This window comes from Ambystoma mexicanum, chromosome 10 (assembly GCF_040938575.1).
Source record: "Ambystoma mexicanum isolate Mex_15411 chromosome 10, UKY_AmexF1_1, whole genome shotgun sequence".
Classification (NCBI taxonomy): domain Eukaryota; kingdom Metazoa; phylum Chordata; class Amphibia; order Caudata; family Ambystomatidae; genus Ambystoma; species Ambystoma mexicanum.
Window position 1 is genome coordinate 1,671,074,293 of NC_090932.1, and position 144,179 is coordinate 1,671,218,471.

Here is a 144,179-nt window from a genome sequence, read left to right on the forward strand (position 1 = left end):
GGGAGGAGCAGATTTCCTCGAATAAATTTCTCCTTCCTGAGTTAACCAGTTGTTGCCCCCTAAATGTATTATAAGGAATTCAGGCGGGTCTCTGTATGCAACCAAATCTGCTAGTGTTTCATGGATGTCGGGCCACCGATTGCCCCTGTAACTCCACCATGATGCGATGGTGTTTCTGAAAGGCGGACCCCCTTTGGTTTCTTCCGCCCATCGGCCTGTCCTGAAGACGAATGAGTGGCCGACAATCCATGCTGAATTGAGTGAGGTCTTCCCTTCGCCTGTTGGTTCTGCAGGGGGGGGGAGAAAGAGAAAACAGGGATGGCTATATTAGCTGATGTAGCTTTTGTAGCAATCTGACTTCCATCCCCCTATGTTTTTTAGCTGTAGTGGTGCCAGGCCTCCTTGCCACGCTGAGGTGGCGGCACCTATTCTAAAGGAGTGGGTGCCAAAGCCCTTGGGGTCCCACCCTGCGTTGCTAATTGCTTTCATCGACACCCCTTTGAATTGGTAGTGTCTTAGTGCCGAGGTATCCTTGTGGATTAAAAACCTCCCCCCTACCTTGGGCCTTTGAGCGTAATAAAGGTTGGTAATACCTACTGGGCAGTTTGTTACCTCATCAATACAACAAATGTTAATAGTTCTTTTGGCCCCAGTTTTTGACTGCTGTATTTCTATGTTGACGCTGTCTTGTCTGACCCTGACTTCCATAACGCCTAAACCGTTTGTGGCCTTGGTGCTGGAGGCGATGAGCTCTCCCACCCGGAAAGCCCCGAAGTAGGCCAGAAAAAATGCAGTTTTGAATAATATGATCTCAAATGGGTGCCAGCATATGGCTTCTAACTGGTCTGCTATTTTTACCAGTTTGCTGAAATCAAGAGGGTGGCGGGTGTCTACCTGAGGCCCGTCCACTCTGTCCCATCCTTTCATAGCGTAGGAAATGAGGGCGTTCTGAGTGGGATCTGAGTCACCCCGCATTTTTGAAAAATATGAGATTGCTACTAGGTGTCTTTTTGCCCAGTTTCTCTTAAAGCCCCACTCATGAGCCCATTTTAAGAATGTTTCTGTCTTTAATCGTTATTAACTCGACATAGTTTAAACCTGTGGCTCTAAACTCTGTTTGCAAACACTTACTGTACTGAGCTGCTGTAGTGCTTGCCAGGGCTTTCTCTGCCATCTCTATTAAGAACCCTGAGCTAGGGTTCGGATTTTCTATGGGCAGCGAGTTGTTAGCACCCGTTTTAAAGGTGCCTGTATCATGTAGGACATCCCGGCCTGGGCTCACTGGCGCCGGCGTTGATGTCAGTATTTTGTTGGCACCCGTTTTTGAGGTGCCTGGTTCTTGTTGGTCATCTCGGCCCGGGCTCTCTGGCGCAGGCGTTGATGCCGTTGTTTTGTTAGCACACATTTTTTAGGTGCCTGGTTCTTGTTGGGCATCCCGGCCATTGCTCTTTGGCGCTGGCATTGATGCCATTATTTTTCAGTTCCCATTATTGCCCAGCATTCTGCTGGTATTGCCGTCATCTGTTCCTGGGCGTGCGGCGCTAGCTCCCGGAATCTTGGCCACTGAAAGCGAGATAAAGCATCAGCAATGTTATTGTCTGCTCCAGCGATGTGCTTTGCTTTGACCACAATGTTTTATTGTAGTGTGACCGCTCTAATGGCTCCTAGGACTTTCAGCACTAAAAGGCATTTAGTGGATCTTCTGTTTATGGAGCCTACCACGGCCATGTTGTCGCACCAGACCAAGAGTTCCGTGTTCGCTAGCTGCCTGCCCCAGATGTGTAAAGTAAGCCAGATGGGAAATATATCTAGGAGGGTGACATTTTTTGTCCACCCTGCAGCTTGCCATGTTATGGGCCAGTGTCCTGCCACCCATTCTGAGTCTAGTATGGCTCGAAACACCTTGCTCCCGGCTGCATCGGTGAAAAGGACCCTTTTTGTCGATGTGTTCATGGCGTACGCCAAAGTGATGTCCCGTTCAAATCTTTAAGGAAATTCCCCCAAATTTCCAGGTCTTGCTTCACCTCTGTGCCTAGTCGGATGTGCAGGTGGGGTTCGGTGTAGGATTTGATTTTTAGTTCCAGACTTCTGGAGAATACCCTCCCCTGAGGGATAATTCTGGCTGCGAAGTTGAGACTTCCCGCTAATGACTGAATTTCTTTTACTGTGCCTTTGTCTTTTGTTGTTAGGCTTTGTATTTTCTCCAGGAGTTCTGCTATTTTTGTTTTCAGAATTTTGCATAGGCCCCTTGCGGAGTCTATTTCGATACCCAGGAAAGTTATGTTGGTGGCTGGTTTGGTCGTTTTTCCTGCTTCCAGGGAGATGCCCCACTGTACGGCCATTTCTTCTAACATCGCCAGTGCTCTGCTGCATTCTGGAGAATTTGCTGGCCCCATTACCATGAAATCATCGAGGTAGTGTACTATCCTGGTCCCTGGTCTCTGTCGTTGGAAAGCCCATTGAAAAAGGGAGCTGAATTGTTCAAATAGGGCGCAAGATACTGCGCATCCCATGGGGAGGCATCTGTCTACATAGAATTTGTTTTTAAAAGTAAAGCCTAGCCATTGCTGGGAGTCTGTGTGAACTGGTAGTAATCTGAAGGCGGATTCAATGTCCAGCTTGGCCATCAGAGCATTCGTGCCACATTCCTGTATGAGTCTTACCGCCTCTTGAAAGTGCGTGTATGATACCGTGGATTCCGTGTGCGGAATGCTGTCGTTTAGCGATTGGCCTTTGGGATAGGGTAGGTGATGAATTAGCCTCATTTTCCCAGGCTCTTTTTTGGGGACCAGTCCTAGGGGCGATATTATGTACTCTCTGAGAGGCATGTGGTCCCAAGGTACCACAATCATGCCCAGCAGTAATTCCTTCTTAATTTTGCTTTCTACCATTTGAGGGTTGTCCCTGGCTGACTTCAGGTTATTTGGAACCATCTGAGACCCGCTGCCCTTGAAAGGGATGACAAAATCCTTGGTGAAACCCTGTCGGATAGCTTCGCTGGTTTCTCTGTCTGGGTAATTCATGAGAGCCTCTCTAACATTTTCTGGATTGATGGGGGAGCAGCGCGGTGCCAAACATAGGGTTGGTGGGGTGCATTTGACACTATTCTTTTGTATTTTTGGCTGGCAGTCTGGTGCAGTTGCTCGCCGCATGGTCACCGTTGCAGTTTGTGCAACCGTGTTTGTACCAGCATTCTTTTCCCCATGTGCACAGGTTTTTTCCAAAGTTCTTACATGGGATGTTGGCTTTTTGAGCATGGTTTTTGTTCTGCCTGTGGGTGTTAGATTTAGCCGCCCATGGCTGGTTCTTCCAAAAGGGCTGCTCCCCTTTTTTGTGGTTTTCATTGTCGGAGGATCTGGGGCCCTGTGAATTTTTGCTATATTTGGGGGTTGTCTGCGCAGTCTCTTCTTCTGAAGGAGGCTCTGCGTTCAACATGTATAAGTCATTCTGGACCTCGTACCATTCTATGGCTGGCCTCTCTGACATGCTTCTCCTGAATCTAATATCATACGCTAGCCAGATCTTCCCTTTTTGAGCGATTTTTACTTCTCTGATTTTATCCACATATGCCCATTATTTTCTGCCATCATTGGGGAATTCTTTTTCATAAAAAGTTGCCAAGATGGCGAAAGCCTGTAGCCAGTTGTCCCAATTCAGTTCTACCTGGGCGTTTCTGGCTATGGCTTTCTCCTCTATCTTTTTGGAATCCCTAAAAGCATCTTTCCCTTTGCATTGGGCTTTTATAAGTGAAAAGATTTCAATGAACTCTTTCGCCCATATGGCTTCTTTGATTGTAATGTCAATGTTCCATGCTAAACACCTTTTGTATCTGTTCAATATTTCTGTTTGAAAAGATTTAAGTTTTAGGTCTAATTGGGTACTACTAATCTTTACCGTGTCTGGTGTGTTGTTGTTGCTCGCTCCTGACGGTCCTGGGGTATTTCTATTGGGGAGTGACCATGCTTTTAAAGCACCCTTTGTGTCAGGAGCAGCCGTTGTTGGCGTAGATAAAACTGTGACGGCTGCTGTTGGTGCTGTTGGCCCTTGTATTATCGGTGTTGCTGGGACTGGTGCTGCTGTGGCTGTTGCTGGTTGGGGGGGTAACCATGGTGTCTGGTACTAGTGGTATGGTGGGGTTTGCATGCCTGGACTCAGCTATGGGAAGGCTTGTTTGCCCCTAATTTCTAGCAATAATGGCTTCATCTCACTCATGTTCTCGTATAATTTAGACAGTTTTTTGTTACCTTTTCCCATGCCTTCTGTAGACTTCCTTCTCTTTGATGGTGTCGTCTCGTCCTCTTGACTGGTTGTTATGGGGACCCCTTCTTTTGGTAAGCCATACATATTTTCTCTGACCTAGGCCCAGCCGTAGTGCTCCGCTGCTTCCATGGCTGCTAGCAAGTGTGGTGATTTCGATTTCTGAGACAAGTTGGAGGTTGCCGTGATTTTCGCTTGGGACCCATGATTTTTAGGTCTGTAAAGGTGAAAAATGACACGGCCGCCTGCGTCTGGGTGCTTTATCTGTTTTTTCTCCCCGCTCGCTCGTGCCGACCTTGGATCTTGCTTCTACACTCGTACTGCCCGGGGTTTCTTCTGTTTCAGCGAGGTTTTCGCCGCTCACCTGCAATTAAAGTTTTTCTGAACAGTGCAATGTTCAAAGAGTGGAGAAAAGATGCTGCGTAAGCAGTGAACTTTTAAAGACTTCTAAAGAAGCAAAGTGTGGAAGACGCTGAGTGAACAGCGAACCTCCTGTTAGTTTGGGTCCCCGTTCAGGGTCTGTTCTTATTTATAAGACCCAGGGGAGCCCTGGGTCTTTGATGTGTATAGTAGTGGGGGCTGTGCGCCAGCCCCCGGCCGGATAGCCGACATGTCTGGCCCCCTGAGGATGGGGCAGGTCTTTGAACCTGGGCCCTGTGTGACTGTTGGTTTTCCTTAGGTGCTTAGCACCTTGTTGCTTGGAGGAAGGGTGAGGCGCTTGTTCACGCCTCACCCTTCCTCGGCTTTGTGTGACAGAGACTGCGTGTCTCTGTGCTTGTGGGGGAAAGGAACAGGCGTGGGGGCAGGGAGCTGCCCTTCTCCTAGCCTGCCAAATAGTAACATCAGTTACCCTGCCCCGCCTTGGGCGGCCCTCCGGCATTGCCCAAAATAGGACGATACATAGAAATAGAAAAAAGAATAGAAAGGGAAGGGAAGAAATAAACAAGTTAGTGCAACCTGCCTCCTTTTAAAATATTACATTGTTCTTTTCTAATGGGCACATTCCGTACATACTGTAGTCACAATTATAATGTTGAACTTGGTTTACTGAGGAACGCACCTGAGCAAAACTTAGAGTAGCCATCTAAATCATTTTCTGATAGGTTACCATTCCATGATTAACAGTCTGGTACAGACGCACTGTGACCTTTCAAAATAATGCTATATGAAAGCGGAATGGGACAAATAGCACCAACGAGTTTTCCGGGCTGCTTTGCATAAAAATCAAAGAGCATTTTGGGAACATGAGAATGAGCACGTCTTCATTTTTGACAAAAATCATGATGTATGCTGGAATGTGTTGTATGCTTAATCTGCTTCATGCATAACGGACACTGAGCTTGGTGCTCATTTAATTTTTCACTTCTTTCACTCTAACATAGAAGTGTTTGTAATTATGAACCATGTATAGTGATTTGGCCAAGTTAAGCTAACTCTATTGGTGTCTAATAGTTTCACCACATAAGGATTATTATTTTTTCACATTTTATTAATGGTCGGGGGTTGAGAGGGGAAGCCAAGACTAGGGGAAAAGTCTAAGTATACCCAAAGCACAGACATTCATTGAAAATGATATTTTTTTGGAATGTGTTTTTATGTGTAGCGCTCAGCGAAACCATCAGCTGTTTTAAAGCAGTTTGTAAGTGGACAGAGGGTTGCAAAGGCGATCAGACAAACCTGTGGGAGGGTCTGGTACAAACGCCTGGAGGAAGAAGTGAGACCCCATTACCCTTTTCGATTTTTATTTTTTTATCGAACTTGGTGTGACCTGTCCTCATGAACGCAGGGTAGTCCCAGAAAATCTTTTCTTTTTCCTTTGTGCGACAAAGGTTTTTCATAGGAGCTAGTTTTCCTCACCTGGTCAGTGGCTAGGAAAGAGGGATTCAGCAATAAGGGGCGCAAGCAGCCAACTGTTTGGGAGTATGGGGGGGGTTTGAGGGCTCAAATGCTACTAAGGGGACGTGGAGTGACTACCTTCAGAAACGTTGTGTGGGTGGGGCAAACTTATTTGCCCGGTGCCCCTGGAAATTGTGTGGGAACCAGCATCAAAATAGCAGCAAATGCTGCAATGTTAAGCCTATTGGCCAGTGGTATGGAAGATAAAATGCAAATTTGCACTGGTTCCTCCCAGCGTGAGAATGCTGTGGTAATGATGTGGTAATGTTGTGGTAATGCTGTGGTAATGCTGTGGTGATGCTGTGGTAATGCTGTGGTAATGATGTGGTGATTCTGTGGTGATGCTGTGGTAATGCTATAGTGATGCTGTGGTAATGCTGTGGTGATGCCACAGTAATGGTGTGGTGATGCTGTGGTGATGCTGTGGTAATGATGTGATAATGTTGTGGTAATGCTGCGTTAATGCTGTGGTGATGCTGCGGTTATGCAGTGGTAATGCTGCATTAATGCTGTGGTAATGCTGTGGTGATGCTGTGGTGATACTGTGATAATGCTGTGGTGATGCTGTGGTGATGCTGTGGTGATGCTGTGGGAATGCTGTGGTGATGCTGTGGTGATGCTGCTGTAATTCTGCAGTAATGCTGTAGGCATGCTGTGGTAATGCTGCAGCAATTCTGTGGTGATGCTGTAGTGATACTGTGGAAATGCTGTGGTGATGCTGTGGTGATGCTGTGGTGATGCTGTGGTAATGTGGTAATGTTGTGGTAATGCTGTGGTGATGCTGCAGTAATGCTGTGGTGGTGCTGCGGTAATGCAGTGGTAATGCTGCAGTAATGTTGTGGTAATGCTGCGGTAATGCTGTGGTGATGCTGTGGTGATGCTGTGGGAATGTTGTGCTAATGCTGTGGTGATGCTGTGGTGATGCTGTGGTAATGATGTGGTTATGCTTTGGTGATGCTGTGGTGATGCTGTAATGCTGCAGTAATGCTGTAGTCATGCTGTGGTAATGCTGCGGTAATGCTGTGGTAATGGTGTGGAGATGCTGTGGTAATGCTGTGGTAATGGTGTGGTGATGCTGTGGTGATGCTTTGGTAATGCTGTGGTGATGCTGCGGTAATGCTATGGTGATGCTGTGGTGATGCTGTGGTAATGTTGTGGTAATGCTGTGGTGATTCTGCGGTAATGCTGTGGTGATGCTGCAGTAATGCAGTGGTAATGCTGCAGTAATACTGTGGTGATGCTGCGGTAATGCTGCGGTGATGCTGTGGTGATGCTGTGGTGATGCTGTGGTAATGCTGTGGTGATACTGTGGTGATGCTGTGGTAATGATGTGGTGATGCTGTGGTGATGCTGTGGTAATGCTGTGGTGATGTGGTGGTAATGTTGTGGTGATAAGGTGGTGATGCTGTGGGAATGCTGTGGTAATGCCATGGTAATGCTGTGGTGATGCCGTGGTGATGCTGTGGTAATGCTGTGATGATGCTGTGGTAATGTTGTGGTGAGCTGTGTTGATGCAGTGTTAATGCTCTGGTGATGTGGTAATGCTGTGGTAATGATGTGGTAATGTTGTGGTAATGCTATGGTGATGCTGCGGTAATGCTGTGGTGATGCTGTGGTAATGCAGTGGTAATGCTGCAGTAATTCTGCAGTAATGCTGCAGTGATGCTGTGGTGATGCTGTGGTAATGCTGTGGTGATGCTGCGGTAATGCAGTGGTAATGCTGCAGTAATTCTGCTGTAATGCTGCAGTGATGCTGTGGTGATGCTGTGGTAATGATGTGGTGATGCTGTGGTAATGCAGTGGTAATGCTGCAGTAATGCTGTGGTAATGCTACAGTGATGCTGAGGTGATGCTGTGGTAATGCTGTGGTAATGCTGTGGTGATGCTGTGGTGATGCTGTGGTAATGCTTTGTTAATGCTGTGGTGATGCTGTGATGATGCTGTGGTGATGCTGTGGTAATGCTGTGGTGATTCGGCAGTGATGCTGTGGTAATGCTGTGGTGATGCTGTGGTAATGATGTGGTGATGCTGTGGTGATGCTGTGGTAATGTTGTGGCAATGCGGTGGTGATGTGGTAATGCTGTGGGGATGCTGTGGTGATGCTGTGGTAATGCTGTGGTGATGCTGTGATAATGATGTGGTAATGATGTGGTAATGCTGTGGTAATGCTGTGGTGATGCTGCGATAATGCTGTGGTGATGCTGCGGTAATACAGTGGTAATGCTGCGGTAATGCTGCGGTGATGCTGTGGTAATGCTGTGGTGATGCTGTGGTAATGCTGTGGTGATGCTGTGGGAATGCTGTGGTGATGCTGCGGTAATGCAGTGGTAATGCTGCAGTAATGCAGTGGTAATGCTGGGGTAATGCTGTGGTGATGCTGTCATGATGCTGTGGTAATGCTGTGGTGTGCTGTGGTAATGCTGTGGTGATGCTGTGGTGATGCTGTGGTAATGATGTGGTGATGCTGTGGTGATGCTGTGGTGATGCTGCAGTAATGCTGCAGTAATGCTGTAGTCATGCTGCGGTAATGCTGTGGTAATACTGCGGCAATGCTGTGGTAATGTTGTGGTGATGCTGTGGTAATGCTGTGATGATGTTGTGGTGATGATGTGGTAATTCTGTGGTAATGATGTGGTAATGTTGTGGTAATGCTGTGGTGATGCTGTGGTGATGCTGCGGTAATGCAGTGGTAATGCTGCAGTAATGCTGCGGTGATGCTGTGGTGATGCTGTGGTAATGATGTGGTAATGATGTGGTGATGCTGTGGTGATGCTGTGGTGATGCTGTGGTAATGTTGTGGTGATGCAGTGGTGATGCTGTGGGAATGCTGTGGTAATGCCATGGTAATGCCGTGGTGATGCTGTGGTGATGCTGTGGTAATGCTGTGGTAATGATGTGGTAATGATGTGGTGATGCTGTCGTCATGAGAATGGCAGACGTTGTGCTATACAAAACCAATTATCATAACATTGCACAGCACAGGAATGTGCTTCGCTCATATCCCTGTGCAGCAGAACGCGGCCTGACCCAAGCTACTCTGGTGACTGACAGCAGCGGGGAAGGGCATCACTGTTGATTCTGCTGCTACCAGTCCCCAATATTACATGTTATAGTGCACTGACTGGCTATTGAAAATAGTCATCCTCCTGTCAAATCATGTCCTATGGGACTGGGGTACTGCCAGTGCTGCAATCATTTAATTCTAGATTAGAGCCTTCAGGGTCACCAGCAGGGATGTGCGAGGGGACACTATTTTGGCTATAAAAACAGGAAATCTATCCATTTTAAGTGAGAATTTTTCAGGAAGGTGTGAACTGAATGATTTCTAGGGACTTCCAAGTTTGCAGATAAGCACTTTGACATCAAATGACGTGTCCAGGAGCACACACTTTGGTTAAGCAGTGATGCTGGGCTTTTACCCACTGTGCTATTTAGGTACTGGACCACATACCTTCTGAACTGAAGTTGGTATAAATATTTACATTTTGGCTTTCAAGAAATACAATAATACTTGATTGTAGTTTTTTCTTGCAAAGAGCATAAACCACATAGTAAAGCAATCTGCCAATATATAAATCCTTGCAGAGTCATGTTAAACCAAAGTAATGTGATTGTAGCTTTATTTTCTACATATTTTCCACATCCTAAATTGAAGTCTACAAATCTCAGAATGCAAAATAACACAAGCCTTAAAACTCTTCTCCAATGTACACCTCTGCGCTTTCAGCTCTCAAAGCCACACAAAAAATAATTTGTGTGATAAGATCACATGACTATAATAATTGTTTGGTACAAACCTCCAGCTTGTTATGCATAATGCTAAGAACATGTAAATATTCACATAAATGCAAACCTTTTTTTGTGTGTCAAATTAGTAGACATTCTGGATATAAACTATGCTTTGAGAGGGGACTTATATGGTGACTCCTTTTATTGCATTTGTCTTGGAAGATGGCATTTTATGTTAGGTAACTGTCTCTGTGTGAGGTCTTTCAATTGGCAATTATTATTATGAATTTTGACAGTGTGCAACACACCCAACGGCCTCAGTGCGCAGAAGATTTAACCAGGAGTAGGAGCAGGGCAATCCAAGGACATACCACGTCAGAGGAAGCAGATCACAAGAGACGGATCCTTATTTAGTCATCAGAGTTAAACCGGTGCGTTTTGATAGCATTTTTGAAAAGACTAAGATCTGGGATACTTCTTAACTCAAGAGGCAAAGAGTCTCAGAGGCCAGGAGCAAGTACATTGAAGCTAGTCCCTCCAAAGTGTACAGAAGGAGCCAATACCCCCACCTCAAACATTTTGCTCATATTGGCTATATATTGAGAACCAGAGTGTGAGACACGTCCGGTACCACTAAGAATACCAATATCAAAGAGAATCTCGGAAGCACGGTTCCCGTTGAGAAAACCATATATGCATACGAGAAAATATGATGGCCATTTTGAATGAAATCCCGTAAGAAGCAGAGCAAGTGAATGTCCAAGACGGATGGTGACATCATGCAGAGTCGAGCTGACGTACATAGAAGAGATGCAGAGACAAGAGAGTGCAGATATTCTATAAGGCATCAAGAAAGTATGAAGGATAAGTGACATCTTGGGACCAAGGTGAAGAAGCTTATGCTACAGAACTGATGAAGATATCAAGCCAGTTTACACGTCTACAGATGCAAAGAAACGCAAGCAGACAAAGTGTTCTCGAAACTAGCTTTATAGTGAATAGATTGCAGCAAGCGCCAACATATACCTATATGCATAAGTGAGTAAAGATTGCATGTTTCTATAGCAGAAGTGGGCTAAAAAAGGAAGACCTCTTTTCCAGTGTGTCGCAGTAAGAAAACAAAAGAATTACAAAGTGAATCTCACAAAGGCGAGGCTTGATGAGCCATGAAGCCAAGCCAAAAAGCCAAGGTCTTATCAGGCTGGAGTGAGCAGACATTGGATACAAATTGTGTGAAAGAACAAAACTCCTGTTCAGAAGGCATGAACAAAACAAGGAAGACGTCAGAGGTCTATTAGAAAATAGTATTTTTAATACACGAGAGGCTCGATTGTGTGGTCTTCAGTCACATGGAAGGATGAAGTTGGATGAACATGATGGTCACACCTACGCACACCTACGCATGAGAGCAGAGCGTGCCTTCACTCCCCTGAATTCTCCAGAGCTAAGAACACTCCCAAGGACAAGTTCAAAGTCCTAATTGACAGCAGACACCAAAGGTGATGATATATGCATATGCTAATTGGTGGGAAGCTATGGTTAAGACGAGCTCACCAGCACCTCGAAGCCCAGCCTGCCTGCTGCTATCATAGTAGGAAAAGTACTGACGAAGGTTAGAGTGCCAACCTATTGTAGGGGACCATGTAATCAAGTGTCCTATAGTTTTTGTAGCCAATAGGACGTCTTGTATTTAGTGACGTTCATAGTGACCTGTTTAAGGGGAGGGCTTAGTTTCCCCACCTAACGTTAAGAAACTAATCATTTTCTTTCACTGTCCCATACTAGTATACAACATATACTTAGATATCCCTTTAGACCCTATCACTTTCTTCAATAGGTTTTGTAGTTTGCCACATAGGATGACGTTAGAAAATACGTAGGTTGACGTCACCTATGATGATTTTTTGCTATAAAATAATTCTTTTTTTTAAGATGCATTGAGAGAATTTGCGCTGAGATGTCCGCTGATGTACGTTGTACTCCCTGTTTTAGATAATTGATATTAAAACAGTTATCCTTTTTGCCAACTACCTGAGTCGTTTTGATTATTGATGTATGAATAAAGTCTGCATCCCCATCCATCTCACGGGTATTGCTACTCATCTTAAAGGGCTGGAGTTCACCCAGTTCACGTGGTAGCTAAGAGGTTGGTTTAGAAAATCCATCGAGATAAGTAAGCTTTGGGGTCACAGCAATATCGCACAACCTCTGCCATTCGTCTGAAAGGACGTGATGCTCTGTGTAGATAGCGGTATTAGTTAAAACCTTTATGCTTGCAAGGTAGGGTGTGACGGGTCCCCCAGTTTCTACGGAATCCTTCCCGGTGCCTGCAGGAAGCTGAACCAACAGAAAGTTGAAGAGGCGATAACGAGGAAGACGATCCTGAGAGTTGGAAGTTGAACATACGAATGGTGAGTAAAACTGAGTGAGGTGGCAAAAGTGTATGGGCAGTGAGTGGAGAAAGCGATAAGGGGAAAATGAGTAACAGAGGGAGGCTGGGGTAAAGCAACTTAAGAATGATGAGTGTAAAATATTGAGTAAATTGACTTGAGGAGAGGCCAAGCATTTAAGATGTATCATGAGGAGAGACCACGATAAAGAGTATGCCTAGTTTGCCTGTGTTTTAAAGATCATAGTGGATGACGTAGAAGACAAACTCAGTTAAAGACGAGTTTAAAGAGGGCAGTTCCAACTCCCTATGAGTATTTTTAGAGGCAGGATAAGTCTTGAGGAAAAAGGCAGAAATATATTTTGTCGGCCGAGTATGTTTGTCTGTCTGTCTGTTTTATGTGATTGTGTAACGATGAAGAAATAGTAGACGAAATTGATAAACGTCAAGAGGAGAAACACGAGAGTTAAAGAATTAAGTGTATTTAATGAAGTTGTATTTTAGCAGATTAAAGTAAAAAACGTGATATTGAGGGTTTGGAGCCTGCAACGATTGGTGCACACTCATTTTCTTTATTTTTCTGAAACGTATTCTTTTTTTTAAAAAAAATAAAAAATCTGCACAGAGTAAAGGTGAGTATTGACAGTCAAGTAGTGATGAGTCAAAATGGAGGCTATTACTTTGCTTATGCATCTTTGCAAGCAGCTGCCGAAGCATGCATCTAAGCTTAGACAGTACAGTGCAAAATGGGTTAAAGGAACCGCAGATAAAATGTTCATGCCATGGCCACAAGGGTGGATCACTATCGAAGTCAGTTCTGCAGCATATGCCGACATATTTGCATGTTGCAAATACGAGAAAAAAGTTAGACAAGCAACTAGCGAGCTTAGAGCTCTGGAAAATGTACCAGGAGGAGAGAGATGAGCTGCCTCCTGTAGACTGGATTCTTAATGTATGCAAAGAGAGGGGTGAGGAACCTTCTGCTCCACCCGCCGTGCATGAAACAGGCAGCAATAGTAAGAAAGATGCCGGGCTGTTCCCATTGAGGGAGCTCAAGGCAGCAACGGAGTATAGTAACCCAGCATATGAGTCACCTGTGCAAAGCCGTGACGGGGGCCCAGAGAAAAATACTGAGAGAGATGTAATCTGTAAGGTCCCGAGGGACAAAGAGAGATGTAATAAAGAGAGAAGCGAACGACCAAGTACATCCTTAGATATAGGATGAGAAATAAAGAGATGGAAAGGTGAAAAAGATCAAACTAATAAGTTAGCGCTTATACAGTATGAATGGATGGGTGGTCAGATTTTGCTCATGCTTGATGGTAAGAGCGTCAAGGACATGAGGCAAAAGGACGATTGAGATGAGCAGGATAGAAAGGATAAGGAAAGGGAAGAAAGATTGAAAGAAGATGGGGTGAAAAGAAAGGATAGACATACGGTCACAGTTGCATCAAGATGAGCAATTGAAGAAGCTGGAAAGAGCAGAGGAGCAAAGAAAATATGACAACAGAGAGAGGGTAATCGAAGAGCGGAAAAGACTAGAAAGGAAAAGAATGGAAGAGGAGGAACAGAAATTAAGGGATAAAAGAAAGAATGCAAAGATGTAGAGATGAAGAGATATGAAGGGCAAATGAGAGGAGAGATATGAAAAGAAGAGAGCGAAGACAGAGTATGAGAGGATGTCAAGGAGTTCCCCACTTCTCACCTGTGTGTGTTCTTTGCTGGAGTCCTTGGTCGCTGCCTTCTTGCGGACGGACCTGGTTTTGAACAAGGCTGCCCGAGTCTCTTCCAACTCCAGAGTGCATTCAGTTTCCGGGACGCCGGTCCAGGAATCCGGGGAACTAGGAAAGGTGCAACTAGCACACGAGTCCAGGAAATAGGAAGAAAGGAAGGGACAAGGAACGGGTAGATGGACAGGTACAAGGGAATAATACCGTGAGCTACGGGACACACGTCAGATCGCTACTTTGCAATAACATTGAGACGCGCTGAGCCGCGGAAGGCATGGTATATTCATAGAATATGTTACGTCCAGCACGTGGAGCGAGAAAGGGGTTTCACGCTGGGCGACCATGTTGGGAGTATTATGGAGTGCAAGCCCCATTGTGACAAGGACCAGGAAGTCCAAAAGGGGTGTGTTCTGTAGTTCATGACAGAGGAAGCAAGAAATCGAAGAGAATTTGAGGATGAATTAGAACGAAAGAGAAGACCAAGAGTGCACGATCTTGATCGCATGGAAAGGGAAGTAATGGATGCTAATCCAGTAGTGTCATCGGAAGACATAGAAGAGTTCTTCCCAGTACATGAGCCAATAGCAGGTCCGTCTAGAGAAAATCTAGAGGATGAGTTTGACTCAAGAAGCATTGGGGATGCTATCGATAAAGTCTATCATGATATGAAGACTAAGAAAGCTTTGTAGGGGAAGGGTAAAAATGATCGACTTGAGAGCACGCAGTTGTTTGATAAAGAGGGAACCTCACATAGTTTTGAGCCAAAGGAGCTCTCTTTAGATAGACTGACTCTGGATAGAGACGAAGAGGAGAGAAGTCACTCGAGTTGGGCACAAGATGTGTCAGACGAAGACAGAGCAACTTTCCGTGGGGAAGATGAAGGTGACGCGTGTGGCCCTGAAGGGTGTTTTTTGATGGAAAAGGAAGTAAGGTGGTCGGATTTAGATCCACCTATATCTCAGGTGTCAGAATCATTGACGCGGCGAGATCAACCTAAAGGGCGTGGGGGACTCGCAACCTTATGTGAGCAGGTTAAGGTCACTGCCAGGAAGAAGGCAGTAAGGAACCATTGTCCCAGTTCTTAATAGACAGACAATGAGTGACAAGAGCGAATTTGGGGTTTCACAGTTCCTCTTGTTAGAGAAGGGAGGTGCCAGACCACAGTATATACCTTGGCCGCAGTTGGACCAGGATAATTTAAGGTGCAAACTTACGGGTTTAACTTCTGGTGCTGGGAAATAGATACACGAATTAGAGAAAATGACAGGAGGTAACTCGTTAGCTATAGGGGACAGTAAGGGTCTCCTAATTGCCATCCTTGGGAAAAGAGCTGATGGCATTTGGTCAAGAGCAGGATATACTGGTGTTAACATAGTAAACACTGCTCATGATGGAGCACCGTTCAACAACTGCAGAGCAGCAGCTTGGAAAGCACTTAGAGTGCTGTATCCGGACACGTCATATATGGGAGCTATAATGATGCAAAAGATGCAGGTAGGAGAATATCTGCTTGTTTACTCTTGAGATAGGACTGATGCCGTAAGGAGTTTAACAAAAGGCTTTATTTAAGTTAAACTATGCACAGGCAGCAGACGCACCTTCAGCGTAAGGTACTCAAGGCAAACTGTCTGCCAGTTCATATCATGCAGTACATACACATTCCGAGAGAATCCTAGGATGTAGGAATTCTCGGAATGTGTATGCATGAATGGAACACAGCATAATAAACACTCCAAAGGTCTGTAACGCATATAAACAAAATGATATGACATTTAAACCTAACACATCCCCTCCCTTAATGTGGAAGAATTTTAGCTAAACTATTCAAGGTAATAGTCTTTAAAACGATCAGGCAGTCTCTTTGTTCTTTTGCAGTTGTCTCCAGCATTGGATTCATCCTCCACTTGCTCACTAATGTTTGTAGGTGATTGATATGTGACTCCTTCACCTCCTGGTTCCTCTTGACTCTCATCATTGACATTGTCTCTCATTATATTTTCTCTGTTCACATTTGGTGCACATTTGACTAATTTAGACTTCGACCCACACTCACCCCCTTCAAGAATGACCACGCTACTTCTAATAGTTTCAACTCTCTTGGGACCTAGGAATTTGCTTTCTGTACACTTCACACCAAAACGTGGGTTTTTGATCAACACATAATCTCCCACCGACAACATCATCTCTTTTACATTGAAATTAGAGTTGAATCTCTGTTTGTACTCATTCTGCGCATCATGAATCAAATTCATTACTGTCTGTCTATCTACATTCACACATGCTGATGCCTCTAGCCATCTAGGACATACCTGGTAGCTGGCTGCCTACCTTTTAATGAGACAAAAGGTGACACCTTGGTTACTGAATGTGGAGTAATATGATAATTCCACACCAATTCTTTCAACACTTCTGACCATTCAAGACCTGAGTTGAGAGCTAGCTGAATATCCCTTTAATGAATCTATTAGCCCTCTCCACCAAACCATTCGCTCTAGGGTGGTATAGTGCAGTTCTCAAATGTGTGATACGATACCTGACCAAGAATTCTTTCATTATCTGAGAACAGAACTGCACCTCGTTGATCTCTGTGGGAAAGCCCTCTCTGTGGAACACCTCTTCAAAGAATGCAAGCATTTCATTTGTAGTGGCCTCTCTTAGAGCCTTCCACTCAACCCACTTGGTGTGATAGTCTACAAGTACTACCATAAACCTAAAGCCATCACCCAAACCTTGTATCGGGTCAATTATATCCACAGCTAATTTTTTCCATGGCTCACATGGAACTTGAACAGGATTAAGCGGCACTTCTCTGACTACTTTTCCTTTATCCGCTATTTCACATTCATGACAACCCCTCACCTTTTTTTCCACCATGCTGTCCATGCCTAACCACCAATACGATTGTCTTAATAATCTTTTGGTACCGTTTATTCCCAGATGACCTTGAAGAGACAGATCTACTAAGCAGGCCCTAATACCTGAGAGAGGGATAATCCTGGACCCTCTCCTGAGTTTGATTCCATCTTCAGACAGATTTAGCTCTTGTTTTACCTCATTCATACAATCGAAATTCCTATCTAGGGCATCCCTGCTGGGCCACCCATTAACTGTCCACTCTTTCACCCTGGTGATAGATGTGTCAGATGCATCTGCTTCTAGCCATTCATCTTTCCCCACTGCAACTGCTGACATGTCTGAAATAGTTATATCTTCTTCCATGACTATTTCTGATGTGCCCTCAGTGTATTTCACTGGCTTTCTAGACAGGCAGTCAGCCACCACATTTTCCTTACCTGGAATGTGAACAATCTTAAAATTGTATCCTTGCAATCCCACAATCCATCTAGCAATCCTGGGAGAACCTTTCGCCCAATCACAGCTACTTAACAGTTGAACCAGCGGTTTATGGTCAGACTTCACAAAAAATTCTTGCCCCCACAAAAAAAACTTAAAATGTACAATGGCCCAGTACACCGCTAATGCTTCCCTTTCTATTACTGAATAATTACATTCAGCCCCCCTCAGAGACCTGGAAGCAAAAGCAATCACCTGACATTCTTTCCCCGAATCCACTTGGTACAATGAGGCTCCTAACCCAATCAAACTAGCATCGACCGTGAGCACAGTTTTCCTACTGCTTACAAAACCCCCGAGCGATGGTGCTCCTGATATCCCTTCCTTTATAGCAGCAAACACTTCCTGACACTCAGGAGACCATTTGAAACTCACTCCTTTTTTCAATAAGTTCCTTAGGGGTGCTGAGATAGTGGCAAATTTTTCCACAAACTTATGATAGAAGTCGGCCATACCCATAAATGATCTGAGTTGATCTTTATCGTTAGGTGGAGGTACTTCACATATATTCTTCATACGATTGGTTTTAGGCGATATACCATGACCTGACACTGTGTGTCCCAGGTACTTCATCTCCCTGAGACCAATGCAACATTTTCCTCTTTGTACCGTCAGCCCTGAAGATTTCAACCTTTGAAGAACATTCCTCAATGCCACTTCATGTTCACCCTCTGAATTAGCAAAAACCAAAATGTCGTCTTGAAACACAGTAACATTCTTCAGACCTATAAGTACTTCCTCCATGACTCGTTGAAACACGGAAGCAGCTGATGCTAGTATCGAAAGGCATGCGCAAATACTTGAACATGCCCTCCGGAGTGACAAAAGCAGTTACATGTTGACATTTGTCCAATAGCAGCACCTGGTGATATGCTGCAGAGAGATCTATTACTGAGAACCAACTAGGTTCACCAAGTGTAGCCAGAGTCTCAGAAATTATGGGTAGAGGGTGCCTTTCAATGAAAATGTTCTTGTTAAGGTCCCTGAGGTCGACACATAGTCTCAGGCTACCATTGTTTTTCGTTACTAGGACCACAGGGTGAGAGACGTTCCGTTCCATTGAGGCGCTCAATCACACCTTTTTGAATCAAACTCTGAAGTTCCTCACAGAGTTGTTGCCGAAGTTTAAGTGGAACAGGCCTCACTTTATGCACCACCGACTGTGCATTAGGCTTGAGCATTATGTTGTGCTCAAAGTCATTCAACCTTCCTAGGCTGGACGTGAAAACCTCAGGAAACTCTTTGGACCACCTGTCCTCAATGTCTGCAATAGTTACAGGTTCTGATGCACTTGCTTGTAAACAGACACCTCATACCCTTTGCTCTTCCCAACCCAGTAATGACGCTCCTTTCTTTGCAACCAGAATTTTTGCCAAACATTCTCTGACTTTGTAAGATACTGTGCCATGAAACTCAACCGTGAGAGCAATGTCTGAGTCTCCATAACCGCAGGGTTGTACTTCAGCGTGAAGAAGAAGATCAGGAGTCTTGCCTAGAATATTCCTGAAGGTATCTTCTGAAATTATGGTCCAAGGCGAACACGAATCCACCTTCATCTTGATGTGACACCCATCAAACATGAAATGGTCAACTGGTCCCTTGGTGTAATGCTCACCTGGCTCCCACGGAGGCGCTGGTCTAGTCTGGGTTGCTGTGGCCTCTTCAAGCATGATGTGCAGAACTCGGACCACCGATTGAACAGGACCCCCAAATCTTGCTTGTCTGGCCCGTAGGAATATCCTTCTGCAGATGAGAAAGGGGATTAACTGTCTGCAGAATAGTGTGCTTGCTCCCCCCTTTGCCCCTTCGTTCTTCTCTGACTTCCTCCAAAACCCCCGGTTTAAGCTCACCTTATGGTTTGGAAGGATGAACTCTCCATCCTGCTTCTGGTGCAGGGGCGCGCGTTCGTCCAGTTACTTCACTGGTTTTGAGAATGGTGCTGGCAAAATCCACTTGACTTTTCTGAGCGATACGCCGTAAGTATGAAGATTCAAAAGTTCAAGTGTGAGCATCTTTTTATGTTGTCTTCCTAACCTGTGATCTGTCCTTTATTTTCAGGTGCAGAACGAAGGCGATGCGTTGAGGGGTTAAATTGCCAATGGTAAAATCAGGTGAGTTAGTGATGAGGGCAACCCCTCTAAATGTCTTTATAATTCCCCAGTAATGTCTTTTGTCCTTTCCCCATAGGGGCCGGGGTGCGGTACCTGCCAACGAAGCGGCGCCGACCCGAAATGTGGAATGGTTCACCAAGAAAAGCCGGTAAGTATTATGGCTGAAAATTCGGCTTTCCTCCTGTGTTCCCTCTGCTCACCTTTTGTCTCTTCTTCTCTCCCCTGAAGATTATGGATGCAGGTAAGAAGTTTGAATAAGTTCTTGGTTTTCACCTTTCTCTTCTCTTCTTTCCTTACAGGTGTTCCAGGTTCGAGGCGGGCGTGGCTGGAGTCCAGGTGCAGGAGCAGACACGGTGAGCGTTCAGCTGCTGGGATGCAGAACAATGCGAAGCACGTGTGGCTGTCCGGGCGTGGCTTAAATAGCCTTGGAAGAAGTCCTAGGTAAGTATTCTTCTACAGCCCCACCCAAGTAACAAAATAGTCCCTTCAGTAAAATAGTCCCTCCTAAGCCTCATTTGGCTTGGGCCTTCATGCAGCATGGTTTGCATTAGGTGAGTATGCAGCATGGTCTGCATCAGGTAATTGCACCAAACACTTTCCTTTATGAGCCTGGCACCTATGGCGCCAGGACTGATGTCCAACATGAGCCTGGCGCCAAAGGCGCCAGGACAGAGTCCAAAGAGCCCCTATAAGGGGCCGCTGGGCTTTTACCTGGGGGCATGATGCCTGCTCCCGGGGGTGCTGGGCCTGGCCTGGTGCTCCGGGGGTAGGCATCATGACAGCACTCCCCCCCAAGGCCCCTCCCAAGGTCGTTCCCTCTGGAGGTTTCGGTTTGTTTGGGAAATTCCGATGGAACCTTTTTACTAGCCGAGGTGCATGTACGTGGTCGCTGGGTTCCCAAGACCTTTCCTGAGGCCCGTACCCCTTCCAATCAATTAGATAGAAAAGTTTTGATTTTGAGATCTTAGAATCCAAAATGTTCTTCACCTCGAATTCAGGCTCCCCATCTATCTGGATTGGTTCTGGTGGCTTTATTAATCTGGTTCCTGGTTGCACTGGTTTCAAAAGTGACACATGAAAAACGGGGTGAATCCGCATGTTAGCTGGTAGATCTAGCTTGACTGCCACTGGGTTAATTATAGCTTTGATCGAGTAAGGGCCTAAATACCTTGGATTAAAAGTCCGAGGTCCCTTGAGCGATAAGTGTTTGGTTGCCAACCATACTTGATCCCCTATTTGGTATGGAGGCGCCTCTCTTCGATGCAGATCCGCATTATTTTTGTATTTCCCTTTCGCATGTTGTAAGTGTGCAGTTGCATCCTTGAAGGCTTGAGTAATCATAGAATGCAAATGGTCCACTGCGGGCATTTCAAGGCTCAAAGGTGAGTCCAAGTCTGAAGTATGAGGGTGATGTCCATATAGGGTATTAAAGGGGCTCTGACCAGTTCCAGAGTGTATCGAGTTATTGTGTGCATATTCAGCCAACCATAAAATATCCTTCCAATTACCCTCTGATTGGTGCAACATACATCGTAGATATTGTTCAAGGGTCTGGTTCGTTCTCTCCGTCTGACCATCGGTCTGTGGGTGGTGGCTGGTTGAGAGTCTTACGTCGATTTGTGCCAGTTGACAACACTTTTTCCAAAAATGAGAAATAAACTGGCTTCCCCGATCGGAGACTAGTATGGACGGGAATCCATGCAAACAGATGATATTTTCGAGGAATTCCTTCGCAAGAACAAAAGCTGAAGGTAATCCTTTCAACGGAATAAAATGGGCCATCTTGGAAAATAAATCCACCACAACCAGAATAGTATTGTATCCATTACAAGAGGGCAGTGACAAGGTGTGCCAAGGTGCTGGTGGAATGTCTAAGGGTTGAAGAAGACCGGCGGGTTTTGTTTTTTTACCTTTGTTTTGGGCGCAAACTCCACAGGACATCATGAAAGATTTAATATCCTTTCGCCAGGAAGGCCACCAGAATTGTCGTTTAATTTTTTCCTCTGTTTTGGCAATGCCAGGATGTCCTTCTATCAGAGTATCATGATGACGGGAAATAACCAGTTCTTGCAATTCCTTTTCTGGCAAAAAAAAGCGTCCTTGGAAGTAAGGTAAGCCATCGTTGACTGAAAAGTAAGACCCCCTTTTGATCCAATCCTGCAAGGCTGAAGAGTCCAGGATTTGTTTTACCCGTGTTTGAATGTCTTCAAGGGTTTGTAAAGTGGTTATCCCCAAAATTCTTTGTTCGGGAATTATCGGCACAGGTTCTGAGTTTGTGTCCATTTCTCCCATTCCAATTCGAGATAGCGCGTCCGCTTTGCCATTCTTACAGCCGGGACGGTAAGTGATTACAAAATCGAACTCAGCAAAGAACAAAGCCCATCGGAGCTGTCGTGAAGACTGAGCATTGGCAGTTTTTAAATATTGTAAATTTCGGTGATCAGTGATCACGGTGATGGTATGCCTGGCGCCAAGAAGATAATGCCGCCAAGCCTTAAAGGCGGACTTAATGGCTAATAATTCCTTATCAGTGATTGCATAATTTATCTCCGGCAGCGAGAACTTTCTGGACCAAAATGCTACGGGGTGCAGTTGGTTGGTTTCGGGGTCTCTCTGAGACAGGACAGCTCCCATGGCTAAGCTGGACACGTCGGTTTCGACTATATATGGGAGATCGGGACGCGGGTGTTTCAAAATAGGTGCAGACGTAAATTTAGCTTTCAATTCCTGAAAGGCCTGTTCAGCTTCCTCGGTCCATTCAAAACGTTTATTTTTCCGCAAGAGTGCAGTGATGGGTTGCACCACACGTGAAAATTCCGGGATAAACCTGCGATAAAAATTGGCAAAACCAAGCATGCTTTGGACACCTTTCACCGAACTAGGTGATGACCATTTGAGGATGGCATCCACTTTCCGTGAGTCCATTCGGACCCCTTTAGGTGTCAGGATGAATCCAAGAAACTCAACCTCGGTGGTATGGAAAACGCATTTTTCCAGCTTTGCAAACAGTTTGTGCTGGCGCAATTTCTCTAGGACAGCCCTGACATGTTTTCTGTGATCTGATTCCGAAGAGGAGTACACCAGAATGTCATCGATATACACGACAACACAGACATCGATGAGTTCCCGAAGGACATTGTTCATGAAGAATTGGAAGGCAGCAGGCGCGTTGCACAACCCGAAAGGCATCACCTGGTATTCGAATAGTCCATATTTTGTACAGAAGGCCGTTTTCCATTCGACAGGTTCTTTTACTCGTACCAGATGATAAGCCCCCCGGAGATCTAACTTGGTGTATACGCAAGCTTCCTTCACCTGGTCAAGGAGTTCAAGGATCAAAGGCAGAGGGTAACGATTTTTAACAGTTATCTGGTTCAATGCGCGGTAATCGATACAAGTTCTAAGGTCGCCTTCTTTTTTTGGCACGAAGAACAAAGCCGAGGATGCCGGAGACTTTGACGGGCGAATGAAACCATTGGCTAGGTATTGATCTAAATATTGTCTCAAAAGCAGATTCTCCGGTTCAGTAAGGGCATAAATCCTGCTACAAGGGGGTTGTGCACCGGGCACCAGATCGATTTGGCAATCGTACGATCTGTGAGGAGGTAATGTGTTGGCCTGTTCCTTTTGGAAGACGTCCTGAAAGTCTTGGTATTCCGGAGGTAGTTGCATGGAGACAGAGGTTACTGATGCTAGACTGATCTTCAGATTTTCTGGGTAGCAGGTTTGTGCACAATGCGGGAAGGTTATTCTCTTTGCTCGCCAATCAATTTGAGGATTATGTGTCTCTAACCAAGGGATTCCGAGAATAACCTGAAACTGTGGAGCCTTGATTACATCAAACACAACTGCCTCCCGATGGCCGTCCAGACCTACAAGTGTCAACTCAGCTGGTGAATGTGTTACCGGTCCAGAGGCAATTTCGGTTCCATCAACTGTGGTGAGGACATCTTTGCTGATTTTAGGACGCAGAGGGAGGTTAATCCTGGAGACCAATTCACAATCCACATAGTTTCCTATAGCCCCACTATCGATGTATGCCTTTATTGCATGCAACCGCTTAGGCTGTTCCGGATCTACGAGGACCATTGGCACAATGAAATGCGAGGTCTGAGAGTTAGTTTTCAAGCTCGGCAAGCGGACCCCTACGCTTGTCGGGCGTGGTCGTTTCCCGATACAGAGTTTTCATGGATTTTATCAGCGGCTCCTACCACCTTCTTGGGCGGCTTTGTCGGGCAATCTCGTAGAAAGTGTCCAGAGGACCCACAATAAAGACATAATTGCATCTGCCGTCTTCTTTCATGTTCCTTTTGAGTTAGAGGTCCTTTAACCTCTCCGATTTGCATTGGCTCAGAGGCTTCAGCCCCCTTGAGGTTAGCGTGGGTCTTGACCAACACCCCGGTCTCAAACTTGGACCGATCTGCTTTTCTGTTTTGCAGTCTGTGATCCAATTGGACCACTAAGTCTATATATTCTGAGCATTCTTGGGGCGGATTTACAACTTGGGCCAGGACATCTTTAAGTTCTCCACGTAGACCTCGATAAAATAACGTGATTCTTTTATCCTCTGGCCACCCAGTTTCCACAATTAGTCTATTAAAGATTGCAATGTAGGATAGGAGGTCTTGATTGCCCTGTCGCAGAGATAGAAGTTCGTTGCCCAGAGCCTGCCCCTGGGAGTGACGAGCAAATAACCTTTCCATGCTTGCTTGAAATCCTTGAAAATTACGAAGAATCGGGTCATCTTGAGTTACCAGTGGAACTGACCAATCGGCAGCACTGCCGCTGAGATATGACAATACAAAGGCTACCTTGGTCTGGTCATTAGGGAAGGCCCCAGGTCTGCATAGGAAATGCAAACGACACTGATTCATGAATACGGCGAATCGTTTGGGGTCCCCAGCAAAGCGTTCGGGTGGGGCCAGCAGCATGTTTCCAGGTAGATTAATCTGCACCGGGTTACTGGAAAGCACAGGAGCGGGGTTCCCCCCGGAATCGGGTAAAGGAGTTTGTCCAGCTTGCCCTTGCAAAAGCTGTCTAGCCAGGTCATCAGCTCTTTCCTTTGTTACAATCACTTCCCTCCTGAGAGCATTAGTCTCTTGACGAGCGGCGTGTACTTCGGCCCGTAATTCCCCCAGTAGTTGGGCCAACTGGTCAGTCTCAGAAGTTTCCATAGCGCCTGGGTGGGAATTTGTCGGAAGGCTTCCCGTTCTGTAACGCTCACCTGGCTCCCACGGAGGCGCTGGTCTAGTCTGGGTTGCTGTGGCCTCTTCAAGCGTGATGCGCAGAACTCGGACCACCGATTGAACAGGACCCCCAAATCTTGCTTGTCTGGCCCGTAGGAATATCCTTCTGCAGATGAGAAAGGGGATTAACTGTCTGCAGAATAGTGTGCTTGCTCTCCCCTTTCCCCCTTCATTCTTCTCTGACTTCCTCCAAAACCCCCGGTTTAAGCTCACCTTATGGTTTGGAAGGATGAACTCTCCATCCTGCTTCTGGTGCAGGGGCGCGCGTTCGGCCAGTTACTTCACTGGTTTTCAGAATGGCGCTGGCAAAATCCACTTGACTTTTCTGAGCGATACGCCGTAAGTATGAAGATTCAAAAGTTCAAGTGTGAGCCTCTTTTTATGTTGTCTTCCTAACCTGTGATCTGTCCTTTATTTTCAGGTGCAGAACGAAGGCGATGCGTTGAGGGGTTAAATTGCCGATGGTAAAATCAGGTGAGTTAGTGATGAGGGCGACCCCTCTAAATGTCTTTATAATTCCCCAGTAATGTCTTTTGTCCTTTCCCCATAGGGGCCAGGGTGCGGTACCTGCCAACGAAGCGGCGCCGCCCCGAAATGTGGAATGGTTCACCAAGAAAAGCCGGTAAGTATTATGGCTGAAAATTCGGCTTTTCTCCTGTGTTCCCTCTGCTCACCTTTTGTCTCTTCTTCTCTCCCCTAGGTGCAGAGATGTGGCGACCGGTGCTGACAGCCGTGATGGAGCCGGGAGATGTCTCGAGAACAGGTGAGTGAAGCGCGGCGCTGCAGCGAGCAACGCAATGCTTTTAAATGGAAGTCTTTCTTCAAGAATGCTGGCGTGAAGATTCCGGATGCAGGTAAGAAGTTTGAATAAGTTATTGGTTTTCACCTTTCTCTTCTCTTCTTTCCTTACAGGTGTTCCAGGTTCGAGGCGGGCGTGGCTGGAGTCCAGGTGCAGGAGCAGACACGGTGAGCGTTCAGCTGCTAGGATGCAGAACAACGCGAAGCACGTGTGGCTGTCAGGGCGTGGCTTAAATAGCCTTGGAAGAAGTCCTAGGTAAGTATTCTTCCACAGCCCCACCCAAGTGACAAAATAGTCCCTTCAGTAAAATAGTCCCTCCTAAGCCTCATTTGGCTTGGGTCTTCATGCAGCATGGTCTGCATCAGGTGAGTATGCAGCATGGTCTGCATCAGGTGAGTATGCAGCATGGTCTGCATCAGGTAAGTGCACCAAACACTTTCCCGTATGAGCCTGGCGACTATGGCGCCAGGACTGATGTCCAACATGAGCCTGGCGCCAAAGGCGCCAGGACAGAGTCCAAAGAGCCCCTATAACGGGCCGCTGGGCTTTTACCCGGGGGCATGGTGCCTGCTCCCGGGGGTGCTGGGCCTGGCCTGGTGCTCCGGGTGTAGGCATCATGACACTTGGCATCACCTGATACAGCATCAATCTGGAACACCTGCCTAGCATTTCTCTCCTGGACAGGCGGCTCATCTGGCATTCTTAGCAGGGGCTGTGTGGAAGACTGGTATTCTGTGTCTCTTTGTTAAAGACAATTCACCGAAGCATCTTTACACATATTCGCAAAATGACCCTTGTGCTTGCACTTGTAGCATTTTGCAACTCTTGCGGCACAGGATGGAAAATTTGATGAATACCTGGTACTTCCAGATCTGGAGCCCCTGAGTCCACCACACCTTTCTGGTATTCCCTTTCCTCTTTGGCATGACTGCACATACCCCTTATGCCACGCTGTGTGATGATTGCTTGACAATTTTCATTGCCCTCATGTATTGAGAGGTTTGCTCAATGCAGCGTGTCAACTCCACCGCCTGCTTTAACGACACATCCTTAGCAAGCAACTTTTCTTGTACCCTGGGACTGTTGGTGCAGCGCACTAGTTGGTCCCTTATGAGGGAGTCTGTGAGGTCCCCAAAGTCACACGTGTGGCTCATGGCCTCAATGAAGCCACATAAGATTCCACATTTTCTGCACTGTCCTGTGCCCGCAATTACATACTCATCAGTGTCTCCATCAGTGTGAGGCCATTGAAGACAATGCGCCCTTCCGGACCCAAAATTGTGTAAAAGAAGTGCCATCTTCCTGGCAGAGCTATACCTATCACCCCCAATAGCAACAATGTAATTTTCTAACATCTTGACCCATCTGTCCCATCTGACTGGGGGCTTCCTAGGCTCGGGGAGGAATGGTGCAGGCGGAGGAATTGCCGCCGCCATTATGTCAAAGTCAGAGGTGAGCACTTGTTCTTGCAGTGTAACACTGAACAATGGCATAACAGGATGAGCTGGAAAGCCTGACAAAATCCAGGAACTTGATGTGTTGAGCACAGTCAATTATGACATCACAATGGGCATCAGTAGGGTATGGCCTGCCTGAGGGCTCTGAACAGGGTGCTCAGCAAAAGACCATTTGTTGCATCACAATAACTAAATGGAATGCCAAAACTCTGTCCTGGACGAGAAGGCTGTGCCAGTTGCTGGGCAACCACTTGCAGTCTTTGAAATTGTTTCAGGTGGAAACTTCCCCTAGAGGCCTTGAGATTTCCTTAGCATTTCCCAAAACATATAAAACCTCTTGTGTGGTTCTCATACGAGAAAACACACACACTTCGTCATGAACGTGAGTATGGAGTCTTTTCCAAATCTGATGTGGACTCCACCCCCTATTTTGGACACCCCCTTCTGACCTGGAATGTGGGGCAGCACCTGCTGCCTAGTGCACCGCCTCAAAATGCTGAGAGTGCGACGCTATGAACTCCCATGCAGGGAGGAGTGGCGCTCGTAGGGCACAGCGGGGTGCTGCAGTCTTCAGTAGGGAAGTGCTGCTGGCTTTATCCTTCCTTTTCTTTCCTTCTCAGCTGCGGGCGGGAAACAGCTAAGTGTAAGCAGGGCTCGTCCTCGTTGCCAGTGTTGAGATAGGACCGATGCCATAAGGAGTTTAACAAAAGGCTTTATTTAAGTTAAACTATGCACAGGCAGCAGACGCACCTTCAGCGTAAGGTACTCAAGGCAAACTGTCTGCCAGTTCATATCATGCAGTACATGCACATTCCGAGAGAATCCTAGGATGCAGGAATTCTCAGAATGTGTATGCATGAATGGAACACAGCATAATAAACATTCCAAAGGTCTGTAACGCATATAAACAAAATGATATGACATTTAAACCTAACATTTACATTCAAAACTTTTAAGAGAAATGGGCTCTGCAGACACGCAAGGCTTGGGGGAAATCTATACCTGTATTTTATCATATACTATGTCAGGGGTTGCTAGACCCAGTACAGAAGCAGTTTAAGAAGTTAGTGGGTATGGAAGCCAAACTGTGGTCAGAGATACAGCTGACCATTGTGCATTATTGCAGACTCTGACAAGAAAAGAATCGTAAAAAAAAGACGATGTTAGGAAAGGTGAAGAGGCAAAGTTAGTGCAGAAAAAACTATCCAATTACGTCATTGAAGGGGCAATGTTAACCAGTGGAGATGGATCGATCTCACAGCAAGCAGTAAACATGCCACAAATGAATAACCAAAGGCAGTTTAACCAGGGTAATAATGGGTTTATACCACGGGGAAGGGAAGGTTTTCGAGGAAGAGGTTTTCAGAATAATCAAGGTGGGTTTCAGAACATGCAGAATGAGGGGGGATTTTAAATCCACCTGCATATTTGCAGCAGAATGGAGATGGGTTTGCGCAGAATCAAACAGTGCAGCGGACACAAGCGCCAATAGTACAGCAAGATTTACAGACGCAACAGGCAACAATGAATCTGCCACAAGGGCAGTCACAACATTCGCCTATGCAGATATAGCAAAGCACGAGCACAGGGCAGTTAATGACTCCTAGGATAGGGGGTGTCACTGTTGATGGAGGAAATGCCATCACGGGTACAGGGATGAGAATGTATCCACAATAGGACAGCTCACTGGGAGACTTGATGTGTTCAATACTATCGATAATGCCAAATCCTCAAGAGCAACCAAGGGCTGATGTTAACATAGGAGGCAAATCTTTTTTCATTTTTAGTAGACATGGGTGCAACACGCTCATGTATACGAGAGAGGACATTTTTGATGTCTGGAAAGCCATGAATACTCAAGGATTTACAGGAGCTACATGCAGAGTTTCTTTTACTGACACATTTCCAGTCTCTATCGGAGAGTGTGACATGTTGGTGCCATTGCTATATTCAAAGCAGACACCTGTTAATATATTGGGTCGAGATTTAATGATTAAGTTGAACATGACGATTTCGTTCACTGATAAAGGCATAGTGTGTACAACACCAGGAAGGCATTATTTAAATTTAATTGGATTTATTATGGCATTTGCTGGACAAATGGCCATACGAGGAATGCTGTTAGAACCAGAAGTGTTTCACTATGGGGTATGCATTCTGTTGACATGGCTGCCAAGCTTAGTGGGGAGGACTATGAGAATACCTGATGAGTTTTTCTTCAGGCCAAAGATACCTATGGATGAAGAGGAAGGGTGAATCTTTCCTTTAGAATTTCAAGCAGCCATAGTGCGAGGAGAAATGGCTCTGCTTGATGGAAATGATTATGAAGGAAGACGATGGAGCACAGTAATCGCCATTGGGGAAGATTACAGATTGTCTGACGTCACTGATGAGGATATGTTTGGAGATCATCCATCAGATGATAAAGTAATATTCGAGATGAGTATTACTTATTGGGTAAGGGCAATTAAACGAGAGGTTGCTCAGAAAATGATGTTAGCACAAAAACATCCCGAGTATTTTGAGGAAGACATGGCAAAAGTGCCAGCTTCATTATGGACAAAAGCCCCCTATGACATAGGCCTATTGAAGGAGGTTGGAGAAGTGAAAATTAAATTGAAACCAGGAGCAATTTTACCTCGAGCACAACAGTATCCTATGTCTCGAGAGGCAGATGAAGGTATTTTTAAGATGATATCAGCCATGGTGGAACAAGGCATCTTAGTGACATCAGAGTCACCGTGTAATACTGCGATTTAGCCTGTGAAAAAAGGAAAAGGGGTACGTGGCGTTTAATCCAAGAGCTTCGCCCAATTAACCAGATTGTAGAGGCCGCTTTCCCTCTAGTTCCTAATCCTGCGACAATCCTATGTAATATACCTGTAGAGGCACGATATTTCACTGTGATTGACTTACAAAATGCGTTTTTCTCAATCCCATTGCATAAAGACTCGTACGATCTGACGTCATTTACGTTCAGACAAACTCACCTGAAAAGCACTCGTTTACCCAAGGGGTACTGTGAGTCTTCATCGATTTTCAATAGAGTCCTACAGATGGACTTAAGTAATATTGATTTAGAAAGTGTTGTGTTGCAGTATGTGGATGACATATGGGTCTGTAGCACCTCAGAGGAACAGTGCAGACGTGATTCCATCCAGCTAATGATTATCCTTGCAGACAAGGGTTACAAAGTTGACAGAGAGAAATTGCAGTATTGTGAAAAGGAAGTATTGTATATAGGTCAGTTAATCTTGCACAAAGGAAAGAAGGTTACTCCTGAGAGAGCTGAGGCTCAAACAGTAAAGCCACATATGATAAAGCACATGCAGAGATTTTTGGGACTAAGTAATTATGTGAGAGCATGGGTCTTTGATTACAATTCATACATAAGGCCCTTGTTGCAAGCTCTGAAGAAAGCACAGTCAACCCTATAGAAAGTTGTTTGGACTGAGGAAATGGAAGAAGGGTTTGATGAATTAAAAAAGGCAATTTGCATAGCTCCAGTTTTGGGGATTCCCAATTATGCTGAGGAATTCTTTTTGTTTTCGCACATAGACGCCACTGTTATGACAGCAGTCTTCATGCAGAGAACCACGTTGGGGTACGAGCCCCTTGCATATTACAGTGGGATTCTAGACCCAGTGATGAGGGGTCATTTTCCTTGCAAACAATCTTTGGCAGCCGCTGCGTTCACCATTGAGAAAGCTGCTAGCACAGTGATGGGATGTTCCATGACGTTATTTGTTGAACATGCATTATTTGCAATTTTGCAAAAACCTAAAGGCATGTTGACATCTCAAAGGGCTTCTGCCTATGAAGTAGTCATATTGAATCCAGTGATTAAAATAGTCCGATGCAGAATAGTGAATACTGCCATGTTTATAGCTGAACCACTGAAGGACGAGCATGTACATGATTGCTTGAACTATGAAGAGATTTATGATGAACTCCTGAGGGTAAAAGAGAATGCGTTGGCAGCTGGGGAGATTCTCTTTATTGACGGTTGTTCGAGAATTGGTCAAAATGATGGACAAAGATATACAGGTGCCGCTGTTGTGAAGTGCATGGCTAAAGAGGAGTTTCAAGTGTTGGTAAGCACACGGCTATCATCTCACTTTTCAGCACAGGCTGCAGAATTAGTGGCGCTGATTGTCGCGCTCGAGAATCATGCAGACAAGGAAGTAACGGTGTACCGTGACTCTGCCTATGTAACGTCGACAGTGCACGCAGGACTAGCACATTGGAAAAGGAGAGGCTACCTCCGAGCAGACGGCACTCCAGTGCAACATGCAGCCTTATTGGACAGGCTTATTAAAGCGCTCCAACTCCCAGTAGCCATCGTAGTCGTTAAATGCACAGCTCACACTAAAAGGGCAGATTATATTTCACGTGGAAATCAATAAGCAGTCGAGGAAGCCAAATGTGTTGCATGTTCAGATGACAATATGTTGTTTGAAACACTGAATGTGAATGAAAGCATGGTGGTGATGATGAGTATGTCTAACTGTTATAATAACCTGTCTAGGACCCAATTGATAGAGATCCAAGTGGAAGCACCGCAAGATGAGAAGGACTTGTGGATGTGGAGAGGGTTTTCCTTAAACCCCTCTGACGTGATGTGGCGGCAAGACAGCACTGGTAAAATGGTGATGCCTGTAGCCTTATTAAGGGTGGCGTTGGAACAGCTACACTACCCTGCGCACACAACTAGAGCGAACCTCACTGCAACTATTGCGGAGGAATGGTTAATTCCAAATTTGGTAGAACACATTGAATTTTATGTAGTAAATTGAATCGTATGTCAAAAGTTTACTGCTGGGAACACATTGTGCACAATTAGGGGAGTTATTCCCAGACCTAGTTGCCCCTTTCAGCATTTACATGTCGACTTTGTCGACATGTTGCAAGTATGTAATGCATATAGATATATGATTGTAGTGGTATGTCCTTTCTCGAGGTGGATTGAGGCTGGACCGTGTACATACCCAGACTTCACCTGTACAGCAACATTTTTAGTACGAGAAGTGTTTCAGATGGGGAATATGTGAAATATTGAGATCAGATAATGGTCCTCATTTTGTTAACACAGGAAATAAGCTTGTTGCTTGGCATAAAGCACAAGTTTTCATCGGCTTATCACCCGCAAGTGAACGGTGTCTGAGAAAGACTCAATGGCTTGCTTAAAGAAAGAATAGCCAAATTGATGCTTACTTTGAAGAAAGGATGGTTGCATTGTCTACTACTGGCATTGTGCATGTTGAGAAATCAGCCAGGTTCAGACCACCATCTTACCCCACACGAAATAGTGACAGGCAGGTGAATGAGGACACCTCTCACACCTCCAGCTATGATTAGAAGTGATGCCCAGTCAACTGCAGAATTGTTAGGAAAGGAGCTACGTGATTACCTTTTTTGTATGACTTCAAGTATCTGTCATTTAAGATCAGCTCAAGTGAAAAGGGTGTGGGGCTGTATTGAACACAGAAGGAGATACTTCAACAAGTGTAATTAAAGAGTTATGTCTTCCCAAACTTTTCCCCGTAGATACGGTCCTAATCCGCAACTTCACTAGAAGGTGGCACGAGCCTCGTTTTAACGGCCCCTTCATCATGGACGACGTCACGCCATCTGCAGTCAAAATGCATGGCAGACATGCTTAGATTTTCCATGGAGACGTGAAAGTCTATGCTGGAGAACTCCCTTCACCCCCACACCAATCAGAAGCAAGCATCTGGGAAGAACCACAACACATGCAGACTAGATCTATGGTGAGGAAGAAGGAAGCATAACCTGCTGAATAAAGACAAAGGGCCTCATTACGAGTCTGGCAGTAACTGAGGCGGTAAAACCGCCTGGTTACCGCCGGACTCGTATTACCATTCCGCCTCCGTGATTCCCGGAATTACTGGGGCATTACAACCCCGGTTTTCCGGGAATCACGGAGGCGGAAGGGTGTTAATCCCCATTTCCATTGAGTCCTATGGGACTCGATGGGAATGGGGATCATGGAAACACCAGCAGCATCTCATAATGCTGCCGGTGTTTCCTCGTCTGCCTGCAGGCGGGTGGTGTTAAACCCGCCAGGTCAGACCTGGCGGGAACATCACCTCCCGCCTGCAGGAGTTGTGATCGCCCGGCATGGAAACAACGGTGGCGGCGGGTTTACCGCCACCGTTGTTTCCATACCAGGCGATTTGTAATGAGGCCCAAAGAGTTCAGTGGACTGTGGCTTGTTTCCAGACACTCTTTTCAGTCATTTAAAAAAGGAGTTAAGGGAAGCTATTTGTTCTTGAGCCACAGGAGTTTGTTGACATTGGACTGAGGCATGCTTAAGCCTTGATTGGAAAAGAAAGATATGCCAAATCTGGAGTTCCTTTTCGATGGCTGGAAGAGGGAGCAATACCCAGATTCGTTTCTCACTGAGTTCCTGTTCAGAGGCACGCATGGTGGTACCCAATGACAACGTTTCACTGGTCATTCTTGCAGTTTTCGTGTTCATATTGCACGCATGCCCTGCGCTTGTGGGTAGAACTACTAGTGTTCATTTTTTCTTGCAAGATCCTAAGAATGGTCCAATCATGAGGACATTGCTCGTAGCCATTGTTGAGCAGATTCTCCCGCTTCCTGAGTTCAGTGGGGAAAACGCAAATGCCCCTGTAACCGGATAATGCTCATAGACTGGTCAGCTTAGTATTCTACTACCTGATAGAGAAGAGTCCACATCTTGTTGGAAGGTAAACCGACGTCCGAACGTTCCTGAGAGACCTGAGGAACAATGCAGCGCTCAATAGAATATTGAGAGACATCATAATAAAAGTGAACAAGTACTCTGCAAGAACACTGAGATCTGAATTAGACTTTCTTTAGAGGGAAAGATCCGAGGTCTACTGGTTAAAGAACTTTTGTTTAATGGTGAAAAAAGAATCATAATGTCGTCTGGTAAGAGGCCAATTCTTGGCATTATTTGGGAATTCGTGTACATCCTTCAGTAAGCAGTCTACTGATCGAGGAGATTTACAGAGCTGATTCACCAACTTCTAGAGGGAGTGCACAATGTTGCCCTAATAAAATCTGTTTTTCCTTCCTTAAAAAAGAAAAATAGGCAGCATTAGTAACAATATCGTTATGCCAGATTCTGAGAGACATCCACAATGTATAAAAAGCCATTGAGGGAATTTGCACTGAGACGTCCGTTGCTGTCCATTGTACTCCATGTTTTAGATAATAGATATTAAAACAGTTATCCTTCTTGCCAACTACCTGAGTCGCTTTGATTATTGCTGTATGAATGAAGTCTGAATCCCCATCTACCTCAAAGGTATTGCTACTCATTTTAAAGGCCTGTAATTCACCCAGTTCAAAAGGATTGAAACTTGTTACGAGGCTGAAGGAGTTTATTGTGTCTGTTGGAGTGTAGAGATCGTACAACGGGATTCCAGTGGATTCTTTTAGTAAGATACACAGGGGCTTGGTGGTTTAGAGGTGGAGCCACGTACCCCCACCCAAAGCTCCTCCCCCATGATGCCTATATGTCGAGAACGTGCATTACCAGTGAGAATACCTATACCGAAGAGAATCCCAGAAGTAAGATTCCCATTGAGAAAACCGTACATTAATACACAACAATATGATGGCCATTTGAATGAAATCCCAGAGGAAGTGGGAACACCGAGCAAAAGAGCAGATTGGTGATGTCACGGAGAAGTGGAGCTGATGCGCCTAGAAGAGATGCAGAGGCGAGAGAACATAAACATCCTATAGGCTTTAAAGAAGAGATGCCAAAGATGAGCAACATTTCAGGCTCGAGATGAAAATGTTCATGCTACAGAATAAGAAAAGAAGATATTAAGTCGTTTCACAATTTTACAGAAGCAGCAACGCAAGTAGACAAAGTTTTCTTTAAGGCTGGCTATGTAGTAAATAGGTTGCAGCGATGCACCAACGTATATGTAACGGAAATAAATAGACTACAGATATTCCACAATGCACTTTTAGCAGAGCTGGATTCCGTGAACAGAAAATCTTTTTCAGTTTGTCGCAGTAAGAAATGGATAGCTCAACCATGGAGGGGAATCAAAGAAGGCTTGGTTGGATCAACACCAAGAAGTCAAGGCCACCTTGGGCTTGGATGTGCATACAAACAATTACACAACGTGTGAAAGAACAGAACTCCTGTCTCTAGTGAGGGACAAGAACATTGAAGACATCAGAGGTTCATCGAATAATAGTATTTTAAATGCAGTAAGACTCAATATCATGGTCTGCAGTCACGTGGACAGTTGAAAATAGACACAAGGTTGAATTGTATCAAAACCAAGAAGACAGAGTATGCTATACTCCCTCCTATTCTCAAGCACAGAGAACAGTTCCAAGGTAAATCTTCAAAGGGCTAATTGACTGGCAAACTGTAAGAGTGATGATGGAAGACAGATTAATTGGTGGGAAGCTATGGTTATGACCAGCCCACTGGCACCTGGATGACAGCCTGTGTGCTGCTTACGCATGTGGAAAATTACAGAGGGGTACAAGGGTGCCAACCAATTATTGAAGCACACGTAATAGAGGGCCCTATAGTTTGTGTAACCAAGGGGACGTTGTGTATTTGATGATGTTCAGAATGACCTGCACTAGGGGAGCGCTTAGTTGCCCACCTGATGTTAGATACCCAATCACTTTCTCTGACTACTATGTAACGCATAGCTAGATGTTCCTTGTAAGCCTATCACCATTCCTAATAGGTTTTTGTAGTTTGCAACATAGATAGACGTCAATGATGACGAGTTTGTTGTACATAACCGGTTTTTTCTATGTGTTGAATTGAGTGTGAAGATCGAGCGAACGTGTTGATGTTCATTGTAACTCCCTGTTTTAGATAATTGAAATTAAAACAGTCGTAATTTGACAACTTCCTGAGTGAGTTTTGATTATTGATGTTTGAGTATATTCTGCATCTCCATCCATCACAAAATATTGCTACCCCGTCTTAAAGGGCGGGGTCGGACACCCCAGTTCAGTGGTGAAGATATTCATGGGTCCAAGAGAGCAGTTTATGAGAGATCTGACGCCTCACCAGAAGCCAGTGCAAAGAACGTCGGGCATGAGAAACATGAGTCCGACAAGCAAGGCCACGTACTGCTCTCACAACATTGTTTTGGGCAGTCCGAAGAGTCTTCAAGTTATTTGTTGTCGTTCCAGCAAAGAGACTATGAAAATAGTCAATTTTAGAGTTTACAAGTGTCGTCGCTAAGGATGCAACATTACTATCAGACAAATATGGTTGGATATGCCTGACGAGTTTGGTGGTGTAAAGACATGTTGATTTGATACGAGTAACATGCTTTTTCATATTAAGATTAGAATCTAAATATACGCCAAGGGATTATAACGTAAGGGCATGTTTCAATCATGCATCCTACAAAGGTAACGCAACTATATCTAGGACATAGTTTGGACAGTCGTTGGCTACAACCCACTACCATGAGCTCTGTCTTACTGCCGTTAAAAGCGAGCGAGTTAGTATTCCTCCATTTTTGGATGACATCATAGACCAGAGCAATGGTATGGGAATCCCTGTTGTAATCCCCAGTCAGTTTGATGACCCCCTAGATGTCATCGGCATAATTGGTGTATTTAATACCACGTTACATCACATGCCCAATCTTTTCCAATCATGCAATGGAAAAGGACCTACTGATAACTAAAACATATCTAAAACCAGAGATTTTCATGCCCTTGTTAAGGTGCGGGCCATTCGCCAGGGTATAGACACTTTAATATCTGCATCCGATCTTCTTCATGAAGGCGCTCTCAAGGAGCGACGGCCCTAAACGTCATATTCAGGGGCCTATTTAGACCAAGGATTTGCAGACCTGTGCAGCAAGGTTGCGCGCTAGGTAGGTTCCTAAAGATAAAACCTTGTCATGTTTTTATATTGTGCTTCATTGAGGATTCATCCACTTCTAAGCACTGTAAAAATGAGTTTTTGTTGAACCAATTTAATGGCGTCAATTGAGCAACCTCAGAAGGATGAAGGGCTGTGTCAGCTTTGCAAAGATTGAAACCTCTAATTGCAGCTTACATGCACATATGTGACATAGGCACTCAACCCACTGAGGGGGTCTTACCATCATGCAATGCTCTGTGAAAAGGCTAGCAAGCCTGAAGGCCACCCCTGATTGCCCTGCAGCTGCAGTGTCCACGCCAAGCAAGGGTCCAGTCGTTCTTTAGAACAATGATGTATCTGCCAGCAACATTTGAGGCCCTTTGGAGCTTTCCCATCATTTTAGCTGGAATGCAACATAAACGTGGTTGTCTACCTTTCATAATGTGTTCTTTTATTGGGTCTGGCGTACACAGGAAACCATCAGCAGTTATCACCCTCGGTCGGTGCGGCAGACAATCAGGTTGCTTCAAACCCGGGCTGAATCTACCGATGCAAGATTGGGTTCCTAACAACCCGAGCGGGCCTAGCACCCGGCACTGCTGTGTTCCCTCCTCCCCTGCCTCCTGCACCCTAATCCATCCCCTCCACCCATCTTACTCCTCCACTCCCTCCCCCACCAAAAATCTCCTTGCCTTCCTCATCAGGGTTCCTCCACTCAGCCACATGGTTTCCTGATGAAACAACGGAAATGGAAGAGGGGCTCCAAGCAGTGCCCCGCCTTCTATTTCCATGGCAACTCTGCCTGACTCTTCCCCGGTTGCTGCTGCGTACGAGACAGCATGGCTGGGATTTTCCTTTTTTTAAAATTGCTATTAGCACCTGGAGGGTTTGCCTCGGGGTGCTAACAGCAAGAATCCTGCGTTCTGTGGGCTACACTGACCCGGTTATGGATTTCAAAATGCTGTATCCTCCCGCTGTGACGTCATAGCAGAGGATTATGGATATCATAATCAACTGCCATGACATCACAGCAGAGGGATACATTGCTTTCTCGGCAGTGTGAATTATTGCATTCTTAGTGTGCTATGACGTGAGGGGAGAGATAGTTTGGGGACTCATGTTATAATGTAGTCCTGTGTCATGTCACTGGCCTGGAGTGCTTGATGTAGAATGTTGGTGCATGAATGCAGCTCAGGAGAATGTTGGGTGCATCTGTGAGTGAATGTTCTGAGTGTGTCAGTTGGGGGCCTGAGCTGGAGTGTGAAGGATGGCCTCTGGGTTTCTGCTACAGTCTTGTCTTGTCTCCTTTCAACTGTACATACTTAAGAGAAACTGGATGCTGTACATATGTAACTATGTAAATAAAGCTGTCTGGAACAAACACCATGACTCCACAGCAGGTCTGTGTCTCGAGTCTCAGCTTTACAACAAACAACATACTTTATTACAACTCATTGCCAGTTTGGCGGTATTTACTGTGCAAATACCATCAAACTCGGTTTCTGTTTCTGCCCCTCACAGTCCCAGTAAATCTGTCTCATTACACGTGTTGTGCTGCGCCCATTCCTGGAATCCATCAGACTCCATTGAGGAATAGGAGTATTTACCACCTTCAGTACTTCCGCCTGTGGTAAATCCTCCATTTCTTTAATGTAAAGTGGACAAAAAGTTCCAGCAAGTGCTGAGGACGTTTCCTCCACTTTATCTCTAAACAAAGATTCTGATAGTGGGAAACTTGCAGTAATGTGTCAGTAATGGCATTGCTGTAAGTTTTCCAATAAATGTTCCCACATCGTCAATCTTGGAATGCGGCCCTTCCTATCTAGTACAGTTCCTCATACCCGCACTCTACATCTCTTGCAATGCTGGTCGACATGGGACAGCTCGGGGTTGGAAAAAGGATACGGGTGGGGGCGGGGGAGCGATATATACAACATAAAAGCCCAGAGGGTAGCTCCCAGCTCTCGGATGCATTTCACCTCAGGTTCTGAGCGACATTATAGAAACTCAAGCTTCCCTCTCATTGTGTGTCAGACATCACTCAGAATCCCTCGATAGAAAATAGCCCAGTAGCTGATAGCTACCCATATGTAATTCTATATATGCGCACCGCATTATATTTTATTATGTCAAGTATTTAAAAGCTCTGGCACTCCACTGATCCAACAAAGAGCTTTGTGGGTGGGGCTTCTAGGCACTGTGTAGGTGATGATGTAATAGTAGAGTTTTGGTGTGTATACTGAGTCCAGTTCCAATCGGTGTTTGTGCATACATATATTTCACGGCCCGCAGTAGCGGCCGTGTAGTTATGGTTAAATTGCTAAACACATAGGAAGAGCACTTTTTCGGCGGCTTATAACTTCTCTCCCCCTGGAGGAATCTTCACCAAACTTTGAAAAAAAAGTATATGGCTGGCTCCGAATTTCTACGCCAAGTTGGGTGAGGTTTTGTGCAGGGGGGGGGAAGTTATAGAGGATGTCCCAATTCTTTTGTTGTTGCATAGACTGAATGGGGAAAAACTTTACGCACAGCTACAGGCCGACCAGCTGGACGGATTTTCACCAATTTGCAGCAGAAGCGGAGCTTGGGTCAGAAAGCGTATTTTTGCCTTTGTTGCAAAGAACTGAAATGTACATCCCATAAAATGTGTGATAGCTGGCTCCGCTCCGCAGACTGAAGTCTCATTGACCTGCAGTACACAGTGATGTCGGCGAACATTGGACGCGGCTGGTGGTTGGATGGAGGGAAGCGTGCTGTGTATCAAATGTTTTGGGAAACGCCGCCATGGTGTATCGGAGGACAGTGCAGAGCCGAAAAGGGAGTGACAAACATACTTTACACCATGTGGTGGTGGGAAGAAGGGAAGGATAGGGTGGGGGAATGAGAAGTGGTTAATTTGATATATGTCAGCAGGTGGAAGTACACGGTTGTGAGTGTGCAGTATCCCTGCACATTGCGCCAATTTATGCAGGAAGTCTGCGTTACAGCACCGTAGCTGGTGAGGCGACCTGTTTCAGTTGTCACTGATGGCACAACAATGTATACACTGTTGGTTCCACAGGTGTGGGGATTGGTAGCACATTGTACAATGTTCACTGCATGCCTGGACCTCATGGAGTGACCCGTCATGTAGTGTGTCCACTGGGTACAGTGGTGAAGTGCTGGGTGCTTAGAGGTGGTAGGGTTGCACAGTATACACCTGGCTACTTGTTCACCTGCATGACTCTGTTATGTTCTGCTGGGTGCATGGCAAAAGGCCGTCGGTGAGGCCCCGAAGAGCCTAGGCCTGCACCGTAGCCACAGAACCATAAAGCAGGCATGCAGTTTAAAGTATGCAAGTCTCCGAGGGAGGTGACGTTTAAAGAATGGTGGGGCAGGAAATTGTAAACGTGGTAGAAGAGCACAAGTAAACTGATATGCATACAGTACCATATGGTGTACACTATTGCACGTATTACACAGTAGGGAGCCACATGTCGGCATGTGCCTTTGGTATGGGTTGCCCTTTATACCACCCATCATATGGTACATTTGTAGATTGGGGCACACAGCAAATGTTCCCATTCCTGGCGCCAATATTTTGTGTGGGGTCTGGGCAAGGCGTACACATTTGGGTACATGGCCATGCACCGAAGAGAGTAGGCCTTGGGCACACCCAGCACCACATAAAGCCGCCATACAGGGTTAACTCTGCATTTCTCCGAGGATGGTGACCTTTTAAGAGTGGTTGTCTAGAACATTTTACACTTGGTGGAGAAAGCAAAGGTAGGTAATATGCGTTCACTAGCACATGATGTAGGTCAGTGAACACATTGTACAATGCCGACCAATTTATTAAAATTTCCATTTGCTATGGATTGCACTGTGCAGGACACTTGCTTGAAGAAGTGTCTTAACACATTGCGCCATGAGAAGAATTGGTTAGCATCACTAAGTACATGTGTACTGTGAGTGTGAAACGGTATGCCTGGAGTGCTGTACAGATAAGATAGTGTTCAATGCAGTGTTCTTGCATGTGATAGCTACATGTTTGTGTGCCTATTTCATACTACCTATGAGGGAGTGTTGCAAATATAATAGTGGAAATGGAAGAATGACTGTGTCTGCTTTTCTGTGGTGTGGCACTCGCTGTAGCTGGGAAGAGGCACGTGGTACATTCTGCCCTTCTGAGCATGGTGGCTTTGCAAATGGAACTGTGGGAAAAATCCAATCAGGTGTGGAAGGTGTGGTTCACAGGAAGGGGCGGTAACATTTTCACCCAAAACTCCATGCAGTGACATTGGCAGAGATGGCGAGATGCAGAGTGCTAATCGTGGGTGATACCTTTGTGCAAGATCTGCACATGTATGCCGTGGAAAGAGGCTTTGCTGCTAACTTTCAGTTGGAAGGAGTGGAGGCTTTTTGGGGAAGAGTCTATGAGTGGGGTTTTGGGTGCATGGATCTCCTTTGCACATGTGTGGCCTCTGTCGGTACTGTTGATGTGGTGGTTGTGCATGTTGGAGCACTCATGTGGGGTACATGTCGTGCTCGCGTTTTCTCGCTCACCTAAAGAAGTTGATGACAGCAGTGATGCAGATGTTTCCCACTGTCAAGGTGATTTTCTCATCGATAACACCAAGAGGAGCATGGGACCATGCCGGTGTAATTTGTCCACAGCCAGAGGTCGGGAGCTGTTGGATAAACAGAAACATGTTGAATTTGTGTGCCATGCTGGGATGTTCTGCACCGACTATGAAAGCATTAATAGCCAGCAAGAATTCCAGTAGTTCCAAGGAAATGTCATTGTTTGACCTCCATTGGCAATGCTATTTTGTTTGCCACTCTGCACGAAGCGTTGCAGACAATCCTGTAGAAATGTAAGAGAAGCGTTGACCTTTAGTCGATAGTAATGTCAGGAGGAGAAGCAAACAGAAAGTCAGTGAAAGAGAGAAAATACAAAAACAATGTATTCAGAGACAGTACTAAATACACAATCCCCTACCCTGTTTTACATTCCCTCCACCATCCCCTGCCCCCCTGTTCCTAGCAGTGTAACTACGCGGATTCCGCAGTACTTTGAGGATTAGACATGCCGCATCCGTTTCTTTTCAGGATGGCAGCTATGGCATTGGCACTGTGGAAGCTAAGGCATTGCGCAATATGCTTGCTGGTTGTGGTGTGTACACAAACACTGTGGCAGAAGGTCTGTTTGTACTGAGAAATGTAGGAGGCTATGCTGAAAGTGTGCAAGGGAAGTGTCAGGCATCCTGTTTGTATGCATGCACTTGCTTAAAATTGCTAACATACATTCCGTGCTGCTTTTGTGGGAGCACTTTTCCAACATTTGTAGTACATGGATTACAGTGGAAAGACCATTCTGTGATGTCTACAAGGTACGTGGCAGGCATCCTGTTATCATGAATGCAGTGTGTGTATCATATGATATGCTTTGATATGGTATGCTGTGGCATTTGTACCATGCCTACACACATATGTGTCAAGGCGCGATGAGGAATGGGAGGCTGAGCAGAAGCCATACAGAGACATTGATCCCACTAGGCCAGGTGGCACTGAGAGTGCGCAAGTGAATGGAAAGGGGGAGGGCAAAGTGGAGTATAGCAATAAGTGCCTTTCCGGCTGGTGCTGGCAGGTGCAAAGATAAGTGTAGTCATCAAGTGGTGGTTGCACTGTTAGGGTTATAGAAAACAGTCCCCAAGTGCGGGGATTGGCAGAAAGCCAGTGCAGGGGTGGAACTATCAGAAGGGAGGTGGCCTGGGCCACAGATTAGAGTGTGGTTGGGTAGGAACCCAGTGCACAATCAGTTTTAGGCAGGAAGTGAGCAGGTGAGAGGAGGGGAAAAAGAAGAAGCACATGGAAAGGGTTTGAGGTGTTCCAGACCCTAAGATGGTTCTGTGCAAGTTCCAGGGAGGCACCAGCAGAAGAAAGACATCTACCTCCACTGATTGCATGCAGAAGCAACTGACCCTGGGGGAGTAGGAGGCGGATGAGGGAAGAGCTCGAGCCAGCAGATATTTAGGAAGTGAGAGTGGAAGGTATTGAGGTCCCAGGGACCAGAAGGCCTTGTGCATAATGGGCAGGGTTTTATTTTATTCTTCGCAGTCACTGGGAGCTATTGCAGACATTTTAGTCCAGTAGAGATACGATCCCTGGCCTTCAGACCCAGGACAAGGCGCGCAGTCCTCTTATGGATGAGTTGCTGAGGGCGGAGAGTAGAAGCTGACAGATTTAAAAAGAGTCTGTGGCAATAGTGCAGCTTACAAAGAACCACAGCTGTGCACACACTGACCTTTTGGTTGGTAAGACACATTCAGTGGTAGCTTTGGTGCCATATTTTTACGATTTATGTAGGAGATGGGTTAGTGGTGAACACAATTTGTAACATTGTCGGAAAGAAAGAAGAGAGTTCCTGTTTTGCTAATACACTGTATGATATGGCTAAATGAAAAGTTTCAAGCAGACACCACTGAAGTGCCACTTTGTGGTAGGAGATGGGGGAAAAACCACTGTGCTTTTCAAAAACATAATGGACGCTTAGTGGCAGATATCGTGCGCATAAACTGTGATACACAGTGTATTTGTCAACACAAAGGCGGAAGTTGCGGTTATGGCTGTGTGCTTACAAATGCAGAAGTTGTGGTTATGGCTGTGAGATTTACGAGCTACAGTGTACGGTTTTTGTGGGAGTTCGGAATACATTGATTGAAAGTGAATGGAACACACTGTGCATTTGATGCTCATTTTGGATTCTACTATGTGGATTTCAACTGGTATGGAGTACCTGCAATGCAGTGAATGCTTTTGGTTTGTGTTTGTGAGACTTTGGTGACGCGCGATCATGCCGCCATTATTGTTCTTCATTGTGGGGAGAAAAGTGCACAATATGTTACCTCAGTTTCCATACTGTTTGCAATGAAGGAGGCACTTGCCTAGGTCATGCGCATGTTTCCGATCTAATGCATAACTTGTTTTATCACATTACGTAGACACAGATGTGGCTGGGTTACTTTTCATTTCGTCCAGGAAATGGAGGAAGTGTGGTACATTATGAAGGCGTCTATTTGTGCCATTCCAACTCTGAAAGCAGCTTTTTTCATTAAACTGTTTTCCTCTTCCAGTTGCTTTCCATTTACTTTGATCACACACCACACAGAAGGAAAGGAAGGCAAGCCCGGTACAGAATGGGCACCACCTACAGGGATAACATAGGGGAAGTGCACAAAAGAGAGGAAAATGTTGGGTGGCCCTCACTTAAATAGCCGTCAGTAATTGTCATGCTCCCTGACCGTCCCTTCCCAAGCACTTCCAAGTACTTTCCCTTTGTAGAGTCGCGTGTCGCAGTACATGCACAATACAATGCCATTTGCCAGGTACGGGTCTGGAGCGCATCCTATGGTGTGCAAGGATGTTTTAAGGATCCGCTGCCATACATGACTGTTCCTTATGTTGGCCCGAGCAGCTGTGCAGAATGTTGTACATGAAATTATCCTCGTGCACTATTGGAAGGGAAGTGCCCTGCCCACTGGTGCCTTGTGCTTCAATTTCAGTTCTCGTCACATGCAGTACAGACACTTCATGGTACGCCATTAGCCATAGGATCAGTACTCACGGACATGAATACATTCTGAAATAAAAGAATGCTTACAACAAGATGAAACACAGATTCATTACGTGGAGCAGGAAGAGAAGTATTCAGCGAAACCAATGTGGCTACACTACTTTTCTAACCACCACTGATATTCTTTGAGCTCCGAAGTATGTGCTGTTTGTTTACTTCTCTTTACATGCACTTGTATGTGAGTGACCAAGGCGCACCAGCTTAGCCATTTTGCAGACTCACTGCAGACTCTTAGACCTGCAATTAAATGTTTACGCCAACTCTCCGACCGCTGGCAAACCCTTGACACTTTCCGTCACCGTGTTCAATGCAGAGACGGTTTGTCTGTGTCATGGGTCATGGAAAGGCAAGCAGCACATTAATCAAATGAATGCGGCATTCAACACGCCCACCGTACATTGGAGGTTACTATTCCTTGTTTTCTAGTGGGCTTCATAGAGTCAGGAGTGCTGCAGCCATACATAGGTAGGTCTGCACAGCAGCCCACCCATGACTGCTTGAAATGCTGTAGCCTACCGTATGAAGCAGTAGGCCTGGCGACAGGGGCGGTGTTACCAGCACACAGAGGATACGCTACACATGTGAATAGCTGTGCAACAGACAGACGTGCACTCCCACAACTACTGAAATCTGCATTGGAAGATGCGACCAGTACAAGAGTACTATGGAAACTTGCATTGTGATTGCACATACGCCAGCCAGGTGCGGTCTCCCTAGGAAACCTCCATATTACTCCACTGCAGCCATCTGATACAGTACTGAGTGCCACAGACTCGCCATGCATTGTTAACAGAAAAAGAAAAACCACTCACACACTCCCCAACATTTAACATGTACACCTTCAATTTCTAAGATACAGACACTATTAGCAAAAGGAAGGGGTAGCACAAATGGATACATACACAGGGGAATTTGCTCTTTCAACAAGCTCATCATGAGGACAGCCAAGGATTCCATGCAGAAAATGTTGTTAACAGCACGTTATGGTTCAGTTGCTCTACCACAAACCTTTCACCATCACAGAAAACACTATGCTAAAGCAACGTTCTGGTTACAGTGTCCTACTAAAAGATTCACTAACAAAAAAACACTGCTAACGGGACATTATGGTTATGTTGCGCTACTAAAAACATATCCCCCTCACTGAAAAAACTATGATACAGGAACTTTCTGCCCTACTAAAAACCTATAAAATGAACCCAAAAGAAACATTGTTAAAGGGACGTTATGGTTAAGTTGCACTACTAAAAACCTATCACCTTTACTGAAAAATCTATACTGAAGGAACTTTCTGGGTCCACTGCCCTATTAAAAACATGAAATGAACCAGCAAAAACATTGTTAAAGGGACGTTATGGTTAAGTTGCACTACTAAAAACCTTCCACCTTCACTGCAAAACTTATACTGAAGGAACTTTCTGGTTCCACTGCCCTACTAAAAACCTATGAAATAAACCGGCAAAAGACATTGTTAAAGGAATGTTATGGTTAAGTTGCACTAGTCAAAACCTTTGAATTTCAATGGAAAAATGTTACAGGGATGTTATGGTTACAGGTAAAACCCCAAAACCCCCAGAATTCTCAAGCTATGGTAAGATAAGCAAACATAACTCGCACTACCACTGTGCGCTGCAAGGACTAACACCCATGACATCAAAGATGCCATCGCCAATGTCATTGATGACATGACTGATGACATCACGTTTGTCTGCCTTTTTTCTGTGCAGTTACACATGTACAGCAGATGCTTTTCTTCACTGACAGTCAGGAACTGAAAATTGAAAAGGTAGTATATTTTCATGACCCTGCTCAAATGCTCTTATACCACTTTCCTTATAGTCCAGTTCCAGCATATGACACATACACATAGGGGAAGATGGAAGCCCAAAGTACAGCAAGCGTTTCTGTGAATGAAGGACATCAGGTTATGGACACTGTGTGGTGGAGCTGCTGTTTTTGTGCTTACTTTACTTTCCCTGTATATGCTTATATTTCTATGCGTTGTGGTCTCCGTATGGTTTGTGTATAGTAGTAGAATTACGTAGTGAGAGGGACATTCTTAGCTTATTACATGTTGTACTGTACACAAAACTCTGAACCGAAACATTTATCATTGTACTATGCAGCATGCACACAATTTAGATTATTCCGCCACTTTAATGGGTGCTGCAGATAATGGCTACATTTCTACATGAGTGTGTTCATGTACTGGAAAGAACTCTGTGATGCTATGGTGTTTATATCAATGCATTGGTTACTGAACTATGTGTTTCATGACAGTTTTTCAGATGATCTCTATAGGTTTCTGCCAACATTACAGTGACAATCCCTTGTGGAGGCGTTGTCGGGGTGATATCCCGGGGGTCGGCAGGGCTGTCTGCGGACCTCTGGGGGTAGGGAGGCCCCATCTCCTCCCGCAGTCTCCAATGAGTATGAGACACACACAAGAGCAGGACGTTACTGCTGTTTATTAGAAAACAGCAGGGACTGGTTCTGGGATCATAGGTCATCCGGGAACATATCTCACAAGAGTGGGCTCGCAGGACCTTTTTCATAATGTGTGACGCCTCATCGGGCGTCATCTGGGAAACTTCCCCCACAACCTAACGCCACCTCGAGTTGGTTCCCCGAGTAATAGGGTTAGTATATGAACATATAGGTGAGTTAGTGGTTGGCGGAGAAGAGGTCAGGCGGTACGCTTGGGTCGTCCCTAGAAATGGTTACACAAAAACTGCTACAAAAGAAAGGTTAGTGATTGGCTAGGTTGTGATGCCGTCAGTAGTTAGCCCCCCGTGTCCTGATTGGTTCATCCATGAGCCCCCAAGGCTGGGACCATCGTCATTCCCAGCTCGCAGTGTACCGATGTTCAAGACAATGTGTGACTATGTGTCAGTGGAGGACAATGGACAGGTCTGCCATTTGTTGCAGGAGCTCCTCTTTCTCACCGCTGCTAGTGTCCAGTTTGTCACTCATTGTTGCAGTCTGTGTCCCAAACTTGAGACCCCAGAGTTCCCCTGGTACTTGGTACTTGGCACCGCATCAGGTCGGCTTGATCACGTGTGGTGAGACCGTGGCTGGAGAAGAATTATGAGAATTTGATTTGTATTTCGGCTCTGAGGGGCGGTTAGCCACAGCAGGTGTAACCTTGGTTTCGGGCATGTCTTCCATACCTTCATCCCCATTATAGCAGCCATTCCGAATATCACACATCCTGTTGCTACATTGAGACTGTCTGATAGCCAAGATGGCATCCAGGACCAGAGGTTTGAAAACCAGCTACCATCCTGTTTCACTCCTTTTGCTTCATCTTCCATCTTGGCGTGCATCTGGGTAAGCTGTGATACTGCCTCCGATAATGTACCATTGTCTTCATCATTAGCAGGGGTTAATGTGCAACACGAACTTCAAATCTTTGCGCAAACACCTCCTTCCATTGCTGTCAGGAGGTCCAATGCATATCTATTTTGTAGGACTACCGTTCATATTGCTCTTAATTCTTCTTTTATTGCATTGAATCCGTTCACAGTGGAGTTGATTGTCATCATGAGCTCCCACCTAGTTATTTGTAACCACTTAGCATTAGCGTATGCTTGTACTCCGGGATGTATGATGAAGGAGAAGAACATTGCTGCTCTGCTGAATAATCTGTGTGCTGGTGGGATGTCACTCAGGGCTGTCTCCGATTTTCCCCACAGGTAGTTTCCTGTCAGTGGTTCTCCTTGCCTCGTTACTCTGAAGAGGCTTACTGTGTCATTCTCTTGTTTCTCCCCTACCATCCTCAGTGATCTTTTCCTTCTTTTATTTCCTTCGTCCATTTTCGCTAACTTTTCCAAGTTAACGTGCTTCTGTGGCACCACTAGTGATGGTACCTTGATGTGCACTATAGTACATACTCCATTCCACAGTGGTGGCAGTCTGTTGTATGCTCTTGCTCCGCAGGCCCAGTAGTGATCCATTAGTACAGCCGCTCCTGCACCCCCCTCAGGAATCTTCACTATTCTCTTGCATCCTTCGTTTGTTCCAACGTCTATTTCTTCGTCATGCTGGTAACACAGTGTCAGTGCTGTCAGTGGAAATATTGTTATTGGTTCCTCTTCTTTATCTAGCCACGTCACCAGTGCAGCACTCTTCATCCATTCTTTATAGCACTTTTCATTTTCTTCTTGTACTTTCATCACGGGTGACTTTGCCAATGTCAGCATCTTGCTTCCTACAACTCCATCCACCCATCCATCTTTTGTGAAGACCTTTCCATATATCAATATCAGTGGTCTTTCCCAGCATCCTGGTTCACCGGCAACCTCCTTTGCGTACCACTCGCATGGTAGGTAATCCAGCATTACCTCTTGTGTTTCCCATTTTTCTGGTCCCTCTGCTATGTACTTGAGTCCTTTAGTCTGTTGCCAGGAATCATCATCAATGGGAAGTGTTTTGATGAAGTTGTTTTCGTATGGGTATGTCGATCTTGATTTCCACCGGAGTGTCGCCCTTTTCCCTTGGAACCTTTCTCTTGTTTGGAATAATGCTAAGTATAGGAGGCATTCAGCAGTTGTTGCAGGCACTTCTGTGGCAATAAATGTTTTGGAAGCGCTCATGGCGTAGGGAATCAATGAACACACATAGCAGTTGTCCTTTGTCGTATCCTTACCAGTTTCCAACATGTGTTTATACCACATGTTGTTAGAGACGTATGTACATTCTGTGAGATATGTGTCAATCACATTTACATCACTTGATATGCTACGTTTGTTCCTTTTAATGTTTTGTCCCTTGCTAGTTGTATCACCTGACACAGTGCTCCTTGCAAGCGTTTGGGGGGAAATATTAGTAGTGGAAACTGCAGCCACATAAAAAGTGTAGTATGCCTGCCAGACAGCGGCAGTAATCAGGCCAGTGGTGAAAAATATTGTTATCATTTTTATTACAGTTGCTGATACCACTGGCATTTCAACTCTTACCTTTGCTGCGATCCTGCAGCTACTTTAGATGATATAGGTGCCCGCCTGAAAATTTCTGAAAATATGCGTTATTTTGTTAGTATTTTTAGTTAAGCCCTGTGTATTAGGTAATCGTTCAATGCCCAGGCAAAAAGCTCTTCCCACGCTTTCCTTACCGTCCTATCTCATAGGGCTGGTAGTGCTTCGTGGAGGTGTGGAAATGATTAAGTAATTATCATAAGAAATGTATTATAGTATATACTAATTCTTCTTTTTTTTATGCATTTTGGTCTTTTTATAACATATACAAACTGGTGTGATAGTGCTTCTGGGGTATTGTCGTCTGCGGGAAGCATTTAACCCTGGGCAATGACTCTGTTTCTATATTATATATACTTTTGCTTTTATTACAACCACAAGAATGATACGCAGTTCCTGCATGTTCGAGACAAAAAAAAAGAGAGCATACACGTGTTTACACAGTGTGGTGTATATTACAGATACCTTTTGTCAGTGTCCTTTAATGGCTGGTGGCTAGGGAGTGTTTACTTAATGCTAAGTGAATTTGTTTTGTTGGGACCTTGTAATCATGGGGTGGCCTATAGGTCGTTGATCGTCTTGTCTTTCGTGGCGCCTGGGTCTTGAGCTGCTGCTATCTCTGGTGTTGTTGCTGAAGCGTTGGCCCTTTCGCTGAGGAGAGGGGGGATCTGTGCTTTGTAGGGCTTGATGTCGTGTAAGTGGGTCCACGCTTCTCTGCCTCTGAGCTTCACTGCCCTGGGGGCTAATTTTCCAATTATATAGGGCCCTGTAAAACGTGGACTGCTCCACGTTCGCTGAAAGTTTTTGAGTAACACTTGATCTCCTTCTTTCACTGTCCACTGTGTCATCTGTTCTTGTCCCTCGTTTGTGGCTTCCGATTGTTGATCGTTCTTCGACCCGCCCTGTGTCCGTTTAAGCTGTTGAGAGATAAAAGCGGCACTAGTAACCAGAGAAGAGACATATTCGTACATTTCATTACCAAAAACAGAACTGGTCACGTGGCAGTCAGTTATGGCCCTTGATGGTGGTGTGAGTGGGAGGTGCATTTGGCGTCCCATTACCACCTTGTGGGGAGTGAGGTGGTGGTTTGACCCTGGTCTATTCCTCAATTCAAACAAGGCCAAAGGAAGGCAGTACAGCCAACTCTTCTTGGTTGTTTGCTTAATTTTTGCTATTTCTTCTTTTAGGAGGCCGTTGAGGCATTCGCATACGCCATTAGCTTGAGGATGGTACGCACATGCAAACTTATGCCTAATCCCTAAGAGAGTGGTTATATGTTGGAATAGTTTGTTAGCGAAATGGGGGCCATTGTCTGACCTTAGCACTTTGCATACCCCCACCTTGGGAAAACCTCCCTCACCAGGAATTTTGCTGCTCTGAACGCATCAGCATTGGAGCATGGACCCGCCTCAATCCACCGTGAAAATGGGCCCACCACTACAATCAGATATCTGTAGCCTTGACATACATTGATCATGTCAACATAGTCAATGTGGAGGTGCAGGAAGGGTCCTTCAGGCTGGTGTATAGTACCTTTGATCACTTAAAGCATGTGACCGGCCGTGAATTGCTGGTATGTAAGGCAGTTACTGATGAAATTAGTGACATGTGAGTTTAACTCAAGACAGAACCAGTTCTCCTTAATTTGTGCTGCAATTACCTCTTTCCCTGTATGCATAGGATGGTGCAATTATGTCAAGGCTATTTTTAACAGTGCTAGGGGCATCACTACTTTCCCTGTGTTGTTCTGACACCATAGTGCATCTGTGGGAGACACCCTCTTTTTAACCATAGCTCCTTTTCTGAGATTGGTGCTGCTGCCTGCAGCTCCATAACCTGTGTCTCTGGGATGTGTGTATACCCATCGTTCATCAGCATTTGTCTTACCCCCTTTTCTTTTTCTTTTTCTTTTTCTGGGAGTGTCCAAATTTCACCAAAGTATGCGGCATGTTTAGCATGTGCATCAGCTGCCTCGTTACCTCTTGATATGGGATCGTCACCATTTGTGTGGGCCTGACACTTCACAAGTGCTAGCTCTTCTGGGTAACTAATTACTTCAATTAGTTTGGCCAATAGGACAGCATGTTGTACTGGGGTATCATAAGCCCTCCAAAATCCTCTCCTTTCCCATTTTTATTAATCCTGAGTGTACTGTTGAAGTGACATATTCACTATCTGAGTATATAGTTACTCTTTTGTCATTTCCTTCTTCTAAGGCCAAGATAAGTGCTACCAATTCTGCTACTTGGGCTGAGTAGTGCTGTGGTAATTTTACACATTTGACTGGAACGAATGTCCAGTCCTTTCTGAGCCGTACTACCGCTGCTCCTGTTCGTCTTATTCCATTACTTTGGTCAATAGTTGATGACCCATCAATGTACATAACCTCACCCCCCTCCAATACATTTTCCTCCACTTTCCTTGCTCCTGAGTAGTTTTCAATAGTTTTCGGGCAGTCATGTGAGTATTCTCCATTTACTGCTTCCTCTGCTATAAATCGCGCTGGGTTTACATTAGTGCATCTCACCACTGTCAGTTCTGGCCTTGATAAAATAATCTCATATCCTGATGCTCTTTATGTTGTCAGTGTTGATTTTGGTTTTGTCAAAATTGCAAAGCGGGCATGTTCCACATACAAAATAGTTTGGCATCCCATAGTAATGGAAGATGATTATCCCACTGCGAATGCTGCGGCCGCTAGGCTTTGTTTGCACGGGAAATGTCCTATCATTACAGGGTCTAAATGGCCACTGTAAAAGGCCACTGGCTTGTGTCCCATGCTAGTCGTCTTTTGAGTCAATTCTGCTTTCATTACTGCTGAGTCACAATGTGAAAATGTGTAGAATTATTTTTGATAGTTGGGGGTAGCTAGTACTGGTGGAGTTGAAATAGCATTTTTCAATTCGTTGAACGCATCTGACATTTCTTGTGTCCATTCCAATTTCCTTTGCCCCCTCTGTGGCTCTCTTAGTGCCTCAGGTAGTGGTCCTATTTATGAGCTGTAATCAAAGACACACGCCCTGTAGTAGTTGCATAGGCACAGGAACTGCTGCAGTTCTCTCACCGTTTGTGGCTGTGGTGTGTTCTGTATTGCTAGTGCCCTTTGTGGCGCAATATTCCTTCCTTTTTGTGAAATGATCTGTCCAATGTAGAGTACTTGCACTAGGCAGGACTGCAGCTTCTCCTTGTCTACCTTGTATCCTTTCTCAGCCAGTACTGTGAGCATTTTAACTGAGTCTCTCCTACACTTTTCCTCAGTAGTGCTGCATATTATAATATCATCTACACATTGCAACACCGTGCTTTCCATCTCTATGTTGCCCAAATCCATTTGTATTATTCTGTTAAAGATCGATGGTGACTCACAGTACCACTGTGGCAGCCTAGTGTGTTTCCACTTTGTGTTGCGGTATGTGAAACTTGTTAGATCTTGTGAGTCAGGGTGCAATGGGATGGAGAAGAAGGTGTTTTCGAGGTCGATCACGGTGAACCATGATGACTCTGCTGGAATTCTGCACAGTATCGTTGCTGGGTTAGCTGCAACAAGGTACTCTGTTTCCACAATGTGGTTAAGGGGCCTTAAATCTTGGATGAAACGCCACGATCCCCCTTTTGCCTTACGCACTGGGTACACTGCCGTGTTACATGGTGACTTTGATGGTACTAGTATTCCTCTCTCTACTAGGGCTGATATTGTCTCATATATCCCCTCATCCGCTTCTTTCGATAGTGGGTACTGTTTTACTCTGGGTAGAAATGCCCCTTTCTTCAGCTTTATTTTCACTCCTCCAATGCTCTGGATGCAACCCACGTCATAGGGACTAGTTGTCCATAATGATGCGGTTACTGCTGCTAAGTCTGCCTCATAAAACGGTACCTTGGTAGGGCAGGGCACCTCCAGTGCCATTGCCATTTTTTGAGCCACGTCTTTGAGTGTTACCTTCAGCCAAATGTAAACATTCATGTCGAACACCATTTCCCCATCTCCTTTGTCATCCGAGAACAGTTCCTCATCTGATACCTGTGTAAGCCTGCATCCTTCAGCTAGTGCTATCACTGCTCTCCATGCCTTTCCTTCCCCATCCTGGGCATGTACTGCAATGTAGTCCTGTTTTGCAACAATGCTCTCCACATCCATTGATATTACTGCCCCTTCCTTTTCATCAGTGGGTGTCTTTGGGCTGAAGAGGTATGCCGCAGGTCTCCTCCATATCTTGCCCTCTATACCCAGTAGCCATGCTATTGCCATGTCTGTCCCATATTGGAAGAGGTCCCCGTCCACTGGCTCTGCCCTTATCACCTTCTTTCCACAATATACCTGTAGTATGTGTCGGGCCGTGAGCATGTTTATGCCTGGTGTGGAGCTCACTATTCCCTTGTCAGTAAAAGAAATAGTCATGTTCAATCTGCTCATGATGTCTCTTCCAAGAATGTTTACGGGTGACTGTTTTGAATACAACAGTGGTAGAGATAAGTCGTGCTCCCCAACAGATAAGGAGATGTTATCAGTAAAAGGAACCAGGCCTTTAGCCCCAGAGAATCCTTGAGTGTGCATGGCATCGCCTGACAAGTTAAACGTCCCTTCCCTTATGCAAGACCTAGTTGTACCTGTGTCTACTAGAAAGGAAAATGTTTTGTCACCTATCGCCACCTGTATGCATGGTTCCTCCACAGGGTTAGGTGTTACCGACAGGACGGGACAGAGCAAGGGCATCTGTGGGCTGTCCTATTGGGGGTACAGTGACTGTCCGTTGCCTCCTGTATGGGTTGTGGCCCAATATTGTCACCCTCCCCAAATGTGTTTGCTGCATTTGTTCCTCTGCGTGTTATATGTTACCGTCCTGTATCTGTGTTAGTTGTTGCACCGTCTGAACATGTTGTTGTGCCGTTGTCATTTGTTGTTTGCTTGCTGCTGTGCTGGTTGAATTTGTGGTGGCATTGGGGCATTGGGTGTTGTTGTATTTGACCTTGTAAGATCTGTTGTTGTGGTGTCTGTTGGTAGTACTGTTGTCCCCTATTGTATCCTTGTTGTCCCTACTCCCCCCATCCAGCTTGTGCCTGTCTTGCCCTGCATGTACTTGACACGTGCTCTACCACTCCGCACGACCGGCATGTTCGAGGCTCTTGCACTTGCCAGGGGTATCCCCCAGTGCTGTCTGAGTACCCTTGATGTCCATTTGTGTTGTACCCTCGGAACCCTCCCCCTTGTTGTTGTTGTGCTGGTGGCCCGAATCCCCATCCTCTTGCTGCCCCACCTCTTCCTCTATAGCTGGTTATCTGACCGTTTCCCATTTGATTGTATCCACCCCCCACCTCAGGACCATATGAGTGTTGTGCTGTATATGGTGGTGGCAGTGGCATTTGTTGTGTAGTTACCTGTGCTTGTTGTATTTGTTGTGCTACTGTGTGCTGTTGCATCGCGTCTGGTGCTTGAACTGCTTGTGTGGGGCCTGTTATTAGTGCATCTTCCAGTTCATATTTGGATAATTTCTTTTGTGCCAATTTCGCCTCTTCTGCTTTCCTATCCTCATCCTTCATCTTCTGCTGCCACAACCTACAATGGTGCACTATTGTTAGCTGAATTTCTGGCCATGCCTTTGCTTCCATTCCCACTAATTTCTTTAATTGTCTCTGTACTGGCTCAGGGAGGCCTTGTATCAGCATGTGGTAAAAAATTGCTAGTGTTTTTTGTCCCATGGTTCCCGCGTTTCCAAGAGCCACTTCTCTTGAATTTCTTGGATGTAATTGACAGGGTCCTCATTCTCACGCATCTTACGTGACATTATTGCTCCTATGTCTGACGTGTCTGGGTTCTGTACTCTTAGTGCTTGCCATAATACATGTCTGCAGTTTGCGAATGGTGCCCCGTCATGTGATGTGTCATTAATGGTCACCCCTGGGAATCCCGCCCTTTTCCAGATGTCATCTGCTGCATCTCCGAGTATAGAAATTAATAGCCCCTTTACATCGCCCACTGCTAACTTGAGCCCAGCAGTTTGTTTCTCCATTTTGTACATCCATTTCCCAGCCCCTCCGCTCAATGATGGCAACCTACATTTAATGTTCTCCTTATCTGCGTGCTTCCATGGAACATACTGCGGCCTTGCTCCCCCTCTCTCTAGTAATGGCATTTGGGTGTATTCTCTCACCTCCCCTGGCGTGCGTCTGCGGGGAGTTATATGTGCGTATTCACTATCCTCTTCCATGTCAGAAAGTTCCTCTATGAAGTCAGCAATGTGTTGTGTAAGCCTACTCTCTCCTCCTGCCACAAGTCCCTTCCTCTTACCTACCTTGTCCTTGTTATGCTGTGTTGTCACTTCCTTCATCCTTCGTCCTGGGAGGTCCCTAAGCCTATTAACATATGGCGTGTGTTGTGCCGGTGGTGTGAGTGGTCGCTGTGCCCTTCCTCCTTGTTGTCTCTTGCTCACTATTTCTCCTTCTCCCCCATCCTGTGTCCTGCATTCCCATGATGACCCACAGTCTGTGCGTGTTATGTATAGTTTACTCAACCCTTCTCCGCTCCCCTCGCTCTGATCCTCGCAGGTCCCTTCTTCTTCATCACTGCAAAACCCATCTGAGAAAGCCAACCGCGTAGTTATGTTTTCCCTCCTAGTGTTACTGTGTCTAAAACTATATCTGTGTACTCACCGTCCTTCCCCGTGTCTCCCTGTGTTTGTGCCATTGGCACTACCTCTGGGTTACTTGCAGGCATCTTATTCCCGTGGGTCTTGTTTGACCCTCCCAGTCCCTTGTTTCCTTGCCTACTCCCCTCACCTTTTACCTCCGCTCTTGCCCTCTTAAATTTGTTAATTATTGCGTCACTTACCTGCTTGAGTGCCTGGAAGTCCCTGTCCTTTTCATACCATACCCTGCCCTCCTTTTCCAATAGGCTCTCTAATATCTTCCCTTCCTCATACTAACGTGCGCTTTCTGCTATGATCTTCCTTTTCCATGGCGTCATCTCCCTGTCGTTCTCTTCTCATTCCTCTTCTTTCCTCCTAAATTCCTGCTGCTCCATGCGTGCTACCCTTTCTGCAATTCCTCTTAAGCGGTCCTCCTCCTTCTTCTTTTCTGCCTCCTGCTTGTTTACCTCTGCTCCACCACTCTTACCTCCAGTTCTTTTCCCCTGTTTCTCTCGTTCCTCCTGTTCCAGTTGCCTGATCAGTACACTCCGTGCCTCCCTCAGTTCTGCCAGCTTTCCCTCCAGCACCACCTCCTCTGCCTTTGTTAACCGCCCCTCTTCTATTGTACCTACCTTCGTCTTCCTCCTTTTCCACCCTTATAATTACCTCTTTCTTCTCTTCTGTTGGTTTCCCCCGTAGTTTCAGCAACACTTGGGCACCTCTCCATTCGTCTGGTCCTACATTAGCAAAGTCTACATGCGCCTTTTGTGCACTTCCCGTGTTCACCTGTGCGTGCGCGAGTGCGGCTCTCCCCACAACCCTCCCCTTTTGGTAGCTATCTGTTGGTGCGTACATCGGCGGCGGGCTAAACGTAGGGTTCGAGTACCCTTCTGCAGCTGACAACTGTGACTGTGCCGTCTCTCTAAGTTCTGTTACTGGGTACAACCCTCCTGTTTCCTCCTTTACCTCCTTAGTTATGGGCATCTCACCTTCTCCTTCCTTTTTAACCTCTGCTACTGGATATGACACCGCCAATTCTTCCTCACTTTCCTCCGCGCCAGCAGTTTCTGGAGGCGCGCTACATCCTCCCTCTTCTTTCACCTTCTCCTCCTTCAACCCCTGCATTGTCAACATCCCCGTTACTCCAGGTATGCATCCCTGGAACAGCTTCCAGAGATCGAGAACTTCTAGATGGTTCGCTAGCTTCTTTCCTTTATATGTGTTGTGTAGATAGGCTAGAAGAGAGTGTTGAGTGTACATATCAAAGCTGCCGTTGGGCGGCCATGGTATCCGTATCTTGTTATCTGTTCCTTGTGTCCACTCAATACTATAGTTTACTAGTTTATCTCTGTGTGGAGGTAGCGTAGCACATATGTGTTGGAGTGGGGTTGTTAGTGGTTTTCTGTACCCTGTCCCTATTCCATTGTATACAGACATTCTGAAAACCCCTTACTTTTCAGTACCACCGTTACCTGGCCCCGTAAATTGGGGTCTTCCGATTTTCCGCTGCAAAGAAATCAATGGTGTTACAATAGTTTTTCGCTGAGCGTCACCGCCCTCTTTTCTTGTGCTACAATTTTGCCTGTCTTATGTTCCTTTCCCTAGTGTTAGGGTCCCCTTCGACCCGTGGCGCGCAAATCGCTCTGCAACTTCGTGTCCCGCGTTGCGTGCTTTTGAAGCCGCCCTGCCTTCCTCGAACCGCCGCTACCCGGCGTGCCTTCAATCTCTACCTCAGCTCCTCCCCCTTTTCCCTTCTTGTCTGTCTCCCCACCAGTAGTTCCTCTATTCACCCGTTTTCCCTCTTGCCGTTTCCTTTTCCACCACCTCCCGTAGTCACCACTGGATCAAGGCAGGCCAGTGTTCTCTGTGCGCGGCCGCCTCTCCTTTCCACCCCTCTTCCTGGCTCTCCCTCTGGCCCTTCTGCAGCCACCCCTCCTCCCTCCTTCTCTGCCTTTCCCCTTTTTTCTGCTGACAAGGTTTCCAGACAAGTCCGATCTATGAAAGTCTCGTCTAAACAGGTTTCCCCTGCTCCTCCAAAACTATCAAGGACCACATCGACTCCCTGGCTGCTGCCCGGGCTGACTTTTGCAACCACTCCTTCACCTCTGGAGTCTTCCCATCCCCCCTTGAGCACTCCCTTGTGCACCCTCTTCTTAAGAAACCCTCTTCCGACCCCGCCTGCCCGGCTAACTATCGCCCAATCTCCATCACTCCCTTCCTGGGCAGGCTCCTGGAGAAACTGGCCATCTCCCAGCTCAACCTCCATGCTGAATCTGTTGGTAGTCTTCATGACCATCGATCTGGCTTCAGAGCTGCCAGAAGCACGGAAACTGCTCTCCTGAACATCCGTGAGGACCTGCTCTCGAACCTCGACTCCAACACTCCATGTGTTCTCATTCTGCTCGATCTCTCTTCTGCCTTTGACACTGTCAACCATGCCATCCTGCTCAACCGTCTCCGTGATAACCTGGGTATCACTGGTCAGGCTCTGGCGTGGCTGACCTCTTTCCTTTCCAATCGACCCTCCAAGGTCCAACTGGGGTCCTTCCTCTCTGACATCTTCTTCTCTACCTGTGGTGTCCCCCAGGGATCTGATCTCTCTCCCTGGCTGTTCAACCAGTAACTGGCACTCTTTGCCCACCGCATCGCCACTCTCTGCCCCAACTTTCAGTGCTATGCGGACGATACCCAGCTCATTTTCAGGCTACCCTCGGCCTCCTCCTCTCCTTCCCTCATCTCCGACTGTCTGTCTGCTATTCAGGAATGGTGTGCCGCCAATGACCTCTGCCTTAATGGCAGTAAGACTGAGATTCTACTCATCGGCACACCCACTTCCTCCTTTCCTGCAGCGCTCTGGCCAGCCTCTCTTGGCCCGCTTCCTGCTCCTACTTGCAAGGCAAAAAACCTCGGGGTCATCTTCGACTCCACACTCTCCTTCTCTCCTCATATAACTGACGTCTCTAAGAAGTCTCACTACCAGCTGCACCTCCTCAGAGGTATTCTTCCCTTCCTCTCCTTCCCCCAGAAGCTCACGGTCTCGAGAGCCCTGGTTCTCTCGAAGCTGGACTACTGTAACAGCCTCTATCTTAATCTGCCTGCCTCTACTCTCCGCCCTCTGCAACTCATCCAGAACAGGACTGCGAGACTTGTCCTTGGCCTCTAGCCCAGAGACCGTATCTCTCCAGGACTGAAATCTCTACACTGGCTCCCTGTGGCTGCGAGGATTAAGTTCAAAACCCTCTGCATTGTCCACAAGGCCTTCTGGGGCCTGGGGCCTAAATACCTTCAACTCTCTCTTCCTAAATATCTTCCTTCCCGAGCCCTTCACTCATCTGTCTCCAACCCCCTCAGGGTCAGCCGCTTCTCAAAGCAACGAGCTGGGGGTAGATCTCTCTCTGCGGCAGGGGCCTCCCTCTGGAACAGCCTTCCTGCCTCTCTGAAACTTGAGGAGAACCATCTTCGGTTCCGGAAGCACCTCAAAACCTTCCTCTTTGCTTCTGCTTTCTCTCTCCCTCTCCCCTGCTAATTCTTCATTGAAACTGCACTGAACCTGCACCTGGGCCACTCTCACCGACCTCGGTCCTTGGCCCAGCCACTCTCCACTTGCACTGCCTCCCTGGCAACCCCTGCACTGCGGGACTGTCTCTGCATCCCTTACAGCCCCCCCCCCTCCCAGCACTTGTCTGCACTTACCTTGCACTTTCCACCAGCTGGCCCTATTTATTATTTATTTTTTATTCTACTTACCCTGTTCAGCACTTCCCCCTCTCCCCTTCCCCTTGCACTTTTTCCCTTCCCTCTACCCCTGCACTTGCGCGATCTGAATGACACCTGGCCTCGTAGGATCGTTGTCTGTCTTTCCCCCTTGTTCCCCCCTCCCTGCCTCGTCGCACCTTGAAACACTTGTGTATAGGCGCGTTACAAATGCCATATCATATCATATCATACCTTTCACCGCAGTTCAGAAAGCACCACATAATCCTATTAAACTCTATGGGTGACGTCACCAGGCCTAGGACAGTTGGATACAGGTACGTGCAAATACAAACAAAAATAATATGTGCGCTCTTTTACAATGTTATTCCCCACAATCCCCACAGCTGTCTTCCCACCATGCCTGGAGTGGAGTATACGTCAATCACTTCGTTATTATAGTAAACTGCAACTGCTGTGTCGCCTCGCATGTGACATGCTCCCGCACCGGGGAACTTAACCAGCCCACTATCTTCTGCACCGAGAAGCAAACAAGTTACCTCAGCCAGGAATACGTCATCTATTCATCGAGTTAAAACACTTAACCAATAGGAATCCTCATCTACTCATCGATCAAAAACATCAACTCGTAGGAATGCTACACCCCCTTTTTCACAGGTGCCCAGGATCAAAACCAGTCAGCGCGATTCACCGGTCACATGTGGGTGCCTGAAGCCCCACCCTTCGCACTCTATAATACTATACGAGGTGGCCCTCGTGCCTGCCCCGCAATACTTTTAACGTCAACCGCCGCTCAATTGTCAAAATCTTTTTGAACACCCTTTAAATTCACTCTTGTTACATTTCCTCCCGCCACCCGCACAGTTTTGCAATCCTGGTTGCGTGTGTCATACTCACATCGGCTTTAGCTTGCCAGTGCCGCTCGGCTGCGGTGTACCCCTCCCAATCTGCTCATCACCTCCCCTCGTCTGGACCACGTCTGGACACTCGCCAACCACGCCAACTTCTCAAGTCGGCTCCCAAAGGCCACTCTCCGGATTGCGCTGTCCGGTCCTCTCACAGTTCCGCAATGGTCCTGTAGTCCTCCAAACAGGGAAACAGCAGAATGGGCCGCTGTGCCGGACCACCTTGGCGCAGGTGGCATCTCCCTCTTGCCTCACCCTCAGTGCTGGTTCTCAACGTATCTCAGCAGTTCCTCCAACTTGTCGGGGTAATGTCCTGGGGGTCGGCAGGGCCGTCCACGGTCCTCCATGGGTAGGGAGGCCCCAACTCCTCCCGCAGTCCCCAATGAGTATGAGACACACGCAAGAGCAAGGAGTTACTACTGTTTATTAGAAAACGGCAGGGACAGGTTCTGGGATCATAGGTCATCCGGGAACACATCTCACAAGAGTGGGCTCGCAGGCCCTTTTTCATAATGTGTGACGCCTCATTGTGCGTCATCTGGGAAACTTCCCCCAAAATCCAACGCCACCTCCAACGCCACCTCGGGTTGATTCCCCGAGTAATAGGGTAGGAACATATAGGTGAGTTAGTGGTTGGCGGAGAAGAGGTCAGGTGGTACGCTTGGGTCGTCCCTAGAAATGGTTACACAAAAACTGCTACATAAGAAAGGTTAGTGATTGGCTAGGTTGTGATGCAGTCAGTAATTAGCCCCCCATGTCCTGATTGGTTCATCCGCGAGCCCCCAATCCTGGGACCATCGCCGTTCCCAGCTCACAGTGTACCTGATGGTCGAAACAATGTATGACTGTGGGCCTCATTACACGGAAGGCGGTGATCCAGGGTGCTATTAGCACCCTGGACCATGCCGGTAAATTACCGGCACCGCCTTGGCGGAAAGGGGATTTACCGCCCCATTCCAAGGTTGGTGGGGCGGTAAATCCCCCTTCCGCCATTGCCCTTCCCCATTCCCATTTCAGCCCCATAGGGCTCTATGGGAATGGGGAAGGCGCTAATTACGGCACCGCAATTTTGCGGTGCCGTAATTAGCTCCGAGGTCCCTTAGCGGGTTGGTTTTTAACGCCTGCAAAAAGCAGGCGTTAAAGCACCAACCCGCTAAGGGACCTCGTAGTAAGGCGGTAATGGTTAACGGTCACCGTTACCATTAACGGTGGCCGTTAACCATTACCGCCTTCCGTGTAATGAGGCCCTATGTGTCAGTGGAAGACAATGGACAGGTCTGCCATTTGCTGCAGGAACGCCTCTTTCTCACTGCTGGCAGTGTCCAGTTTGTCACTCATTGTTGCAGTCTGTGTCCCAAACGTGAGACCCCAGAGTTCCACCGGTACTTGGTACTTGGCACCACATCAGGTCGGCTTGGTCACGTGTGGTGAGACCGTGGCTGGAGCAGAATTATGAGCATTTGATTTGTATTTCGGCTCTGAGGGGCGGTTAGCCGCGGCAGGTGTAACCTTGGTTTCGGGCATGCGGCGTGTAAGTTGCAACATCGTGGCCTTGGTTGTGAGGCTCTTGTCAGGGTCTGTTCTGCATGATCAGCACCTTGCATCTCCGTCCGAGCTGCTCTGGGTCTGCAGCTTCTGAGTTTGCGGCCTACTCTGGTGCTGAGCCCTACTCTGGCCTGATCCATGAAAGGCGGCATATGGTTCACATCACAGGTGCCACAGTGAGTAGCATGGGTCCTTATACAGGAGTGCCTTATGTTGTCGTGGTTATGGTAGCGATGAAGCATTTGCAAGCATGTACACAAGCTCTTCTTGCGTCTTCCATTTCTGCGGTGCTGTAGTTTAGCCTATGTGAAAAATAACAACGATGCATCGGTGTGTGTAAATGGTACATCACGTCATGGCAGTGAGTATGTTCTTCGTGTGAAATATGTGTGGGTATGACCAGTCGTGCATGGTGGTACGTGTGTTACCGTCCATCGGCTATGTCGTCATGGCATCTCTAGCGATGATGGCTTTGATTGCTGCTGTGTTAGTCGAGTTGATCCATATGGTCTACGTCAGCTTTGCCAGAGGTCCCAGCAGGTGGCTTGACTGACGGGCATCTTCCCTGGCCATGTGGGGCATGCCCATGGTAGATGTTGACATCTAGGGCATCTGTGAGCGGGTTGAATTCCTCTCGCGGTGGGTGTTTGGGCCGTGATGATCTAGGCCATGGTCTGGCAGAGAATCGGGGGAAGGGAGAAAAATGTTCCCTCTTCAGTGTTTCATGTAAACTATATACTCCTGTGGTGTATTTGTATTTGTATTTATTTATTTGTCAAGCGCAGCCAAGCCCTGAGGCATCTGGGCGCTCATCATACAGGTTACACAGGCAAAACATAACGTCACACAGGACATAATCATAATACAAAATTACACAGTAAAAGCATAATGTCATATCACATAAATTACAAGTATTTGCAAAATAATGCAAATCATCAGACAATGTAATGCCGACGTGATGATCAACAGATAATCTGGGCGCTCATTGTACAGGTTACACAGACAAAACATATACATCACGCAGGACATAATCATAATACAAAATTATGCAGTAATAGTATAATGTCATATCACATGAATTATAAGTATTTGCAAAATAATGCAAATCATCAGACGATATAATGCAGACGTGATAAATATACAGCAGGGGGTAATACTAATATGTTGGTAAGTCTAATGAGTGTCCATGTGGCTAATGTAGTAGAGTAGGTGGATTTGGGTCTTGATCGAGGAGCCAGGCTTTAGTCTTCGTACGAAATATGGAGAAGGACGGTTCCTCTCTTATCGAAACAGGGAGTGCATTCCATTTCTTGGCAGCAAGGACTGGGAAACTGACCCTCCGCCCCCCACCCCGGCACATTGTTGGTTGAAGCGAGGGACAGAAACACAGTGTGATTGAGCAGATCTAGTCGGTCGTGCTGATGTGTGAAGTGAAAAGGTATTCTAACGTGAGGGAGAGCCCTACTGGCGGAACCTTGGGCTGTGTATACGTAGGGGGTGTGGTCGCCGCCCATTTAGAATTGGAACATATCTTGAGTGTATTATGTTGTACTGTTCTGATATAACTAAATTGGTGTTAATAACTATCACCAAGAGCACAACATGCAAGTATTTTGAATAGTGCTTCACATGCGGAGAGATTATGAGGCTAGTTTGGAATCAATCAGAAATCTATTTCAGGTCCCATAAGTCTCAATAAAAAAAGATTCATGTGTTTATTTACATGTAGTCTAAATGAAGAAAAGGGTAAAGTAAAATGACATTAGAACATCTAAGATAGTATTTGTCATTTTGAATTTGCAAACAAAAAGGTAAAGACAATATGCATATACATATGGATCCACATCCAAACTAAACAGTAGTCTTAGAGTCATGTGGTATACATTATTTACATTAAAAAGGGCATTACAGATTCAATCCTTTACATGAAAAACAAATCAGGAAACAATTCATTGCCTTGTAGTTCTAGTGATCCATTGATAGACTTCAATGAAAACAGTATTACAAAAGCAAATTAAATAGAATAGATCAGGCAAAGCAACAAATTCGAAGTTTGTGGGTTCGGGAAAGAACAAAGTACTGAATATGAGTGGTATTTAAAGTCCACTATCCAAAACAAACATCAACTTGATTGATTGCTGGTAGCATTGAAAACCTTCTTGTTATAAAAGGTGAAATAAGAGAGTTGAAGAAAAAAGAAGGCAAATGTAGCACACTAGTTAGGTAATGGCTAATCCTTGTGAAAAGATGCCAGCCCGGTAGATAGGCGCTTGGTTGCGGAGGCACTTGTGGGAAAGTGAGAGTGATTTTAGCTCTATTCTTTGCTTGATATTGAGCCATTCTATTGATTGTCGAATTGCAGTGATATTCTGTTTTCTTGGGATGTTACATGCAGCTCTAATAGCGTTATTTTGCATAAGATTTTGTTAAGTGGTGCCCAGGTGAAACGCATTGCAATAATCGAGCTTTGATAAGACTAGGGCTCTCACTACTGAGATGCAGTTAGTTGTCGTTAAGTAAGGGCGGCAGGCTGTAATGACCCTACAGGTGTACGCCGTGGATAATGCTAGGGCATTGGTTTATCTAGTTAGAGTGAGAGCAGAGTCAATATGGATACCCAGAGTTTTCAAATCGTTGGCTACTCTAATAATATTACCGTCAATGTTGAATGAGGTGAATAAGGTCCCTAGTTTATTCAGTCTGGCTGTTGTCCCAAGGAGCAGCAGTTCAGTCTTGTCGTCGTTAAGACATAACCCATGCTTTGCCATCAATGTTTGTATCGTGCTCTAGATGTCGTTGAGAATCTTACTGTCTGCAATGTGGTCTCCGGTAATTGGGATGAGTATCTGGGTATCATCCGCATAGTTGCTATGTGTGACTCTGAGATAGTCAAGTATATCGAAAAGGGGTTTGGTGAACACATTGTAGAGAGTTGGTGAAACACAAGCTCCTTGAGGAACCCCGCAGGTCACTAGTGTCGGTGGGGCTGATGCTGAAGGTGTGAAGACCCTCATGGATCTATTGCTGAGGAATGATTCTATCCATGTGTTTGCTTGGTCGGAGAAGTGTGCGGCAGATGATAGGTGTTTGCATAATATTGTATGGTTCACCAAGTCAAATGCGGCTGATAGGTCGAGTAGTAGGAGTAAGGCTGATTTATCCTTGTCTATTAGGATCTAAATTTGTGTCTTCAAGTCAATGAGTGCCATCTCTGTCCCATGTCTAGGTTTAAATCCTGATTGTCTCAAGCCTAGCAAATTGATAGCTTCCAGGTAATGCTGCATCTGAAGATAGGGTGCTCGGTACAGAATTTTTAGTAAACAAGGAACACTTTTGATGGGTCTGTAGTATGACGGGTTACTGGGGTCTAAGGAAGGTTTATTTATTTTTAGAAGCAGGAATACCCAGCTATCTTTCAGGTGATTGGGTACAGTGCTTGTTTCAAATTAAGCATTAATGAAGGGGGTAATAAAAGGGGCCAATACATTGGACAGGCATCTCCCTTGCAGTTAGAAGGTTTGAGTTTCTGTATTATAGTCTCCACCTCTTTGATGGTGAGAGGCTTGAAGTTGAATTGGGGCATGTCCAAATTAGGAGGGGGTGGCAGGCCATGAGTGGTGGCGGTGTCAGTGATAAGGTTTTTCTTCATTTCTATTTTTATTTAGGAGCATAGTAATTTTGTCTTGGAGAGCATTCTTTATGTTAGTGCACCATACAGTATCTTTAGTACAAGTGTCGGGTGCGGGGGCCGGAGATTCTAGTTCTTTCAGTATGTTAAATAATTCCTTCATAGTGGAGTTAGCTTTGGTTATGCGGTCGTTGAGTTGTCTTTTGTCGCCTGAACAATGGCTGCCTTGTAATTGAATGAGGCTGCTATAAAGATGTCTCTATTAGAAGCCGATGGTGTACTTTTCCATGTGGATTAAGCTGTTCTTTTCACTTTCCTAAGGGACTTCAGATGCAGAGTGTACCACTTGTTGAGGTGAGTTTGTGGTTTGGATTTTTAAAAGTTTGAAGGGGGCTATAGTGTTGATGGCCTTCAGGATAGTTTCATTGTACAGGTCAACCAGTGCTGTTGGTTCAGAGTGCATTGTGCCAGGATTAGTGATTGGTTGTATTAATGGTAGGAGGTTCTCTAAGGTAAGGTTATGTTTGCTTCTAGACATCGAGGCTGGAGCTTGAGTTTGTAGAGTCGGGTGTACTGGCTCTTTGATAGTAAATGTGATGAGATGATAGTCAGTCCAGGCACAGGGGCTGTTGGAGTGCATATTGATGTTGCTGTTCAGGTCTGCTAGCCAGTCTAGCATTCTTCCTTTATTGTGGGTAGGGTTAGTTATACGATGTGTGAATCCTAACTCAGCTATGGTGTCCTGGAGGCACCGGCTTTAATATCTTTAGGTTCTTGGAAGCCTAGGTTAATATCATCAGTCATGTCATCAATGACCTTTGTGATGGCATCTTTGATGTCATTGGTGTTAGTCCTTGCAGCACACAGTGGTAGCGCGAGTTATGGTTGCTTATCTTATCATAACTCGCAAATTTTTGGGGTTTTATGGTTTTACCTGTAAACATTGTTAAACGGGAAATCCTATCATGCCTACTTCTGATATATATTGGCCTACGCCTAGTCGCTCTGCAAAGAAAACCACGTTGCACAGTTCCGATCTTGGATCGACTTTGCTGCAATTTTAGAATCGTCCGCCATTTTGATTTCTGTTCGTATGTGAATTCTCTGTTCTAAAATGGTGGGCTGTGTTTAACTTGCAACCAAGCCTTACCGACCTTTGAGCCTTGTTAATGATTAAACTGTCCGCGGGCTAACTGTTTAGGCTAGGTAATGCAAACTTGCACCAAGTTTGACTTGTTGTCCTAGGATCGTCTGTATTAACAAACCTACACATCGAGGACAATACTATGTAAATGTCGAGCGTGGACACTGGCAGAACTACATTGCGAAGGGATATGTGCTAAATCTCACTGCTAAATCCAGGAATATACTTCGCTATTGTAACTTGTTGGAAACGCAAACCTATGTAATCCATGTGCATATTATTGTATGAGCTATATGTGAACTCGGCACAAACTCTAGACCGCAGATTATTAACCTGTAGAGGGGTTGGACAATATTGTAGGAAATGTATAAAAATTTAAGTGTTTAGATGTCCAGCTCTCTCCATCCTCACTCTGACGGGCTGGTACTCATTGCGGGGTGTCGAGCCAGATAGCTCTCTGTATCAGATCTGTGTTTCTTTGTAACTGCGCAGAATTAAAGATCTGTGAATCTTTATAGCCCGTGTTTGGTGTATTTCCTTTTGTGGTACTCAGCCTCGATATTTCCATGCTTTTACAGATGGCGCCCGAATAGGGACCCTCAAGATCTCGTTGAAGTGTTGACGCGGCTATCGGACCGGGATCAGACGGTGAGAAAGGGGGCCACTTCTTGGATGAGACGCGATACCTCAACAGTACTGCATGACCCAATCCCTGAACGGTGAGCCCGCAGTCCGAGACGGCATCTTGACGAGGGTCCATATATCGAGGCGGGCAGTTTTGCTGAAATCACCAACCACGAGGGTCGTTTGTTGTCCTTTGTAATCCGATCAGACCTCCTTTAGTTCTTTGATCAGGTGAGTCGTGACCCGATTCTTAAGTATCCTGATAATTTGATTTTGCGTATTGTACTCGCGAGCACAATTATTGACCAGGTAACACCAGGAATCTGATATGCCTGAGAAATGGTCTGCCTGTTTCAGGGCATTATTCCGCAGAGACAGACAATCTTTGAAATTTGGCTTCCCGGCGCCACATGAGGGGTCGCCGGCGTGTACTTTGTACTGTAAGCACGGCATTGGTAGTATAGTGTTTAATGATCTTTGGCACAGACAAACTAGACAGGCTGCCGAACTTCAGTGGCCAATCAATGGTAGCTTTGAGATTCCTCGTATAGAATATTTAGAGTCTATATTGTTGAAGAAAAAAGCGAGACCTGCAGCATTTGATGTATTACAAAATTGGAAGAAAGAAGCTATGCAGCAATTTAAAAGTAGAGAGAAAAATGCGCGCCGACATATGTCCAACGCAGAGAAAGCGTTATTGTATGATCAAAACAAACAATCAGAGACAGTTAGAAATATGGATAGGGCTTTTCAAATTGGCATTCAGAAAATATATCCGTCTAAAGATTTTCATGTGTCTGATGAATCTATTGATAAGCTTCTAAATGCACGAAGGCCTGGTGCCACTGCGCCACCTCCGTATGTTCCTATTCCTGTTGCTTTACCTCTTCCTGCTGTCGTTCCTCCTCCCGTAGTAATTCCTGCTCCTCCTATCGTTCCTCCTATTGCTCCTCTTCCTCTGGTTATTGTTCCTCCTCCTATTGCTTCTCCTCCACCTGTACCTCCGCCTTTTCCTATTGTTACGGGTAAGGTAGATTTGTCTTCTGCACCAGTGATAGTACCTTTGTTACCGATTGTACAAGATTCTTCTACTCTTTCACTTCCAAGTGGTTCTGTTCTGCTTGTAGTTGGTAAGGGAGTGGAATCAAAGATCGTAACTCATAGTACTGTGTCTAAAGAGAGAAAGCGTGATTTGACTGCATGGGCTAGACAGTGCATGGAGAAGGGTGAACAATCTGATGTTTTTGCCACACTCTCTAATATAGAAAGTTTTCCAGAGAAAAATGTTTTTATCGAAGGATTGGGAATTTATTTATCTGTAATGTGGAAAAGACTGAATGATGTAGATCTCCCACAAGAGTTGAGGGATTTGAATGTTTTAGCATATTCAAGAGATACTGCGGAGAAAGTATATGAGCACGTCGAGAGGGTTTTTGAGTATAGAAGGGAGTTAGAAAGGTTACGGAATGAAGAAACTGATGGTGATAGTTTGAGCGCTATTTTTTAACAGAAACGGTTCCTTCCTCTTTGTAAGTCGATGAGTGAGGAAACACAAATTTGCAGAAAAGATGCAATTAGATGGATTTCAGACATGTCGATATCTCCCGTAGAAGTATATGACACGTATAGTCAGTATACGCCAGAAATGCAGAGGAAAGTGATACAGGTTATGGTAGAATACCTACAGGGTGAATGTATAGAAAGAAAGATTTGTTGTCCCGCATAATTATTGAATATCTACAAGATAGCTTTTTCTTCTGACACTCCTTCAGCTGCTTTAGTGCTCGATTTAGCTCTGTTGCTCAGTAAGCGTTCAGAATTTCTTATCTCTCAGTTGCCTATGAGAGAGGTTCCTCCGACATTTGTCCCAAAGGTTGAGGTTCCAGCTAATGCCGCAGCAGGTACTGCTGCTTACGACATTCCTGCACATTATGTATCACAGTTTGTTCACGTCCCGTTCTCGAGACAGGAAGTGAACACTATTAGACAATCCATCGCAGATATTAGAAAGAATCCAACAGGGTTCTATAAAGAGATAGAATCTGTCTTTCAGACGTCAGTATTTAGTCTGAGCAATATTGATTTATTATTTCCCGTGCTCCTGCCCATTGATTTGTGGAAACAGATTAGGACAGCAGATGATGCAGCAGGGCTAGGGGACACATGGGATAATATGGTTAGACAAGATAAAGATAGACCAGCTGCCGAGAGACCGCCACAGGTAATACTGACTTTGCCTGATAGAATAGTGACAAAACTGAAATCCTTAATTCCTGAGAGAAGGATTGTTTGGGACAAACTTACTGCTTGTGTCCAAGGAAAGTCTGAGGGTGCTACCGAATTCTTTAATCGGTTTAAACAAGTGTTTTCAGATTTCAGTGGACAAGATTTGAGCACAGAATATGGAAAACGACTATTTGTAGACAAATTTGTGCATGGATTGTTACCTGACATCCAGTCACAAATTATGACTTCTGAGAGCGCTTGGCAAGCTAGGTTTCAGTCTGAAGTATTGCATATGGCTCAGTATTATGAAAACCGAGCCAATAATGAAAAAGAGAGGATCGAAAAGAGAAAGGAAGACCTGAAAACTGAAAACTAAGGTTGTGTTGCAACAGATTGTTAGAGGTCCTAGAGGGGGTAGTACACAGTTTAGGGGACAGTATGATCCACAAGGTACTGTGCCGTTGGGTCCTGTACATGTGAACCAGTGTGCTTATTGCAGACAAGAGGGTCATTGGCAAGCGCAATGCCCGATCCTCCAGCAGAGGTCGAATAACACATTTGGTACTATGGGTAGATGATCCAGGGCCGCCCTGGGGCAGGGGGTCCTGGTAGAAGTCAGTTTTCTCAGAATTCACAGCCTTTTTCACAAGACAGTCAGTCACTGAGTGTGGATAATAGAAACATTTTTGATCATCCTTCTACTGCATATCTCTCCGAAGATCTTCCCTTTCGCTAAGATTGCCCGAAGCAGGGTTTGGAACCAATGCCTATTCCCGTTAATCAGAAAGGTCCCTACGTTGAAATGATAGTGGGAAATAGGAAACATCTATTATTGATAGAAACAGGAGCGCAGAAGTGTTCCATTGACCATTCACGGGTTCCAAACATTCCGCTGTCAGGGCAAACCAATGTTTCTGTAGGGTTTTCTGGCACACCAGTGGTTAGTCCGGTTTCTTCGCCGGTACCGATTACACTGGGTCCATTCATGGATCACTGTCCATTTCTTTTGACAACAAACTGTGGAGAGAATTTGTTGGGGTTGAATCTGTTGAAGGAATTAAATACGGTAATTCATTGTTCTTCGGATGGAGTGCATTTGACAATTTCACCACAGCAACTTTCAGCCTCACAGTTCCTGACTAGACCTTTGCCGCTGGAATTTAGTGATGTTCTGGAGTGTTTATGGGCGATTGATGTCAATGATGTCAGTGTTTTACAAATTGAGCCTGTTAAAATCATTTTGAAACCTGGAGTAAAGTTGCCACGTATTCCTCAGTATAAGATCTCGGTTGATGGTGAGCAAGATTTGAAGTGTATAGTTTCCGATTTTGTACACCGTGGGGTAATTGAAGAAATTGCAGGTAGTTTGTGAAATAGTCCGATTTTGCCTGTGTCTAAGAAAGGAGATAATGCAATTCCTTTTCGTTTCATTATCGATTTACGCGCTATCAATAAGATTGTTGCTCCACAATTTCCTATTGTGCCTGATGTAACGACAATATTAACTATGATCCCAGCTTCTGCTACTCATTTTAGAGTCGTAGATCTTAAGAATGCTTTCTTTAGTATTCCTATACACAAGGATAGGAGATACCTGTTCGCGTTCACCTTAGGGGGAGGCTCGTTTACATTCACCCGTGCACCACAAGGATACACGGAAAGTCAGAGCATTTATAGTAGGGCTTTGAAAGAGCAGCTTGACACACTCGACTTGCCTACCACTTGTACATTGCTTCAGTACGTAGATTTTCTTCTTTTAGCTGCTGATTCAGAAAGTGCCTGTAAGGTGGGCACTGTGTTGTTGCTTATTCACCTAGCAAAGTATGGACATAATGAGTCACTGAAAAAGTTTCAATATTGTCGACAGGAGGTCGCCTATTTAGGCTATCTCCTGTCAAAGGAGGGAAGAAGGTTGACGCCTGAACGGATTAAAATCATTTCTAGCATGTCTGTCCCAAATACACAGAAGGAAGTTGGAGCCTTGATAGGAATGGTTTCTTACTGTAGGCAGTGGATCCCGAACTTCTCACTAGTGATTAAACCAATGTTGGCTTTGACAAAGAAGGGCATTTCTTTGCCATTGCCCTGGAACTTGGGACACCAGAAAGCGTTTGATCTGCTCAAGACTGCACTGTGTTCAGCACCAGTTTTGGGCACACCAAATTATGAAAAGGCTTTCGAGTTGTATGTGCATGAACGTGATGGATGTGCTTTGGCTGTATTAACGCAGGAACATGGAGAGAAGAATAGGCCGTGCCGTTACTTTCCTTCTGCTCTTGATCCTGTCGCATGTGCTTTGCCAAGATGTTTGAGAGCTGTTGCTGCTGCTGCTGCGTCTGTAAAACAGAGCGAGGGTATGGTCCTAGGCCATGCTTTAACCTTGTTGGTACCTCACTCTGTAGATGTTCTATTAAATAGAACACAAACACAACACTCACCTCTGCACGATTAACGAGATATGAATTGATCTTGTTTGCACCGCATATAAAAATAAAGCGGTGTTGTGTATTGAATCCCGCAAGGTACTGCTTGCAGTGACGAAATGTCACATGACTGCCTTTACACCACAGAACAAGAGACTAAAGGCAGGATTGACTGAAAGATACACCTTTGAACGACCCACAAAGGGAGCTGTATTGCGATGGCTCTTGCTTCAAACTTCCGGATGGTACATCTACGGCTGCTTATGCCATCACCACACTAAGCAAGATTGTGGAAACCAAAAGAATTTTGCATAACTCCGCCCAGGCCGCAGAGATTATTGCATTGACACAAGCTTGTGAACTTTCCGAAGGGCTTAGAGTAAAAATATATACTGATAGTCAGTATGCTTTTGGGGTAGTTCACAACTTCGGCAGACTTTGGGCAGAACGAGGTTTCTTGACCTCACATGGAACGAAGATTGAATATGGCTCCTTGATAGTGCGGTTACTTTCAGAGCTTGCACTTCCCACTCAGTAGCAATCATGAAATGTGCAGCACATCAGAAAATCATAAATGATGTAGGAAAAGGGAACGCTTTTGCTGACCAGATAGCCAAACAAACTGCTAGTGATCTCTATACAGATATGTACACTACAAGGGAAGCCACAAATGTTTGTACCATAGATGAAGGTATTGAATCTGTAAGGAATATCCAAGCCGATGCCATTTTAGAAGAAACTAAGCAATGGTCTGAGGGTTTGGTGAGGTCGGATGATGATGGGTGTTGGGTGGATAAGTTAGAGGGAAAATGTATGCTGCCAGATGCGTACATTACTAAGATGGTCGCAATGGCTCATGGGCCCACCCACATTTGTGCCAGGAAGGTTTGCAAAATGTTAGAAAATGTCTGGGTGAACGATAACATCTCGAAGATAGCTGAGCGTTTTGTCCAGAGTTGCATGATCTGTCTACAGCACAATATGGGGATGGGCACATCGACACCAAGGGGTAGTTTTGGTCAACCCTCTGTCCCCTTTGAAGTGATCCACTTTGACTATTTGAAATGGAGCATTGTAATAATTTAAATTTGTTTGGTTGTTATTTGCGCCTTCAGTAAATGAGTTGAAGCCTTCCTTGTAAAAGATGCCACAGCAATGAGAACGGCAAAAACCATGCTTAAGGAATATTTTCCTAGGTTTGGTTTGCCAAGGGTCACCTGGTCGAACAATGATCCACATTTTGTCGCTGCTGGAATTCTGCAGATATGCGCGGGATTACAGATCAATAAACGGTTCCATTTGGCTAGACATGCTCAGAGTGCTGGATTGGTAGAGAGACACAATGGAATTTTGAAGAACAAGCTTGCTAAGACGTGGGCCGGCACCAAATCGAAATGGCCGGACGCCTTACCGATAGTGTTACTGTCAATGCGCACCACCCCACAGACTAAGACTGGGCTCTCCCCATATGAAGTGGTCATGGGTAGGCCAGCTAACATTTGGAACCTCCCAAAACCCTGGGCCCTGAGGGAAATTGAGCATGTACTTCTTTCTGATTACTGTGACCGATTAACTAAAAATATGTATTTGATTTACCAACAGGAGCGAGAAGGCCTTCCACCAAAATACGAGGGATCAGGTCATAGTACCCGACCTGGGTAGTGGGTGCTCGTCAAAGCATTCCAACGAGCATCCTGTCTCGCACCGCAGTGGAGAGGACCGCACCAGGTTCTCCTGGCCACACAGACGGCGATTCGGGTGGAACGCAAGAGGCACTGGATACACGCGTCGCATGTCAAGAGGATACCCTTCCCTTTGCCACACGATAAAGGAGATACGGAGAAACCTAAATGCTCTGCTCCCAACGATCACTCAGCATTGAGCAGTACTGAGAGTGCTTCGGAGACACTCCTTGAGCCCGCGGGGCCTGGGGAAACAGTTGCTTTATCTCCACACTCTCCCACAGATCCTTTTGTATCTCCATCTGGTTCTGCTGAAAATTCATCACTTCCATAAGGAAGCAACAACACGTTGTTCGCAGAGCACACTGTACCAGGAGTCACAAGGTACAATCTGCGTCCACGGAGCTAGACTTACTGCATGGTTTGGCTGTGCCAACAGGAAAATCATCATAGGGCTTGTCCTTTGCCCGATCTTTTGCATACAAAGGAAAGTTGTTGGCTGGGGATAGGGAAAGACTAAGAAAATGTGTGATCTGGAGATCACCAGCAAATGAACTGCGGCACTTTTGATTTCAAAGGAACAAAGCCTGTTATCGCCTCTACCTGTACGGAACAAATAAGTGATTCTGTGGCCAGTAAAGAGAATGGACAATTGAATACATGGTCTTTTAAAACATATTGCTTTCTTGTAATCATGTTAACCGGTTTCACAATAGTAATTGCTTTAGGATTTTGGTACATGGAAGAAATACGTCCGCTCGAAACGTTTTTGCCTACTGAAAATGTACCTACTGTATCTACACCTTTCGTGCGTCTGCACACTTTATCTCCTAGAGACTTTCAACACAGACAGAGTTACCACAATAACACATTATTTCTTATAATGAATGCAACACATGCCATTTTGAACAGGTATAATTGCTGGGTCTGCTCTCATTTACCGCAACATGGAGACAAAGGGTTGGGCTGGTATATTCATATTTTGCCTCTGACTACTGCATGTTATGCTTCTCTAAGGGCACTATTCTTTGGCCGATGGAATGATAGCACCTCGGGGAACTTTGATGGAACAAATTTGAACGAGTTTGAAAGACAAGTTCTAACACCCCTGGGATGTTCACTTTTCACAAATAGAAGCAAGCTTAATGTTGCTTCCATTAGGCCTTCTGATAAACTGTCTCGACCTTTTGAATCTCTGATCTCCTTCAAGATGGCTCGTATAGGCAATAGGGATGCCACACCACCTTCCTATACTGTTAACCACAGCCCAGACTCCGTTTTTTTCTGCATACAGAGGAATGGTACTCAGTCAATGGGTGATTTCAAGGGTTGCACCAATGTTGCGAACTTGACCAGTGAAGACAGACCTTTGTATGTAGGCGAACCTGTCTATTTCGTTTGCGGTAATGAAGCTTTCCCATGGCTACCTAGGGATTGGCAAGGAACCTGTTATTTAGGGATCCTGTTACCAGAGGTATTTATAGCTAGTACCACAGAAATCTCTAGGGCTCGTCCAAGGCGGGATGAGAATGGCGATACTTCGTCGCAAGTTCTGGGTGACATAGCGAAATCCTTTGTACCTTTCTGGGGTCAAATACTAATTTCCGAGGACATTAGGAGACTAGCGAGAGTATTGGAGAGAACCATCAACCGGACCACTGACATACTCTATAACATAACTCTAGAACAGAAAGCAATAAGGTTAGTGGCACTACAGAATTGATTGGCGTTAGACATCATCCTGGCTGAGCGTGGTGGAGTATGCAAATTAGTGGGGTCCGCTTGTTGCGTTTTCATACCAGATTCCTCCCCAACCATCTTTGAGGCTATACAAAATCTGCACGTCCTTAGTTCAGAAGTGCACGTTCCCGAGGGAAATTGGGATCTTAGCGCTTGGTCCTGGGACTTCTTACGATCTTGGGGATGGAAGCTAATTTCAGTCTTACTAATTATTCTGGGTGTCCTGTTGTTTTCCTGTTGCTGTATACAATGTCTTCCTGCCATATGTTCAATGTAAGGGGGATGTTGTGCAAAGACTATGGGAACATTAGGACAAAAGGTACGCGCACCGTAAAGAAATGACCAATGAATTTGTGTTGAAAGAAATTTCTGTTACAGACCTTATGGCGATTGATATCTCTGATGATTGTGATTCAGGTTGTATGGACATTGAGACGTGGAGTAACTCGTAAAGTGACTAGTTGTAGTTTAGCGCTTGGCTTAGGCCATAAGGAGGGTTTGTTAAATGAGAAATCATATTGTGCATCCTTCTGATTTATATTGGCCTAAGATTCGTTGCTCTGCGAAGAAAACCACGTTGCAAAGTTTCGATTTTGGATCGACTTCGCCACCATTTTAGAATCATCCACCATTTTGATTTCTGTTCGTATGTGAATTCTCTGTTCTAAAATGGTGTACTGTGTTTAACTTGCAACCGAGCCTTCCCGACCTTTGAGCCTTGTTATTGATTAGGCTGTCCGAGGGCCGACTCTTTAGGCTAGGTAATGCAACCTTGCACCAAGTTTGACTTGTTGTCCTAGGATCGCCTGTATTAACAAACCTAATCCACGAATACACATTGAGGACAATACTATGTCGAGCGTGGACACTGGCAGAACTACATTGTGAAGGGATATGTATTAAGGCTCACTGCTAAATCCAGGAATACACTTCGCCATTGTAACTTGTTGGAAATGCAAACCTATGTAATCCATATGCATATTATTGTATGAGCTATATGTGAACTCGGCACAAACTCTAGACCGCAGATTATTAACCTGTAGAGGGGCTGGACAAAATTGTAGGAAATGTATAAAAATGTCAATGTTTAGATGTCCAGCTCTCTCCCTCCTCACTCTGACGGGCTGGTACTCATTGCGGGGTGTCGAGAGCCAGATAGCTATCTGTATCAGATCTGTGTTTCTTTGTAACTGCGCAGAATTAAAGATCTGTGAATCTTTATAGCCCGTGTTTGGTGTATTTCCTTTTGTGGTACTCAGCCTTGATATTTCCATGCTTTTACACCATAACGTCCCTGTAACAACGTTTTTCCATTGAAATTCAAAGATTTTGACTAGTGCAACTTAACCATAACGTCCCTTTAACAATGTTTTTGTTGGTTTTATATATATATATATATATTCAATGAAAAACTTTGTTATGGGGACGTTATGGTTAAGGTGCGCTACTAAAAACCTATGAAATTCAATGAAAAAATGTTGTTAAAGGGCCTTATGGTTCCAAGTAAAACCGAAAAACCCCTGAAATTCGCCAGTTATGGTAAGCTATGGTAAGCTAAGCAACCATAACTCGCGCCACCACCGTGCACTGCTAAGACTGCTAAGGCTAACACCCAGGACATCAAAGATAACATCACAAATGTTATTGATGACATCACTGATGCCATCACATGTCTGGATCCCCCTTTTTTCCTTTACTGACATATCCAGGCCACATGGTTTTCTTCAGTAACAGTCAGAAACTAAAAATTGAAAAGGTACTATATTTGTGGACTTATCCTTCAAGTATATTCTTACAGTAATTCCCTTAGGGTCCAGTCACATCATATGAAACATATACATAGGAGAAGACACAAGCTTGAAAGACAGCAATCCTTTCTGTGCATGAAGATAATCAGTAGGGTTATCAGCACTTTCTGATAGTTCTGTTGTTTTTTTTATCACTGTACTTTCCCTGTATATGCTCATATTTGTATACATTATACTCACACTACTTTCCTTAGGGTCCAGTCACATCATGTGATACATATACATAGGATAAGTAGCAGCTTTGAAACAGAGCAATCATTTCTCTACATAAAGATAATCAGTTAGGTAATGAACACTTTCTGCTACTATTGCTGCTTTTTTGTTTACTTCACTTTCCTTGTATATATTCATATTTGTATGTGTTGTCTCTCTGTATTTTGTCTGTAATAATGCAATTATGTAGTAAGTGGGTTTTATTAGCCACTTATTACATGGTTCACAGTACGCAAAACTCTAATAAGAAAGCAGTTTTCATTTCACTATTCAACATGAATATTGCACCTCCATCATGTATGCTGCACACAATGCCTATGTTTCCACATGAGTAGTGTAGTATACTGGATAGAACTTCATAATACAATGCTATTTATATCAATGCATTGCTTAATGCACTAAGTAGGTCATGATATTTATTCCAATGATCCTTGATGCTTTTTTGTCAACATTATAATAAGAATCCCTTGTACAGACTTTTTATGAAAAGTAAATGCACATGTGATGTCATCAGTGATGTCATCAATGACATTTGTGATGTCATCTTTGATGTCCTGGGTGTTAGTCTTAGCCGTGCACGGTGGTGGCGAGTTATGGTTGCTTAGCTTACCATAACTGGTGAATTTCAGGGGTTTTCGGTTTTACTTGGAACCATAACGTCCCTTTAACAACGTTTTTTCACTGAATGTCATAGGTTTTTAGTAGCGCAACTTAACCATAACGTCCGCTTAACAAAGTTCTTTCATTGAATTTCATAGGTTTTTATTAGTGCAACTTAACCATGATGTCTACAAACATCTGACTTCATTGCAGACCTTCCGGAGCGTGCCACATGACCATATGCTGGCGCGCACCATGATGACGTGTCCGAGACCCCGTACGCACTTCACAATAAGATCTGTGCTTCACGGACAGTTTGGAACTGCATTTTCTACTGATGTAGGAACTTTCAACTTCAAAATTTCCCTTGCACAGCTCCAACACCTATTCCATCTCATCCATTAACAATCTAGTACACAGTACATACTTTTAGCAAAACTGCTATTTATCTTAATTAAACAGCAATACTAGAATGCTATGTATCTTAAAATGGCATCAGCTAAGGCCATCCCTCCTCCCCAAGAGACACCACCCCTGCTGTAATCAAGGAGCATGAGAAACACTGCCCCCTACCTTAGAAATAACACACGCGCAACATTTTCCCCTGTCCACCAGCCCCTTCATATTAGTGTTTGGTTCCTCTTCCCTTATTTCCCTCCCCACTTTTCGTTCTAAGCTCTCCTGCCAAAGAAAATCGATCCAAAAACAAAGTAAATATTCCTTTGCGAACCACCTTTCACAGTTAAAAAATACAACTAAAAAAAACGCATAGACTCCATCTACTTTATATTTCTCAGTAAAGTACATAGACTCAATAAAATTTTCCAACATTTCCATTTGCATTTTGTGTTATACTAATGGCAATATTGGGGCGTTCATCCTCCGTTCCAGGGACTGGAACGGTGGATAGTGGCCCAGCAGCCCAAGTTATCAGCCCAAGCGAAGCGAGGGTGGATAACGAGGTCTCTGGACCTTTATCCACCCATTCCAGCCCCTGAAATGGGGGATGAAGGCCATTAGCATCCTAGGTTCCCAAAGCAGGAACCCGTGGTACTAAAAAAGTGGATTTTTCGTCCTACACCAGGACGCATGTGGTGTCCCGGTTTAGGAAGGAAAATCCTTTTCCAAGATGGTCACAATGGAAAGGGAAGGTGGGGGTTCCATACAGGGCCCCTCTTCGCTTTCCATGGCAGCCTACAGAAGGCAAAAAGAAAACCCTATGACCATATTACCATGAGCACATTTTTCTTCCCTTTCAAATCTATCCTAATTTCGAATATCTTTACCACAAAGCCAGTCCCAGATGGACATGGCCACTTTAATCCTACGTTTTGTCCCTTCTGGTCATGGCCAGCAGCCAGATTGTCCGAATCATGACCTTATTCCATGACCCGGACATTCTGGCCACTGCCCATGGCCACAGGCTACCCCTCAGTCACTAAAGCTATACCGCTATTTTTTTAACTACATTATGACACTTGTCAAATAAGAAAACACTACCACATTTGCAAAACCGTGCTTGTAGATCCTTGCCAATGTGCCTTACGCAGGTTTCGCAGCCAAATGCGCCCATAATCACCTATGTGACGTGACGCAGAACCCGAAAATCAACACACATTGACTCACAACACAGCACGTCACAATTCGGAATATTAACCTGTACTTTAAAAGAAAACAACAACACTGTACAATTTGTAAAGTACTTTTATTTCACAATAAACGCTCTGAGAACATCCGACTATTGCCATATTCAATCAAATTGCAAATTTGTTTCTTCGCTCGTGATCCAAAATGTTTATCGTGGGGCATTCGTTGTTCTTTTTGCATACACAAGGTGTTTGTTTTCGGTAAAAGAAGCGCTTGGGTCACACAGTGAATTTCAGTGCTTCTACATCAACTTGGGGCTAGACCACCGTAAAAGATGTTATGTTGCTCCTAATCGCTAGTACAGCGTAAGGGCATATGGGCCCTAAAAAGAGTCACTGTGATCCAGTTGTTCGCAACTATGTTCAGCTGCCGTTGGAAAAACCCGTCAGTTGGCATCTGGAATCTATGACAATCACAGAACGGTAGAATGTATCTGTTTCGAAAACATAACAGAAATGTGTCTCACTACCCGATCTTTATTACAATTTATCTATTGACTTTTTAATTCGGCATAGAGTTTAAACTAACGATTAGCACAGACATGAAACAATCTCAACAGAGAGAAAACAATGTGGAAAGTGGTACACAATTCGAGATGGTCATACATGACATTTTAATGAAATATTAGCGTTGATCCTGGGGGAACCAAGTGGTGGTCTACATGCACCTCGATGCAGGACTCCCCATAAGCACGTTATAAAGACCACTACACACAAAGGTTGTACTTGTGTTTCATTGCAAGAAGCCACACAGAACAAACAAATAGAATGTAACCCAGAAATGATGTTCAGATAATAATAAGTTAATGCTCGTTCCGGTATACAATCGTCGAAAATCAAACTTACATTATATTCACCATTTCCATTCTCTTGGCGTAACTCAGACCGTAGCGCTCACTGCGTTCACACCAACGATCCTTCATAAACTGAATTTACATGTTCCTTACCCACTTTTGGAATGCATAACCTTATCATATCTTCATTATTACAAACCTCCTTTCATTCAATTGCTTTCGGAATGGTCCCTTTCTCTCAAGGTCAAAAAACAATTGAACCTTATACTGTGTGTCAGATGCGTGGGCTTCCATAGCTTGCAAGCAAAAATTCAAAGCTGGTGACCTTCACTCACAATCAAAATACATTCTTACTTTGCAACAACTTGCCTCACTGCATCCGTGAGAACTGTTATTCTGATCCACGTCCATCAGGCACTGCAGGTGGCTGCCTGAGGTGCCAGGCTCTAGGGGGCGCCAGTCTGACTCCATTAATATTTTAATTACATTTTAACACAGACACATTAGTCCTTTATTTGCCGCGCTCTGGGTTTTCCGCCAGCACATCAATTCATAAACATCAACCATTTTAATTAAGAGTGTAAAATAACCTGAATTTGCTTCTATTTAATATTAATAAATATTGGGCAACCAATATAAACAATATAGAGGAACAGGCATTCAGAATGTAGTATTTCTCTGTAAAGCTACAAGGTAAGGTTGGCGTTGCAGACTGCAGAAGCAACAATCTATGTTTACAAGTCCACAATTCCATGATTATACATCTCCATTCCTTGAATGCCAAAATGTAATCTCTTTCGCCTGTACTTTAGGCACGTATTGTGGAACACCTCCAAATGTACCGTGTGACTTTCGCGACAAAAAAACACCTGTTTTTTGCTTCTTGCAGCCATATCCCATCCCATCCTCATCACCCCTCACCTCCCCAGAGATTATTTGATAAGTTTGACATGTGCAATGTTGTGTTATTTTATATGTTTTTACCGCAATGTCCGCGGACACCAAACACGGATCCAAGATGGCGGGCGCTTCGAAACAATCTGAGGCACTTCACGCTCTTCACCATCCAATCAGTGAACACACCACATGTCTGCGGACATGACGCGAGCCAATTAGCCAATCGGTGTCCTGTCCGCGGAGCGAACAGGGAAGTGTGTCTGCGGAGCGGACATAGATATCACTAATTTTTTTAGACCTACTTTTTGATCATTTTTAAAATAACTACTGGACGGATTTTTACCAAATTTACAAAAGCACCCTTTTGGTACCAAGCCGGTGCTCCTGCTGCAAATTTGGTAAAAATACGTCCAGCGGTTTGTGCTGTAGGCTTGCGCAAAGTTTTTACCCCATTCAGTCTATGGGAAAAAAAGACATTTTGGGATCCCCCTTATAACTTTGCCCCCCTGGACCAAACCTCAGCAAACTTTGCAAAGAAAAATCAGAGTGGGCCATATACTTTTTTTGCAAAGTGTGGTGAGGATTCGTCCAGGGAGAGCAAAGTTATAAGCCGCCCAGAAAATGCTCTTCCTATGGGATTAGCAATTTAACCATAACTACATATATATATATATATATATATATATATATATATATATATATATATATATACCATCCTATACTTAAGGTGAAACCTATAAACTATTGACTTTTGCAAACATTCTATTCCTAATAACATTTGACTTGCTAAACAAATCTGGCTGAAATGTTCAAAAAGAAATTGTCTAGCACACACCCCCAACCCCTCACTGCACCAGAGCTTTTGGGGCAAATTCAGGGCTGGACTGCCCCACCGGGACACCGGGACTTCCCACGGTAGGCCTCGGGTCTAAGGGCCTCTTTTCACAGAACTCGGAAGGATACATAAAACAGAACGTATGACAAGGATCCAACTGGGTTGTTCGTATGAAACTGGCTGCCGGTGCTGCGCATGTCTCAGATTGCGTCTGCGCATGAAGCCGGGCACTGCCCGGAGAACGGCACGTGCCGTGCCCTGCAGCCTGTCTCTGTCCAGTGTACACCTGCGCAGGAGCCAGGCAAGAGCTAGACGGGCCACGCTGGGGAGGGTCGCTGAGCTGCTAGGGAGGTATGTGCACGTATAAATGGTGTTTGAGACAAGTTCATTTCTGTGTCATGCAATTGAACACAAAATAAAAGATGATTGCCACAAGATGCCTAGCTTTTGAATTCATCTCGCAAAGCAGTGTGTGAATAAGGCAGCAAAGTTATGTGTCCCTTGTTACACCCCTTTGGCGCTAATTAGAGCTAATCGCATAATGTAGTAATGCCCCATGTACAGAGGCAGTGAATCTCCGCGAGCCAATCAGGTGGAGCCGGGCTTCTGCAGTGTTGGGGGTGGGGGTCCCTTTGAAAAGGGCCACCTGTGACAGCGCAGTGCAAGGAGAGCAGAGGAAAATCCACTGTATGCAGCTGGGCCCCTGTGCCACGTTCAGCAGGCCCGAGGGGTCAAGGAGGGCACACTCTACACCTAACATTGACACCACTTCCTGGCGTAGATTATACCACACACAAGAACACACTGACCACTGCCACATCACACCCACACTGCATACTATACCGCTACTATATCACCATACCACACCCTATAACAGACATGCAACAGCCCATATTGCACTCAACACCATATCACGTACCGTAACCTTCCATTCACTAGATATGGCCACACCACACTAACCAACGTACCCATACGTCTATCCTGTGTTACATGATATCCTCGAACACTTATAACCACCCACACATTGCCTTTGAAATCCCAGCAGACCTCATGAAAGTACATCACACGCCATAGCACACACCGAAGCACACAGCATACTGAAAGCCATACAGGAACCCTGCCCTTTTAAGAGACTCCCATAGATGTAGTGTGCCCATTTCATCCTCATCCAACCTGGACATACTGCTGCCAGGTCCTCCATATACACTGCACAGCATCAACACTCAAGGGGGTCACTGTCACACCACCGAGGCATGCAACTGCCAGGTCCCACATAGCCTGCACAGTATCATTGCACCTCTCCCCCGCCACAGCCCGAGGTGCTGACTGGGCTCACCCCGGCGCAGCCTGAATCTGTGTCCCTTCCGATGCTTCACAGCAGTGTGCGAATACCCACATAAGAGAGCGTACATGTAAGCCTGCACTGACCTGCTCGTGCCATGCCACAAGCTTGACTGCAGTCTCCATGCCCAGCAGCAGGGCCATCCTGGGTTAATAGGGTTTTCCCTTGAATTACAACACCATATTCTCTTCCCGACAGTGGCACTGGGAGTGGGAGACATCGCGATTTGACCAGATCACATAATATTTAATGATGTGATGGCAGCTGGGATTCATTCTCTATGCTGGCCAGTTTACTGTCCGCTGCTGCGTTTGGGTTGGCAGTGTGGACTAAGCCACCAACTACACCACATTTCCTCGACAGAGAGACCGGTATTTTTCGTAAAGACCAAGGTTCTATTTCCACATGACTTGTAGATTGATAGCTAGGCAGGACTTGAGACAAAAGTAAGTCAACTTCTTGATAGGAAAATGGCCCACTATTACCAATCAAAGGTATCATTTATTGTTATTGGCAATGCATGTAGTGTGGCTTGGTTTATTTCCTTCTATGATAGCGGTGCATTTCACGGTAAATGTCTATGGAAGAATGAGGGAAAACACGGACTGTCGGATACCATGGATAGAAATAACGTGAAAAAAATTGTCCAGATCCTGGTGTCACCATTTAACCGAAGTGTGGGATCTTGGACAAATCACACTGCGTCTTAGCTGCAGCTCTGTAAGTGATTCACTTTATAGCTTATGTTGATATATCATGCTGTTATTTAGAAAAGCCTAATGACTATAGAGTTTCCCCATATCTGATAATAAAAGTACAGTTTAGGTATTTTGCACCACAAAGTTATTAGCCACTTGGCTTACTTATGGCAACTTATTCTAGAGCCACTTCCATGGTGCCTCCAAGAATCAAAGACTGATGATGCTCAGTGCAATGTCCTTTTCTATGAAATCATTTCTGTTGGTGCAATCCATATGCAAATCTGGAGGTTTGCATGTATTTTAGAGCCCCTGGCCAGAGCTCTAATAGATGAGTTTCCTGCATCTGTATTGATTCTGCAGTTTTATTGTTTGTTGAGTTAAATTGCCGTCTGCCGCTAATGTTATCAAAAAGGTAGATTGGGGCGGGGTTAGGCGGTTTGGGGGAGCAAATGAGACCGTATTGAATTGTGTGCACTGCATTTGGGGGGGCAGAAAGTAGCAGGACTTTTTTCGTGGCTCGCCCCTCCCACCCCCCTCACTCTTCCACTGCTGGATACTCCCCTGTATATAATAAGTGCTGTCAGTAATTTATTTTTAAAGATGCTGTAAGTTTGCTGCGCAGCTGGGCCGAGTGTGTGAGAGGCGTCATTCGGGTTTCAAAGTGCCGGGGTGATCTATCTCTCTACTCACGAAAAGCCATGTTTTAATGTTTTGCCTCGAGTTCGAGTGGTTATTTTGCATGTTTAATGTCCACTTACACTCTGTGCAGGTGTTCCCCACATAAAATGTTTCCCGTCTGTCACCTGAGAGCTTGATGTACAGTTACCACATGAGAGTTCTTGATGAGTTACTGCACCCACATCAGTTTGTGTGTAGGGTTGTTCCTCTACAGAGCAAGCGCCACCCACTCTTTCAGCACTGCTGCAGGGTCTGCAAGCAGAAAGCCACTCCTGTACTCAGTGATGATAAATTGGATAATCATGGTTATTTGATATGTTTCTTACGTGATATTGCACTCTATCGTTGGAGATCTACTTTGATAGATCATGAATGTATTTAGAACATAACGTTTTAATCCATATATATGTTTAAAACATGCTTTAAATGCACTCATTTTGAATAATTTTAGTCAACATTTTCTTGGGGGATACTGCCAAACCCTTCTTTTGGTTCCCAGTCCGGCCCCGGGCAAATTCATTAAACGGCAAAAAAACAAAAACAAAAGCCTGTTGCATTCCCGCGAGAATCAATCCCATGTGAATGGATATTTAGTGGATTGTGATAATCAGTGAGGTGTTAACCCTTCATGTAGGTGTTTTGATAATCTGGGCCTGGCATGGAGTCAGCCCCGTGCCCCCTTTGGCCTACATCGAGCAGCTACCAAGTACCTGGGACTTGGGCTGCTCCTGTAGGGGGACAAAACGTTCGCGAACAGGAGTTCACCTGCAAAATGTTACAGATTGGAATGTGCCTCTGACCATTGACGTTATAAAGAGAGCACTGCCTGGTCTCTCTAACTCGAGATGGAACATTCCCCGCGGCGGCCCCGGAGCAGAGACACCTGGGCCTACCATCCGGGCCTACCATCCTGGGCCTACCATCCGGGGCCTACCATCCTGGGCCTACCATCCGGGGCCTACCATCCTGGGCCTACCATCCTGGGCCTACCATCCGGGGCCTTGTCTGCTGTGCGTGATTCTCCCTCGAGGTGCTTAGTGCCAAAGAGGTTGGGGTTCACCTTGGAATGATAGGCCAAAACGCAGTGCGTCGACACAACATCTGTCTAAATCAAAACGGTTAGGGTAACGGACATTAAGTACCCTTCAGAGACAAGCAAAGACAGTGAAGAGCTAGGGTCACAGGATAAGGTAAGGGCTGCTTCCCCTAAAAACATGTATGAACAAAAGTCATGTATTATAACACGTTATCCATGGGCAAGATATTTGAAGAAAATACTAATGTGAATGTGCCTTTCTCTGAGTCTTTTTTGATGCTCGGAAATCAATTGATTCCCATGGAAAGCAATGGCTACTTCCACTGCCCATGGAAAGCAATGGCTGCATCCACTGCCCATGGAAAGCAATGGCTACTTCCACTGCCCATGGAAAGCAATGGCTGCATCCACTGCCCATGGAAAGCAATGGCCGCATCCACCACCCATGGAAAGCAATGGCTGCTTCCACTGCCCATGGAAAGCAATGGCCACATCCACTGCCCATGGAAAGCAATGGCTGCATCCACTGCCCATGGAAAGCAATGGCTGCTTCAACTGTCCATGGAGAGCAATGGCTTCATCCACCGCCCCTGGAAAACAATGGCTGCATCCACCGCCCATAGAAAGCAATGGCTGCATCCACTGGCCATGGAAAGCAATGGCTGCTTCCACTGGCCATGGAAAGCAATGGCTGCTTCCACTGCCCATGCTGCCCATAAAAAGCAATGGCTGCATCCACTGCCCATGGAAAGCAATGGCTGGATCAACTGACTATGGAAAGCAATGGCTGCATTGACCGCCCATGGAAAGCAATGGCTGCATCTACTGCCCATCGAATGCAATGGCTGCATCCACTGCCCATGGAAAGCAATGGCTGCATCCATTTCCCATGGAAAGCAATGGCTGCATCCACTGCCCATGTCGGCAGTGTCGTCGCTAGGGAGGGGACAGGGGGGTCAGGGCCCCCCCTGTGAAACCCTGTGCCCCCACTTGTACCGCCCTACCTAAGACGAGCAGTGACCATGTTCTCCCCCTACTTTTGTCTTTGGCCCCCTCTGTGCCCCTCCTAATTTTGATTCCTGGCGACGCCACTGCATGTCGGGGCACAATGGCTGCATCCACTGTCCATGCTGCCTATGGAAAGCAATGGCTGCATCGACTGTCCATGGAAAGCAATGGCTGCATTCACCGCCCATGAAAAGCAATGGCTGCATCCACTGCCCATGAAAAGCAATGGCTGCATCCACTGCCCATGGAAAGCAATGGCTGCATCCCCTGCCCAAAGAAAGCAATGGCTGCATCCACTGCCCATGGAAAGCAATGGCTGCATCCACTGCCCATGGAAAGCAATGGCTGCATCCACTGCCCATTGAAAGCAATGGCTGCTTCCACTGCCCATGGAAAGCAATGGCTGCATCCACTGCCTATGGAAAGCAATGGCTGCATCCACTGCCCATGGAAAGCAATGGCTGCTTCCACTGCCCATGAAAAACAATGGCTGCATCCACTACCCATGCTGCCCATGGAAAGCAATGGCTGCATCCATTGGCCATGCAAAGCAATGGCTGCATCCACTGCCCATAGAAAGCAATGGATGCATCCACTGGCCATAGAAAGCAATGGATGCATCCACTGGCCATGGAAAGCAATGGCTGCTTCGACTGCCTATGGAAAGCAATGGCTGCATCCACTACCCATGAAAAGCAATGGCTGCATCCACTGCCCATGGAAAGCTGCTTCCAATGCCCATGGAAAGCAATGGCTGCATCCACTGCCCATGGAAAGCAATAGCTGCATCCACTGCCTATGGAAAGCAATGGCTGCATCGACTGCCTATGGAAAGCAATGGCTGCTTCCAATGCCCATGGAAAGCAATGGCTGCATCCACTGCCCATGGAAAGCAATGGCTGCTTCCAATGCCCATGGAAAGCAATGGCTGCATCCACTGCCCATGTCAAGTCACAATGTCCTGACTATATATGCCATTGCGAGCTGGCGCTTTTCTTCGTGGCTAAGGCGCCTCCATGGGCAAATTGTATGTGGGGCGGTGGTTACAGTGGAGGTTGTATCCGGCAACAGAGTGTTCTTCATCTTTGCCTGAGGATAAGGAAGGAGCAGTGACTTGTCATGCCCTAGGTTTATGACTCTCCTCTTCTGTAGGTGACTCTCTCACCGCTGCGGCACGGCAGTCAAGGATTCCAAATTCTGCACACAGGTAACCATGGCACCCAAAAATGTTTGAAAAGTTTCCATATGAAGCCGACGCTTTGGTTGTGTATTGTGTCACAGATTGGCTGATCACGACGAGAGGATGGACAGATCAGCGGATGCCAAATTGATATTATCTGGTTACTTCGATTACTAATACGGGTTATCTGATAACCTGACCAATGAAGTGGAATACACTACTCTACAGCTGAGGCCTGAAACGAGAAGCATCTCTTTTGAATACAACAGTTGAGTTTTTGTCTGTTTGCTTTCATCCATGTGTCTGCATGTGAAAGGCATGGTTTTATGTCTGGAGACTTCTACTATAGATTGTTCTCAAGTTTGTAGATTGTTTGCGTGTCTTCTGCGTTGTAAAGGAGCAGGTGGACATATCATTCCTCAATCCCGCCCCCTCACCTTTGTCATACTGGAACAGCAGGAGAAGAGCCCTGTGTGGGACATCAGGTATCATCCCAATACCGCATCAAGGGTATAAGAGACAATAGGCACTCAGACAACCGTATCAAATGTACCCTCACACTGAAACGGTGGAAGGATGTCGGCACACAACATTGGACATCATAGAGTTAGAAGTGAAATCTGACAAGAGCAGAGTCACATCATGAAGGAGACATACAAAGATGGACTGAAATGATATGAACATACTTAAAGGACAAAGTGTAACTGGAGTAACAAGAGAAACATATGATCAAGTATGAAGAAATCATATGTACTAAAGCAATAGGTGAGTAGAGATGAAGTAACTGTATATATGCAGAAACGCAAGGTAAATGAGACATATAGAAGCTTTCTGCCGAAGAAAACATAACGTGGTTAGGGCGGCCGTGATGGAAAGATGGACGCCAGACTCATTAAAACCAATCAACCTACCTCAGAGACAGACCAGGGCTGCAGAGTCAGGAAAAACAGCTTTGTGTGAAGAATAAAGAGTAGTCCATTGGCCTGGGCTCAAGGATGCTACCTCAAGGAGTAATCACAAGGCACAAGGGGAGCCAAACAGATAAGCCATGTACGTAAGACTTACTTTGCTTAGATTAAGCAAAGAAGAAAACATCTGCAAGAGCCAAGTGGTGAACAATTAAAGATGGGGTAAGCAAGTCTCTAGAGGACACAAGGAGCCAAGACACCCAGCGCAAGTGAATGAAATAGCAGTAAACAGAAGGTCAAAATTGACAAATTCGTGGTCTCCTCACATGTGTTGCAGAAGCCAAAAACAAGGACTATTCATTAAGTTTTGGACCATGATAGTGGTGTACCTACACTCCCTTCAAAATCCCAGAACAGAGAATAGGCTGCAAGGTCAGCTACAAAGAAGAAGCCTTGGCTTAGGGCCTGACTGATGAGAGATGATGGACTAATTGGGTAAGTGGGTAGTCGTCTGACATTGCTCTCTGCACTGGGGTTTTAAGGAGCCGAACGTCCAAGCCTGGAAGAAAATGCCAACTAATCAGAGGTTATACAACGTTGCATGGGCCAATCCGCTGCTGTTATTCCACTATAATCTGTATTGTACGTATACATAGGTGGTTCCAGGCATGCTCACCGGATCAGGGGCAGCCAGTATTATTGTTAATACTCAAATTAACAATGGGGTTCCTGGGAGTCCCTCTGCCAGACATTAGTCCTGGTTATGGGAGACTTACCCAGAGTCTTTAGCTCACTATCTTTCACAGAGAAGAAATATCCCAAACATATCAGTCTTTGTCCTGCCTTGGGGCAGTCCATCACTGAAATGCTAGGCAATTCTCCTCTGAACAAGAGTACGAACACCAACCCCAGACACGTGTTTTGGTCCGGTTGGACCTCATCAGTAGGGTGGAGCTGTGCCTGTCTAAGAATAGTGAGCAAGGGGTCCACGTCTGGATTCACCAAGTAATTTAGGGTGAGTCCCAAAGTTACTTCAATATGCAAATTAAAAAGGGGGGTCCTGGGAGTCCCTCTGACAGACATTAGTCCTGGTTCGAGAGACTTACCCAAAGTCTTTAGCTCACTATCTTTCACAGAGAAGAAATATCCCAAACATATCAGTCTTTGTCCTGCCCTGGGGCAGTCCAGCACCGAAATGCTAGGCAATTCTCCTCTGAACAAGAGTACGAACACCAACCCCAGACACATGTTTTGGTCTGGTTGGACCTCATCAGTAGGGTGGAGCTGTGCCTCTCTAAGAATGGTGAGCAAGGGGTCCACGTCTGGATTCACCAAGTAATTTAGGGTGAGTCCCAAAGTTACTTCAATATGCAAATTAACAAGGGGGGTCCTGGGAGTCCCTCTGACAGACATTAGTCCTGGTTCGAGAGACTTACCCAAAGTCTTTAGCTCACTATCTTTCACAGAGAAGAAATATCCCAAACATATCAGTCTTTGTCCTGCCCTGGGGCAGTCCAGCACCGAAATGCTAGGCAATTCTCCTCTGAACAAGAGTACGAACACCAACCCCAGACACATGTTTTGGTCTGGTTGGACCTCATCAGTAGGGTGGAGCTGTGCCTCTCTAAGAATAGTGAGCAAGGGGTCCACGTCTGGATTCCCCTACTAACTTAGGGTGAGTCACAAAGTTACTTAAATATGCAAATTAACAAGGGGGTCCCTACTGATGAGGTCCAACCAGACTGAAACACTTGTCTGGGGATGCTGTTGGTACTCTTGTTCAGAGGAGAATTGCCTAGCATTTCGGTGCTAGGCTGCCCGAGGGCAGGACAAAGACTGATATGTTTTGGAAATTTCTCCTCTGTGAAAGATAGTGAGCTAAAGAATCTGGGTAAGGCTGTCGTAACCAGGACTAATGTCTGGCAGAAAGACTCCCAGGACCCCCCTTGTTAATTTCCTTATTGTTAATACTTACATGATATGTAGGCATATATGTCCCCTTAACCAATCCCTCCCTTCAATAGGTTTTATAGTTTTCCAAGTAGGATGCCGTCATAGCTCCCTATGGGGTAAAATACAGCCCTAAAATGTCAGGGATAGGGAGTCCATGCTAAGCCCCTATTGTGACAGTGAAGCTGGCTGATGTTGAGACCCATTGGAAAATGCCGGCCAGTTCAAAACATTGTTTTCCAATATAAGGCTTAGTTAATGAACACAAATGAGCCTATTTAAACTTTAGTCAAATACAAAGACACCGAGTTGAAGGAGAGTGTGCCTTAGAACTGTGATATTGCTAACTGTGTCCGATGCAGTCCAACAAAAACAAACAGGTGGTGCTTCAGATAATGACTTTGTGTAAATTCGGAAAAGGCAGCAGTAGCAGCAGTGCACGTGGAAAGAAAATATAGATTTGAAATATGGCACATTTGGAAGATAAAAAGGAGGAATGACACCTGACATTTAAGAAATAAGGTCAAGTGATAGATTGCGTTATTAGGAATAAAAAGACTTAATTTTCCTCATATAAAATCACAGCATGTAAAGGGAAAGGTCTATTTCGTTTTTGTAAAAGTGAATACAGATTTCCGAAGTTAACTGTGGCCTATCTGTGTGCATAAGATTAATAATTAATCTAACTCTGTTCTAATGTAGCAGAAAAGAAAGATTGTACTCATGAACAGCACGCCTAGGTATAATACAACATTTTACATGTCAAACACATTGTGTCAATGTAAAATGCTTTTCTTTGAGATTTGTGTATCTTGTTTTCCCCATTGAACTGGAAGGTCTGGGCCTCTAAAACGTTGACCTCAAGAGCTTTGACTGAGGACCTCTAGGAGAAGAAGGTCTGGTTTTCAGTTTAAATACTAATAGAAATACAGAGGAGTAGATTGGGAAGGTTATAGGTAATATTACCGAAAACAAAGGACCGAAAAACAAAAGTATCGAATCAAAAGGATCGAAAGTCAAAGGTCCAACATCAGGTAAAAATCATGTGAAAGGTGATTTTTCGAAACAGAAGGATCGAAGATTAAACAACATATTAAATGGAAATTCGATCGATAAAGGGTTAAAACACTAGATCTGAACAAAGAGTAAAGAACCTTGTGTAGAAAGCATATGCACAGGTGACGGTTGGAAACAAACTGTCAGTGCGTGAGGGAAGGTGACAAGGAAACACCAGCTGACACAAAAGAAAGAGACGATAACGTATTTCCTGACTGAAATCATCTGGTAAGTGAAACACATGAAATTCATGAAATATTTATAAAATTGGCACATTACAGTCAGCAAACGATAATTAACGATAAAATTGGCTATTTCAGATACGTATTGATACAGAAATGGAGTACATAAAATCACAAATGGGAGGATTGCAGCTAGTATTTGAAGGATACATCTACAATAGAGAATCGACACGTAAAGAAACTAGTTACTTGAAGTGTACGGAATATAAAAAGTTACAGTGTACAGGAAGGGCAATAACTGAAAATGGAAATATAGGGTGTACAGGGGAACATAATCATATGCCTGACACTACAACTGTATTAATTAAAATTACTAAAATTAACTTAAGAAAAATGTAGAGGAAAATCAAAATGAAGCGACTAGCTTGCTAGTAAACAAAACATATGAAAAAATGCCACTCCATGTAGCTGCGCAAATGCCAAACACGAAGCTGATGAAAAGAAACGTAAATAGACAGAAACAACAAAAGGAAAACCTGCCGATGGCACCACAAACATATATAGACATGCATGTTCCGGACATTTTACAAAAAACTGACAAAGGGGACCATTTCATCAATTTTATAGTATTCACGGAACAATCAATGGGACAGTTATACCTTTAATTTATGTTTTAATGCCAGGGAAAACAGAGGAACTATACAGATGTGTATATACAAAAATCAAGGAATCATTGCCAGACAAATCACCAAAAACAATAATCATGGATTTTGAACAAGGACAATTGAAAGCTTTTGAAAAAACATACCCTGACTGACACTCACATAGAAGGCTGTTTTTTTCATTTCGGACAATCAATATGGAAAAAAATACAGAAATTAAGGCTGAGAACAAAATACATAGAGGACAGTGAATTTCAACATCAAATCAAGAAAATATATGCATTGGCATTTGTGCAAGAGGACAGTGTAATAACGTATTATGAGACTTTGATTACAACACAGTATTTCACCAACCACGAGGAAGAATTATCTGATTTAATGGACTATTTGGAAAATACATGGATAGGCCAGCTAACACGACAAGGCACAAGAAGAAGAGAAAAATACCCAATTAAAATATGGAATTGCCACAAATCAGTAAAAGAAAACTGGCCAAGAACAAACAACATCCAGGAAGGATGGCATAGCAAAATAAACAAGGAATTCAATGTAAACAATCTAAATTTATGGCACTTCATAAATCACCTTAAAACAGAACAACCCATGCAAGAAATAAAAATAGCATAATCAATTTCACTGGAAAACATCCCTAAACACAAAAATAAATACAGAGATTACGAGGAAAGAATAACCAGCATAGTAAACAGTTTTGAAACAATGGAAGCAATGCAGTACTTAGAAGCCATTGCGTACAACTTAAAATGCTAGAATAAAGAGAAACTCACCAAAAACCGTCATATCTGTAGTCCAAACGATGTCACCAAAAAACAGGAAACCAATAAAACATATATCCGAAAGAGGTCCAAAAGATAATCCAAGTCGAAATTCCATAAAAAAGTTTAAAAAAACACCAATCCATGGGGGAAAAAAACATACGAAAATAAATGAAAATCTGATTCCGAACTCTGTGGGAAAGTAAAAAAACATCAATCCAAGCGAAAAAACCATACGAACATAAAATCCAGGAAGAAAGGCTCCGATCCAAAACAGCAATCCAGGTTAGAAATAATCCATGCAAGAAAAAAGAATAATCCAAAAAAAAAAGGTCTCCATTGGGAAAAAAGCAAAAAAGGGAGCACGTACAAAAAGCGACTGGTCCAGGAAAAAAGAACTCATAAAATGGCGACCACGTAACCTTACGTAACATGGGACATCATACGTTAATGCTATAGAATACATATACATAACTTTGAACTACAAAAAGTAATCCAACAGCGCCATCTACTGTTAAAAAAGTAATACATGTTTAACAAAGTTTACAAACGTTCAATATAATTATTTATTTAACAAATGCATAATTTCAATATATTTATATATTTAGCAAATGCAATATTAACGTTTAAATGACTTTAAATATTTGTAAAATGTTAGTAAATATACAAATATATTATACTGTATGTAAGTATGTAGAAGAAACATGCAAAACATATTCAAACCAAAATAAATTCATTATTGAAAAACAAAATAAAGATTAAGTCATTATTATTAATACATGTCATGTTCAAAATTGATCGAAAATGATTCTCAAAAATGACTGTTCGAGCCTATTGTAATTCGAACAAATGTATTCTCACCTTTTGCAGTCGATCCTTTTGATTTCGATACTTTAACTGGACACTGATTGGAAATTGTGGAGGAGGCAGAAAAGCCAACCAGCAGAAGTGACCTTAAGGTCAGGTCTCCCAATTAACTGTGCATTAGCTCGAACAAAAAAACTTTGAAGCCCAGGAGGGGAGGGCATGATCACATGGGCCAGCCAGATGTCCTGATCAGTTCACAGGAGAGAAATGAAACCTAGGAAATTGTGTGGGCTGGTGTGAAACTCAGGGAACCTTGCCTTGCCATTGGCTAACATATAATACATTTTCTTGAATAAAAAGCACATTCTGTGTTCCACTGAGCTCATTTGATGTTCATATTAAAGGGGATCTTAAGCCCGCCGGGACCATGTAAAAACCATTTTGAGTGATGGATACAAGTTGAGTTATAAAGACAATTAGGATTACAGCCTTCCCATTATTCTGAGGGAATAGAAAGTTGGTATGATGATAGGTTATGGAAGTAAGGTTTTAAACAGGAAGGGGCAGATTTGTGACTATTTCGGCTCAGGAGCAAATCGATAAAAATGGTTTCACCTCCCAGGAAGGGCGTGCCAAGATATGATTAGTATTTTCTGACTCGCCATAAAATATAGACCTCAAAAATATATATGTGCCTGCAGTTATCTGATAAATTAGGGTAGCTGCCATGTTGTTAGATTTTAAGGTCACTGAAAAAGTAAATCCCACTTGTCATTTTGGAATGACAAATCTTTCTCCGCCCTCAGCCTCCATCATTCACACGCCCTAACTCCTTGTTCTATTATCAGGCAGTGGGTGTATTGGGGGGAGGGAGAGAGCTTGTCAATCCGTAGCATGTGAATTATGATAATAATGTAGTGTCACCAACCCTATAAGAGATCGTTTTCAATCTGAGAGGGAGATCTTTCTTTGACTTCTTGACACTTGCAACCTTTCTTTGGACTTTTGATTTTTTCTTGACTTTCCCACTCTATTGCTGGAGGTAGTCTGCTTCTGGACTCTCGCAAAGAACTAGCAGAGAGACAGAGAGAGCTACCAAGCCCTTAAAAGTTGCAAGGGAGACGGAGACTGGGACATCTAGAAGTTAGCTAGGCCTGCCATTTGAGGAGCCAGAGGAAGTCTGGGTGCTGGGGACTTCCCTTGACTGAAGCTTTTGACCAGATCTGTGCTGTCCTCAGAGGAGCCCTGCTGTTTCCCTGGATGCCCCATAACCAAGGCCTCCCATGTAAGTAGATTAATCCAAATGCCAACAAATGTGTGGGGGGTCGGGGAATCTGCCAGCCTTAATCACCATCTCGCAGAGCAGGACAGAGGGGTGGAACTGGGGAGACCCTTGGCACATTTTATTAAACTCACATTAATTCCACTGTAGAAAATCACCCAATCCATTTAAATTGAATTGTGTTGGGGAACTGCCTGCCTTAATCCTTTCCATGAAATTGTGGGGAGGTAGAAAGCTGTGTAGATCCATAGCACATTGAATTGAAGTTAAATCAATTAATTCAATCAATTAATTCCCATATAGAAAATCACAGGATGTGTGTTGTTAGAGTTTGAAACAAACAAAGTTCATGCCCAGTGTGTTAGAGCCAGTATAGACAATAAAGTACTTGGGTGACTCTACCTTTCTGAAACCCCTGTCTTTGTTATGGGGTGTCCATAATCCCAAAATAAGTGACCCTAAAACGCTGCCATTCAAGTGACGGTACAGTGTGCAAAACTAAATTTCCCATTTATTTACTTGCACCCCAAAATGACTTTCCCAAGACCCTGCATTTCATGCAAATAAAAAGCCCAAAACAATGATCCAATTGAATTTCTTTCTGTCTTTGCCTTTCAATTGAATAAAAACATTTTTTTTCATTGACTCTATTTTTCAAACCCTGCCTTTTAATAAAAAGCCAAAATGATGTTGCTACTGTATTCCCACTCCCTGTGCCTTGCCTTCAAATTAAGGGGTCATATATAACTGATGCCTGTGGGTGGGTGTCGTTGGGAGAGAAGAGCAGTATGAAAACCCAAGCAATCACTGGGGGTTGTTCAAATTTCATAATTGTTAATGTGCAAGAAATCCTCTGTGTGTGTTTGATGTCCAGTCTCTGAATGTTACCTGCATGTTGTAGTATCTGTAGGTTAATTAGAAATAAGTTAGTTAATTGATGCAAGTAATTTGATATTGTGACATTGTGTTGTGCCATAGCATTGTTGGCTGATGTTTTGGTTGCTATTCTTCTTTGTCAAACCTTAAATAATTATATATTCTTACTATACACCGGCCTGGTTCCTAAAGTTGAATTTATGCGTGCCACCTTGCTTTGGGGGGAAAGGAACTCCCTGAGTTGAGAGTGACCGACTAATAATTTGCGACATGACATACATTGGGGTATGAGACTTCTGTGTAGTCATTTTGGGTGTGAATGTGTGGACTAGAGCGCATTGTTCGCCAGATTGCCCTATTTTATTTTATGCTGATAAAAAAGTAGTACTTTTCCATATTCTTTGTGTCTGTCGGTTATTTGGGTCCGAGACGCTTCAAGGTGCTAGAGCGCAGTGTAGTTGCAGCAGGTGATGCCAGACTGGTTGGCCAGCTCCAGAAGGGATGTTGTGTAGATGTTCAAAAGACGAGAGGACAGTGGGGATGCTTGCGATGCTTTCCAGGCCAGTCGGCGTGGCTGGTATGTGGGTGAGGCATAATGGTGACTACAGTTCTACCGGTGAGGGAGGAGTGCCCAACGTAGAGCGGGTCCTTTATTCCAAGCTCTTCCAGTCCCCTATGAAGAATGTCCTGGCTGAGGGTGACAAAAGCAGATGTCAAGGGCGATGAGTTTGCTTTTGGAATGAAAGGCCTGCTGTGTAGCCCAGATTGAGCCGAGGGATGCTTCTGTACCCTAGGTGGTCTAAAGCTGCAAAAGGTTGTTCATTTCGACCAAGTCTGGGAGTTCACTGCACAGGAATCTTTCTACTACTCTGGACAGAAAGTTTAAGATGGGGCGGTAGCTTACACGGTTGTTTGGGTCAGCTGTGACCTTTTTGAGCAGTGGCCTGACCTCTGTGGATTTTAAAAGAAGTGGGGCACTCTTGGTATTGAACCGTTTGCAAGAAATCCCTTGGAAGAAGATTGCGCCAACCACAGTTTTTCCCTTTTAGACATGAGGATTTTAACCACACTATTCATTTACACATTTGTATTTTTGACATCTATTGTGTGTTATTATTGTGCTGAAATGTTCAAAGAAATATGAGTACTGACTAGAGCCAACACGTGTTTCGAGCTCTGGCTCTTCCTCGGGACTCCTATTGACATGAGCTACAAAGAAACCTTGTAAATGGTACACTTCCAGGGATACAAGCTTGCATTAACCATTGCAGGTATATTTACATTCTTTGAGCTGTTACAATTGCGGATTAGTCTAGACTATTCTAGGTGATTCTGAAATGACCCCTCGTCGCGTGTGTTCGATGCAAAGCTCCTGGGCTGCCATCACAGCCGAGAATGTTGCAAATGAGCCTGGTGTCTTCTTATTGTCAAACGATAGATTGTTATGTTTCAGTCACGTGGGTTTCCTTTTCTTTCACCGGGTATCTTTGCGAGAGACGCTACTGCACCACCCTCGAACAGGCACGGGTGGGTGCCTTGGGTGCCAGAGTGTGCCGCTGCACGGGGCCCACCTGAAATCTTCAGTGTAGGTAGCGTAGGAGAGGGTAGCGGGGGGCACTTTGGCTGGAAAGAATTGAGGCTGGACCAATAATAATCTTGCCCACTTCTCAGTATTGTGACAGGAATTGTGGCGCCAAATGTCTAGGAGTGGCATACGGCAATTTTAAGTCCTGACTATTCCACTGACATTCTGTGATCCTGAGCACATTCTTTCTCTAGTGTAACCTACATTATTTTCAGTGTTCCAGAAATACTTCAATATATAAAAGTAGATGAGTTTAGCAACTAATACGCAAGCAAGTCTAAATCCGGTGCCCATGAGTGCCTGTGAAACATGTTTGACCGCAGTTCAGTTCCTTTAGAAAAGGAAAGTGGCAATCTATAAACCCATTTCTAAGCAGTCCCTGTTTTGCCAGCTTAGAGAAGCTTGTACAGCGGGATAATGTGACCTGCTCAGCATCACACAACGCTGTCAAGAAGAGAAAGCTGCGATTAACACCCAGGTCGCCGCAATCCTCAGTGGCAATGTAAATACTACTTCCGGGTCGAGGCCATATAGCTTTATTTCGGTCGACAGACCATACAAGCAGTTTATACAATTATTTCATATCAACGAACATTTCAACACAAAAACACTGCTTTACAAACATTTAAAAAAGGCAACTTTCGCACAATCCACTTAGCCCCAGAGTTAAAATATATCTTAGAATTCAAACTATACATACAAACAATACAACTGTGCAACAATCAAAAACCAGTATTTGAACATACATGTCCTTGTCTTTCAAGTACGTGTCAAAATGCAGCACAGGCCAGAATTCAATACTACTTCCAGTCACCACATCCCTACTCAGGAAGTTTCTAGAACTCACCCTCTGCTTTAGAAGTATTGCCCACAACTGTACCTCGTATTATGTGGCCAAATGCCAAGCGGGCGGTGGGGGTTTGTAAGAGATATAAAAGGGATGTCCGGCTCTGCCACGGGCAAAGAGACCCGTAACCACGGATACAAATGTCAGTGTGTCAGTCAGTGGCACATTTATTTCGAATAGACTGGCTCACATATTCAACGCTTCATAGACAGGGCCCGATTCCTGGAATTCTTGCACGGTTTATTTATTGTTTATTTATTGTTAATTTGTACAGCGCTTATACACAAGTGAAGTGCTTCAAAGCGCTTCAAGGCGGGAAGGGAGCAAGGGAATACAGTAGTCATTCTTAGGCCTTGAAGTTTCCAAATGATCTAACAAAAAAGTAACTAGCGTACTAGGCCTGATGGCATTTCTCCTAGTGCAAGTGCATGACGTGTTTCAGACGCAACCAAACAGGGGAGGGGGGGAGGGAGTAGAAGACCTTGCTAGACTTAGCAGATTTGGGTCATGCAAGTCTACAGGTGGATGTGCGAGGGAGGGGGGTAAGTGCGCACAGTTCAGCAGGGCCCTGGGTTAAGTGCAGAGAGGTTACACCTCTCATGGAGCGAGTGCTGCAAGTGCAGTAGTCTGAGCATAGAGCAGAGGCCCGGAGGCAAGGGCAAAGCCTGGGACCTGTGAGGCTCTGAAGGTGAACCAGGAACCAGTCAGTAAAAACTGAACAGAGATAGGGGAGAGATGGAGGAGTGAGGCAGGAGAGGAAAAGTGAGGAGGTTAGCAGGGGTGATGGAGAGAGAAGGAGGACGCGAAGAGGAGGGTCTTGAGGAGTTTCTGGAACTTAAGGAGCTCTGGCTCAAGGTGGAGAAAGGCAGGGAGGCTGTTCCAGAGGGAGACACCTGCAGAGGATAAAGATCTACCCCCAAATCTCTGTTGAAGCGTCTCACCCGTAGGACGAGCGGAAGACACAAGAGCGAGAGTATTTAGGAAGAGAGCATTGTAGATAGTGCGGGCCCCAGCCCCAGAAAGCCATGTGGACCATGCAGAGGGACTTCAACTTGATCCTTGCAGCCACAGGGAGCCAGACAAGGGATTTCTGCTCGTGAGATAGGCAGTCCCTGAGCTTGAAGCCAAGGAGAAGTTCTGCAGTTCTGTTCTGGATGAGTTGTAAGGGACGGAGAGTAGAAGTAGGAAGAATGAGAAAGAAGCTGTTGCCGTAGTGTAGCCTAGAGAAAACCAGGGCTCTGGGGACGGTGAGCCTTTGGGTGAAATTGAGAAAAGGTAGAATACCTCTGGGTGCAGCTGGTAGTGAGACTTTTTGGAGCTGTCCGAGATGTGAGAAGAGAAGGAGAGAGTTGAGTCGAAGATGACCCCCAGATTTCTCGACTCACTAGTAGGTGGAGGCGCAGGGCCAAGGGAGGCCGGCCAGTGAGAAATTGGGAAAGCGAGAGCAGGGGTCCCACTTAGGACGATCTCTGTCTTACTGGGATTGAGGCAGAGAACTTTAGCAGCACACCAAGACTGAATTGGGGAAGACAATCAGGAATGAGCGAGAAGGAGGGGAGACCAAGGGTAGCCAGAAAGATAGCTGTGTGTTGTCCGTATAGAACTGAAAGTTAGAAGAGAAGGTAAAGATCCTGTGGGCCAGAGGGGCCATGTAGACATTGAACAACCAAGGGGATAGGTTAGATCCCTGGGGGACACCACAATTAGAGAGAGTGATAGGGGAGAGAAAGGGCCCAAGTTCCACCTGGGAAGGATGGTCAGAGAGAAAGGAGACAAACCTCAACAGGGCCCAATCTGTGATGCCAAGGGTATCACGGAGACGAACGATCAAGATGTTGTGGTTTACCGTGTCAAAGGCAGAAGAGAGATCGAGAAGAATGAGGACAGAAGGAGAGTTACAGTCAAGATTTGAGAGCAGGTCTTCATGGGAGTTCAGAAGAGCAATTTTCGTGCCTCTGGAGGCTCTAAAGTCAGACTGATGCTCATGGAGACAACAGCAGATTCAGTATGGGGAGAAGCTGAGAGATAGCTAATTTCTCCAGGAGTTTGCCTAGGAAAGGAGTGATAGAGATCGTGCGATAGTTTGCCGGGATAGAAGGGTCAGCAGAGAGTTTTTTGAGCAGCGGATGCACAAGAGAGTGCTTGAAAAAAGTGGGGAAAACTCCAATGGTGAAGGAGACGTTGCAGAAGTCATCAAGACTGGGGCAAGAGAATCGATGTTGTCTTTGGTGGTTTTTGGAGGGCAAAGGTCAACCTGTTTGGAGGAGACTTTCATGGACCAGACTTGTCTAGAAACCTCCTCCAGTGTGACAAAGGAGAGAGAGTAAAGAAGAGGAGGGTGGAAGAGGAGGGTGGGCGAGGGGGTCCCAACAGATGTGGGTGCAGGCAAATGTGCGGGGGAGAGAGAGGACAGGATGTCCTGTGTTATAGCAGTGAAATGTGCAGCCAGGGCTAAACAAAGGGCCTGGGTTGGTGCAGTAGAGGATACGGCTGCAGTAGGATTGGCCAGTTCCTTGCAGACTTTGAAGAGTTCAGCTGTGTTGTTAGACGCCGCAGAGATGCAGGCTTGAATATAGACTCTTTTCTTGGAGCGAATGTAGAGGCTATATTGCCTTTGAAGAAGGTGGCAGGCCAGTTTGCCAGATGGTGCACCTGAAGATCCCCATTTCCATTCCACTGCTCTGACCTTTCGTTTAAGGGCAGCCAGCTCAGAGTCGTACCAAGAGTTGCACTTATTGGAAGGCTTCAGACGGACCTTCATGACAGGGGCAAGAATGTCAAGAGTGTTTGACATGGAGTGGTGGAAATTAGAGAGGGCTATTTCAGGGTGGGAGTCAGCCGCAGAAGTAGAAGGAGGAGAGTAGGCAAAGGCAGCCACTGTCACTCTTTTCATGGGTCGGATGACTTTGAAGGCAGGGGGCAGTGCTAGAGAAGAAGAGATCTTCATGTGGGAAGAGAGAAGAGAATGCTCAGTCCAGGAGAGTGTGGTAGTGAGAGGGATAGAGAGACAGATGTCTGAGGAGATAAGGGCCTGTAAGGTGTGGCAAGCGGTGTTAAGCGTGGCAACGTGGAGCAGATTGCTGTTTTTGAAAGACTTACGAGGGGGATACAGGGTATAGTAGTCCTCTCAGTAAGCGGCGAGAGTGCAGAGAGATAGACATAGGAAGGGGCAGAGGAGCCAAGGCTGACAAGGATGTTGGTGAGGGGAATGTAGGCAAGGGAGCCAGGACAGTAGTAGATGGCATGAGAGCCAGTGTAGGAGGGGCTACAGGGGGCAAGTGGGCCCCAGAAGCAGCAGCAGTGGGTGGCAAGGGCACCAGAGTGGTGGTGGCTGACGAGGTTGTCAGAGCAGCGCTTCCAGGCCAGAGAGCCTGTACAGTTACAAGCGACAAGGGGGAGTAGTGAGAGAAGCAGTGAGGTTAGTTTGAGGCAAGGTATCCAAGGTGGGCATAATTGGCAAGGGAGCCCAGGCCGCCGTAGAAATAGGTGGCAAGGGAGCCCGTGAGGAGGAAAGTGGAAAGTTGATAAGGCAAGGAAGAAGCTTATCGAAAAGTAAGAAGTTGGGATGAGGCCCTTGTACAAGGATGGTACCATTTCGATAGACATTTGGAAGTGGAAGAGGAGGCAAGAACGACCTCTCAGCGGGTGCCATCTTTAATGTATGAGGAAGAGTAAGGAGAGAGCAGAGCTACCACATGAACAGTCCATAGGTCGGGAGCAGGGGTTGACTGGCCTATAGGGAACTCTGGAAATTTCCCGGTAGACCTCTGCACCCTGGGCCTCTTTTGTGTGGTATTTACACATTTTCTCACAGAAAAAGGGTTGAGCTTGCTGAAAATGTGTAATATGGGTCACTTTGAAAATTATTTCCAGGGTCTCTTTTGGTTCCCAGTAATTATTTCCAGGGCCTCTTTTGGTTCCCTGTCCACCCCTGGTTGGGAGAAGGAATGACAAAGAGGATGTCAGTGAGAGTCTCTGTGGTGGAAGCACTGACGTAGGTGTCAGCAACGGGAAGTCCTGGACTGGAGCCCAGTGTGTCCTTCTTAACTTTCTTCCTTCGAGAGTTAGCGAGAGGAAAAGGGTGGGAAACAGAGAAGCAGTTGGAGAAGATAGGAGATAGAAAGTGCCATTGTTTCAAAGTGCACATAGCAGTTCAAAGTGACTTTGCACTGCTGAAAAGTGACTTTGCACTGCTTTATGTGTATTTATGCAGTGAAAATTCAGTGCAACATCATTTTCTACTGTGAAAATGACTGCACTTACTTTGCTATGACTTTGCACAGCAAAAATACACTTTGCACAATTCCATGAATCAGGGTTTATGTCAGCAGTGCAAAGTCACTTTGAACAGTGCAGAAAACTCCATGAATCGGACCCACAGTATATAAACTAATCCAATCATTTAAACGGCACATGGGTACTCAGAAGCAATGTAATTCTGAAGAAAGAAATGTATGTGCAATGGCCCATCAGAAGACTGGGTGGTCAGGATAACCTCTCGGATTCACAGCAGACCTGCATCTCCGGGGCCTACCATCCACCAGACGTACAAGCCTATACCCATGTGAACTCTGCCAGTGCAGGAAGGAAAGAACCAGAAGACAGGCCTTCTCGGTCTCTGGCCCAAAACTCTGGAACCTCCTCCCCGTCAACACCAGACACACCCACTCGCTTCTACATTTCAGGAAGGAGCTCAAGACCCTCCTCTTCAAGGAATGGCTCCTCCTTACCATGTAGGCCCACACCTCCCCCACTCCCCACCCAACCTGTGGCAGGGCAACCTACTCCAACCTGTTTGCAACCCTTAACGCTTGTAGATCCCTTGCAATCTGCTCCCCTCACCGTGTACCTCCCCCCCTAGACCTGTATAATCGTCCATTGCATCCCGAACCTAGGTCAATAACTACCCTAATAAGATTCCAGCAGATACAGCAAAGCTAAGAAATCATCCCTATCATTGCTCTGTGCCAGGAGAGATAACACACATTAGGTTTTTGTGCCAGCAAGCAAAATATCAATGGTGTGCATTTCATGCAAGGTTGCTACTCAAATATGAGAGCACCCTTTAGTATGGCACACTGCTACTCAATGTGATGCAGCTACCCGGTGGAGCAAAGAACTGCTCTTTATGGCAATAGGCTGGCCTTTAAAGCACAGTTATATGTGAAAGGAATCAGGGGCACCTGCTATGGCGGAGTGCTGCCAATTATGGCAGTCTGAGGTCAATTTTCTTGCAGTGTTCCCTCAACATGACAGACCAATGCCTGATATGACACAGTGCTGGACAATAGGACAATCCTGGACTGTAAAAGTAGCACTTCCCAACTTGGCACTGTCAGATGTGGTGTCCCAGAGCCCTCCAATAATACCAGAACACATCCTTAGGAAGCCAGTGTGCTGCAAGCATCATTAACATACTGCTCAAACAATCCACGCTATAGCCAATCATTTCACAGCACTAATCACCCTGCTAGAGTGCTATGCAATATGCAAGCACACTGTCAACATTATTAGGATGCTGCTCAAATGCCAGGGTGATGCCCAGGGAGACCGAGAAGTATCAATAGAATCAGGTATCTGCTTAGAAATTCCAGAGGGCATCTTAAAGCCCTTGCAGGATAAGGCTGCAGTGTTGTGTGATGACGGTGCGCAGGAGATGCTGCCCATCAATAAGTAATATGTTGTGCCTGTGGCCACGCATCCAAACCTTTAAGAACCAAGGATCAGACCCTCTGCAGCAAAGCCCTTGAAGGACAAGGCCGCAATGATGTGTGACCAGGTGTGCAGGAGACGCTGTCAGTCAATACATAATACATTGCGCCTACATTCACGCATCCAAATGTATAAGAACCGAGGATCGGACCCTCTGCAACAAAGCCCTCGCAGGACAAGGCTGCAGTGTTGTGCGATACAGGTGTGTGGGATACGCTGCAGGAGATGCTGCCCATCAATAAGTAATATGTTGTGCCTGTGGCCACGCATCCAAACCTTTAAGAACCAAGGATCAGACCCTCTGCAGCAAAGCCCTTGAAGGACAAGGCCGCAATGATGTGTGACCAGGTGTGCAGGAGACGCTGTCAGTCAATACGTAATATGTTGCGCCTACGTCCACACAACCAAACCTTTACGAACCGAGGATCGGACCCTCTGTGGCAACGTCCACGCAGGTCAAGGCTGCAGTGTTGTGTGATGCAGGTGCAAAGGAGACTCTCCCGGTCAATACATAATACGTTGAGCCTACATCCATGCATCCAAATCTCTAAGAACCAAGGAACGGACCCTCTGCAACAAAGCCCTCACAGGACAAGGCTGCAGTTTTGTGCGACACAGGTGTGCAGGAGACGCTGCCCGTCGATAAGTAATATGTTGCGCCTATGTCCATGTATCCAAACCTTTAGGAGCTGAAGATCAGACCCTCTGCGGCAAAGCCCTCGCAGGACAAGGCTGCAGTGTTGTGCGATGCAGGTGCTCAGGAGACACTGCCCATCAATACGTAATAGATTGCGCCTACATCCATGCATCCAAATCTTTAAGAACCGAGGATCAGACCCTCTGCAACAAAGCCCTCACAGGACAAGGCTGCAGTGTTGTGTGACACAGGTGTGCAGGATATGGTGCCTGCCCATCGATACGTAATATGTTGCACCTATGTCCACGCATCCAAACCTTTAAGAACCAAGGATCAGACCCTCTTTGGAAAAGCCCTCACAGGTCAAGGCGCAGTGTTGTGTGATGCAGGTGCAAAGGAGACTCTGCCCGTCGATAAGTAATATGCTGTGCCTACGTCCATGCATCCAAACCTTTAAGAACCGAGGATCAGAACCTCTGTGGCAAAGCCCTCGCAGGACAAGGCAGCTGTGTTGTATGACACAGGTGCGCAGGGGGCTCTTCCCATTGAGATGTAATGCGCTGTGCAATGCGGCGGCATTGTGCAAAACAGGTGTTAGGCAGCAAAGGGGTGGCGGGGCAGAGTGCAATCATGAGATGCAGCCGTCGATCATCAGCGTCTGAAAGGTGAGGGTTGAGGGAGCAGTCAATACTGCTCCCTGCTAAACTACCCGGCCTTTGCACATACTTCCTCCTAACTGTCTGACATAACACACTCTGTCCTCTGCGCAACCCTAGGCTCGCCCCTTCCAGTGGTTAGCTGTACTTTGTTTTTTGTGTCCTTCTCTAGGTCCCCTCGCTTGGGTTCCTATTGTACTGTGGTCTGTGCCTTTAGGCTCTCTCACTCTCTCTAGGTCCCCCCATAACTGTGTTTCCTACTGTACTGTGATCTGTGCCCTTAGGATCTCGCCCACTCTCTAGGCCCCCTCCCAACTGTAGCTATTGTTGTACTGTGATATGTGTCCTTTATGCTCGCCTCTCTATAGGACCCCGCCACGTTTGGCGGTACCATTTTTGCTGTTGATTTTTCCCATATGCCCCCTATCTGTGGTTCCTATTGTACTGTGATCTGTGCCCTTAGGCTCTCTCCCAATATCTAGCCCCCCAACTGTGGCCATTGCTGTACTGTTATCGGTGTTCCTTAGGCTCTCCTCTCTCTCTAGAACCCCAACCCACTGGGGGTACCATTTATACTGTTGATTGTTCCTGCATGCACCTTCTATGTGCTCCCTACTGTGTAACCCACCCTCTTTGCAAGCTGAATAGAAAATGAGCTATGCTCAAAAGTAAATTGGTTTGCCATTTGGTAGCTGAACATCTAGGCTGAACAGACTGAATTTGTAGATTTGTATATTTTTCCTGTGTGCATACTTGTAACCCTTTGCAACTTATATGACCTTTCTGTAACTTAATTTTTAACCTGAAAGCCTCGCATTTTCTTACTGCTGTGTCATGTTACCTTTGGGTCTAATGTCAGGAATAAGGACTGGCAGGGACTCAGGCGGTGCCAGAAACTGAATAGATAGGGAATGATCCAAGAAAACTACATTTCCCAGCAGGACCTGGGAGGATTGAGTAGTCATCTGCCGTGCGCACGTATGGTCAGCTGATCTTGATGAGCAACAGTTTCTTAAGGCCACACGGTGCACTGCAGGTGTGGCTTATTTTGTGTTTGTGCGGAGCTTCATGACTTAGGACCGAAGGAGCCTGAGGGACTCGTGGAATCAGCAGCGGCGGCGGGCGTAAGAGAGAGTTGCATCCGGAGATGAAGAGGCTGCAGCTGCTACGTGCTTCCCCATACTGTGTCCAGGAGGGCTTCCGAGCCTCCCGGACTTAAGATAAGTGGAAATGTATAGGCATTTTCTTTACGCTCACGAACATTTGGTATCAGCTGTGGGCGGGGCTAGGGGCGGATAAGGCTGCATTATACTCCGCTGGTCTCCGCTTGGGTTCAGGGGTTCACTGGCATAATCTACTACAACAAATGGACAGATTTCATTATATTAAATGTATGAACATTCATTCCTGGGGGCATTTCGGCATAAGGCCCCTCCTCTCACGCATTTGGTGTTTAAGTGCTGACAAGAAAAGTTTTTGATTCATAAGAAACTTTGGCCTGAAAGGGTGAATGGCCAGAAGGCTGATGTCTCCCTATGCATCTGTTTTTTCATGTTCGTTGTTTATCAGTGTTGGTTCATGCTAGCCCTTGAGGGCCCATGTGTCATGTCTTTCATGATGGGATTATTCTCAATTGTATGTTCCATACTGCTTGCTATGCATAATGTTCATGTCAAAGTGTGAATACGGTACATGTATCAAGGTGTACTACAGAAGTATCAAGGTGTGCACAGAGTGTATGTCAGAGACAAGGGCAAGACCCATTGAGGAGATTACAAGGTATTAGGCAGTGTAGGGTTTTTTCCCTGTTACGTCCCCGGTCCTATCCATACTAGGATTTCCCTTGCCTGCTATCCGGTCTTCCTAAAATTCCCCACCCTGTCCACAACCTCTCCCTAACCCTCTTCCCCCCACTGGCTGCCACGTGGTGTCCTGTTCGCTCTACTAGGTACCTGTGCCAACCACGGTAGGAGGGTTGACTTCATTCGGCTTCTGTGGTTCGGGGGAGAGTGTCGACCTCTCTTCCCCTTTTTTGTGTATTTTGACATAATAAGCCACCCCCATATTGGGATACATACAACCACCCAAGCCAAATGGAAGCGACTCCTCCGCCTTTGGCCGATGTGCTAAAGGCGCTGCAAGATATTCAAGTAGAATTAGCTCATGCTAGACAAGAATCTGATAATTTAAAGACACAAGTACAAAGTTTGGTCGCTCAGAGTGCTCCATTAGAGGGGTCTAGCACAATGGGAGCCTCTTCAAGTCAGAATGCTACGGTAATTGTCCAACCTCCTAGTAGTATACCCTTGGCAGCGCCAGAACGCTTTTCAGGGGATCCCCGAAAGTACATGATGTTCCTTGCACAATGTAGACTACATTTTTTGTGCAAACCCACTGCGTTTGAGACAATCCAAGATAGGACAGCGTTTGTAATTTCCTATTTGACAGGAGACGCAGCAGCATGGGCGATGCCATTGGTACAGAAAGATGATCCTCTGTTGTATAACTGGGATGGGTTCTTAGCGGAATTTGGCAGGCTATTTCATCAACGAGAGGTGTCCTTAGCACAGGATAAGGAGTTGTTGGGATTAAAACAGGGAACTCGTGATCTGGTAACATATGTAACCCAATTTAACAGACTAATAATAGAGACTGAATGGCCGGTGGCCAAGCAAACAGTGTTATTTTACCAGGGACTTCGGGAGGAACTTAAAGATGCAATTGCGCAAGTGGAACCCCAACTCAGAACATGTACTGCGATGACAGATTTAGCCTTGAGTTTGGATCATCGCATGAACGAGAGGAAAGGTGATAAAAGGAGACCGGAAGCAGCACCTTTTGTGCGGTTAGACAGGAGTAGAGGAGGAAGGACAAGTGAAGTGGAACCCATGCAGATTGGGAGTGTAAGGGGACCATTGTCAGCGGCAGAGAGTGAACAACGTAAGGTTAATAAGTTGTGTTTGGGCAAGAAGGGCATTTTATACGTACATGTCCCAATACTCCTCAGAAGAGTGCAAAGGATGCGGGAAAAGAGTTGGGCAGGCCTTTGGGGGAACTCAGGTGTCAGGCCCATTTGAGGTAAGATTCCCCAAATGGATTGCAAATACGGTGGGCGGTAAAACTTCTCACTTATACTTTCTGGTGACGCTATGTTTTGCTTTGACAAAACAGGAGGTCATGGCAATGGTGGATTCGGGGGCTACAGGTAATTTTGTGGATATTTCATTGGCTACGCAGTTAGGTTTACCGTTAGTGGATAAGCAACAGGCAGAAGGAGTCCAGTCAGTAGATGGTTCTCCACTAATACCAGGACCCATACGGAAACAGACTGAGAAATTGGAAATGATCTGTGTAGGAAGTCATCAAGAGGAAATTACATTTGATTTACTAGCCGCACCTCAGTTCGGTTTGATTCTGAGGATGCCGTGGTTGAGATAACATAATCCCCGGATTGATTGGGAACAGCAGGCAGTGGGGTTTGATGAGCAAAGGTGTCAGGAACACATACTACCAGAAGTAGGTCCGGCAGCATTGTTAATTGAGAAGGGAGCAGGGACCCAGGAGGTGGGAGCAGTGGGGGAGGGAATTCCTTCACAATACATGGAGTTTGGGAAAGTGTTTGACAAAAGAGTAGCTGAGCAGGAGCCCCCTCATAGGACTTATGATTGTGTTATCGAATTAGAGGAAGGAGAGAAATTACCCTGCAGTAGAATTTACGCCCTCACGGAAAGGGAAAATGAGAACCTACCAGAGTATCTTGATGAGATGTTGTCTAAGGGATTTATTAGACACTCTATTTCTCCCGTTTCTTCACCGTTATATTTTGTTCCCAAGAAAGAAGGGACATTACGCACATGCATTGATTATCGGCCTTAAACAAGGTAACCATGAAGAACAGATTTCCTCTGGCTTTGATTTCTGTCCTGTTAGATCAAGAAAAGACTGCACAAATCTATACTAAGTTGGATTTAAGGGGAGCTTACCATCTGATGCAAGTAAAAGAGGGAGATGAGTGGAAGACAGCATTCAGAACTAAGTTTGGACTATTTGAGTATCTTGGGATGCCGTTTGGTTTATCTAATGCTCCCGCTGCTTTCGGTTTTTTATGCAAGAGGTATTGCATGAATTTATTGATGTTTTTGTCATTGTTTATATTGACGACATTTTAATTTATTCAGATTCCCCAGAGCAACATGTAAGGGCAGTGTTGAAGAGGTTACAGGAATATCAATTGTGTGTGAAAGTTGAGAAGTGTGCATTCCATGTGAGACAAGTGGAGTTTTTGGGGTTTACACTGACTAACACAGGGATCGTAATGGATCCAAAAAAGGTTCAGGCGGTGATGGACTGGCCTTCCCCACAGTGCATAAAAGACATGCAATCCTTCTTAGGGTTTGCCAATTTGTATAGGCACTTTATTAGCAACTTCTCTAAGATTGTCACTCCCATTACGCAACTACTAAAAAAGGCGGTGCAGTTTACGTGGAATGTGGAGGCAGAGAAAGCTTTCCAGCAATTGAAGATAGCCTTTACTACTGCCCCTGTGTTAAGACATCCCAATACAGAGAGAGCATTTCAGGTGGAGATGGATGCTACCAATGTTGCAGTAGGAGCTATTTTATCACAGAAGGATGAGAAGGGCATATTGCACCCAGTGGCATTTTTTTCTAAGAAGTTGTCGGGATGTGAACAAAAATATTCCATCACTGATAAAGAATTGTTGGCGATTTGGTTAGCATTCTTGGAGTGGAGACATTATTTACTGGGGGCAAGGCATCAGATAGTGGTGGTAACTGATCACAAGAATCTACAGTACTTTAAAACGGCACATTCCCTTAGCGCTAGACAGTTCCGATGGTCTCAGTACTTCAATGAGTTTGATTTTGTGGTTACCTTCAGACCAGGTAGTAAGAATGGAAAGGCGGATGCTTTATCCTGACAACAAAATTTGGACAATGCAGTAGGTGAAATTAAGAGCATCATTTCGCCAGAAAGAATCCTTGGTGCTATTACAAAGCAGGTCATTGAGGAGGTCAAAAAAGCGTTACCCTTCAGACAGTTGCAAGAGTGGTGGAAAAGTCATTCGGCACGCACAGTACGGGATGGGTTGCCCTATCATAGGGGTATATTGTACTTACCCAGTAAGGAATTACAGGACAAAGCATTATACTGGTGTCATAAGTCTCCATTAGCGGGACATGCAGGTTTGAGAAAAATGCAAGATATGTTAGAAAAATATTTTGGTGGCCTACATTAAGACAAGATATGGAGGTTTATCTGGGGTTGTGTGAGAATTGTGCACATAACAAGGCAGAACACACGAAGAAAATAGGGTTGTTACAACCATTACCAACCCCTGTAAAACCATGGACTGACATTTCTATGGATTTTATTACGGATTTAGAATCTGATAATGAATTTGACACCATTTGAGTAGTGGTGGACTTCTTGTCTAAACAAGCCCACTTTGTTCCATGTGTAGGAATATCGGGAGCAGGGAAGCTGGCAGAGTTATTTTTGCAACACGTGGTACGATTGCATGGGTTACCAAAGAGCATTGTTTCAGCTAGGGGCTCGCAATTTACCTCCAGATTTTGGCATGACTTGTGCCAGATGCTGGGAATCAAGTGTGTGCTTTCCACTAGCTATCACCCTCAAACTGATGGTCAGACAGAGCGAGTGAACCAGACATTGGAGAAATATTTACAAGGGTATTTGGGAGATGGCAGAGAGTCTTGGGTACAGCCCTTATGGTTGGCAGAGTTCACTTACAATGATGCATACCACACTTCCCTAGGAATGGTACCCAATGAATGCTTATGTGGTCAAGTGCAGAATATGATACCAGAACATTTGCCAGAAGTGGTACACATGCCAGTGTTACAAGAGTGCAAGCAGTTGCTTCTGGAGGTCAGGCAAAAGGCACGGGCAAATTTGGAACGGGCCAAAAGACAATATAAAACTCAGGCTGATAAGCATAGACAAGAAGGTCCTAAATTTGAAGTGGGGGACAGGGTGTGGTTATCAACACGAAATTTAGCCTTGATTGGATCCCTGAAATGTTTACCCTGTTTCATTGGGCCTTATGAGACCATTAAATGCGTGTCTGCAACTGCTATGAAATTGCATTTGCCTAAGACGTTACCTATCCACCCGGTGTTCCATGTGTCTTTACTTAAACCCGCAGCTCCGGGAATGACTACTAAGAGACCTCCGGCGATCATGAAGGATGGGCAGACAGAGTATGAAGTTAGCAGCATTTTGGATGCCAAGAGAAGGAATAAGCGACTATGGTATCTAATTCAGTGGAAACTCTATGGTCCTGAGGATTGTTCTTGGGAACCAGTGGAAGCGATACATGCCCCCAAGTATGATTAACCAATTTCATCTGCGACATCCAGGCAAACCGGTTCCTGGGAAGGACCCTGAGAGAGGAGGTAATGTCAGGAATAAGGGTTGGCAGGGACTCAGGCGGTGCCAGAAACTGAATAGGTAGGGAATGATGCAAGAAAACTACATTTCCCAGCAGGACCTAGGAGGATTGAGAAGTCATCTGCCGTGCGCGCGTGTGGCCAGCTGATCTTGATGAGCAACAGTTTATTAAGGCCACACGGTGCACGGCAGGTGTGGCTTATTTTGTGTTTGTGCGGAGCTTCATGTCGTAGGACCGAAGGAGCCTGAGGGACTCGTGGAATCAGCAGCGGCGGCAGGCATAAGAGAGAGTTGCATCCGAAGGTGAAGAGGCTGCAGCTGCTACGTGCTTCCCCATACTGCGTCCGGGAGGGCTTCCGAGCCTCCCGGACTTAAGATAAGTGGAAATGTATAACTGTACATAGCATTTTCTTTACGCTCACAAATATTTGGTATTGGGTGTGGGCGGGGCTAGGTGCGGATAAGGCTGCATTATACTCCGCTGGTCTCCGCTTAGGTTCAGGGGTTCACTGGCATAATCTATTACAACAAATGGACAGATTTCATTATATTCAATGTATGAACATTCATTCCTGGGGGCATTTCATCATAAGGCCCCTCCTCTCACGCATTTGGTGGTTAAGTGCTGACAAGAAGAGTTTTTCATTCATAAGAAACTTTGGCCTGAAAGGGTGAATGGCCAGAAGGCTGATGTCTCCCTGTGCATCTGTTTTTTCATGTTCATTGTTTATCAGTGTTGGTTCATGCTAGCCCTTGAGGGCCCATGTGTCATGTCTTTCATAATGGGATTATTCTCAATCTTATGTTCCATAATGTTCATGTCAAAGTGTGAATATGGTACATGTATCAAGGTGTACTACAGAAGCATCAAGGTGTGCACAGAGTGTATGTCACAGACAAGGGCAAGACCCATTGAGGAGATTACAAGGTATTAGGCAGTGTAGGTTTTTTTTTCCTGTTACGTCCCCGGTCCTATCCATACTAGGTTTTCCCTCACCCTCTATCCGGTCTTCCTAAAATTCCCCACCCTGTCCACAACCTCTCCCTAACCCTCTTCCCCCCACTGGCTGCCACGTGGTGTCCTGGTCGCTCTACCAGGTACCTGTGCCAACCACGGTGGGAGGGTCAACTTCATTCGGCTTCTGTGGTTCGGGGGAGAGTGTCGACCTCTCTTCCCCTTTTTTGCAAATCTTGACATCTGCTGCGCATTATAAATAAATAAACAAACAAATAAACAAACTGAGATATTTTCTAAGATGGAATCCAAATACAAAATGGTGTCTTGAAAGCAGGTGTGCAAAGCTCTGAATCATTCTGATGTTGAATATTCTTTGACAGCATTTCAATGTGAGATAAGCACGCCTGGTATGGTATATTTAGAATTTCTTGGCAAGAAAAGCAGACATGGTTGATAGCAAATCAGATAAGAGCATGGGAAAGCTACCAATTCAACAGAACAGCTGCTTACTTAGCAACAAATAAGGTGAGCTCATGAGGATTCCCACAGTATGAGTTGCCAATGAAATTTGGCAAGACCTCGAGAAGCAGATAAGAGCTGTTTCTTGGCAGGATTTGACGGATAAGTAATGATATTTAGCTGAGTCTGGAATGAGCTTATCAGTCTATGTATCCATCAACCTATGATTGCCAAGATGAACTAATGTGGGCTTTGTGAGTGCAATATAAGCCAACCAATCAAAGAAAAGGAGGGTTTATATTCTAGTTAAGACAACCAATTAGAAATGTATCCTGAATTAGCATGAAGTATTGCATCATCCTGAAAAGGCCCTATAAGCAGGCTGATTGTAGGAGCTCTGTGTGCTACTTCAGATGGCTGTGAAATCTCATCCGGGCATGCATTCCTTTGTCCTTGTCCAGTCTCCAGTGCCAGAGTCCACAGATGTCAAAAGCTGATGAAGAGCAGAGGGTCCCCTTTACACTATCTTCTCTACCTGCTACTCTATCCCCTATCCTATCCCTCTCACTACATCTGGAAGGAAGACATTCAAGAGGGACATCTTGGTCTCCAACCCAGGTCTCCCTACCGCTGATACCTACATCAGTGCTTCCTCCAGACAGATTCTTACCAACATCGTCTTTGTGGTTCCCTCTCCAGACCTATGGACCCTTCATATGGTCTCTGCTCTCTCTCCATTTTCCTCTTCTCCCATTAATGGTGCCGCTCGGTGGAAGCCTCTTGGCCTCCTTCCACTCCTCCAAGACGATCATAAATGCCAATCTGAATGGCACCATCTTGGTCCAGGACCCTCAGCCCAATCTCCTCCTTTTTGATAGGCATCTCTCGCCTCTTATCAACATCCTTCCTTCTCCTGCTACTCCTACCAGCACCTCTACTACCAGCATGTCTCTGGCTCCACAGCCACCACCTTCTTCCACCACATCTCTGGACCCTCCTCATCTTCATTGGCCACCTTGTCATCTCCTTCTACCTCCTCTGCCCACTCTCGGGCCCCTCTACCACCTCTGCAGGGTGTACCTCAAGCCTGTACCCCTCCATGCAAGTCTTTCAAATGTGGCAACCTGCTACATGTTGCTACTCTCAACTCTCGCTCTGCTGTCAAACACTCCTCTGACTTCTGCCACCTCCTTGAAGAACTTGACCTGTATGCACTCGCTCTCACTGAGACATGGTTCACAGCCATCTCTGTCACAGGTTTTGACACTCTCCTCCCTGATGGCTACAATATCCTCTCTGAACCCATAACCAACTGCCCCAGAGGTGGAGTAGCCCTGATCTTTCTGGAGTGGGTCCCTGCTTCTGTCATTCCTACGCAGGCCTACTCCTCCTTTGAATGCCTGGTCTGCTGGCTTTCTATCTCTCCTGGCCTCTCTCTTACTGTGCCCGTCATTTACAGGCCACCTGGCCAGGTTGCCCTCTACCTCTCAGATTGGGCTGACCTCTCCTCTTCTCTCCTTACCTCTACCTCTCAACTTCTCCTCCTTGGAGACTTTAACATCCACCTGTATGATTCTAATCCCTCCTGGGGGCTCTTCTGTAACCTCTGAAACCCTCTCTCTCTTTCCAGTCTACCCCCTGGTCCGATACACTAAGCCAAAAACACCTTGGATGCTCTCATCTCTTCAAACATCCCCCTCTCAAACCCTCTTGCCACTCCTCTCTCGTGGACTGACCACTTTCCGCTCTCTTCTCACCTGAAGCTTTCTGTCCCCCAAGCGAAGCCGACCCCCTGCACTGCCACCTACATTCTTGGTCATTTCGGCCCATGAGTCATGTGTGAGTGGAGGCCTTTGCTGCTACTTTGTCTGCTCCTTCTACCCCTGTGTCTGGCTCACACTCTGACACAGCCGTCGCTACCCTGCATCTTTCTATCTCTAACACTCTGGACGTCCTTGCCCCTGTCATGAGAATCCATCTGAAACCTTCCTCCAAGTGCAACTCTTGCCATGACTCTGGCCTCGCCACCCTGAAACGCAAGTGTTGGGTGGCTGAGAGGAAGTGGAGGACATCAGGTTGATCCTCTGACAAACTGGCTTGCCACCAGCTCCAAAGGCAATACAGACTCTCTGTCCGGTCCAAGAAGAGAGCCCACATCCAAGCCCACATCTCTGCGGCCTCTAACACATGACCAAATTCTTTAAAACTTGCAAGGAGCTGGCCAACCCTTCTGCAGTCTCCACCTCTCATGTTCCCTCCCAGGACCTCTATATATGGCTCTCAACACAAAGGAAGGGGGAAGTGTCCCAAACGCAGTGATGGAGAGGTACTGTGAACTAAGCAAAACCAATAGGGCCCATACAGCTATAAATTCAATTAGGGAATTGCTTGAATAATGAGTTATTTAATGTGTGTACCAAAAATGTATCACTGAAGCAATAAATGTAGGCTACTGCAAACTCAGAAAGCAATCAGGGTAGTCTCATGTTGAAAACGCAAACATATTTATTTTACAAAAAGACATCATAGACATGAAATGCATAAATAACTAAGAGAAATAGTGTAGTGAATAAATAGATACACTTATCTGTTGGTTAAACAGTTGAACATTGGAAACACATAAACAGAAATAGTGGTCCTACTTCAAAAATTAAGAGAAAACAAACAAACTGCCAATTCTAAGTCATTACCTAAATCTAAGCCAACACTCTTAGATTTGGCTTGTATTCGGCCAATACACAAGTTTTTTTCAGGGTTGGCAAGGTTGGGTTACTCTATGTTCTTCATTTTGTTGACAGGTCTGCAAAAATTAATTTTTGAAGTAAGACCACTATTTTTGTTTATGTGTTTCCAATGTTCAACTGTTTAACCAACAGATAAGTGTATCTATTTTTTCACTACACTATTTCTCTTAGTTATTTATGCATTTCTTGTCTATGATGTCTTTTTGTAAAATAAATATGTTTACCGTTTTCAACATGAGACTACCCTGATTGCTTTCTGAGTTTGCAGTAGCCTAAATGTATTGCTTCAGTGATACCTTTTTGGTACACACATTAAATAACTCATTATTCAAGCAATTCCCTAATTAAATTTATAGCAGTATGGAGCCTATTGGTTTTGCTCCTCTATAGGGCTCTGGCTTCTCACATCACCACTAAAACTCAGGACATCCTGTATACTCTCTCCTCTTCCTCTCCTTCTACCTCTCTTGGCCCAATCTGGCTGCCTCTCCCTCTCCTCCGCCTTTCTCCTCTTTCTCTCCGACCGCACCTGACGATGTTTTTTAGACAGGTCCGATCTATGAAAGTGTCGTCAAAGCAGGTGCTCCTCTGCTTCTCCAGAACCATTAAGAACAACATTGACACCCTCGCTCCAGCCTTGGCCAATTTCTACAATTATTCTTTTGCCACTGGAACTTTCGCCTCTCCCCTCAAGCACTCCCTTATGCACCCCCCCCTGAAAAAGCCTTCTGTTGATCCTTCCTGTCCAGCAAACTACTGCCCGATCTCTATCACTCCTTTTCTGGGCAAACTCTTGGAAAAGCTGGACATCTCCCAGTTTACTCTCCACAACGAATCTGTTGGTTGCCTCCATGACCATCAGTTTGGCTTCAGAGCAGCCAGAGGCACGGAAACTGCTCTCCTGAACACCCATGAAGATCTGCCGACTAATCTCGATTCTAGCCTTCCTTCTGTCTTCATCCGACTTGATCTCTCCTCTGCTTTTGACAGAGTCCATTATGCCATCGTGAACAACTGTCTCCATGAGACCCTGAGCATCACAGATCAGACCGTGGCTTGTTTGACCTGAACTGACCTTCCCAGGTCCAAATTGGGTTCTTTCTCTCCACCACCTCACTCTCATATGGTGTTTCCCAGGGCTCTAACCTCTGTGAGAAACCTGAAGGGGTCTCACTTACTAGTCCCCAGGGATCTGTCATCCAGGTGGCCAGGACACGGCCATCGCTATTGGATCCAATTCCTGGCAGTGGACCAGTGGGGGAGGATCGCCTGGATAAGGGGCTTCGGGGAGTGGAAGTGGGACACCGAAGGTTGAGACGCAGTACCGCCTTCCTTGTAACACCTTTTCCCCATCCTATATGGTAGGATATTTAGAAACTCCAGCCCCGCCCCGTTTTCCGACATGAACACTTTGTTACACAGTAACAGACAACGGACTAACACCAGATGTTTACCTGACATGTCCCAGCACACGGGTCAGGCAGAGTCATGCAATTGACAATATCCACGCACACCTGAAGGCCCTTCACCTTCTCCACAGGGTTAAAAGGTGGAGCACGAGGACACAGCTATACCGGACAGGCAGTTCAAATGGAGGAGAAAGGCGTTGAGACTTTGAAGGAAGACAAAGGGGGAACTGACCTTGGCCTTTTCAGCTCAGACCAGTAAAGCCTCCAAAAGGTAAGTCATTAGACCAGGAGTTACAACTGGCGTGTGGAGTGACCGATGTCAACGGTGCACGGGGCCTCCTGCAATGATAACTGAGACAGGGAGGCACGCTGACTACTGTGGTACCGTCCTTGACTCCAGAGGCAAGACAACGCAGCACATTTGGTGAGTCGGAGGAAGCTGATTGCAAACCGACGTGTGGTGAGCCCAAGGTTGCATGTGGCTACATTAGAAGAACACATGAACTTGGGAACAAAGAACTTGTGTGTTTTTGAACTTTTGTGAAAGCCCAGAGAAGGGCCAGCTGAAGAGTGGTCAGGCGCTGCAGGAGTGCTCATTCGAAGATCTCTCGCTGGCCCTATGTGTGTTGAAATTGCAAGTACCAGAAGGCCTTAGGACAGGATGGCGTGTGCTGATAAGGCTGTGAACTGTAGAATAAGGCAAGTGTGAACCCGACAGAGGGATGCCGAAAGAAAGCTAGGAGAAGGGAACCCCCTGCTTTCTGATGAAAATGAGCAAATCATGAACTGTGTTAGAAATTCATGAACTGTGTTAAAGATGGCTATGTGAACCCGACAGAGGGATGCCAAGGGAAAAGCTACTAAGAGTGAATCCCACATTGAGATAAAGCAGAGTGAACCGTATATGTGGCAAACATTAACCCGGCTGAGGGATGCCTATGAGTTGGGGTGAAGAGTAATACACCAGGTAACATTGTGTCGACGAGAGTGAACCCGGTTAAGGGTTGTTGAAGTGTTGTTTGTTTAAAAAGACATTAAGGCTCCTGAATGTTAGGGCGGTATTTCAAAGGCCGTAGTGAACACGAAGGAGGGAGGATTTTGCAAGGAGGATTCAAGCCCAGAGGAGGGACATCCTAATGGAGAAGTGCAATCGCACATGTGCAAGACCAGTGATGGATTTTTAGTTTGTTTGCTTGTTTGTCTGTTGTTTTGAACGAGCAGGCCTTCTAAGACAAGATACTTTGCCGAAAAGAGACTTAGCTCCTTAAGGTTTTACTATTGTTGAACTGGAATTGTGAACCTTGTGCTGGAGAGGCCCAGGGGTGTGCTCTGCTCAGGGGTCCTGCCTTGTCCTGTGCTACAAACATGGGGAAGGGAGACCCCGCCATAACATCCTGACTTATCATTTTGAGAAAATGTCTTTCTTTTCTGGAGAACAGTATCCCTCACTCTTTTTTGTAACTTAGTGGTAAGGATTGGCAATAGGTTTTTTAGTATAGGCCCTTTTTATTTGACAAGACGCCACTAGGACGTCCTTATTATTGTTTGATGGTCGCGCAGCTTGCCCCCATCTTATATTTAGGTTTAGATTAGGGGTTTTCTCACCCTTGCATGCAGTTTAATAAACACCCTTGAACTGTGATCACTTGTGTTTGTCTTTACTGTTGCCACCATGAGTTCCTTACACCTCTCACCCTGGCTCTTCAATATCTACAAGGCCCCTTTGGCCCACCTTATCTCTACCTTCTCCTCTAACTTTAAGTGTTATGCTTTCCTTCAGGCTCCCATCAGCCTACTCTCATCTCTCGCTCATTACTGACTGTCTATCCACGATTCAGGCATAGTGCGCCTCCAACAATCTCTGCCTTAATGCCAGTAAGACTGAGATCCTTCTCATTGGGACTCCTGCTCCCGCTTTCCATTTCTTACTCTGGCAGCCCTCCTGGGGCCCTCTTTCTTCACCTGCCTGTGAGACAAAAACCTTGGTGTCATCTTTGACTCCACTCTCTCCTTCTCTCCTCAAATCACGGACCTTGCCAAGAAGGCCCACTACCAGTTGCACCTCCTCAGAGGTATTCTTCCTTTCTCACTTTCCCCCAGAAGCTCACTTTCTCCAGAGCCCTGCTTCTCTCTAGGCTGGACTACTGCAAGAACCTCTTTCTCAATCTGCCTTCCTCTACTCTACGCCCTCTGCAACTAATCCAGACAGGACTGCGAGACTTGTACTTGGCCTCAAACCCAAGGACTGTATCAATGCAGCACTGAAATCTCTCCACTGGCTCTCATTGGCTGCAAGGATCAAGTTCAAGACCCTCTGCATCGTCCACACGGCTTTCTCGTGGAGGGGCCCGCACTACATCCAACTCTTTCTTCCTAAACACCTTCCTCCTCGAGCCCTTCACTCAGCCACCGACAATTTTGAGGGTCAGACGATTCTCCAGGCAGAGAGTGGGGGGTATGTTGTCTCTCTCCTCTGCAGGTGCCTCCTTCTGGAATGTCCTCCCTGCTCCTCTCAAACTTGAGCCAGACCACCTGAAGTTCCAGAATCAGCTCAAGACCTCCCGTTTCGCTTGTGCTTCCTCTCTCACTCCCTTGCTAACTTACCTGTCTGTTGTGTCAACTGGTTGCCTGTCTACCCTCAGAGTCTACTAGGTACCAGGCACTTTCTTGATCAGTCTCCCCTGCACTGCCTGCAGGCCTGCCGCGCACTAAGGGACTGTATCTGAAACCCTACAGTCCCTCGCCTCCCTGCACTTAACCAGAGCTGCGCTGCCCTGGCTGCACTTACTCAGAGCAAAACTGCACTGATTGCACTTCCCACTCCCCTTCTCGTTGCACTTCCCCTCGCCCACACCCACTGCACTTTGCATATTGCACTTGCACGATCTGAGTGACAAAAGCCCTAGTAAGAATGTTTGTTTTGTCCTCCCTCTGTCTTACCTCTCTTGTCTTGTCCCGCCTAGAAACACTTGTGTACTGGCACATAAAAAATGACTCATATCATATCTTCAGTGCCCTACTGGTCTTGGCAGTGCCATCAGCGCTCTGCCAATTAGAGTGATGTCAGTAAAAGGAGTGATGCCAACATGCAGCGCAGCCCATAACAATGGTACGGCCAGGGACGTCATTTGACCAAAATGCCAGGGTTAGCGGAAGTGACATTACACAACCCCAAATTGACATCACGGGAAGCAATGGAACACAACCTTTCACCCCTTGACAAAACAGGAAGTGGCATCACATAGCATTGTTTCTAAGTACACTATGAAAAATATGGTTACGATATCACTGTAAAGTGATATACATTTATACAAGAATGGATCACTATATGTATCATTAAGATCAGCGCATATAGGCCCATATTATCAAATTACTGTGAATGCAAGCAGATGTCCAAGGCCAAACGATAATGATGTGTTATTATAGAGCACTTATGCTTAAGCGCTTCATATAGAACAAATATACATACAATATTACCCAACCTGTTTTGGTACTCATTTATCAACCTCAGCAGGAGAAAGGCTGAGTTGACCTTGCCGGAAGTCGAACCAGCAACCTGCAGATCACACACACATTGCAGCAGCCAGCGCTCAACTCACTGAGCTATCAGAAAACCAGCCACTCCAGAAACAAAGAGCCACATGCTGCTGGCCATAGCACAGGAGCCTCAATTTAATGTAAAAAAATAAATAAAAAGTAAATGTACACTTTTTTTAGGGGTAGCAAGGGAGACCACATGAGAAGCAAGGGAGACCACAGGGGTAGCAAGGGAGACATCACGGGTAGCAAGGGAGAGTTCAGCGGTAGCAAGGGAGACCTCATGGGTAGCAAGAAGCAAGGGAAATGTCAGGGGTCACAAGGGCGACCACAGGAGCCGCAAGGGAGACCACAGGGGTAGCAAGGGAGACATCACGGGTAGCAAGGGAGAGTTCAGCGGTAGCAAGGGAGACCTCACGGGTAGCAAGAAGCAAGGGAGACGTCAGGGGTCACAAGGGCGACCACAGGAGCCGCAAGGGAGACCACAGGGGTAGCAAGGGAGACATCACGGGTAGCAAGGGAGAGTTCAGCGGTAGCAAGGGAGACCTAACGGGTAGCAAGAAGCAAGGGAGACGTCAGGGGTCACAAGGGCGACCACAGGAGCCGCAAGGGAGACCACAGGGGTAGCAAGGGAGACATCACGGGTAGCAAGGGAGAGTTCAGCGGTAGCAAGGGAGACCTCACGGGTAGCAAGAAGCAAGGGAGACGTCAGGGGTCACAAGGGCGACCACAGGAGCCGCAAGGGAGCCCACAGGGGTAGCAAGGGAGAGTTCAGCGGTAGCAAGGGAGACCTCACGGGTAGCAAGAAGCAAGGGAGATGTCAGGGGTCACAAGGGCGACCACAGGAGCCGCAAGGGAGACCACAGGGGTAGCAAGGGAGACATCACGGGTAGCAAGGGAGAGTTCAGCGGTAGCAAGGGAGACCTCACGGGTAGCAAGAAGCAAGGGAGACGTCAGGGGTCACAAGGGCGACCACAGGAGCCGCAAGGGAGACCACAGGGGTAGCAAGGGAGACATCACGGGTAGCAAGGGAGAGTTCAGCGGTAGCAAGGGAGACCTAACGGGTAGCAAGAAGCAAGGGAGACGTCAGGGGTCACAAGGGCGACCACAGGAGCCGCAAGGGAGACCACAGGGGTAGCAAGGGAGACATCACGGGTAGCAAGGGAGAGTTCAGCGGTAGCAAGGGAGACCTCACGGGTAGCAAGAAGCAAGGGAGACGTCAGGGGTCACAAGGGCGACCACAGGAGCCGCAAGGGAGCCCACAGGGGTAGCAAGGGAGAGTTCAGCGGTAGCAAGGGAGACCTCACGGGTAGCAAGAAGCAAGGGAGACGTCAGGGGTCACAAGGGCGACCACAGGAGCCGCAAGGGAGACCACAGGGGTAGCAAGGGAGATGTCAGTGGTCGCAAGGGAGACCACAGGGGTCGCAAGGGAGACTGCAGGGGTAGCAAGGGAGACCACACCCTAAATGAAGTCCCTGGGTACGGCCAGATTCTGGTTTGTAGAGTTAGCAGGCATTGCCACGTCTCACTACACACGGGTTGGTACAACAGTGCCACATTCCACGAGGCCAAATTATCACTGCAATTCCAGAGTAAATTGCACTCAATGTGCATCTCAATGGTAGAATCATTACACTAGCTGGCACAGCAGCGCCAGGCTCCATTATGCCTCCTTATAACAGCTAAGCTGTACGTGTTGTGACATTGTTTTTGTATGATGTTTTTATGCTGTTGAATGTGTGAAAAGTTTCTATTTGTAACTGTAGCACACAATGAAATAAATATATAAATAGGTTATAGCAGCAGTGCCAGGTTCCATTACGCTCATTTATCACAACAGCGCCAGGTCGCATTTTTCTCAATGACGAACGCAATGCCAGACTGCGGTAAGCACAACAATGGCACATTGCATTAGTAGCAAAGAGCACAGCTGTGCCAGAGTTCATTACGCCCAATTCGCAAATCATTGTCAATTTACATAAAAACAGAGCAGTGGGAGAATTCTGCCGGCCATGCAGGAGAGCCACACTGGATAATGCAGGATAAGGGGATGGGAGCCATTGGGGACAAGTCAAAGTGTGAGCATACACATAGTGCAGGATGGGAGCCATGTTGCAAGACACCCACAGTGGCCAGCACCTTTCAGGGAAACAGCAACACACATACACCGTGGGACCTGAAGCGTGTAGAGCAAAACAAATTCCACTGGACTGGACAATGGTGCCAATTGAAGGGGCGAAACGTCTATCAGTGAGGTAATAAAGTGACTCAATAATAAAACCAGCAAAAGGGGAATGCATTCAATTTGCATCTGGGGAAGGGCTCTCAGCCAATCAGGTGGCAGGAAAAGTGGCCGAGAATACACAGTGTACCACCCGCTGTTTCCAGCCACCCAAGGGCCCACCTCGGTGGCGCCATCTATTTTTTATAAGTGGAGGCAACAGGGACCCACTCCCTGTTGCCTCCCCGCATCCCCCAATCCCCAAAAGAAAACATACCCTTTCCTTTCCCCTCCACTTACCCGCTGCACTGCAGCTTTGTGATCCGGTCAGTGGTGTTGCTAGGGTGGGGCCGGCCCGTCCTCTGAAATCCTAGGTCCCCCCTTGGACCTCTCCTACAGTACGTACCGTACCGTACGTACCACAGGCGTACCGAGGGGGTGGCAAGAGGGCAAGAACAGGATATTTGTCAGTGGGACACCTCTCCCGTTAGCCACCTTAATGAGGGTGCACAGTGGGAAAGGTGTCCTGCTGGCAGGACAATGTGTGCTGAGCAATTCCTGCTTGGCACGCTCACTGTCCTGGCAGCAGGACACCTTACCCTTTCATCACGTGAGAAGTGTCCTGCTGCTGGGACAATGTCCGAAGGAGCTCCGGGCAACAGAAGGGCTCTCATGTTGCTCTCTGTCAACAGAGCACTACATTTCAAGCCATTAGGCACTTATGGGAGAGGGGAAGAAGGGTGTGGGGGCTATTAGCAGGAACTTGTTATCCCTTTAGAAATGTGAATGGATGGGAGTGATTCGAAGTGAGAAGGGTGCATAGTGCTGCAGGCTTTATGAAATAATAACTTTGGCTTTAAAACCCAAGGGGGATTAGTTAGGCTCATTTAATCGGCATGATGCTATTGTGACTTTGCATGCAGAATGGGGAGAGTACAACTAAAGCCATACTCTTGTTGCTCAACATATTTCTATGGCAATGTATATAGTATTTAGTTAGTTTACTATAAAAGGGTAGTTTATTATGTAATGTAGTTTCCTCCCAAGGCATTGCTATAAATAAAGTATTATTTAAGCACATGAAATGCAAAGCAAAACCTTTACAAATATCTACATCAACTAGACCTTGGAAGATTTGTATTTGTATTTTGTTTATTTATATAGCGCACATGCCCAAAGGCATCTGGGCGCATTTCTTACAGTTACAATTACAGGTTAAATCACAGCCTCAGGTTACAGCTTCTTAGATAAATTAAATAGAGGCCGGCCGACGTAATACATCACAGGCATATATTACAATAGCAATTGCCCTTATAATAAATTTGCATTCATATATTACAATAATAATTGGCAACACAATAAATACACATATGAGTATACTTTTGAGTGACATGATGATTAGGAGTAGTTAGGTTGATCACCTAGACAGGTCTAGTCAAGTAAGGCAGCATCAGAGCGTGACAATGGGAACAATCAAACTCGGATGTTGACTAGATCTTGCTCAGTGAGCCAGAGTTTATTTTTGTTCTTTCAAACAGGGTAGCGGGTGTCATTTCTGAGCATGTTTGGGAGCGTGTTCCACAGTTTGGACGCAAGAACCGGGAAACTGGACCCCGCTGCGTTTTGTAGTTTAAATCTGGGTATAACACGTGAATGAACTTGTGCAAATCTAAGTGGTCGGGTGTGTGTGGAGAGGTGATTGGCCAAATATTCTGGTGCTTGCTTAGTAAGGCACTTGTGAGTAAGTGCGAGTGATTTGAGAGATATTCTGTGTGCCACTGGTAGCCAGTGGAGGTTACGTCTGGTGTTGCAAATTTGCACTTTTCTGGGGATATTGAGGGCTTCTCCAATAGCATTGTTCTGTGTTACTTGAAGCCTGTTAACGTCCTTTTGGCCCGTCCCAGATATAGAGCATTACAATAATCGATTTTAGCCATTATGAGAGTTCTTGCCAAGGTGATACAGGTAGGAGCGGTGAGGAAGGGTCTGCAGGCTGTAACTAGTTTGCATGTGTAGGCTGCTGCTCAGACCACCAAATTGATTTGTTTTGTCAGGGAAAAGGTAGAATCAGGGATGTGCTCAGTTGCTTAAATTGTCCACATCCCGGTTTCACCATTTAACCAAAGTGTGTGATCCTGGGCAAATATGTAATCGCACTGTGTCTTATCTGCAGCTCTGTAAGTGATTCACTTCATAGCTTATGTTATCATAGCTTAACATATCATGCTGTTATTATGCCTATATAAATGCCTAATGACTACATAGATTCTCCAAACTATAATAATAGTGCAATTTAGCTATTTAGCTATTTTGCACCAAAAAGTTATTTGCCACTTGGCTTACTTATGGCAACTTATTCTAAAATCACTTCCATGATGAAGTCATTTCTGTTGGTACAATCCATATGCAAATTAGGAGGTTTGCATCTATTTTGCTCCAGAGCGCCTGGACACAGCTCTAATAGATGTGTTTCCTACATTTGCAATGATTCTGAAGTTTTTTTTTTTGTTTTTTTTATGTGTTAAAATGCCATCTCCCACTAATATTACTAAAAAAGTACATTGGGGCAGAGGTGTGCGGTTTAGGGCACAAATGAGACTGTATGGAATTGCGCCACTGCGTTTGGGGGGGAGTAGCAGGGCTTTTTGTGTGGTTTGCCCCCTCCTCCCCCTCTTGCAATGCAGGATACTCCCCTGCCCCCTACCTGGGCTACTCTCTCTGCAGTGCAGCTTGTGGTCCGTCTGCACGTCACACACACAGGGCCGCAATGCACAGGGCCGCAATGCTTCCACTGGGGCAGGCTACTACATGGAAAATGCAGTGAAGAACGCACCATAAAGGTGCACACAGGACAGCGGCACAGGGGTGAGGGTAGCAGTTGGGGTCCAGGGCTTGGCACTGCTACTGCATGCGTGCGCACGCATGCGCTGATAGGTGAAAAGACAAGCCCTGCCCTGCCTAAGGCAGTATGGGCACAGTGAAAAAATACCCCAATTTGAATTTCGACAGTCGGGCCAGCCTGGCCGCCAATTGTTGAAATTCAAATGGGGATCTTGGCGGGTAGCTCGCCCCTGTCAAGGGTTTCCCGGCCGAGCCCCGAGGTCCGCTGAGGGAAGCAGGGGGCTCGGTGATCTAATCTGCTGTACCCCTGTCGCCAGCTGTCACTTGCAAGTTTTCTGGACTTTTTTCTCAGCCTGTTTTCTTTCTTCTGGTCTGAAAAGGACACACTGCCCTCGAGACATCAGAGTGGCTGCAGAAGACACTGCTTTAAATGATCATATCTTGTCGCTGGTTGACCGCTGTTATAGCGCGCACACTGACACACACTGTGCTCCTCTAGTTCACGTCTAGATATTCTCACTGCTCTTGCTACATTTTCACTATAAAATGATCACACAAAGACACTGCTGAGAAAGGAACCCACAGGCCCAACTGCGATCTGAGAAGACCTTCTAGAAAAGTACTTGCGTTTCGAGACTGTGGGTATTAATGGCACACTTGTGAAAGGCCCCCTACAGCAGATGTGACCGGGACACAATATGGACACTGCATCATTTCAAAGTGCTCAAAATGGCAGGTGTCCATTACCAGCCAATGACAACAGGCAACATCCGAAACAAATTGCCCATGAAAGCCTGAATCCAGAACTGAACTGGTGCTGTGTGTGTGCTGGGCGATATATATCGAGGTTTGGTGATATACCGATATATATTATCAATATCGATATAGGACGTTAACATCAAGATATATGCAACTGAATTGCTTGCTGTGTAAATGCACAATTTTTACCTCCCTCGGGCCTCTTTGGACTACTTTGCCACCGTCAAGTTGTGAAAAGCATACGCATTGCCCTTTTATAAGTGTCCCCCCAAGTTTTGTCTGTGGCTCCCTCTGTGTCCCCTGTAAATTTGATTCCTGCAGACACCACTGGCTCTGGTACCGGCACTACTTCCGCCAGCAGCCGCAATAGAAATGGAAAAGGGACCAATGGTGGACATCTTTTTTTCCCTCGGGAGATTGGGTTCATGTAATAGCGCAGACTCATCCCATGAGGGAAAAAACCTATTTGCATCCCGGGCAAACCCCACGGAGCGAATGACTGAGGGGCGTACAGGCCAGCTACGCCCGCAGCCCAAACAACACTTGGGCTGGCAGGCCGCTACCAGCCATGTTTGCCCCCAAGCTGAGGCGTGATTGCTACAATAAAGGGATTGAGGAAATAAAAGGTCTGGAAGATAAAGTGTGAGGGGACAAGGAGCAAAGTGGGAAAATCACTCGAGTGAGGGGAATAAAGGGACTATCCTGTGGGTATAGAAATGAAACCGCAAAGCAAATGTTGCGACGGCTCCTTGCAAAGTAAAGGACCGCTGGGCTCCCATAACCTTGGATACATTGGCCTAGGTCTGTCCCACATGGACACACACTGAGTGTCACTCTCCAGAATGCTGCTGAACTCAGGGACACACGCTGCTTTGTGTGAGAGTTAGGATGGCACGATTTCCACAAAGGCGTGCTTTGCGTGGTCCACTGAATATCCTTTCCGACTCGTATCCCTCTCTCCCACCACTCCCAGGCAATAAGACACACAGCCTTCCTTGACTCCAGTATCTCTGAGTACTCACTCACCAACCCACACAGCCTTCCTTGACTGCAGTGTGTCTGAGTGCTCACTTATCAACCCACACAGCCTTCCTTGACTGCAGTGTGTCTGAGTGATCACTTATCAACCCACACAGCCTTCCTTGACTGCAGTGTGTCTGAGTACTCACTCATCAACCCACACAGGCTTCCTTGATTCCACTTTCTCTGAGTACTCACTCATCAGCCCACACAGCCTTACTTCACTCCAGTCTCTCTGAGTACTCACTCATCAACCCATAAAGCCTTCCTTCACTCCAGTCTCTCACTCATTAACCAACACAGCCTTCCTTGACTCCACTCTCTCACTCATCAACCGACACAGCATTCATTGACTTCACTCACTCTTAGTACTCACTCATCAAAGCACACAGCCTTCCTTGACTCCAGTCTCTTTGAGTGCTCACTCACCAACCCACACAGCCTTCCTTGACTGCAGTATGTCTGAGTGCTCACTTATCAACCCACACAGCCTTCCTTGACTGCAGTGTGTCTGAGTGATCACTTATCAACCCACACTGCCTTCCTTGACTCCATTCTCTCTGAGTATTCACTCATCAACCCACACAGCCTTCCTTGACTCCAGTCGTTCACTCATCAACCCACACAGCCTTCCTTGACTTCACTCACTCTTAGTACTCACTTATCAACCAACACAGCCTTCCTTGACTGCAGTGTGTCTGAGTGATCACTTATCAACCCACACTGCCTTCCTTGACTCCATTCTCTCTCAGTATTCACTCATCAACCCACACAGCCTTCCTTGACTTCACTCACTCTTAGTACTCATCAAAGCACACAGCCTTCCATGACTCCAGTCTGTCTCTCTGAGTACTCACTCATCAACCCACACTGCCTTCTTTGACTCTGGTCTCTCTGAGTGCTCACTCATCAAAGCACACAGCCTTCCTTGACTCCAGTCTCTTTGAGTGCTCACTCATCAACCCACACAGCCTTCTGTGACTCCAGTCTGTCTCTCTGAGTACTCACTCATCAACCAAATAGCCTGCCTTGACTCCAGTCTCTCAACCAAAAAACCCACACAGCCTTCCTTCACTCCAGTCTCTCTGAGTACTCTCTCAACAACCCACACTGCCTTCCTTGCCTCCACTCTCTCACTCATCAACCCACACAGCCTTCCTTGATTACAGTCTCACTGAGTACTCACTCATCAACCCACACAGCCTTCCTTGACTCCAGTCTCTCACTCATCAACCCACACAGCCTTCCTAGACTCAACATTCTCTGAGTACTCACTCATCAACCCACACAGGCTTCCTTGACTTCACTCACTCTTAGTACTCCCTCATCAAAGCACACAACCTTCCATGACTCCAGTCTGTCTCTCTGAGTACTCACTCATCAACCCACACTGCCTTCTTTGACTCTGGTCTCTCTGAGTGCTCACTCATCAAAGCACACAGCCTTCCTTGACTTCAGTCTCTTTGAGTGCTCACTCATCAACCCACACAGCCTTCTGTGACTCCAGTCTGTCTCTCTGAGTACTCACTCATCAACCAAATAGCCTGCCTTGACTCCAGTCTCTCAACCAAAAAACCCACACAGCCTTCCTTCACTCCAGTCTCTCTGAGTACTCTCTCAACAACCCACACTGCCTTCCTTGCCTCCACTCTCTCACTCATCAACCCACACAGCCTTCCTTGATTACAGTCTCACTGAGTACTGACTCATCAACCCACACAGCCTTCCTTGACTTCAGTCTCTCACACATCCACCCACACTGCCTCCCTTGCCTCCACTATCTCACTCATCAACCCACACAGCCTTCCTTGACTTCACTCACTCTTAGTACTCACACATCAAAGCACACAGCATTCCTTGACTCCAGTCTCTTTGAGTGCTCACTCATCAACCCACATAGCATTCCGTGACTCAAGTCTGTCTCTCTGAGTACTCACTCATCAACCCACACAGCCTTCCTTGATTCCACTGTCTACGAGTACTCACTCATCAACACACACGGCCTTCCTAGACTGCAGTGTGTCTGAGTACTCACTCATCAACCCACACAGGCTTCCTTGACTCCACTTTCTCTGAGTACTCACTCATTAACCCACACAGGCTTCCTTGATTCCACTTTCTCTGAGTACTCACTCATCAGCCCACACAGCCTTCCTTCACTCCAGTCTCTCTGAGTACTCTCTCAACAACCCACACTGCCTTCCTTGCCTCCACTCTCTCACTCATCAACCCACACAGCCTTCCTTGATTACAGTCTCACTGAGTACTGACTCATCAACCCACACAGCCTTCCTTGACTTCAGTCTCTCACACATCCACCCACACTGCCTCCCTTGCCTCCACTATCTCACTCATCAACCCACACAGCCTTCCTTGACTTCACTCACTCTTAGTACTCACTCATCAAAGCACACAGCATTCCTTGACTCCAGTCTCTTTGAGTGCTCACTCATCAACCCACATAGCATTCCGTGACTCAAGTCTGTTTCTCTGAGTACTCACTCATCAACCCACACAGCCTTCCTTGATTCCACTGTCTACGAGTACTCACTCATCAACACACACGGCCTTCCTAGACTGCAGTGTGTCTGAGTACTCACTCATCAACCCACACAGGCTTCCTTGACTCCACTTTCTCTGAGTACTCACTCATTAACCCACACAGGCTTCCTTGATTCCACTTTCTCTGAGTACTCACTCATCAGCCCACACAGCCTTACTTCACTCCAGTCTCTCTGAGTACTCACTCATCAACCCATACAGCCTTCCTTGACTCCAGTCTCTCACTCATCAACCAACACAGCCTTCCTTGACTACACTCTCTCACTCATCAACCGACACAGCATTCATTGACTTCACTCACTCTTAGTACTCACTCATCAAAGCACACAGCCTTCCTTGACTCCAGTCTCTTTGAGTGCTCACTCATCAACCCACACAGCATTCCGTGACTCCAGTCTGTCTCTCTGAGTACTCACTCATCAACCCACTCTGCCTTCTTTGACTCTGGTCTCTCTGAGTACTCACTCATCAACCCACACAGGCTTCCTTGATTCCACTTTCTCTGAGTGCTCACTCATCAACCCACACAGCCTTCCTTGACTCCAGTCTCACTGAGTACTCACTCATCAACCCACACAGCCTTCCTTGACTTTATTCACTCTTAGTACTCACTCATCAAAGCACACAGCCTTCCCTGACTCCAGTCTCTTTGAGTGCTCACTCATCAACCCACACAACCTTCCGTGACTCCAGTCTGTCTCTCTGAGTACTCACTCATCAACCCACACAGGCTTCCTTGATTCCACTTTCTCTGAGTGCTCACTCATCAACCTACACAACCTTCCTTGACTCCACTCCCTCACTCATCAACCCACACAGCCTTCCTTGACTTTATTCACTCTTAGTATTCACTCATCAAAGCATACAGCCTTCCTTGACTCCAGTCTCTTTGAGTGCTCACTCATCAACCCAGAGAGCATTCCGTGACTCCAGTCTGTCTCTCTGAGTACTCACTCATCAACCCACACTGCCTTCTTTGACTCTGGTCTCTCTGAGTACTCACTCATCAACCCACACAGGCTTCCTTGATTCCACTTTCTCTGAGTGCTCACTCATCAACCCACACAGCCTTCCTTGACTTCACTCACTCTTAGTACTCACTCATCAACACATACAGCCTTCCTTGACTCCACTCCCTCACTCATCAACCCACACAGCCTTCCTTGACTTTATTCACTCTTAGTACTCACTCATCAAAGCACACAGCCTTCCTTGACTCCACTCACTCTTAGTACCCACTCATCAACCCACACAGCCTTCCTTGACTCCAGTATCTCACTCATCAACCTACACAGCCTTCCTTGACGCTACTCCCTCACTCATCAACCCACACAGCCTTCCTTGACTTTATTCACTCTTAGTACTCACTCATCAAAGCACACAGCCTTCCTTGACTCCAGTCTCTTTGAGTGCTCACTCATCAACCCACACAGCCTTCCGTGACTCCAGTAGGTCTCTCTGAGTACTCACTCATCAACCCACACAGGCTTCCTTGTTTCCACTTTCTCTGAGTGCTCACTCATCAACCTACACAACCTTCCTTGACTCCACTCCCTCACTCATCAACCCACACAGCCTTCCTTGACTTTATTCACTCTTAGTACTCACTCATCAACGCACACAGCCTTCCTTGACTTCAGTCTCTTTGAGTGCTCACTAATCAACCCACACAGCATTCCTTGATTCCAGTCTCACTGAGTACTCACTCATCAACCCACACAGCCTTCCTTGACTTCACTTACTCTTAGTACTCACTCATCAACACATACAGCCTTCCTTGACTTCACTCCCTCACTCATCAACCCACACAGCCTTCCTTGACTTCACTCACTCTTAGTACTCACTCATCAACACATACAGCCTTCCTTGACTTCAGTCTCTTTGAGTGCTCACTCATCAACCCACACAGCCTTCCTTGACTCCAGTCTCTTTGAGTGCTCACTCATCAACCCACACAGCCTTCCTTAACTCCAGTCTCTCACTCATCAACCCACACAGCCTTCCTTGACTTCACTCACTCTTAGTACTCACTCATCAACCCACACAGCCTTCCTTGACTCCAGACTCTCACTCAACAACCCACACAGCCTTCCTTAACTCCAGTCTCTCTGAGTACTCACTCATCAACCCACATAGCATTTCCTGAATCCACTCTCTCACTCATCAACCCACACTGCCTTCCTTGACTCAACTCTCTCTAAGTACTCACTCATCAACCCACACAGCCTTCCTTGACTCCACTGTCTCCGAGTACTCACTCATCAACCCACACAGCCTTCCTTGACTTCACTCACTTTTAGTACTCACTCATCAAAGCACACAGCCTTCCTTGACTCCAGTCTCTTTGAGTGCTCACTCATCAACCCACACAGCCTTCTGTGACTCCAGTCTTTCTCTCTGAGTACTCACTCATCAACCCACACTGCCTTATTTGACTCTGGTCTCTCTGAGTACTCACTCATCAACCCACAAAGGCTTCCTTGATTCCACTTTCTCTGAGTGCTCACTCATCAAACCACACATTCTTCCTTGACTCCAGTCTCACTGAGTACTCACTCATCAACCCAAACAGCCTGCCTTGACTCCAGTCTCTCACTCAGCAACCCACACTGCCTTCCTTGACTCCACTCTCTCACTCATCAACCCACACAGCCTTCCTTGACTTCACTTTCTCTGAGTACTCACTCATCAACCCACACAGGCTTCCTTGATTCCTCTTTCCCTGAGTACTCACTCATCAACCCACACAGCGTTCCTTCACTCCAGTCTCTCTGAGTACTCTCTCATCAACCCATACAGCCTTCCATGACTTCAGTCTCTCACTCATCCACCCACACAGCCTTCCTTGACTCCAGTCGCTCACTCATCAACCCACACTGCCTTCCTTGCCTCCACTCTCTCACTCATCAACCCACACATCCTTCCTTGACTTCACCTTCACTCTTAGTACTCACTCATCAAAGCACACAGCCTTCCTTGACTCCAGTCTCTTTGAGTGCTCACTCATCAACCCACACAGGCTTCCTTGATTCCACTTTCTCTGAGTGCTCACTCATCAACCCACACATCCTTCCTTGATTCCAGTCTCACTGAGTACTCACTCATCAACCCACACAGCCTTCCTTGACTCCAGTCTCTCACTCATCAACCCACACAGCCTTCCTTGACTTTATTCACTCTTAGTACTCACTCATCAAAGCACGCAGCCTTCCTTGACTCCAGTCTCTTTGAGTGCTCACTCATCAACCCACACAGCCTTCCGTGACTCCAGTCTGTCTCTCTGAGTGCTCACTCATCAACCCACACTACCTTCTTTGACTCTGGTCTCTCTGAGTACTCACTCATCAACCCACACAGGCTTCCTTGTTTCCACTTTCTCTGAGTGCTCACTCATCAACCCACACAGCCTTCCTTGACTCCAGTCTCTCACTCATCAACCTACACAGCCTTCCTTGGCTCCACTCCCTCACTCATCAACCCACACAGGCTTCCTTGACTGCAGTGTGTCTGAGTGATCACTTATCAACCCACACTGCCTTCCTTGACTCCATTCTCTCTGAGTATTCACTCATCAACCCACACAGCCTTCCTTGACTTCACTCACTCTTAGTACTCATCAAAGCACACAGCCTTCCATGACTCCAGTCTGTCTCTCTGAGTACTCACTCATCAACCCACACTGCCTTCTTTGACTCTGGTCTCTCTGAGTGCTCACTCATCAAAGCACACAGCCTTCCTTGACTCCAGTCTCTTTGAGTGCTCACTCATCAACCCACACAGCCTTCTGTGACTCCAGTCTGTCTCTCTGAGTACTCACTCATCAACCAAATAGCCTGCCTTGACTCCAGTCTCTCAACCAAAAAACCCACACAGCCTTCCTTCACTCCAGTCTCTCTGAGTACTCTCTCAACAACCCACACTGCCTTCCTTGCCTCCACTCTCTCACTCATCAACCCACACAGCCTTCCTTGATTACAGTCTCACTGAGTACTCACTCATCAACCCACACAGCCTTCCTTGACTCCAGTCTCTCACTCATCAACCCACACAGCCTTCCTAGACTCAACATTCTCTGAGTACTCACTCATCAACCCACACAGGCTTCCTTGACTTCACTCACTCTTAGTACTCCCTCATCAAAGCACACAGCCTTCCATGACTCCAGTCTGTCTCTCTGAGTACTCACTCATCAACCCACACTGCCTTCTTTGACTCTGGTCTCTCTGAGTGCTCACTCATCAAAGCACACAGCCTTCCTTGACTTCAGTCTCTTTGAGTGCTCACTCATCAACCCACACAGCCTTCTGTGACTCCAGTCTGTCTCTCTGAGTACTCACTCATCAACCAAATAGCCTGCCTTGACTCCAGTCTCTCAACCAAAAAACCCACACAGCCTTCCTTCACTCCAGTCTCTCTGAGTACTCTCTCAACAACCCACACTGCCTTCCTTGCCTCCACTCTCTCACTCATCAACCCACACAGCCTTCCTTGATTACAGTCTCACTGAGTACTGACTCATCAACCCACACAGCCTTCCTTGACTTCAGTCTCTCACACATCCACCCACACTGCCTCCCTTGCCTCCACTATCTCACTCATCAACCCACACAGCCTTCCTTGACTTCACTCACTCTTAGTACTCACTCATCAAAGCACACAGCATTCCTTGACTCCAGTCTCTTTGAGTGCTCACTCATCAACCCACATAGCATTCCGTGACTCAAGTCTGTCTCTCTGAGTACTCACTCATCAACCCACACAGCCTTCCTTGATTCCACTGTCTACGAGTACTCACTCATCAACACACACGGCCTTCCTAGACTGCAGTGTGTCTGAGTACTCACTCATCAACCCACACAGGCTTCCTTGACTCCACTTTCTCTGAGTACTCACTCATTAACCCACACAGGCTTCCTTGATTCCACTTTCTCTGAGTACTCACTCATCAGCCCACACAGCCTTCCTTCACTCCAGTCTCTCTGAGTACTCTCTCAACAACCCACACTGCCTTCCTTGCCTCCACTCTCTCACTCATCAACCCACACAGCCTTCCTTGATTACAGTCTCACTGAGTACTGACTCATCAACCCACACAGCCTTCCTTGACTTCAGTCTCTCACACATCCACCCACACTGCCTCCCTTGCCTCCACTATCTCACTCATCAACCCACACAGCCTTCCTTGACTTCACTCACTCTTAGTACTCACTCATCAAAGCACACAGCATTCCTTGACTCCAGTCTCTTTGAGTGCTCACTCATCAACCCACATAGCATTCCGTGACTCAAGTCTGTCTCTCTGAGTACTCACTCATCAACCCACACAGCCTTCCTTGATTCCACTGTCTACGAGTACTCACTCATCAACACACACGGCCTTCCTAGACTGCAGTGTGTCTGAGTACTCACTCATCAACCCACACAGGCTTCCTTGACTCCACTTTCTCTGAGTACTCACTCATTAACCCACACAGGCTTCCTTGATTCCACTTTCTCTGAGTACTCACTCATCAGCCCACACAGCCTTACTTCACTCCAGTCTCTCTGAGTACTCACTCATCAACCCATACAGCCTTCCTTGACTCCAGTCTCTCACTCATCAACCAACACAGCCTTCCTTGACTACACTCTCTCACTCATCAACCGACACAGCATTCATTGACTTCACTCACTCTTAGTACTCACTCATCAAAGCACACAGCCTTCCTTGACTCCAGTCTCTTTGAGTGCTCACTCATCAACCCACACAGCATTCCGTGACTCCAGTCTGTCTCTCTGAGTACTCACTCATCAACCCACACTGCCTTCTTTGACTCTGGTCTCTCTGAGTACTCACTCATCAACCCACACAGGCTTCCTTGATTCCACTTTCTCTGAGTGCTCACTCATCAACCCACACAGCCTTCCTTGACTCCAGTCTCACTGAGTACTCACTCATCAACCCACACAGCCTTCCTTGACTTTATTCACTCTTAGTACTCACTCATCAAAGCACACAGCCTTCCCTGACTCCAGTCTCTTTGAGTGCTCACTCATCAACCCACACAACCTTCCGTGACTCCAGTCTGTCTCTCTGAGTACTCACTCATCAACCCACACAGGCTTCCTTGATTCCACTTTCTCTTAGTGCTCACTCATCAACCTACACAACCTTCCTTGACTCCACTCCCTCACTCATCAACCCACACAGCCTTCCTTGACTTTATTCACTCTTAGTATTCACTCATCAAAGCATACAGCCTTGCTTGACTCCAGTCTCTTTGAGTGCTCACTCATCAACCCAGAGAGCATTCCGTGACTCCAGTCTGTCTCTCTGAGTACTCACTCATCAACCCACACTGCCTTCTTTGACTCTGGTCTCTCTGAGTACTCACACATCAACCCACACAGGCTTCCTTGATTCCACTTTCTCTGAGTGCTCACTCATCAACCCACACAGCCTTCCTTGACTTCACTCACTCTTAGTACTCACTCATCAACACATACAGCCTTCCTTGACTCCACTCCCTCACTCATCAACCCACACAGCCTTCCTTGACTTTATTCACTCTTAGTACTCACTCATCAAAGCACACAGCCTTCCTTGACTCCACTCACTCTTAGTACCCACTCATCAACCCACACAGCCTTCCTTGACTCCACTTTCTCTGAGTACTCACTCATTAACCCACACAGGCTTCCTTGATTCCACTTTCTCTGAGTACTCACTCATCAGCCCACACAGCCTTACTTCACTCCAGTCTCTCTGAGTACTCACTCATCAACCCATACAGCCTTCCTTGACTCCAGTCTCTCACTCATCAACCAACACAGCCTTCCTTGACTACACTCTCTCACTCATCAACCGACACAGCATTCATTGACTTCACTCACTCTTAGTACTCACTCATCAAAGCACACAGCCTTCCTTGACTCCAGTCTCTTTGAGTACTCACTCATCAACCCACACAGCATTCCGTGACTCCAGTCTGTCTCTCTGAGTACTCACTCATCAACCCACACTGCCTTCTTTGACTCTGGTCTCTCTGAGTACTCACTCATCAACCCACACAGGCTTCCTTGATTCCACTTTCTCTGAGTGCTCACTCATCAACCCACACAGCCTTCCTTGACTCCAGTCTCACTGAGTACTCACTCATCAACCCACACAGCCTTCCTTGACTTTATTCACTCTTAGTACTCACTCATCAAAGCACACAGCCTTCCCTGACTCCAGTCTCTTTGAGTGCTCACTCATCAACCCACACAACCTTCCGTGACTCCAGTCTGTCTCTCTGAGTACTCACTCATCAACCCACACAGGCTTCCTTGATTCCACTTTCTCTGAGTGCTCACTCATCAACCTACACAACCTTCCTTGACTCCACTCCCTCACTCATCAACCCACACAGCCTTCCTTGACTTTATTCACTCTTAGTATTCACTCATCAAAGCATACAGCCTTCCTTGACTCCAGTCTCTTTGAGTGCTCACTCATCAACCCAGAGAGCATTCCGTGACTCCAGTCTGTTTCTCTGAGTACTCACTCATCAACCCACACTGCCTTCTTTGACTCTGGTCTCTCTGAGTACTCACTCATCAACCCACACAGGCTTCCTTGATTCCACTTTCTCTGAGTGCTCACTCATCAACCCACACAGCCTTCCTTGACTTCACTCACTCTTAGTACTCACTCATCAACACATACAGCCTTCCTTGACTCCACTCCCTCACTCATCAACCCACACAGCCTTCCTTGACTTTATTCACTCTTAGTACTCACTCATCAAAGCACACAGCCTTCCTTGACTCCACTCACTCTTAGTACCCACTCATCAACCCACACAGCCTTCCTTGACTCCAGTATCTCACTCATCAACCTACACAGCCTTCCTTGACGCTACTCCCTCACTCATCAACCCACACAGCCTTCCTTGACTTTATTCACTCTTAGTACTCACTCATCAAAGCACACAGCCTTCCTTGACTCCAGTCTCTTTGAGTGCTCACTCATCAACCCACACAGCCTTCCGTGACTCCAGTCTGTCTCTCTGAGTACTCACTCATCAACCCACACAGGCTTCCTTGTTTCCACTTTCTCTGAGTGCTCACTCATCAACCTACACAACCTTCCTTGACTCCACTCCCTCACTCATCAACCCACACAGCCTTCCTTGACTTTATTCACTCTTAGTACTCACTCATCAACGCACACAGCCTTCCTTGACTTCAGTCTCTTTGAGTGCTCACTAATCAACCCACACAGCATTCCTTGATTCCATTCTCACTGAGTACTCACTCATCAACCCACACAGCCTTCCTTGACTTCACTCACTCTTAGTACTCACTCATCAACACATACAGCCTTCCTTGACTTCACTCCCTCACTCATCAACCCACACAGCCTTCCTTGACTTCACTCACTCTTAGTACTCACTCATCAACACATACAGCCTTCCTTGACTTCAGTCTCTTTGAGTGCTCACTCATCAACCCACACAGCCTTCCTTGACTCCAGTCTCTTTGAGTGCTCACTCATCAACCCACACAGCCTTCCTTGACTCCAGTCTCTCACTCATCAACCCACACAGCCTTCCTTGACTTCACTCACTCTTAGTACTCACTCATCAACCCACACAGCCTTCCTTGACTCCAGACTCTCACTCAACAACCCACACAGCCTTCCTTAACTCCAGTCTCTCTGAGTACTCACTCATCAACCCACATAGCATTTCCTGAATCCACTCTCTCACTCATCAACCCACACTGCCTTCCTTGACTCAACTCTCTCTAAGTACTCACTCATCAACCCACACAGCCTTCCTTGACTCCACTGTCTCCGAGTACTCACTCATCAACCCACACAGCCTTCCTTGACTTCACTCACTCTTAGTACTCACTCATCAAAGCACACAGCCTTCCTTGACTCCAGTCTCTTTGAGTGCTCACTCATCAACCCACACAGCCTTCTGTGACTCCAGTCTTTCTCTCTGAGTACTCACTCATCAACCCACACTGCCTTATTTGACTCTGGTCTCTCTGAGTACTCACTCATCAACCCACACAGGCTTCCTTGATTCCACTTTCTCTGAGTGCTCACTCATCAAACCACACATTCTTCCTTGACTCCAGTCTCACTGAGTACTCACTCATCAACCCAAACAGCCTGCCTTGACTCCAGTCTCTCACTCAGCAACCCACACTGCCTTCCTTGACTCCACTCTCTCACTCATCAACCCACACAGCCTTCCTTGACTTCACTTTCTCTGAGTACTCACTCATCAACCCACACAGGCTTCCTTGATTCCTCTTTCCCTGAGTCCTCACTCATCAACCCACACAGCGTTCCTTCACTCCAGTCTCTCTGAGTACTCTCTCATCAACCCATACAGCCTTCCATGACTTCAGTCTCTCACTCATCCACCCACACAGCCTTCCTTGACTCCAGTCGCTCACTCATCAAAGCCACACTGCCTTCCTTGCCTCCACTCTCTCACTCATCAACCCACACATCCTTCCTTGACTTCACCTTCACTCTTAGTACTCACTCATCAAAGCACACAGCCTTCCTTGACTCCAGTCTCTTTGAGTGCTCATTCATCAACCCACACAGGCTTCCTTGATTCCACTTTCTCTGAGTGCTCACTCATCAACCCACACATCCTTCCTTGTTTCCAGTCTCACTGAGTACTCACTCATCAACCCACACAGCCTTCCTTGACTCCAGTCTCTCACTCATCAACCCACACAGCCTTCCTTGACTTTATTCACTCTTAGTACTCACTCATCAAAGCACGCAGCCTTCCTTGACTCCAGTCTCTTTGAGTGCTCACTCATCAACCCACACAGCCTTCCGTGACTCCAGTCTGTCTCTCTGAGTGCTCACTCATCAACCCACACTACCTTCTTTGACTCTGGTCTCTCTGAGTACTCACTCATCAACCCACACAGGCTTCCTTGTTTCCACTTTCTCTGAGTGCTCACTCATCAACCCACACAGCCTTCCTTGACTCCAGTCTCTCACTCATCAACCTACACAGCCTTCCTTGGCTCCACTCCCTCACTCATCAACCCACACAGGCTTCCTTGATTCCACTTTCTCTGAGTGCTCACTCATCAACCTACACAACCTTCCTTGACTCCACTCCCTCACTCATCAAACCACACAGCCTTCCTTGACTTTATTCACTTTTCGTACTCACTCATCAAAGCACACAGCCTTCCTTGACTCCAGTCTCTTTGAGTGCTCACTCATCAACCCACACAGCATTCCGTGACTCCAGCCTGTCTCTCTGAGTACTCACTCATCAACCCACACTGCCTTCTGTGACTCTGGTCTCTCTGAGTACTCACTCATCAACCCACACAGGCTTCCTTGATTCCACATTCTCTGAGTGCTCACTCATCAACCCACACAGACTTCCTTGATTCCAGTCTCACTGAGTACTCATTCATCAACCCACACAGCCTTCCTGGACTCCACTCCCTCAATCATCAACCCACACAGCCTTCCTTGACTTTATTCACTCTTAGTACTCACTCATCAAAGCACACAGCCTTCCTTGACTCCAGTCTCTTTGAGTGCCCACTCATCAACCCACACAGCCTTCCGTGACTCCAGTCTGTCTCTCTGAGTACTCACTCATCAACCCACACAGGCTTCCTTGATTCCACTTTCTCTGAGTGCTCACTCATCAACCTACACAGCCTTCCTTGACTCCAGTCTCTTTGAGTGCTCACTCATCAACCCACACAGCCTTCCTTGACTCCAGTCTCTCACTCATCAACCCACACAGCCTTCCTTGACTTCACTCACTCTTAGTACTTACTCATCAACCCACACAGCCTTCCATGACTCCAGTCTCTCTGATTACTCACTCAACAACCCACACAGCCTTCCATGATTCCAGTCTCTCACTCATCAACCCACACAGCCTTCCTTGACTCCAATTTCTCTGAGTACTCACTCATCAACCCACACAGGCTTCCTTGATTTCACTTTCTCTGAGTACTTACTCATCAGCCCACACAGCCTTCCTTCACTCCAGTCTCTCTGAGTACTCACTCGTCTACCCACACAGCCTTCCGTGACTTCAGTCTGTCTCTCTGAGTGCTCACTCATCAACCCACACTGCCTTCTTTGACTCTGGTCTCTCTGAGTACTCACTCATCAACCCACACAGGCTTCCTTGATTCCACTTTCTCTGAGTGCTCACTCATCAACCCACTCATCCTTCTTTGACTCCAGTCTCACTGCATACTCACTCATCAACCCAAACAGCCTGCCTTGACTCCAGTCTCTCACTCATCAACCAACACTGCCTTCCTTGACTCCACTCTCTCACTCATCAACCCACACAGCCTTCCTTGACACCACTTTCTCTGAGTACTCTCTCATCAACCCATACAGCCTTCCTTGACGTCAGTCTCTCACTAATCAGCCAACACAGCCTTCCTTGACTCCAGTCTCTCACTCATCAACCCACACAGCCTTCCTTGACTTTATTCACTCTTAGTACTCACTCATCAAAGCACACAGCCTTCCTTGACTCCAGTCTCTTTGAGTGCTCACTCATCAACCCACACAGCCTTCCGTGACTCCAGTCTGTCTCTCTGAGTGCTCACTCATCAACCCACACTACCTTCTTTGACTCTGGTCTCTCTGAGTACTCACTCATCAACCCACACAGGCTTCCTTGTTTCCACTTTCTCTGAGTGCTCACTCATCAACCCACACAGCCTTCCTTGACTCCAGTCTCTCACTCATCAACCTACACAGCCTTCCTTGACTCCACTCCCTCACTCATCAACCCACACAGGCTTCCTTGATTCCACTTTCTCTGAGTGCTCACTCATCAACCCACACAGCCTTCCTTGACTCCAGTCTCTCACTCATCAACCTACACAGCCTTCCTTGACTCCACTCCCTCACTCATCAAACCACACAGCCTTCCTTGACTTTATTCACTTTTCGTACTCACTCATCAAAGCACACAGCCTTCCTTGACTCCAGCCTCTTTGAGTGCTCACTCATCAACCCACACAGCATTCCGTGACTCCAGCCTGTCTCTCTGAGTACTCACTCATCAACCCACACTGCCTTCTGTGACTCTGGTCTCTCTGAGTACTCACTCATCAACCCACACAGGCTTCCTTGATTCCACATTCTCTGAGTGCTCACTCATCAACCCACACAGCCTTCCTGGACTCCACTCCCTCAATCATCAATCCACACAGCCTTCCTTGACTTTATTCACTCTTAGTACTCACTCATCAAAGCACACAGCCTTCCTTGACTCCAGTCTCTTTGAGTGCTCACTCATCAACCCACACAGCCTTCCGTGACTCCAGTCTGTCTCTCTGAGTACTCACTCATCAACCCACACAGGCTTCCTTGATTCCACTTTCTCTGAGTGCTCACTCATCAACCTACACAGCCTTCCTTGACTCCAGTCTCTTTGAGTGCTCACTCATCAACCCACACAGCCTTCCTTGACTCCAGTCTCTCACTCATCAACCCACACAGCCTTCCTTGACTTCACTCACTCTTAGTACTCACTCATCAACCCACACAGCCTTCCTTGACTCCAGACTCTCACTCAACAACCCACACAGCCTTCCTTAACTCCAGTCTCTCTGAGTACTCACTCATCAACCCACACAGCCTTCCTTGACTTCACTCACTCTTAGTACTCACTCATCAAAGCACACAGCCTTCCTTGAATCCAGTCTCTTTGAGTGCTCACTCATCAACCCACACAGCCTTCCGTGACTCCAGTCTTTCTCTCTGAGTACTCACTCATCAACCCACACTGCCTTATTTGACTCTGGTCTCTCTGAGTACTCACTCATCAACCCACACAGGCTTACTTCATTCCACTTTCTCTG